At 42.6% G+C, this 126,448-nt stretch overlaps 1 protein-coding gene across 1 annotated transcript; it reads left to right on the forward strand.

The window, feature by feature from the left end:
* The first annotated feature begins 3,761 nt into the window (after positions 1-3,761).
* Positions 3,762-116,335, forward strand: LOC128610639 (carcinoembryonic antigen-related cell adhesion molecule 5-like). Its single transcript, XM_053630060.1, has 13 exons — positions 3,762-5,213; positions 48,755-49,027; positions 51,664-51,720; positions 67,382-67,417; positions 67,556-67,807; positions 67,940-68,212; positions 68,489-68,740; positions 69,576-69,842; positions 70,481-70,753; positions 112,419-112,747; positions 114,846-114,990; positions 115,708-115,905; positions 116,301-116,335. The coding sequence occupies exons 1-13, from the start codon at positions 5,207-5,209 to the stop codon at positions 116,333-116,335; spliced, it is 2,397 nt and encodes a 798-aa protein (XP_053486035.1). The 5' UTR covers positions 3,762-5,206.
* The last annotated feature ends 10,113 nt before the right edge of the window (positions 116,336-126,448 follow it).

Here is a 126,448-nt window from a genome sequence, read left to right on the forward strand (position 1 = left end):
GGAATTAAAACAAGCAATCATGTGCGTCTTATTAACCATGCTCAATATTATCGATAACGGTCCTCTAAAACAGATGAGCTGCAGCTTTCTTTCCTGAAGCAGCTGGTGGTTACCATAAAACACCCTAAGAATACACTCCAGTTTCTACTGTGAATGGCTTGACTGCACTGTTTAAACGCATCTACGCGGACCGGCGCAGGAGAGCTTACCATGTCCTTATTCACTTTCTAATGATCATTAACATTAAAATTATTTGTAATGTTTTAGATGTGACATCTTTGTGGATCTATTTAATCTTTTTTCCCCCCATTTCTTTCTCTTTCAACCAAAAAAAAAAAAAGAAAAAGAAAAAAATAGACAAGAGAAATGGAGAAGGGGGAGGGGCTTCCACATTCAGTTAATATCAGCGAGTTCAAAACACCCGCTCAACTGATAAGCATTCCCGATTCATATGTCAATCGTCTTGTCTGCCGTTTTTATTTGGGGGAAGAAGAACTGCCCTTTGCATATCTTTGAGGGATATCTAATTCTATCATACTCCAATTTAAAAAGTGCTTGCCATGCTGTGGTTGTAATTGTGGCTTTGTGTCATGATAGTGTAAATATCTATAATTAGTCATCCTATTGTGTTTTAATGTTAGAATTGAACAAAATATTTTGCTCTTTAAAGTAACTTCCACTAAATCCATAAAAGCTGTCCCTACTGTTTCAACTAGAATATTTAGTCTCCTCACTCCTACACAACAAGAAGTTTTTTTTACTAATATCAAAAAGACAGATCACATCTAATTTACAACATATGCAAACAACTTATTCATGATTAATATTGAAATCATACAATATACACACATGTAGTGTATTGACTAGTGAAAGGTTATATACTTTAGCATTGTTTATGTGATGTAAACCAAAAGGACATACTCGGATAAGTTTGTGTGTGCACCTGCATTGAATGGCCTCCTTTGCACATCTGGAAAAAAACAAAAAAAAATAAACAAACAAAAAAATCTAGATTACCTTTAAAGCACAAAGTGAGGGACAGTATGTCATCCCTCCTACCAAGGTAGGTAGGGTAAATGTTTTCTGTTGTGCCACTCGGGAGTCCCATCTGACAAGCTTTTTAACTCAAAGCCAAGGCTTCAGCTTCTAAATCTTTAAATGACATGCAGTCCCCTCTGAAAGTATTGGGACGGCAAGGCCAATTCTACTGTTTTCGCTGTATGTTAAAGGGATTTGAGTTTGAAATCAGAAGATTAATATGAGAAGACAGATCAGAATTTCAGCTTTCATTTCCTCATATATACATACAGACATGTTAAATAACTTAGAAAATGGCACTTTTGGTTTGAACCCACCCATTTTTTTCCATGTGATCAACAATATTGAACATGTGACTGATGAACATGTGGTGTTTCTTGCTGCCAGGTTTGCCCTGTTAAATTGATTGTTTAAAGTAGTAATAGCTACCTGAAGACCAGAGAGCTGTCTATGGGAGAAAAGCAAACCATTTTGAAGCAGAGAAAAGAGGGAAAAATCTAGCAGACCCAGTGCACAAGCATTGGTTATAGCCAATACAAAAATTTGGAATGTCCTGAAAAAGAAAGAAACCACTGATGTACTAACAACCAGACAGGTCAGCCAAAGAATCAACGGCAGTTGATGACATCAACATTGAGATAGCTGTGAAGAAAACCCTCAAAACAACAGTTAGTTGTTAATTTTAGTAAGTTGTTAATTTTGTTAACAAAATTAACTAAAATAACAGTTAGTTAATTTTGTTGGGGCCATGTTTCCTTTCAATTAGCCAAGTCAAACGGCTCATCAAGGTCTTTAAGGGTTAACTGCAGACTAATTTTCATTTTTAGACTTGTGTTGGAATTTGTTTTAGAAATGCAAATTACAAGGTGATTACAGAATTTTTTTTTTTTAACTCTGCTTGATTTGGAAAAAATATTCCATTAATTATATAATTTCATTCAATTTGTTTTAGGTATGTTTTATGAAGCCAGAATGTTCAGCTATTAAACAAAAATGGTTTTGTTTCATATCTGTGATTTGTTTATTTGCTGCGAAGTAAAAATAGCCAGGTGAACATCCTCTAAGTGTGGTAATTTCCATAAGTTTTGCCAGGGGTAGTATACTTTAGCATAACTTTAAAAACCATCACTGCAACTGTTATTTGAACAAAACAAAAAAAAAACAATTAGGTAGCATTTCTGGAAAAAAAAAAAAAAAAAAAAAAAAAAAGACAGCCCTTCTTGAAAACAGAAAATGAACAACAAAACAAATGGACAGAAACAGGAGTGAACATTTGTGACAGAACTGTAAGAAATCGGCTGAATTAAAAGGGATTTACGTTTAGAAAAGCCAAATAAAACAAGCACTAACACCTAAACAGAAGAAAATAAGGTTACAGTGGGCTAAAGAGAAGCAATCATGGAGTGTGGATGATTGGATGAAAGTGATATTCAGTGATGAATCATGAATCTGCATTGGCCAAGGAGATGATGCTGGAACTTTTGTCTGGTGCCGTTCTAATGAAACATATAAAGATGACTGCCTGAAGAAAATAAAATTTCCCCACTTGTTTATGATATGGGGTTGCATGTTCGTTAAAGGACCAGGAGGAACCTCAACACAGTCAATGCACAAGTGTGCATTCAAATTTTGGACACTTTTCTCATTCCATTGATAGAAAATGGGTTTGGTGATGAAGTAATTTTCGGGGTGATGATGCATCTTGCCACAGAGGAAAGAGTGTCAAAGCTTTTCTTCACGAACGTCAGATCAACTCACTGCCATGGCTATTCCGGTTTTTCTCAATCTGTTTAAAATATTACTGCGATGTAGCCATGTTTATCTCTGTGCAACATATGAAGATACAGAAGAACTGTTATGATGGTTTCTGTAGTTTTTTTCAGCAGGGTAAACATCACTGAAATTCTAATGGTTTTCACTACAAACCATTAAAACTATTACTAGTCCTTAATGGTATGCACTAGACATAACATGCCACCAATAGAAGGCAACACATTACCAGTAGAGACCCACAGGGACCATTACAGTTTCCATTAAAAGTAATATAATTCCCATTATAACCACTAGCTGTTGTTTTTTTTCAGCAGGGTAAAATGTATAAAGTAGCATTCAATTGCTTCCAACTTTTAACTTCCGACTCTTTAGTGTCATTAAAACTACCATGTCCATTTTATAAATAACTTAACATTACTCAACACAAAACCTAAATAGCTACTCAAACTTTCATTAGACGCAGACTCTATAGTACACATAGCAAAATAACATGCTTGTGTAAACCACAGAAACATTCTGTCCGAGTCCACATTACATTTTAAATTTTATACCTGGAGATATTAGCAAATGCATTGTTAAAGGAAAAGGAGCTAACTAACACCACAAAGGCACAAGTCCAAACTAAAGAATTGTAGTCATTTCTGCTTTCTGTCATCATACAGTATATGCAGAATAAATCTTCGTTTTTCATACATTTCTTTTTTATTTTGAATACATTTGATATGGGATTACTGAAGGAATGTAGCAAAACCAATGGGTAATATAGTTCTGTGTTATGTACTGTAAGGTTTTCAGCTTAGCTTGAATAGCTCTGGAAAGTGTGTAAACATAAACAAGATGTTTCGTTTTAGCGCTATAGACCGTACAGCGCATGCGCAATATCCCTCCTCCAAACGCGCGCGACGTCTCCGAAGGCTGCGCATGCGCAATATCCCTCCTTCTGAGAGCTACTTCCGTGGGCTGTCCGAAGCATCTGGATCATCCAAATCATTATTTTACCAAGTAAATACTAAGTGATAAATGTGGATCTAGTGGATTAATGACATAAAGTCGGCCCTTCAAACTGTGCAACAGTTGCACAGGTAGTAGTTTCCATACCTGTCCAAGAGGAACGTTGCCAATTCCGCGTCGAACTTTATCCTCTTCTTCAGTAATAATTCTCGCCATCTTGGGAAAGCGCTTCCAATGTTGATTCTTGTTTTACTGCGCTTCTGGTCGTGAAGTCGTTTGGAAGCACAGCGTGGTTTTTTGCCTTCAGTACAAGAATCTCCCAGCGTTGGACCCTTCGTGGACTCCGCCATGTTTTCATTTCCTTTTGAGATGTGAATCCCAGTCTCCATGGTCACTGGTTTCAAAATAAAAGTCTTTATAATGTTGCGTGGCCGCCGTCTAATGGACTGCAGTGTGGATACAGAGTCCAGTTCAGCTCAATAAAGTTAATCAATTCAACTCACTACAGAAACCCTAAGATGTCCCATTATTATTATGTTTCTTTCCTTCTGTTCTTGTGATTTCAAATTAATTTTCTTGTGATATCGATGTAACAAAATTGTTTTCTCGTGATCACCAGGATTTTTCTGTGTACTCAACATAACATTTTGTTTTTATTGTTCTGGAGGTAACAAAAGTTTAGCGCAATTCCGGAGGATCGTGGATGAATAAATTAATTTTTACTTTAATCATGGACTTGCTTGAGCTGAAATAGCGCCTTGTATGACAGTGTAACGGTCAAGACTGGCTGAAAACCTTTTTTACTTATATGTTTAGTCATTTGGGACACATTTTCCCTTGGATTACATCAAGTCCATGCCGCTGGACTCATGTTCATATCATGCAATTTGCACTGTTTTCATACTATCCCAGATAGCATCTGGACGTGGGCCACTTCAGGCAGTGATGCGGCACTGCTGGCCTTCTTTTTGCCCGGACAAAATGGATATGAGCCTGAAGTGACCCACATAGCCCAAATATCCCAAATCACAAGTGGGCCATTTTAGGCAAAGATGTGGTGCTCACGGCAATGTGTATGTGACCCTAAAGTGGCCCATGTGGTAAATAGTGAGTATGGCCCAAATATCACAAAACAAATGTGGGCCACCTTTGGTAAAAATGTGGCACATGCGGCATTGCTGCGGCTTTCTTATGGCCCAAATCTGGCAAAGAGGAGCGGACCGCCCAAGTGCCATCATTCCACGGGGTATGTGGGCCGGATCTGGGCCACAGCAATTTCACTATCTGGGATATCATTTGCACATGTAATTTTTGATTGGATTTTCATGGGTGTGCCACAGGGAACAGACATGCTGTCATCCAAGACTAAACATAAGGACTTTGTTCAGAAGCTGACTTACTAGAAAGGCCACAGGACTTTCTAGTGAAATAAATTTTATACACGATGCTGGGTAAGTTGCTTAATTACTATAAGGTTGTTTCCATTCTGAAAACAGATCCAGGAATGACCTGCACCAAAAAAAAGAGAAAATCTTAATGTCCTAACATTATATCACTGTTAGTACATATTTCTTATCATTTTGACACACTTCCATTTTGATATATGGCTATCTCTGTGCTCATACTCCCTGGCAGCCATTTTGAAGGATGTGTGAAAACAGTGGTCAGAAGTGAGGTCACATAAACTCACATATTTAAGGTATTTTAACCTTAATTTGTGATGCATGTCACTACGATTAAATGGTAAAGACCTGTAAAATGGAAAACCATAGAGACATAGCAAGAGTGCTACTGTGGTAATTAGCACACTAGTCATATTAAATAGATTTGTGTATTACCGATATATCAGGAGATGTTACTGGCTATTATTTAAATACATTTAATTAGTAATTACATTTAACTCATAACAAGTTGTAATTGTAAGGTGGGTACCCTCAATGGGTATAGTACTGTAAAAGGCAGAGAATAATGAGTGAGACTAAGAGAATGTATAATATATAATACAATATCTGTACTTTTTGTTCACATAAATGTAATTTATAAACTTGAGGTATAATCAATACAACTACTGCTGATCCAATTAAGCTTATTGAGTACCCTTAAAGCCATTCAGTTGGACAGGATGTGTGTTACTTTTACTTAAAGCTGCAGTATGGAACTTTTGCCTCTCTATCGCCATCTCGATTTGAAACATAACATTGCAAGTTACTTGCAGAGATATTTTACATGGGTTGTGCTTTGGCGTTGCTCCTCTGCATTGATGAATCTGATAGTTTTAGGTATCCACACCTGTGTCCCAATTGGCATACTTATACTGTGTACTAAAATTATGCATAATTTTGTGAAGAAAAGAGTGGGCAAGTACTGGGACACATTAACACATCGTGTAAAGGAAGAGAACGTTGTTGCCCAGAAGAGAACATGGTCACAGTGAACAAACTCCTCATTGCATTTCAGTATTTCTTCTTCCATAATTCCTTATACAATTTATACTATATAATTTACTTTATCATTCTCTTGATTTATTTTTCAACATTTTTCACTTAAAACGCTCTAAAATGCATCCTTGAAATCAACGTCACAAAGCTCCTCCTCCCTCACGCAGGGATTTGTAGTAAATATTAGCTGAAAAAGTGTCCACAAATCCACACTTTGAAAATTTTGCAGAAATAGTAGACCATCCAGATACCTTTGGGATACTCGTTTCAACATGGTACCATTCGGGACATCCAAGATGAGAATTAGTATTAGTATTTAGTACTGATAGTATGTCAGTTGGGAAGCAAGGCACCTTTTACCTGAACACAGAATTCTCACCTGGCTCACACCAGAAGCATTTCTGGTCTCCAGTGTTTACAGCCAAATTAGCATGTTTTTCTAGCTGATAATGTGCAGAGCTGCCCAGTCTGCTTATAATACACAACTTTGAGCTTTTTTTTTTTTAAGTCACTTGGGGGGGGCTTTTTTGGGGAAAAACTTACAAGTGACTTTTTTTTTTTATTTACATTTATTGTCACCATTTTCCCCAATGCATGGACACTGTCTACTCACAGCCTCACAGTAATATCAGTGCTGTAGTTTATTTCACCCTCTCCTCCCCCACATTGGAGAAAAATCACGTTGTAATTCCTAGCAATAATAGTTAGTATAGTAGACACAGAAGACATATGTACAGTTCCTCTTACTTGTATTAGACAAGGATCTGGCAGTTCACCTTTGTTGTTTATTATGGTAGTGGAAATGTTGTCTATTTTACTTAAATTGGGCAACATAACATAACATAACATAATTTAGAAGGGAATCATTTCATTGTCAGTCAACTTGCTGATGACACTACTCTTTTTTTTTTAAAAAAAAAGGAACAGCAAATACCTCTAGCACTTCAGTATATTGAGATTTCCTCAAAAGCTTCAGGTCTAAAATTAAATGTCAAAATGTATGCTAATAGTCAAACACGATCATCCTAATATAACAGTATATAATATCCCAATAAAAAAAACAAAGTTAATATTTACTTATCTGGATATCCAAGAAAAATTATGTTTACAAAAATTTAACATTTGGAGAAATGTAGATTAATTATGAATACTTGACTGCAGAGAGACAACGATATTTGGAAGAATTTTATTGGTGAAAGTAGAGAGTCCTTCTAGAATCATTTATCCATGTTTTGGCTAAAAAGATAAAGGCAATTAATAAATTACATTTTGATTTTATATGGAATAGAAAAAGTCATTATATATGTAAAAGTGATATGATTAAAGACTATGAAAAAGGTGGACTTAAGATGATTGACATTATGAATGGGATGCTCAAACTCAAATAGTTACAGTCATTCATTAACAATGAATCCTCATACTGGCTTTTTATTCTTGCAATCTTATTTTAAAAATGTGGTGGTACAAGTTTTCTCTTACAATGTGACATTAAACTTTCTAAACTTCCTGTAAAACTCTCCGCTTTTCACCAACAAGTACTATTATACTGGAAACTAATTTTCAAACACAGCCCACATAACATGTCAATCTGGAATAATAGATGTACATTAGTGAACTGAAAAATCGGCTTATTGGTGAGTGGTGGCAGAAAGGAATACAGTCAGTAACACGTTATGAATAATTTTGGTAATATTTGGGCGGCTGTGGATCAGGTGGTAGAGTGGGTTGTCCACTAATCGTAGGGTTGGCGGTTCGATTCCTGGCCCACATGACTCCACATGCCGAAGGGTCCTTGGGCAAGACACTGAACCCCAAGTTGCTCCTGATGGCAAGTTAGCACCTTGCATAGCAGCTCTGCTACCATTGTTTTGTGTGTGTGTGTGTGAGAAGGGTGAATGAGACACAGTGTAAAGCAATTTGGAACTGCTAAGGTTAAAAAAAAAAAACTATACAAGTGCAGACCATTTAATATAATGATTCACAGTAATTTTTGTGGTAAACACAATCTAATTTGCTCCCCTAAAGCTTATGACAAAATTACATTACATCACAAGTATCCCGATTCAAATGATTAAGTTAGTAAAAGAACAGTTAATATACTCAGTGGTAAGATACGTGATCTCATGATAGAAAATATACATTTAGCTAATTTTTAAGGAATTGGTTAATATAAAAGTGTACTGTAAGGAGAACTTATATTTTCCAACAATTGAGAGGAAAGCAATGAGTGAAATTAGAAGTAAATTCTTGTCATTTCCAGTTGCCCCAAAGTGTATAGAGTTGCACTTTTTAAGAGTAAGATTTAATGTTGGAGATTCAAATTTACACCAAATATGCAAGGAGGATGTAAAAACACTGGTTTCTTTTATGTAGTTTGGTGCTTTCTGGAATGATACAGTCAGCTGGATACAACAACGACAAAAAAAAAAAACTTATAATAATCTGATGGGAAATTGTTAAGTTTGGTTTATTGATCAAGGATTAAAAAAAAAAAAAAAGTAGCTTGTGCTGTGAATAACTTACTGCTTTTGTTGAAATTTTACATACACAAATGTAAACGTTTCCAAAGCTCCTTCCTGATTACTTGTTTTGGAAAAGGAATTCTCGATTTACTTGGAGACACTGAGAAGAATGAAAAGTCCCAAAGCAAAGTATTTGTATTCGATACTGGAGGATTTTGGTTTTGCACTGTAAAATCTCCTACACCCCTGTTTTGTAATTTATTTATTCATTCATTTATTTTATGGTAATTTGGTTACTTATTTTCTCAATACATTTTTTTGTTTATAAAACTTTGACACAGTTGTTCCTCTGGGCCATTAGATGGCAGCATTGCGCTGTAGTAGTGCTGATAAATCCCTCAGAGAAAAAGAAAAAAAAAAAGAAAGAAAAAAAAAGCACTTTCCAGGAATTTGTAAAGTTCATTGCTGTTGTTGTGGCAGCCAGTGACAGCACAGCTTGACCCTGAGCTCATTTTTATTCTTACTAACACTCAATAGTTTCTGTTTAATTCAGTCGCTCTCTTTAGCTGGTTTTAATAAGAGTTCCTATAGAGACGGGACAACGAAAATTGGGGGGTGGACACACGCTTCAGCAGAAAGCGGAAGTCACGTGACAGGCGTGGTGGTGGGAAAAAGTTGTGAATGACCTGCAGGATTTCTTGTATAAAGATTTAAATGCAAAAGAAAAAAAAGACATGGGAGGCTGTTTGTGTGGATGGCACGTTTTCATTTAAAATGTTGGTGATACTTTCTTTTCACGTTAGAGAAGTACCATGTTTATATGAGTTACTGTTCTGTTTACGGATATGACGTATGCACGCAATTTCCCGCGAAATCGACAGGTCTAAAATATAAATACTTATAATAATAGGCTTACCTTTGTGAATCAGAGTAAAACAAAAGACACGGGTTGGAAGATGGATTTATGATGTACTTAATTATTTTATTATTGTTTATTTTGAACAAAAAGTTATATTGGATTTCTAATTTTGCATCAACATTGTGTAACTAGGCGTAATTTGTGTGTATTAACCTTCGTCTTTAGATTTCAGTTTCTATGGCGGTTTTCTTTTGAGTAGAGGTGAGTTTATCTCTCTCATAGCTATCAGATATGCAATTTACCACACTGACTACAGCGAAACAAAACAAAGACACAACGCAAGAATCTAGACACCTACTGAGCCACTGAAATGTCTGACCTTTCCAGCAGAAAAAAGGCCATCTCTGCGTTAGTCTTCAGTCCCTTCAGATCTCGGAGTTGTCGCCACCTCTCAAAAGCCATGCCGATATTTATTCTGGTTTTGGCACTCACTCTGTCGCTTTCTCTTTTTGACTGCAAGCTCTCCGCAGTTCGTGGTTTCTTGGTTTTAACACCGGATTCCCCAAATATCAACGATGATTGCGGTTTAGCGCTACCACGATTAAACGCAGTCATTGACGCTGTCATAAGTACAAGCTACATACAACCCACACACACGCAACATAGTAGCCGGCTCTTATACTTTCTGTTTACGGACATGACGTAATCACGCAAAGACGAATGACGTCAATCTGACCTTTCCCGTGAAATCGAGATGGTATAAACGGAGGTCGGAGCCGGGTCCAAGTGGGAGGGACCTTTAGCTCCAAGTGGGAGGGACCTTTAGCTCCAAGTGGGAGGGGCTTTAGCTCCAAGTGGGAGGGGCTTTAGCTCCAGAGGACTTGTAGTGTCTTAAGCTGTTGAGTTTTTTTGTTTCCTCCCCAGAGACAATATGGCGGCTTGACAGAATTAAACGGTTTTTACATCTTAAATATTGACACGCTGAATTCCCAGATTATGTAGAATCAACAAAAGGAAGTGTATTTTATTTGTTAACTGGCTTTTTAAAATCTGTTTTATAATGTGTTTGCTGTGTATCCACCAGGTTAAGGAAACATAAGGCGAGCTCCAGGGCATTTACATCAAAGCATTTTACCCAGGATTGTGCAGTTTGTCATGCATGCAATCCAACTGTGCTAATGAGTAATGTCATTATATATGCAGAGAAAATGCATGGCACCTTGCATGGACTGTAAATATATGTCAAATGTAGTTTTTATTTCTGAGTAACTTGTACACATTTTGTAGTAGATTTTGTTGTGAAGCAATAGTTCACCTTAAAAACCAAATCATTGAGCAATAAAAAAAAATGTTGGTTGTAATGTTGTTACACATTCACCTCATTGAGTGCAGTTATATCTCACTTTAAGTTTTTTTTCCATATTGATACTGATAAATTAATATTTAATATTAGATAAAATATATAAACTTCAATCTTCAAATAGAATGGCATTGGACATGCATACAATAATGACAGAGCTGTAAGAAATAAAATTAAATTAAAACTACAAGAAAAACTGTTAATATTTAGTTTTAAATCTGTGTTTTTCACTAGTGTCAGTACTTCCTGTCATCATTCATCACCGTGCACCTCGGCATGATTGGGGATTTCCGCATACTTGCCATCAACGACAAAGCTGTAAGCAATTAAATTAAAACTAGAAGAAAAAGTGCTGATATTTAGCTTTAAATCAGTGTTTTCATCATCATTTATCACCGCACACCTTTGAGGATTTCCGCATACTTGCTATCACTTCTGGATTTTTGCCTAAATCCCACCCACTTCTGAAATCCCGCCTACTTGTGGCATACGTACCTCCCACTTGGAGGTCTCTGGGCTGCAGCAATACGTACTTGCAAATTAGGGTATGGGGTAAGGTAAGGAGACAGTTTTGAACACTGATTTTTTTTATGTACTTGCTCAATAATTTATTTTTGTTCATATTTAACCAAAAAAAGCTTTAAAGATAATTAAATCATAAACTGATTTTAAGGGTTTGCAACATTGTGTTAAGAGTTTGCTGACAGTTCATGAGAGCTGAAAACATTGAAATAAGTGCTTGTAAGTGTTTAAGGTTTCATATAGGTTTCATATAGTCACTGATTAATAATATGATCACACTAATGTATATATGATTGCAAGACATTCTGTGGTAAATGAAAGGCCAAACTGAATTAATGCTTTGTTGAGCATACTTGTTTAAGGCTGGAGCCAAGCTGTCTGAATCTGGAGAGAACTGCTCTCTGAGAATAAAAAGGAATCTTACGGAAATTAACATTTGAACTCTCTTCCACAAAATTAGCATCTTCATCTGAGATAGCACATCACACTGAGTGGAGATCACACCTCACTATTGGTCATCTATATTGCTTCCCCCCACATCATCCTAGGTCTATATGCATTAGACTATGTGAATAAGAAATTGACTATATGTGCTTGGTATCATTCAAAAGGTCTTAGTGTGTCTGTAAAATGGTCTCATTCCCTCAGCAGCACTTCAAACCACCATTAAGATCTAGAAAATGTATAAACATATTGCATGCCTTTGAAAGTGTACCCTCCCCGGGTTCCTCACACTAATCACTTCCTGTATGCAAATAAGGTACATCCTTCCTCAGACATCGAATACCCATTCAATCACAAATGCCAACTGACTTTCTGAATAGTGGGCCCAGATTCCAATTATAATCACAAACAACACCATTTGGTGGACTTACAGAGTGTATTTAATTAGAGCTGACAAATGATTTATGAAATCTGTAGACAGATCTCCCACACAATTATTTTTTGTAGTTCCATTGCTGCGTAAACTTTTATAACCCTCTTGTTTGTGTTTTATGTGATGTTTTTATATTATTGATCATTGCTTATTATCTTCTGAATTGGATTAAGAATTCTTATTGGAATTACCTGGTTAATAAATTGTTGTTTGACTTTATTGTGTTCTACCCTGAAATTATTGGCTCTAGGAGAATACGTTAAGTCCATTACCGCAAATCTGTGACCAGTTAAGTACAGGCTAAAATCCAGGTTTAGGTGGAGCATTGGGGCATGCCAACTGAGATTTTAGAGTCCAGGCTAACAACTTGGCTTTAGTTAAGTGTACTTAGACTGTAAATGCTAAAAGAAATTTCCGTTTAGAACAATATAGTGTTGACCAGTCTAAATAGTGTGAGCCTTAACCTCTGCTTATTGTAATAGTATTCTTCTTAAGTGGGATCCATGGCATGATTATTCAAAGCTGCTAGAAAAGTAAAAGTGCTCAACTTGTACCTCTGTCTAACGACCAAAACATTGGAATCCGAATGAATGAGCAACAATCTAAGTAAAGGGTTAAATATGATAATCAAATGTCGAGGTAAAAATAATGATAAAGACTGGAATTTTAATATCTCGTAGAATCATTCATAATTGGAGCCAGATAAAGTAAAAATAGGATCATATTTAAAGTTGACAAATTGTTGTTTCAAAATGTTTATATATAACAAAGGAAAGACAGCATCCAACAGAGTGGCAGAAGGCTTCTTATGAGTTACTGTTTTTCATTTATGCAATATATAAACATTTTCATACAAATCCTAAAATAAAATTTCTCATCTACATAATAGACTTGTAGACTGATGCCTAAGTAAATAATTATTTATCATGTTCTGCATATTTGTACTAGTAAAAAAAAAAAAAAAAAACAGCACAAATGACTGTTTTCTAAACCCTTTTATTTAACACAATTAGGGATGTTTTCCTTTTCAGAACATGAAAGTATAGTGTATTTATCAAAATATCATTAGCTGCTGTCACCCAGAAGAAAATGGTGTCATGGTCAATTTAGAAGTTTTTCCCCCCTTGTTTTGTCATTTTGGAGTTTTTCACTGAGGGAATGCAGACCAGAGTCAGATTGTGCATACTGGTGAATCATTCAGTGAAGACACACTCCTCATTTTGCCCAAGGCCCTTACTCAGAACAGGAACAGGAAGTACACTCCTGTTTGTGTGCTGGTGTTTCTGTCATGTGCGAAAGTGCTGTAGAAACTTGGAGGCCAATGCTGATCCTGTCATTATCCCTTGTGAATGGCATTTATTAGTAGGACATATACAGCTGCTCCAGCTACAGAAACTTCTTCATTTCAGACTGTTCTCTAGGTAAAAACACCTCACTGACTGAACTACTGTAAAAACCTTAAATGATTTTATGATGTTTGCAGTTCGAAACATGGTAATGTGAACCCATTGCATTAAATGATGCGTCTTTTGACTTGTGTAGTCTGTTTTAATGGTCTTACAACTAGTATTTAAAAAGTTAAATGTGTTTTTTTTTTATTTGCTTCAGACTTTAGATACTCTGTTAAAGTGGCAAATATCCAATCTAGGTTTGTTTATGAAAATGCAACATAAAAGTCTAAAAACAGTGTTTTATATTTGGTTAAATCTAAAATTATTTCTCAGTGATCTTTTACAGTTTTTGAAGACATTTGATTAATACTTTGCTTTGATTGTCCAACCTCCACTGAGTTCTGACCTCCTCATCTGTTTGATATCTGCTCTCATTGCTGCTGGCTCAAATTTAGCCTATTACCTGAAGACACTTAAAAATTCAACATAGAAGCAAATACTCACATCTGCAAACCCAGTTGGAGATAGAAAAATAAGACACCAGTCGTGAGTGAGAAGAAGCAAGGTTCCAGATTTATTGGTTTCGTTCCACCACACGAGATCCACACCGATGAGAATTCTCAGAAGTGATCTGACACCGGGAGCTCAAGCTCCAGTATTTATACTGTATTTACACAGTAAATAACCAAGATATCTTAGAAAGACTATGATATCAATACCAATAGGGTTAAAAGAAGAGCTCATCTACATTACCATGATGTTTTGAAAGAGGCTTATCAAATTTACCATGATGTTTTGAAAGAGGCTTATCAAATTTACCATGATGTTTTGAAAGAGGCTTATCAAATTTACCATGATGTTTTGAAAGAGGACTTTCTGACTACCATTAGGATTGAAAGTGGGAGAGAGACAAAACAATTTAGAGAGACCTTGGTCTCACTATTATCTCGTGGGGGGGCAGCTTGACTCAGCTACCCTTATAAATGGCTCCTCATGGTTTTCTCTTAAAATTAAGGCCCCCGTCTACACCACGCCTGACCCTTCCTCGCGAGACAAGAATCTTCACCATCTGAATTATGAGTAAGTTTCTTTGACATTTTTCTGTATTTCTGGTTTATAATTTACTTTCATATTTGCTCTATATCTCTATTTTATATATGGTTATACTGCTTGCAAATGGTTTACTGTACTCCCTACTTCATAATATCATTATCTTATCCTTCTAATATCCTACATATCCAACTACTCTTTATATTACCCTTATAATAATACTCCTTTTTATTATTCTTATAAAGTTATAATGTTATGTGTGTGTGTGTGTGTGTGAGAGAGAGAGAGAGAGAGAGACAGAGAGAGTGTGTGTGTGGGGGGGGTGTTATGTCTGCACGCCTGCCCTTGACTGTACGAGAGTGTGTGTGTTTCTCAGCCTGCACTCCTCAGCTCTTATATTTCTCTGTGACTAATAAACCATAGTGTGTTACTCTTAAAAGATCTTAAAGTGTGAATCCAATTCGTCAATATCCGCCTAATACCGCTTCTGTGTGTCTAGGTGCCCATCGTCATTTTTCCTTCTCTCCTTTACTGGAGGGGCTGGATTTGGATCTGAACACTCACTATCAGCTCGCGCATCTCACTGCTGACATCATGGTGCTACTTAACGTTCTTCGCAGCACCCCCTCTGGAAATGGAAATGCGGGCCCCCCCCCTCAGATACAGAATCCACACTGTGAATGTGTGTGTTGACGCCTCTACACAGACAGACCCTCCGCCTGACCCTACCTCCAGCTTTCAGTCTGAGGATGATGTCACCTTCTCTGATCTGGGCTCTGACCATTCTTCCCTCTTCTCACCTGTCAGTCCGCCGTACTCTCAGTGTTCTCCTTATTTCACCCTTGCTGACTATCCCATGTCCCCAGGACGCACCCCACTTTCTTCCCCCTACTGCTCTCCTCAAGATTACGCACCCACCAGTCCTGTGAATTTTCAATAAAATTACATATTACTCATACTAGGTCTCCCTCATGTTTATTTCATGTCATTTTTATCCACAACATTCCCCCATCTGAGGCTATAAAGCCTCATAAACTACCTTAATTAAGCGGGTATCTGTGGAGAAACTGGTTCTGCCGCACCCCATGGCCGTCCCTCGGAGCTGTCGGAGGATTACTCTAACGAAGCCATAATTCCTTCGCTCATCCTTGTAATCAAAGATTATCCCTTACAGTAACCACTTCTACGCTACACTGATCAGGAAAGGAGCTGAGGAGGGTTTGTAGACCTGGTGGGAGACGTGCTAGTGGGTGTGCGCCCCGGGGCTTCATAGTAGATTGGCAGCTGGAGAATGGGCCTTAGGGCCCCCTACGTCATGTCTACTTTGCGCCGGACCCATATAGATGTACCTAGCCATAACTCTTAACCCTTAACTTCTCCTTTCAAATATATATATATATATATATATATATATGTTATTTTGAATCTAACTACCTTGATTATACGTTTGTTTGCCTACATCGATTATAAGTGTGATTAACTGAGTTCCCCTAATCATTTATTACTACTACTACTGCCGTCGCTAGTCTAAGTATGAGTGGCCACTACAGTAACTACTTGATTGGACCTTGATTATACGTTTGTTTGCCTACATCGATTATAAGTGTGATTAACTGAGTTCCCCTAATCATTTATTACTACTACTACTGCCTTCGCTAGTCTAAGTATGAGTGGCCACTACAGTAACTACTTGATTGGATCTACACGTCCCTATCTTTTTCAACTAGGCCTGTCAGCCCACAGTTTTGTATTTGTCGGGACCTGCAGAGTCTTTCTTCCCCCCAAAAAACAAACCCCAATCCTTCACAGTCAGGGGTGGGCGAAAAAACCTCCTATGAGGAAAAATTCCCACCCTGCCAGCACTATGTGCTCGACAGCACCATTATACTTTTCTCGTGCCTGATTACGTCACACTTTGTTGCACATCACATGTCATACCCCATCACATATCATATCACATATCACATATCACAACATTTTATAACAATCGACATGACAGTCTCTATCAGCAGTATCTCCCTGTATTCCGGTTGTCTTCGGCTCAAGCACTTTACGTACTGTAGAGAACACTCCTTTGGGGAGAGTTTAGGCTAGCACTTACACCCAGGGTATGGTTCATCACATCTTCTTCTCACCCCTCAGGGTTCAGTAGATCTGCAACACAGATGAACACATACAAAACACCAATAGGTCCCGTTTTTCTCGGATAGGCCCAGTTGGCCACTAACTTGTACAAACGGGTCCTTGCGCTCCCTTGCGCTGTCCTCATCAGTCCTGGCTCATGTCCCGTCTCATGTCCTCATAGACCCCCCCGGTCTCGCTGGTGTTGCTACTGTCGCTGCTCATTGTATCCCGTCGCATGGTCACGATCACCACCCCCCGTTGAGGCGGTAACGCCTCACCCATAACAATGTACTGGCCAGAAAAGGAGGCGGAGGACATCACCATCCGTTGTGCACAGGGGATCACACAGCAGGCCACCAGACCCACAAGGAGAAGGAGGGCGAGCAGGGACACTCCCAAGCGGGTCAGGGCAGCAGTCCAATCTCCAGAAAGAAACCAGGAGAGCCACGGCGGGAGGCAGAGACTAGACCCAAAGCCGGAGTTAGCCACTTGCTCCGCTTGGAGGGCCTGTAGTTGACCCAGGACCTTGGAGAGAGCACCCTCAGAACCAGTGTGCAAAGGGATCGCAGCACAGTACTCGGGACCAATCTTTGCACAGACACCCTCCTCAGGGACACGCATCTGGTCCAGGACAAAACGGTTCTGAGCAGCCATAAGGGAGGTGGCATGGAGCTGATCACGGACCAGTCCGAAAGCACTCACCGAGTAGTTAATGAAGCGTTGCTCGTTGTACCACATGTAATTAATCCACGCCACGTTGCGGTTGATCTGCATGGCCGGGAGCAAAATAGATGCTACACCACTGCCAACGGCCTCCATGGCTCTGTAGCGAGCAGGAACGCCAATGGGGGTGCCCCCAAAGTCAAGATGGATGGTCTCATCAGTGGCCCAGTCAGAATAGCTCGCTGCACCAGCGTCACATACTGACCGACATACTGAGTCCACAGGGCCACATCGCGGCGTGAACGGAACCGGCTGGATGACGGTTGGTCAGCCACCAACAAAACACGGCTCTTACCGTCCAACCTAACCGGGGCGCAGCATCCCTGCCATTCTGCAGGCAAAGTCTGGCGTACATGTTGGCCCCCACAAAACCAGAAAACATCCGCATGGGGAACAGTACCAGCACTAAGATCAGGTAGGGGAATTGTCACACTGGGGGTGCATGGGGATGAATCACAGACAGAGAGGGTCTCAATTTGCAAATCATTAGCGAACAGGGAGACATTAAATCGGGCAGACACGTTTCCCACAGGATACACGCCAACAGAGGAGCAGAGGCAAATGGGAAAGAACAAGGGCAGAGACAGTTGGACGCGGACAAAAGTTGACACTTGAGTGGAAACAGGGTGAAACAGGCATGAGGAGCTTGCATTGTACATCCACGATGGGCCAAAGTCAGCAGAAAGGGCCCCAAGAAGGCACACAGTAGGACACAAAAAATCAACAGTATAGGGGTGGTGAGGCATTCCGTGAGGTTCCCCATAGGCAGCATAAAATGGGGGGTGAGGCTACGATCATGACATACGAGACACGAGCGATCCGTCACAGATCGAGCAGTATGGACCATCCATGCCAGATACATGTTACTCTGCTCCTCCGTAAGCGAGGTGTTATCGGTGGAGATTGAATAGTGTTGTAATTTCATTAATTTATGTGCGATAGGAGTTGACATCGGGGCAATGAGGAGGGGGTGGAGAGCCCAGGATGCGAAAGGTGAACCTGTACTATCATGGTAAGAACACGCCATAGCCGAGCAAAGGAACGGTAGCCACAGGGGGCCAATAGTGGGCAGCTCAAAGGAGCACCTACTCGTCCGTGCCCTACCAGTAATTCTAAGATGTCCCACGCGAATCTCCGCTGATCAAGCTCGGGAGAAAGTGAATGAGGCCAAATGGGGACTTCTGCCAATCAGGGACTCTTCATGGGCGAGTCTAAGGAGAGCTAACACGCTCATCGAACTACGTGAACCCACATTTAAGCCAGGGGCAGTCCAGGATTGAACATGCCTTTTACGGGGATAGGGGGCTGTGCGGGAAGTAGCAACCAATTGTGGGCAAAGTGTGTTATAGGAATCCAGGGCATTATTGAAGGTATGAATAGTCCTTCTGAATATCGGGTCGTAGAAAAAGAAAAAGAATGTTATTAGCCCTACAGCAAAAATTACCCTACCCCCATATGCACTACTATTCTGCGGAGCCCATGCCACTGGTCCCCTCCGGAACTGGTGGTAGGGGTGTGTGCAAGGATTCATGCGGAGACTGAAGCTCAGGAGTAAGCCCAGGTAAGCTCAACTGTGCTTCAAGGGACTGCAGCGTATCCAAGTCAATTAGGCTCAGAGGCAAAGCGGGGTCGTCAAGGTCCTGACAGAGAGTGGCAAGCGTAGACAGAAAATCCTCCTCCGATGGGGTGACAAATTCCTGCGGGCTGGTAGCTACGACACCCGTCACTTCTACTCGGGGCAAGAGAACAAGGTCCATATCATAGTAAGGAGTGGAGAGAAGCAGAGGGCCGGTTGGGCTACTGGCATCAGACTGAATCTAGTTTTTCCACAGCCCACCACTTAGTCTGGGCTCGAGTACCGTAGGCAGGGCTCAGGGATGCATCCAAATCACTGTCACTATCGGTGAACACCACTGCCTCAGTGGGCTGCCTTCTACTGACTAGGCCTGAGGTCAACGGTTGTTCGTCGGTAGTGTCTTGCAGTAGCGGTCCCTTACCTGGTTCGGCGGGGCTGCAGTGGTTCAACTGATACCAGTAATTCCTCCCCTCGACTTTCACAGCCATGGGGGTTGCAGCGACCACGGTGAAGGGTCCTTCCCGGCGTCCCACGAGGGGGCTTTTCCTCTTGAAGATACGATTGTATACCTGGTCCCCGGGTACCACTAGACGCAAGTCCTCCCGTACCTCGTTCTCTCCATGGACTGCCTCACGAAGCTGTGAATACAAATGTCTATGGATTTGGGTGAGGGTTCGCACATAATCCTGCATTTCGTCCTCCAATTGTGCCAAAGACGGCCCTGTGTATGGACCTTGGGTGAACGCCGTGGGCATTGGGCGTCCAGTGAGCATTTCATGAGGAGTCAAGTGCGACATACGATTGGTCTGTGAACGCATCTTCATCAATGCCAGTGGTAAGGCTTGGACCCAGTTTAGCCGAGAGCTCTCGCATATTTTTGACAGTTTACTTAGTAGGGTACCGTTCACCCGTTCCACCATGCCCTGGGATTGAGGATGATATACACAACCTAGCTGATGATCTACCCCCAAGGCAGATGCAACATTGTTGATGACGTTATTCACAAAGTGGGTGCCGTTGTCCGAACTCAGAAAATCTGGAATACCGAACCGGGGAATGACCTCGCGACATAACAATTTAGCCGCGGCCATCGCGTCCTCCTTGGAAGTCACAGTTGCCTCCACCCACCTGCTGAAGCGGTCTACTATTACTAGAATGTAGCGCTTCCCTTCTTTCCGGTTGTCTGCTCCCATGTCTACATAATCCATCATTATATGCCGGAAAGGTCCCGTCGGCGGGGGAATATGTCCTAAAGGGGCAGTAAAGTTCTTTCGCACATTACTGGCCAGAAATGGGGACCACCATTCCTGATGGATTTTTTGGATAGTTTCGGTCCTATGGGTGTGATCCAAGCCATGGGCTTCTTTGATCACGAGCGGGAGGTAACAGGCTGGGGCTATACACAACCCTTCTATGCTGCGCCACAATCCAGTACCCGCCTCTTTTTTTGCCCCCCGTTTTATCCATGCCGATATTTCAGCCACCCCTGTGGTGTTTTGCAGCTCCACTAAGTGGGCCACGTTGTCTTCCTGTGGATGCTGCAGCTGACTCTCCCCGGGCTGAGTTAGGGCCATCATCTGCGCAGGCCCTACGGCAGCTTTCTTTGCTGCCTCATCCGCCAGTGCGTTCCCTTTAGTGATAAAGGAATCATCAGTCTTATGTGCCCTGCATTTCACTACAGCTAATTTTGTGGGCAATGTCATAGCATATAGTAAATCTGAAATCACTTCCCCGTGGGTCACGGCGGACCCATCTGCCCGCTGGAATCCCCTTTGAGCCCAGATTGGTCCAAACACATGGCAAACTCCATGAGCATAGGCCGAGTCCGTATACACAGTGCAACTATCATTACGGCCCAACTTACATGCAGCTGTCAACGCCCGTAGTTCAGCTAGCTGGGCCGAGCAGGGTTGGGGAAGAGGAGCATTCATCACCACCTCAAACTTCGCTGGGTTTCGTCGTGCTTCTACTACTGCCAACCCAGCCTTATTGCCCGTATCGGTACGATAACAGGAACCGTCCACAAAATACGTATGCTTAGCATTATCAATAGGGCAGTTCTCCAAATCTGAACGCGCTTTCAAAAATTTCTCTGATTCCGCTACACACTCATGGGGTACACCATCTATCGGGGTTACCAGTTTATCGGCCGGATTCACCGTGGTGCACCGTTCTATAGTGAGCTCCGGGGCTGACAGATTGCAGTCATACCCCGTTCGACGGGAGTTCGTTATCACAAAGGTCTGACTCGTTAGGAGCGCATGCAGTGCATGGGTCGTATATAATGCAACTGGGTGCCCCATGGTGATTGAGGACGCTTTCTGATATGCAAATGAGGCCGCTGCCAAAGAACGATAACAGGGTGGCATCCCTTTTTCTACGTTATTGAGAGCCGTGCTGTAATAGGCGATGTTTCCCCATGCCTTGTCGCTGTTGAGTTAAGACGGCCGACGCGTACCCCTTTCTTTCGGATATATAGAGGTGAAACGGTTTGCTATAGTCTGGGTTAGCCAATGCAGGAGCGGTCATTAAGGCCATTTTAATATCTGCGAGTGCGGCTAGAGCTTCAGGAGTCCAGACAAGGGGGGAATCTGGCTGTGATTGGTCTGCTGCCTTAATCATTTCCCGTAATGGTTGAACCCTTAGCGCGAACCCACATATCCATGGGCGACTGAACCCCGCCATTCCTAGAAACGCCTACATCTGCTGTAAGGTGGTTGACTTTGGGGCCTTGCGTATGGCCTCTACATGCTTTGGCGCTATAGTACGGCTTTCTCCCTCTAACACACGACCTAGGTATTCCACTTTTTGTCTACAAAATTGCAGCTTTTCTTTACTCACTTTGTGGCCATTTTCGGCCAACATTCTTAGGACCTTTAGTTAGTCGTGCTGGCATTGTTCTTTGAACGCACTACAAATCAAAAGGTCGTCGACATACTGCAAGATGGTGCTACGGCACTCCAGGGCTGAGAGGTCTTGAGCCAGTACCTGATTAAATATGGATGGGCTTTCACAGTATCCCTGCGGAAGTCTAGTGTATGTGTACTGCTGCCCTTCATACATGAAAGCAAACAAATGCTGTGAGTCTGGGTGCAGTGGCATGCTAAAAAATGCTGAGCATAAGTCTATGACAGTATACCATTTGGTCCCTTCTGGAATGTTCTGGAATGTTCTGGAATGTGTGGGTCTGGCACTACTGGTGTTTCAGGTATCACGATTTGGTTAATAGCACGCAAATCATGTACTAGCATTCACTTCTCTGAGTCAGGTTTTCTAACTGGAAAAATGGGGGTATTGCACTGACTTCGCGTGGAGATTAGCACTCCGGCCTCTACCAATCCGTGTATTGTGGGCCGTATGCCTTCTCTGTTATACTGTTTCTGGTAGGGCAACCTTGCATTCTCTTTTACCTTAATCCGAGCTAGGTCGGCGGATTTAACAAGCCCTACGTCGGTCGGATGTTTCGTCCATAGCTGTTCTGGAACAGTTTTCAGTATTTCCTCATTGTCCTGATCTTTTGCTGCCTTAACTGCCATTTGTAAACCACTTCGGTCCATGCTCGTGCATATGCAGACACTAGTGGCCACGGCGGTGTCAACTGCCGTTATTGAGATTCGCACAAACCTTCCATCAGGCGACTTGTGCAAAGACGGATTGGTAGTTGGTTTCCACTCTTTTACTTCTTTCGCCTGCCTTATCATTGGCCCTACATTTTCCGGTTCAAGGCCTTTGTTGACCATGAGTGTGACATGGGGCGCCATCCCTTCCAGCTGATACCAGTTTGTGATTCTCTCTGGGAGCTTGATCATAGCCGCCACTCCCTGTGGGCCGCTTATTATATCCATGGTTTTAATGTCCATTACTTGTCCCTGTTCCATGTCTTCCCAAAGCTGAGCATACTCCTGGTCTCGTCCACCATCCTCATATTTAATAGTGCAATGTAAAGGGGCCTCCACCTCTGTGCAATCGGACCGCATGTACTGTAACCATGGTTTCCATTCTGCGTATCTGTGCCAGAGTTCCGAGTTAGATGGATCGGACATCTCCAACCAGTATACCATCCTCACATTACGGGCGGTGCTAGGTGGTTCATGCAACAGTAGGTATTGTGTGGATATTGATTTAGGGAATGTCGCCCAAATCCCAGTTGCCTCGCACTGTATCTGAGCTCCCAGCTTACACAGGGCATCATGTCCCAGTAGGTTAACAGGCGCTCCTGGCAAATATAACAGGGGTGCTTGTATTGTCACGCCATCCAGAGTTAGTTCTTGAGGCTCGGTGAATCGTAAGGTCTGTATTTTTCCTGAGAAGCCCATAGTTTGAATTGCCTTACAGGTGAGCGGGAGCTGTGAACCTTCTTTCCCTATGCTTGAATATGTAGCTCCAGTGTTGATCATAAAGGGCGCTCGCAAGGTGTTTCCAATCGTCACTGTAACAGTTGGCTCTTGTTCTGGGTGCAGTGTGGTGATGGACTGCATCAACTCCCCCCCGGGCTTCTCTAGGCCTCCTCAACTCTGGCTGGGTCCCGGCTCCCCATAGGGGCCATACATGGGGCCACCTGGGGGTACTGGGGGTAGCGGTTGCCACTGAGGTGGCATTCCATAGCTCTCCGGCACTCTCGGTCCAAGCACCTGACCCCTTCTTTCGGCCCTATCCACGCGGTCTCCCCAAGTTGGTCACGGGACACGTGGACAATTTCTCCTGAAGTGGCTAGGGTCACCGCATCCCCAACACCCTTCAGCTGCCATATTTGGTCTTTGCAGAACTTGACCCCGTCCCTATCCTCGTCCCCTCCCCCAGGCGGGTGGCGTCCCCGGGTACATGGGGGCCCTCATTTGATATATGTAATCCATCTGGGCGGGGTGCAACATAGTAGTTATGTGTGGGACGTGCTGTTGCGGGTGGGCCTGGTATCCACTGGCTAGCAGCAAAGGGTCAGCCGGTGCTGAGGCTGCCGCTTGTGGATGAGGCACCATTAATGCCGCTTGTTTAATGTGTTCCTTCCTCCGTTCCTTCTCTTCCTGTTTAGTCCTGGTCAGTTCGCCGAGCTGTGCTTTACAGAGTTGGCTCATTAGGGTTTCAGTGGCATCTTTAGCTTCTTTTTTCAGCTTCCTGTGTTGCTCCACGTGATGGGTCACATGTGCCAGAAATGAAGCCCATTCCATTGCGTTGAGCCCCACCACTTCCTCTAACTTCTGCTGCACCTCCCCAGGGAGAGCCTTCTTCAACAGCAGGTTGAACAATCCCACACTTGCCACCGAATCATCCCATTGGGCACCCGTTTCATCCCTCCATTTGTCTTGAAACTCTTGTATGAAGGTTATCACGTTTTCTTCGTCTTTCAGTTTTATATTTTCGAGCTTCCCAGGGTCCATCTTAGCCGGAAACATGCTCCTCACTTCGTCCCATATTTCTTGTCGGTACTGGCCAAACGGGATGGCGCCAGCCTTGGGGTCGTCTATCAAATCCCTGTGTTCTGCCATATCGAAAATCTCTTCAGCCCGTCCCTTGCCCACTGTTTGGCAGAAAATGGCTTTGATATCGCCAATCGCCAGGTGCTGACCTGATGTTTTTTCCTCAAACTTTGTAATCCACTTCTGCCCCCCTTCACACATGTTGGGTAGTCGTTGGATCAGGCCAGTTAGGTCCATGAAACTCCAGGGTGCATAATGTTGGGCTTTTCCTTTAACCATGAGGGGCATCTGAGCTGGGGGTGGCCCAACCTGATTAAGGCTGGACTCCGACTGGGAGCGGGAATGCGCTAAGTATGGAGCCGCTGTGATACCAGGTTGGAATCTCACTGGGGGCCTCAGGCTTGTCCTGCTCCGTAGTGCTCTAGCTTCACTCGGCTCCGTCTTCATCGGGTGGGTGGCCCTTGAGTCCTCCTCCTCACTGATGTCCTGTTCAACTTGTCCTTCATCGTCTGTTTCAGTCCCCTCGCTTTCAGTCCCCCCTTGTTCGTCCAGATCCATGTCTGAACTCACTTGCTTCTTCTTCTGCTGGTGGTATATTAGGCCCTTTGAGGCCTTACTCATGCTCTTCACGTTTTCCTACTGACTGGTTCAGTGCTCTTCTCGACCTCTGTGATTTTGATTCTCCCAATATCCCGTCCTCCAGCCGTCAAGTCCTGCCCTCCAATTCCTTATCCTCCTCGATAGCATATGGGGAGAGCACCACATCCCCCTCTATATGGACCACCCGCCCCACATTGTCTCTCGGCTCCCCTTTTTCTCCTCCTCTGGTGTGTGGAGCCCCTCGTGCTCTGTTTTCACTCTCGTGCCCTCTCTCACTCCTACGACCTTCTTGATTTTCACTGGTCCTACGCTCCTCTTGGTCCTGTATTTCCTCCAGTTTCTTGTCTCTTTGCTTGTGCACCATTGGCTGTGACCCTGGCCTCGGGGTGCTAGTGCTGGTGGGAAACTCCCCATGCTCCGGCCACCCCAGAGTGTGGGTCCAGTTTTTCATGTACTCCTGTAGTTCCCTGTCCCTCTCTTTGTTGCCTACATGTGGGAGGTCCAGCCGTGGGCTTTTGCTCTCGACCAGGGTTCTATCCTTGTATCCGGCAGCTCCTTCTTCCATTTTGGTAGGTTCTCCATCCCCCCCGCATGCGATGCCTCATTCTTTGGTATCCGGTGAATGTTCCCTGAATGTCCATCTCGGTTTCCTTCCATTCATCTTCTCTGTCCTCCAGGTCTTGCATCATGTAGAGCCCGGCAGGTGGGGCACTTCTGAGAGGTCTCACTGGAGGGCGGTACTGAGGGTTATATGGGGCGGGGCCTCGGCCCGTTCTTTCTGAATGGCCTCTTTTATCTTTTTTCCTAGGCTTGCTTCCCTTTCTTCTTTCTTCCGTACCACCGCCTCTGCTCGTTCTCTCTGCCGTCTATCCTTCTCCTTCTCCTCCTTCCCTGCATTCACAAACCAGTCCACTATCGTCCCTGTCTTCACACATTTCTCCCTCACTCTCAAGCCTTTTTTCTGTTCATTCCATACAGCTAATCTCTATTTCATTATCTGGCATAGCTGTTCGTCAAAAGTACCTTCCTCGGGCAATTTCCACTCACCACTAGTCTTCTCACTCCATTTTTTACAATAATGCCTAATGTCCTTCTCATCTGTACAGTGTTTGCTTATCACCCTCTCTATCGGGCTCATCCCTTTCTTACATTCGGCCATAACTCTACTGCAGGTTGTGTCTCACACCTCTCAGCCCTTAGAGTCTTTTGTACATGCCCCCCCTAAATCCCCTAAGTTATCCCTCACAGCCAAATGTTTTCCTCCTACCTTGTCCTGCTGTTCCGGCCTGCTTAGCCTATCTTGTATCGATTTATGCCTGCTTTTCCCCTTCCGTCCGTACTCGGTCCAGCCAGCTGCCCTAGGGACTCACATACACTCAGAGTACATACATATCAATGCATTTCATATGACGATTCAATTAATCTTATGATTCTTAAGTTTAAATTTAGGTAATTCACACAGCCTCACACAACAGGCAATCCGGCAATTCTTACATGTTTACACTGTTCTTAGACATAATATTTACAATACCTATTCAATTTTACCCAATTTTGGGGCCTGTACTTTTTCATTTATCATAAGTTTTTTTGGGAAGGAATACAACAATGGAAAATTATATCATTATTATTTGTCATTTAACTAAACACATTCATAATTTATGGAATATAAATGAAAGGTCCCAATGGACTGACTCACTCATTTCTCAACAATGGCCTGAAAATGCACACTTTTTCCCCCCACCTTCAATCTTCCTTTTTCCCTGGATCACACAATCTGGGAATATGTTGTTATATATTACAGGTCTAGAAGTTCTTATTTACACAATGGGCAGTCTGACAGATGTCTAAAATATTTACAATGTTCTTGAATGCTCCCCAATTTTTAAAACACTCACAGAGCAGTTATTGATACCAAAGTAATTATAATACACACAGTCACACCCGACTCACAGAAAGTCTGTACCAGATTCAAAACATTCAAAAAAAAAAAAAAAAATCTCACAATGTTCTGTGTTACCCAGCTCAATCTGAAGAGCACACACACACAGTATTGTTTTTTTTCCTTTTTTTTTCTTTCTTCCACACAGACGGCAGGCCTGCTTGCGCAGATAAGAACAGATAGGAACGCACACATACACTCCTTTTTTATGAACAACGCCTGCAAGCTCACATACACATATTATATTCACACACTGTTACACATATTTACTTTATTACATACACACAAATTTGGTTTCAGAATATAAAGCACCTTCACACCAGCTCCATATGTATGAAGCTTATAGTCATATAAATTAAATGCAACTTTCTCCGAAACTAATTTTCAAAGCTTATCCAACACACATATCTCCTTATGTGTGGAGCTCATGTTCAGAGCACTAATGAATACATTTTTCCCTGTCTCCTAAACTAAGTTTCAGAGCTTATCGCACATGCATCCACGCTCTCACACCACACTCATATTATAAGCACACACATTTGTTATTACACATTCATACACCGGGCACGCTGGGTCCCTTCCCTAAGTTGCGTGACCCAGACCTGGGCCCAGGATTTATACCCCTCTCTATCCAGACCTGGACTCAATCCAGCGGTATTAGGGGTCCCCCACCAATGCAGCCGCCACCTCTAGTGGCCAGTATCTGGGGTTTGAGGCCTTATATCCACCTGCTTCCTATCCAGCCCTGGAATCTTTCACCAGCGTTATTGCAGGACTTTCACTCACACAACACATACAATTTCATTAAACAGTCTTATGAACCTTATACATAGCCCTTATACAATTACAATCAGTTCACACTTCTCTTACCTCTTCTCACTCACTCAAGGTTCTTTTGGAGACCAACTTTAGTCTTTCTTCCCACCCCGGGGCTCCCCAATCGTAACAACAGACCACTAAGACAGAGCTTTGAAATAACAGGCGTCTGCAATGCCTTCTTCCTACATGGCCTATCTGTTGCTTAGAGAGTGAAGTCCCACGGGAGAGATTACAGACATATAGATCTTAGCCCAGTCCCATCTGGGTCGCCAAATGCTGGCTCAAATTTAGCCTATTACCTGAAGACACTTAAAAATTCAACATAGAAGCAAATACTCACATCTTCAAACCCAGTTGGAGATAGAAAAATAAGACACCAGCCATGAGTGAGAAGAAGCAAGGGTCCAGATTTTATTTCCACCTCACGAGATCCACACCAATGAGAATTCTCAGAAGTGATCTGACACCTGGAGCTCAAGCTCCATTATTTATACTGTATTTACACAGTAGATAACCAATATATTTTAGAAAGACTATGATATCAATACCAATAGGGTTAAAAAGAGCTCATCTACATTACTATGATGTTTAAAAAAAAGGCTTATCAAATTTACTATGATGTTTTGAAAGAGGCTTATCAAATTTACCATGATGTTTTGAAAGAGGACTTTCTGACTACCATTAGGATTGAAAGTGGGAGAGAGAGAAAACAATTATAGAGAGACCTTAGTCTCATGTTGTTATCTCATAATGTTATGTGTGTGCGTTGGGGCCTTTGTGTGTGTTATGTCTGTATGCCTGCCCTTGACTGTACGAGAGTGTGTGTGTTTCTCAGCCTGCCCTCCTTAGCTCTTATATTTCTCTGTGACTAATAAACCATAGTGTGTTACTCTTAAAGATCTTAAAGTGTGAATCCAACCAGTTGTGTGAATTTTCAATAAAATTACATATTACTCATACTAGGCTCATACCTCATGTTTATTTCATGTAATTTTTATCCACAACACGCTTCAGGTTCCAGCCAACGTGGAGGAGGTGGTACCAACATGCATGTTTGAGGGCTGCAGGAGGGAGACCAAGCTACAATGCCCTACCTGCAAAAAACTGGGTCTCCAGGAAGCATTCTACTGCTCTCAGGAGTGCTTCAAGAGCAGCTGGTGGGAGCATAAGAAACTCCACCGGAGAGCCCATGCAGTGATCCAGCCCAGGATCAACAGGGTGACCTCGGAGCGCCCGTCAGAGGTCTCAGCACCTGAGCCCCAGCTGGAGGTGAACCTGGCGACCTCAGAGCTCGAACCTGAGACCCACGAGGAGGTCTCACCTGCCGAGCTCCAGCCAGAGGTCCACATGGCAGCCTCAGAGCTCCAGCACGAGACCTACAGGGAGGTCTCAGCTCCGGAGCTCCAGCCTGAGGTCAACCTGGCGACCTCAGAGCTCGAACCTGAGACCCATGAGGTGGGCTCACCTGCCGAGCTCCAGCTAGAGGTCAACAGGGAGGCTCCAACACCAGAGCTCAACCCTGAGGTCCAAGTCCAAGTCAAGTCTCTAGTCTCTGAAGTCCAAGTCAAGTCTCCAGTCTCTGAAGTCCAAGTCAAGTCTCAAGTCTCTGAAATCCAAGTCAAGCCTCAAGTCCCTGAGGTCCAAGTCCAAGTCAAGTCTCCAGTCACTGAAGTCCAAGTCAAGTCTCAAGTCTCTGAAATCCAAGTCAAGTCTCAAGTCTCTGAAATCCAAGTCAAGTCTCAAGTCCCTGAGGTCCAAGTCAAGTCTCCAGTCACTGAAGTCCAAGTCAAGTCCCAAGTCCCTGAGGTCCAAGTCCAAGTCAAGTCTCTAGTCTCTGAAGTCCAAGTCAAGTCTCTAGTCTCTGAAGTCCAAGTCAAGTCTCAAGTCCTTGAGGTCCAAGTCCAAGTCAAGTCTCTAGTCCCTGAGGTCCAAGTCAAGTCTCCAGTCTCTGAAGTTCAAGTCAAGTCTCAAGTTCCTGATGTCACGTCCAAGCCCTGCTGATCCAGTTGACCAAGTTCCACTAATATCTAAGCCTAACAACCAAGTTCGGCTCATGCCTGAATCTGCTGACACGCACAGCCAAGTTCTGCTCACGCCCGGGTCTACCGACACGGCTGCCCAAGTTCTGCCCATGCCCAGGGTTCACCTGGTGACCTCAGAGCCCCAGCCTGAGATCTATGAGGAGATCTCAACTCCAGAGCTGCAGCCTCCCTGCTCAGCTGTGGACGTCGCTCAGGCTTCCTGTTCAGCTGTGGACGTCGCTCAGCCTCCCTGCTCAGCTGTGGACGTCGCTCAGCCTCCCTGCTCAGCTGTGGACGTCGCTCAGCCTCCCTGCTCAGCTGTGGACGTCGCTCAGCCTCCCTGTTCAGCTGTGGACGTTGCTCAGCCTCCTTGTTCAGCTGAGGTCGTCACTCAGCCTTCCTGTTCAGTTGTGGTCATCATTCAGCCTCCCTGTTCAGCTGAGGTCGTCGCTCAGCCTTCTTGCTCGATGGCGAACATCGTTCCCCCCTCCTGCTTGGAGTAGTGCTACGCTCCTCTCCCTGGCCTCACGGAGACCCACACTCCTCTCCCTGGCCTCACAGAGACCCACGCTCCTCTCCTGGGCCTCACGGATACCCACGCTTCTCTCCCGGGCCTCACGGAGACCCACGCTCCTCTCCCTGGCCTTACAGGGGACTTCGCTTCGCTTTTCTGCACTCCTGAGTACAGCGCTCTGTTTCCCTGTTCCGCCGAGGACATTGCTCTGCTTTCCTGCTCCGCCGAGGACGTCGCTCTGCCTTCATGCTCCGCCGAGGACTTCGCTCAGCCTGCCTGCCCTGCTGTGAATGTCGCTCCGCTTTCCGGCTCCGCCGAGGACGTCGCTCCGCTTTTCTGCTCTGCCGAGGACGTTGCGCCGCTTTCCTGCTCCGCCGAGGACGTCGCTCAGCCTGCCTGCCCAGCTGTGGTCATCGCTCTGCCTTCATGCTCTGCCGAGGACGTCGCTCTGCCTTCATGCTCCACCGAGGACTTCGCTCAACCTGCCTGCCCGGCTGTGGTCGTCGCTCCACTTTCATGCTCCGCCGAGGACTTCGCTCAGCCTGTCTGCCCGGCTGTGGTCGTTACTCTGCCTCCCTGTTCAGCCAGGGACGTCGCTCCGCTTCCCTGTGCCGCCAAGAACACCCTGCGGTTTCCTGGCTCTGCTTGGGACATTCAGCCCAGGGGGCCGGGGCCGCCAGTGAAATGGGATGACTCATGGCACTCCGGGAGGAGTGCCTTTGGGGGGGGGGGGGGGGTTCTGTCATGATTCCCCCCTTGAAGCAGTGTGCTCTAAGTGTGAATGCGCGAGCACCTGCTTTTCCATTGTTGACAGTAGTGACATCTGGACACGTGTCTTTTGTTTATGTTTCTGTCATGTCTCCTCCCTGTTCTGTCATTGGCTGGGATTTAACGTGTGTCTGTATTGCCCTCAGCTGCTAGCAGTTTAGACGCTGATCATGTCCACATATATACTGCGCGCCTCCCAGCACACAGTGCAGAAGATTATCGTAGAGTTAGATTAGTTCGTTTAGTAGTCATAGTCACGTTCCATGTTTAGAGTTAGTTCACGCTGGATTATCCGCTCCCAGTTTCTCGTCATAGTTCATGTTTCTCGTTTTGTTTATCAACCCTGTTTTCCGTGACCACGACCTTGATTCATGTTTAACCCTGTGTATGCCTGTTTGCTGATCGTCTGACCTGTGCCTGTTTTGGATTACGTTTATGGATCACATTTTGGATTTGTCTGCCTGTCTCTCTTTTAAAATAAACACTGTTCATACTGCACTTGCATCCGTCCTATCTCAAGAGTTTAGAGTTTTTATGTCTTGTTATTTACATCTAAATGTGTTAAATATCATAAAACATAGAACCTTTGGTATCAGACCAAACAATTTTTAGGTGAGCAAAAGTGTAGGAACAGATAAGTCGAAGTAAATTGAAGTAAATAACACTTGTATTTGGTTACATATGTCTTGCTTGCAATAACTTCATCAAGCCTTCAGCTCATTGACCTTCTCAAATTGTTAGTTCCTTCTTTTGTGATGCTTTTCCAGACTTTTAACACAGCTTATATCAGACCATTTTCAGTTGTTCCATTTAATTTGTTTTAATTTCAAACTTTTTTGGATTTCAGTAGTATTTTATTTCGCAAGCCTATTTGTTCAGTACCTGTCATCAGCATTACTCAGTACCTGTTCATCTCCAGAAAAACACCTCCTACTTTCACATGAAGCTTTACAGATTGTAAACTTATCATTTGCTCGAGCCATATCCCCCTGTAGATCTCGTCTGGTTTCCCACTGCAGCTAAGCGGGGTGAGTTTGGCCAGTACCTGGATGGAAGACCCTCTGGGGAAAACTAAGCTTTCTGCTGGAAGCAGCAAAGAAAGCATGGGAGGCTCACTTTGTGGGGTGCTCTGTGTGGGTCCTAATGCACAGTCTTTGGGATGAGACACTAAACCAAGGTCCTATGGTCATTAAAAATCCCAGAACACTTCTTCTTCTGTATAACCCTGGTGTCCTGGTGAAATTCCCCCACTGGCCCCCATCATGGCCCCCTAATAATCTCCATCCCTGAATTGGCTACATCACTCTCCTCGCCACCAATAGCTGGTGTGTAGTGGGTGTTCTGGCGCATCCAGGTGGATGCTACACACTGGTGGGGGTTCAGGAGAGGGCCCCCATATACAATGCAAAGTGCTTTGAGTACAGAGAAAAGCCTTACATTGATCTAAGGAATTATTATTATTATTATTATTATTATTATTATCCAAATATAATGGATGAAAATACACACAGATTTATTGGAAAAATCTAAATCTTCAAATCCCTTTCACTAATCACATCTAGGTTGTAGATTTAAGAACCCCATTTTGTGACTAGCAGAAGTCCTGCCTCCCAGCTTTATAGGAGGTTCTGACAGCATGTCCAGTGAACTTTTCTGATCTTTATGGACTGCATCAAACCCAAAACCTGAAGTAAATCTGACAGAATAGAAAAGTTTCTTGATTTAGGAAAGACCTCATTCTTTTAAAAGAGTTAGCTTGCTTACTCAATCAAACGAGATAAAAATCTTTCCAGAAAGGTCCACTGGATGTCTTGTTGAGATCAATTATGAACCTGAGTGAAGTAGCAGAGGAACTTTACAAGTTCAGGAGTTGAATAAAGTTATGTTCTGCAAATTGTTGTTATAATTTCTGGGTTCACCTGAAAAGAGCACCTCAACTTTGACCAGAACGGAAGTCTTTCTCTCTTTCTCTCTGTGTGTAAGAACACAGGAAGTGTAGTGGCTTCAACACAGACCACTGATCAGTCAGTCCTTCATCAGTGTAAAAAAAAATAGAAGGTAGAAGGAACATACACGGAGTCACCTGTGTAGAAGAGCGGAGTATGGACTTTAGCATACTAAACGTTGAGGACCAAGAAAGGCAGAAAATGGTGGAAGATTATGTCAGGAGCCAACAAGGGATGCAAGAGGAACAAGCACAGGGGGACAGGTGCGAGCAGTATCTACGGGAAGCGAAGCAACACGAACAAGCACAAAAGAAAAGAGTGGAGTGGTACCTAAAGGAAGTGAAAAACAAAGGTGCCCCTGTACCAGGTATGAGTTAAGGGGGGGGGCCCTACCAGCACCCTGAAACCTAGTGTTCAAACTAAAAGAAGGCAAAAGGGGCAGCAGGAAAAGGAAAAGAAGGAAGTGGACCAAGGGGGAAAGGAAGTCGGGAGAAGTGAGGGATGACAGGATTTTGTGGATGGAGCATGGGACAGAGTAGTAGAGAAAAGATGGATGAAGGGAAAAGGAAGGAAGGTGTGACTGGAAGGGGATGTTATAATAAATTCCTTCCTGGGATCAGATGACGAGGAGATGGAAGATCGGATGAAGAGAATGGAAGACGTGATCATATATGATGAAGGAGCAATGAATAGAATGGAGGAGCTGGCCGATCAGTCTAAGCAAATAGCAGACGTAGTCACAAGGTTAAGAACCCAACAGATGGAAGAATTAAAAAGGTTACGAGAAATGGAACAGGTGCTGAGACGATCCATGGCCCAACAGAGGCAAGGCCAGAAGGTATCGGCGGAAGGAGAAGAAAATATGGACCGGTACCAGCCAGTGGCAGAATTGGATGAGGAAAATAGAAGGAATACAAGACGAGAGAGTAGGGCAGAATGCGACAGGAGTGGCGAAGATGAGTATGGAGCGACCCAGGGAGAACCGTCAGAGGAAGAGGAAGACAAGACAGGGAGGAAGTTGAGAGACCGAAAAAGCCTGAAATCCCCACTCAAATATCGAACATATCCTGCCAGAGGGAAACTCATGAGCAACAAGCAAAGGGAATCATCAAAAACGCAATATCCCCTGATGGTCAAGGGAAAAACATTACAATACACTCCATGGAATTTCATGGACCTGACTGGATTAATACAAAGGTTACCTAGCATGTGTGTGGGAGGTCAGAAGTGGATCACACAGTTTGAATAAAAAACAGCAGGGCAACACCTGGCTGTAGGGGACATTAAAGCCATTTTATGCCAAACAGTGGGGAAAGGACGCACTGAAGAGATCCTGAAAACAGCCGGTATAGACGACTCACTGGACGACCCAACAATAGATGCCGTACCAATCGGTGGAATGCGGACGGCGATATGGGATGCTATTCGAGCAATATATCCGGCTAAAATGGACCTGGGGAAACTAGAACTAATCAAGCTGAAGGAGGACGAAAATGTGTTAGCCTTTGTACAAAGTTTCCAAGACAAATGGAGAGACGAGACGGGAGTGAAATGGGATTCCTCGGTAGCGAGTGTAGGACTGTTCAAAATACTGTTGAAAAAAGCCCTACCGGATGAGGTACAGAAGAAGCTGGAAGAAGTGGTAGGGCTGAGTTCAATGGAATGGAACACATTTATGGCACACGTAACGCACCACGTAGAACAGCACAGAAAGATGAAAAAGGAGGCTAAAGATGCCACCGAGACCCTATTAACCCAATTATACAAGGCACAGCTTGGGGAAATAGCCAGGACTAAACAGGAAGAGAAAGAGAAAAGAAAAGAGAGTGCCAAGCAAGCGGCAATGATGGTGCCTGCACAGACAACAATCCTCGCTGGAACAACAGTAGAGGCAAAGGGAGCAGGCACCCAGGGATATCCCCAAATGCAGGTGACGCAAGGACCTGTGATGATGCACCCGACCCCCTATGAACAGACGTATCCAATGGGTTCCCCCATGTACTCCGGACAGCCATATTGGAATAGAGGAAGAGGATATGGCAGGAACAGGTTTATTCCCCAAGGAAGTAACCAGATTGAGGGATGTTGGGAGTGTGGGGACCCTAGCCATTTGAGAAGGAACTGCCCGCACCTCTCCCGACCAACATGGGGTGAAAAGGTAGACAGGGCCGAAAGGCGAGGGCAGGTGTTGGGGCCTAGAGTTCCCCAACCAATGCCAGAAGGCAGCAGAACACAACTGCCCTGGCAGTCCCAGGCCCCAGTACCTCCGGGACGCCACATGTATAGCCCCAGTGGAGGACAGGGACCGAACTAAAGTTGAAGATGCCCAGAGAAGCCACAGGGGGAGCTGATGCAGTATGCCACCACACTGCACCCCGAACAAGAACCCACAATAACAGTGAAAATAGGAGACATGTTTAGCACACCGTTCATGATTGATACAGGGGCCACCTATTCAAGCATCGGGAAAGAAGGCTCCCAGCTCCCTCTTTCACGTAAGGCAATACAAACAATGGGCTTCTCAGGGAAAACACAAACCTTACGATTTACTGAGCCTCAGGAATTAACACTGGATGGGGTGATAATTCAGGCCCCGCTCCTGTATGCCCCAGATGCACCCGTCAACTTACTAGGAAGAGACATTTTGTGTAAACTAGGGGCACAAATACGGTGCGAAGCAACCGGCATATGGGTCACGTTCCCAAAGGCTAGGGCCATGCAGTGCCTAATCGTACACGAAGGAAAAACAGAACTACAGGAAGTGGACAAGGTGTACTGGCTGGAAATACCAGACCTACATCAGTCGGACCTATGGAAAAAGTATCAAGAATTGCAATCGTGGGTCCAATACATGCGACCAGAGTACAGGAAAGTGAGCGTTCCGCTGCAGTGTACCATCAAATATGATAGAGGCGGGCAGGACCAAGTCTACGCACAATTATGGGAAGAAATGGAGCAAGGACAGAGAATGGACATCAAGACGCTGGATGTGAATTGTGGACCTCAAAGAGTGGCGGCAATAATTAAACTCCCAGACAGAATAATGAATTGGTACCAAGAAGAAGAAGCCACTCACCATGTCACCCTCATGGTGGCACACGGTTTTGAGCCAAAAGACTTGGGACCCATGGTGAAGCAAGTGAAGGAGGTAAGGGAATGGAAACCCACTCAAAATCAATACCTACATACATCACCAGATGGGAAATACACCCGCATCTCGATAGCAGCCATCGACATGACAGTTGCAGGAAGTATGGAGATACACCGGAGGATGGACGAACAGAGTAAGCAAATGGCTATAGTGGAGCCGGGAAGTGACGCTACACAGGATCTGCTGCACGATATACCCGAGCAACTATGGACCAAGCACGCAACGGATGTAGGATTAGTGAAATCAGCAGGACTAGCAAAGATAAAGGTCAAGAAGAATGCAAGGTTGCCCTATCAATGACAATATCCGCTCTCGGTGCAAGCCAGGGAAGGTATAAAGCCAACCATACAGGGACTGCTGGAAGCAGGGGTCCTCGTTCCCACCAGCAGTACCTGCAACACACCCATCTTTCCGGTAAAAAAGCCAGGTACAGACAAATGGAGATTGGTCCACGATCTGCGTGCCATCACTCAGATAGTGGTGCCAGAAACACCCATAGTACCAGATCCCCACACATTGCTGACGATCATCCCAGAGGGAACAAGGTGGTATACAGTCATTGACTTGCGCTCAGCCTTTTTCAGCGTGCCTTTACATCCAGAATCGCGGCACCTGTTCGCTTTCACGTATGAAGGGAAACAGTACACCTACACGAGGCTACCGCAATGGTATTGTGAAAGCCCATCAATATTCAACCAAGTGTTGGCCCAAGATTTGGCCACTCTGGATTGCCAGAGCACGGTCCTGCAATATGTCGACGACCTCTTGATATGCAGCTCCTCGAAGGAAGAATGTCAACGAGATTCACTAAAAATATTGAGGCTACTTGCAGAAAACGGCCACAAAGTCAGCCGGGAAAAGCTACAGTTTTGCAAAACCAAAGTAAAATACCTAGGTCGAGTATTAGAGGGAGAGAGCCGCACAATAGCTCCCAGACATGTGGAGTGCATTAGTAAGGCCCCTAGGCCGCAGACAGTATGGCAGATGATGGCCTTTTTAGGTATGGCAGGATTTAGTCGTCCGTGGGTATGTGAGTTTGCTCTGAGAGTCCAACCCTTGCGAGACATGATTAAAGCAGCAGACCATACGCAGCCGAATGCTAAATTGGAGTGGACACCTGAAGGAGACGCAGCCTTTATAGATATAAAGGCAGCGCTGGCCATGGCACCAGCCCTCGCTAATCCAGATTATAGAAAAGCGTTTCATTTGTACGTTTCGGAAAGGAAGGGATATGCGACTGCCGTACTAACCCAGCAACAGCAAGGCAAAGGAAGACAAGCTATAGCCTACTACAGCACAGCCCTTGACAACATGAAGAAAGGCATGCCACCATGCTATCGTTCTTTGGCGGCAGCGGCGTTTGCATACCAAAAAGCTTCCTCAATTACGATGGGGCATCCGGTCACCCTGTATACAACTCATGATCTACATGCACTCCTGACCAGTCAGAATTTCGTAATAACCAATTCGCGACGTACAGGGTATGACTCCATACTTTCAGCCCCTGAATTAACTATAGAAAGATGCACTAAGGTTAATCCAGCAGAAAAGATGATGACGCCCCTAGATGGGGAACCACATGAATGTGTCAGTGAGTCTGAAAAATTCTTAAAGGCGCGACCTGATTTAGAAACCGATGCTTTACACGATGCGCAGCGCATATTCTTTGTAGATGGGTCCTGTTTCCGTACCAATGAAGGGAATCAGGCAGGGTTTGCCGTGATAGAAGCAGACAAAACTCCCCCGGCGTTTAGGGTAGTTTTGAATGTTCCCCTTCCGCAACCGTGCTCGGCCCAGCTGGCAGAGATAAAAGCTTTGGCAGCTGCTTGTAAACTGGGCAGTGGACAACGATGCAATGTGTACACAGACTCTGCCTATGCACATGGGGTATGCCACATTTTTGGTCCTATATGGGCACAGAGGGGATTCCAGCATGCCGACGGGTCTAATGTGACCCATGGAGAGGCGATCTCAGACTTATTGTATGCCATGAACTTACCATCAGCGGTAGCTATTATCAAATGTAAAGCACACAAAGCAGATGGCTCTTTCATTACTAAAGGAAACGCGTTGGCAGACGAAGCCGCCAAGAAAGCTGCAGTAGGACCGGCCCAGATGATGGCGCTCACGCAACCAGAAGAGATCTCAGTCCGTCACCCGATGGAGGACAATGTAGCACAAATAGTGGAAGTGCAAAATACAGCCGGAGAAACAGAACTCTCCACATGGATAAAATGGGGGGCGAAAAAAGATAAGGGAACTGGCCTTTGGCGTAGCATCGATGGCATGTGTGTGGCCCCGGCCAGTCTCTTACCATTGCTGATAAAAGAAGCCCACGGTCTTGATCATACCAACAGAGCAGAAACGATTTGAAAGATAAGACAAGAATGGTGGTCACCGTATCTGGCCAGTGCTGTGGACCAAGCACTCAATAACTGCGAAACGTGCATAAGAAATAATGTGCGGAAGAACTTCACCACACCTCTAGGGCACATTCCTCCACCAATGGGTCCGTTCAGACATTTGATGATGGACTATGTGGATATGGGGGCTGAAAACAGGAAAGAATCAAAACGCTACATATTCGTAGTAGAGGATCGGTTTAGTAGATGGGTAGAGGCTACGGCCACTTCTAGAGAAGATGCTAAATCTGCAGCCAAGTTTCTCTGTCGTGAAGTCCTTCAACGTTTTGGTATTCCAGACTATCTGAGCTCTGACAATGGAGCTCACTTCGTCAATCAGACCATTGAATTGATTACCAAGGCACTGGGGATTGAGCACAAGTTGGGCTGTGTGTATCATCCCCAGTCCCAAGGTATGGTAGAACGGGCCAGTGGCATATTGAAGAGTAAATTGGCAAAAATATGTGATAGCTCACGACTAACCTGGGTACAGGCCTTACCCCTAGCCCTGCTTAAAATGCACTCCCAAACTAGCCGAGTGACGCACCTTATGCCCCACGAAATGTTGACAGGGCGTCCGATGCCCATGGCGTTTACACGCGCCCCGTACACGGGCCCCTCGTTAGAGCAGTTGGAGGGTGAAATGAAGGACTATATACGCACCCTCACACAAATCCACAGACACTTGTATTCGCAGGTCCAGGAGGCGGTCCACGGCGAGGAAGTGCCCCAGGTGAGGCAAATCGATACGTGAGACCACGTCTGGATCCGAGTCTTCAAGAGAAAGAACTCTCTGGAGCCACGGAGGGAAGGGCCGTTTGAAGTGGTGGCTGCCACACCAACGGCGGTAAAAGTAGCGGGACAACCCCACTGGTATCACCTGAACCACTGTAGCCGAGGAGGATTTGGCAAAGGACCGCTACTCCGTGAGTCAACTGACAAACAACCGTTGCCCCCTGGCGAGCAACCCTCGACATCAGGAAAGACTCACCCGGCCCAGCCCCCTGAATACTCGGCTACCAACTCCAGCACTGACAGTGATAGCGGTACTGAAGAAGACCGCAGTCCGGCGCAAGGTACAAGGGCACAGACCAAACGACGGGCACATCGGCAGACCCCTAGCCCCATCTCCAGTCCCGGCGAGGGTTGGTCCAGTGACGAACATACCACGGTTGGAGAGGCAGCTGGCCCATCAGGGATTGGGGAAGCACCAGTAAGCCAGGAAGTGCTGCCGATTCCCCCCACATAGGTTGAAGACTTGAGCTCTATCTCAGCTGACTTGGCCTCTATAGTGCAAAGTCTAGCCGACCCGCCTGTCCAGTCATCTGTACCATACGAGACTATAGACTTTATGGATTTGGGCGGATTGAGTCCCCCGACCTTAATCTCGGAAAACGCGGCAGGTCCTTCCCCTGTACATGACCATGCCGGGCTCCCGGATAGTGGCCCCTCCATATAGCCTCATGAGCAGCGACAAGGCAATTATTATAGTATGGGCTGTGGTTCTGGTGGCCGGACTAACCATGGCTCTCTTACACGTTTATGCACCTTTTTGCAAGCATGAGGATACCCATGATTCTACCCCTGGATGTAGCTACACCCCGACAAGTACCATGTCACCCAGAGCCGAGGTACCTGTTGCTACATTATCGCCTCACCGTTGGTTTTCTGATCCTAACGCACCCACGCCAAGATCACCCCGAAGACACAAGAGAAATGCACGAGTAGGTCGTATCTTACCAGATGACCTCGACGAGAATCCAGCAGAGCGGCAAAAGGCGGACCTTCTCTCCTTGTCCGTGTTTAGCCAAAATCTCGAAAACCAGGTCATAGAGCGCCTCGAGGCACGTCGTATTGCGTCACGTCATCGAGGCCGACCTGTCAGCGCCCTTCGGCCAGAAGGTTCCCCTCGACCCTTCGTGGAAGTCTCACTCCTGTACATGGCCACCTTGTCGGCTGTTCCCTCCCGTGAAATATTTTGTGCTCTGACCTTGATTAGTCTTGCCTATCGGGAATCATTGCTTCACGGCAGCCCACATGTGGCCTTCTATGGGGCTGGCCACAACTCCCTGAACCTCACCATAGGCCACCTCAAAATTACGGGAATCCCGACGAGTTGGTGGTGCCGCTTCAACCAGTCAAACCCCGTCCCCTCAAACAGCTTTGGTGCCTTGCCCCGACTCTCCTTTCACTGTACAGCCGGTGCTTGTGTCACCCGGGGAGCTGAGACTTCCTTGTTCTCCCGCCACGCTTCCGACCCCATAGCTGTACAACTCATCCATGCTGACGCCTTCATGAAATTGCAACATTACTCCATGTCTATGGCTGACACGCCCTTGACTGAGGATCAGACTAACCTGTATCTCACCTGGATGTTCCATACTGCCCGTGCTGTCACGGATCGTTCCTGCCTGGTCTGCCATGACCGGGGATCTGTGCCACATCTCATGTTTCCCCTAGGCGACATTGCTGAGTGCCTCTCCGCCCCATACACAGAGAAGTTCCTGTGTCCCACGGTCTGTTTACTGGGATCTCTATCTATGGACTATGGCCCTGACTGGATGCGAAATGCCAGTTCGTCGTGTATGTTTCAGCCGGTGCAAACGCATGATGCTGCTTTTGTGTCTGTCCACCAGGAATTACCCCCAATCTTTCCCCTGTGCTTGTGCTCCCCATTCGGCACCTATGACGTCGGTAACCTATCAGCTCGCTGCAACCTCACCCTCCCCTCAGAGGATTTGCGTATCCCCATGCTTCTGTCATATAACTCCACGACAGACAATTCTAGTTCGCTGCCAGCATACGTTGCTATCCCTATACCAGACCTGGTGTTCGGCACCCGGGCGGTAGCGGATGTGGTCTGGTATTGCGGGGGGAACCGGGTCCGCCAAACATTACCGAATGAATGGCAAGGATGTTGCGCCCCCGTCCGACTTGATGGTAAAACACGTGTCATTGTACTACCTGACCCCCCCGGACCTCCTCCTCCGCGTTCTCGCACACGCCGTGATACTGCGCTTTGGAGCCAACACCTTAAGGATGCGGACACTATGAATTACACGGACTGGGCAGCTGACACGGTGGTCACCCTGAACTGGGCAGGTGCTCCAGTGAATGTCCCGGAGAAATACAAGGCCATGGGGTCGGTTGGAAGCGGGTTCGCCGCCACCCTGCTCCCAGGAGTGCAGGTTGTTCGCAATACCGCCTGGATCAACTATCTGTGGTACAATCAACAGAGATTCATTAACTACACTTTGGGCGCCTTGGGCCTCATCCGGGACCAACTTCATGCTACATCTCTGATGGCGGCCCAGAATCGCTTCGCCCTTGACCAAATGAGAGCCCCAGAGGAGGGGGTCTGTACGATGATTGGCCCTGAATGCTGTGCGGCTATTCCTCTCCATACGGGTGAACGAGGTGCCCTGTCCAAGGTACTCACCCGCCTTCAGGCCTTACAAAGGGAGCATGTGGCCAACTCGGGTAATGGCGACGCGCTACACCTGCCGTCCTGGCTCTCCTGGATGATGTCGGGCAGCTGGATGGCAACGCTTGCTCGTCTTGGCACTGCAGTGCTGGCCTTATTTCTGCTGCTCACCTTCATCACCTGTTGCATTATACCTTGCACTCGCAGGTTGGCCGTGTCGGCTGTCACCACGAATAACATTTCTGGCCAATACGTCATTTTAGGTGAGGCGGTTCCGCCTCAACGGGGGGTGGTTGTGTGTAGACGACAGAGCCAAGGCAATGAAACAGAGGCTGTGTACGTTGATATGCGCCCGTACGAACATGCAGCTGCGAGTATTGCGACTGATCCGGCTGCGACTGGTACGGCTCCTGATGTGACTTCAACTGGTATGGCTCCTGATGTGACTTCAAATGCAGATGAAGCAGCATCCACCATTGAAAACGACAACGAGACACGGGAGGCGGAAGACGTTGTGTAGGACAACTACAAGTGACACAGTAGGACGATTACAAGTACATTATGAATAAGAAGACAGTGATTGCATACAGTTCCTGCTATACAAGGTAGAGGTCGGAAGAGACCTATCCGAGAAAAAGCAGGTATTTCACATCATGACTGTATTTTGGTATACCAGCCCGGGACAACCTGACTCCAGCGCACTCCATTCAATTTTGCGGTTATCCTGCACGTTTTACTTGCATAGCTCCAGCAGTACTGTGCGAGAACACAAAACCGTCCTGGAATCATTGAAAACTACCCCGGAACAAGCTATCGTACAGATTGAACCCACAGAGGAGGGATTGGGCGTAGACGAGGGGGACCAACACCTGTGGGGATACATAACAGTGACAGTACAACAATGGACTGTGCAGAACCAAAAAGTACGAAAGGCCGTGTTTGTACATAAATATCCAAAGAATTGATCAACTATAAGAAACCTGATTGAGAAAAGGACCACTGGTAAATCCATCGGACCCTTCCATAAAATATCAAGCACTACAGAAAGAATCAGAAGAAGATGGGATGAGCCATGCCCTAGGTGTAAGTGCTAGCCTAACCTCTCCCTAAGGGCGGCCCTCAACGGTGCATAAAGCACCTGGGTTGAAGACCATCAGACCATCAGTATATAAGAAGAGCTAAACAATAGACCCTGAGGACAGTAAGGACAGTAACCAGTGTATTCAGGCACTCGTTTGGTCATAAACACTGTCGAGCACTAACAAAGGCTGGCAGGGTGGGAATTTTTCCTTGTGTAATGTTTTTTGGCCCACCCCTGAATACACGCAGCACGAGAAGAATATGAGATACTAAAACGAGACCCGAAGGATACAAGGCTGTAGGTCACAAGAACCTGGCTGAGAAATCTAAATACGTTTCTCACTTTGTATATGAATGTAACCCTTGTAACGGTAGTGGTAGTTCTCAGCAACCTTATATAATCAGTAAGCATGTTGGCAAGTGTAGTAGAAGCAAGTGTAGTAGAATAATCCGTATTTAGTAGTGATTACCAAGCATACTAAAAACGAGGAAAAGCATGACGAGCTACGTATACCTGATGACAGGGCAACGGAGAAGGGACGTATTATCACCGATTCTCCAGTTGCCTATTTACTATGAAGCCTCACACCACATCACACTAGAAAGTCTCAGGCACATCAAGACCTATTAAAAACCTATCTCGATAAGTGTAGTGTGGAAGTAATAAATGCAAGAGATTCAGATACTGAGAATAGTGATTCAGGGGAGGAGGAGGTGTATGGACAGGGGCAGTACGGCTTTGTAAAACTGACCCTTCGGCAACTAACCCAAGATGGACGAAAGGTGCCCCAAAGCCAATTCATACATAGGTATCCTTTGAACTATGAGGTGAGGCTTCCCCAAAAGCCTCAGAGGAGGGAATGTTGTAAATAATTTAGTATATTGAATAAGGAAAGTAAGAAAATAACCACAGGACACGGAGGGTAATAGTATATCACCGCATTTATTGGGAAAAAGGGGGGCTAGTAGGAGAGTAAGAGGGACTGGCAGGAGAATAGGAGGGAGAAAAAGACGGATGGTAAGGGGTATGCCCTGAATTGGGCTCAATGGGTCATCAGAATAGTCTGTACTGGGGGAATCCATTGCCTCGTAATCATCAGCAGAATACAGAGAAGGTGTGTTGGTGACAGGATCCGTCTGAGTGGAGGCATCAACAAGGGTAGTAGCTGGGCTCAGCCGATATCGCAAAGGGGGAGGAAAGGTAGACGTTGTAGACGGAGTGCGTAGGACGTCAACCAAAAGAGCGAGGTCTGCAAATAGGTGAGACAGCTGGTATCTAGTGTTGAGATCAAAGCCCTCCAGTCCCTCCAGGCCAGTGAATAGGAAACCAAGTCCCGCGTTGTGAGCTGCATACCAACAGGCATGAAAAGGGGGGCATTCACCATGTGCACCTGGTCACTGGTAGCCAAAATAACATGCAGCACTAAGTTGCAAATGGGCCACCAAGAAAGGAAAGGAATGAGGCAAAAGCAGAGAGCTATCTATAGATCTATACATACACACACACACACACACACAGAAGGAGAGGGAAAAAGACGTATAAAAGAGCAGTAAAACATGAACAGTCACAGACAAGAGTAAATAATCTAAAACACTCACCCATGTTCAAATTAGTGGGAAAAATATCCAAAAATAAAGCAACAGAGACCCTCTTTGTCCAACGACCAGAAGCCAAGTGATGAACAAAACAGGAAGTACGGTTTTAAAAAAGCCAAACCGGGCTAGGTCGAACCTAAGGGGCTTGAGAAAAGGCTAAAACAGGAACCTAAGGGGTTAGGGAAATAGATAAAATACGATTATAAGGGTTGTTGAGACGGGGCACTGATGAAACATAAGGGTCGTTAGAACCTGTACAAATACGGACATAAGGGGAACGGGAGGTAAAAATAGCCAGACATATTGGTATTGGGAAATAGAAACAAGGGGGTGGAGACTCATAGAAAATTGTATAAAAGGGGGAGCCCCGCTCCATGCTAGTTAGATCACTCTTTGGGATGTCTCAAATGGTTTGGATCTCATGTATTGGGCTGAATAAAATTGGACCTTTGCTTTTCACTCACTGATTCTGTGTGATATTTTGAACCTGAATGAGGACTCGGCTGAACTAGCATGAGTATATTTTTGCCAAAAATTCTTAACTCGTGTTATATCTGTACTGTATAGTGGACAAAGAATTGTTCCACACTATGTCATTTAACACATCTACATATAAATACCAGGAAACAGAAGCTGAAATTCTAACCTCTCTTCTCCTTTTCATCTTTTGATCTCAAACCCAAATGTCTTCAGTCTGCAGCAATAACAATAACTTGGCCTGCTGTTTTCAGCATAGTTTATATGGATTGCTGTTAATTGGATGTGTCCTCACTGCAGCCTGTGGTGTAATGACATTAGATTAGATATATTATGTACTGGATGTTCTAACCTTAACACTAACCCCAACCCTAACCATAGATGGATCACAGTGACTTACTGTGTCTGCCATTGGCGCATACGTGTTACAACATGCAGTACGTAGTGGATCTAATCCAATGCGTCATCGTGCTACACACTGCAGTGAGGACCTTTTGGTCCATTTTAGTGCATATGTGTAGAATCTAAAATCTACCATCTTCAGTATATGTGTGTTATTTTGGGTTGAGTGTCTGTGGTGACGTGGAGTTTTTTCTGAGCATGAATCAGATTTTGGTTCGTGAAATTTTCGTGGGCTTTTATCATGGATGAACATTTTCTGTTTCTTATAAGGTATGAAAGGAAGAATACATGATCAGAGTGTTATGTTGTTACTTTTAAATAAATAAATAAAAGATAGTGTTGACAAGTTGTGCGTGAGCTTTTGTGTGGTAAAAACTGCGGCTACATCCGAAAAGGCATACTGTGACAGGTCTACTGCATTAGATTCAGTACCTGCTACATTAGATTCAGTACCTGTTGCATTAGATTCAGTACCTATTGCATTAGATTCAGTACCTACTGCTCGGTCGTTGATACAGTACAGTGCTGATCAGTATAAGTGGTAAGCATGAATACAAACCAGACATACTACTCGGCACCGATTCTGACAGCTCTTCCATGCCAATCTCGTTGCATTATGGCAGAGAGGTTCTCAACCTTTTGTATCTAAAGCCCCCCAAGTCTCCCCTATCATGTGGCACGCCCCCCATATTAGAGCGGACCAGTTATAATGATGATCTATTTTATATATATATAGGTTGAGAACCTCTGCCATAATGGCTCTAACCTCTGGCTCTCACCCAGATAGCAAAATTTGTCTGGCCACTTGTGGGCCACATACTTGCTTTAGTTCTGGCCCAGTATACGCCTGGGTCCCCGGGCCAAAACTGGCCCACACACTGCAAACCAACACACACAATTTCCTCAGGCCCAGATCCGGCCCACACACTGCAAACCGACACATACAATTTCCTCCAGCCCAGATCCGGCCCAGACACTGTAAAGTGAATTATATTGTTTTATTTGGCCCGGGTCTGGCCCAGACTCTGTAAGACAGATCTGGCTGAGAGTCGGCTTGGTCCCTAGGCCAGAAACTGTTAAATGTACTTCATTTTAGTAGGGAAACTAAAATTCAACCATTTAATAAGATTAAGGGTTTTTATTAAACATTAACAAATACACTACAATATGAACATTTATTAACAACACACTTTTAAAAACAACAAAATAACAAATAAATATATTTACAGTACATTTAAAGGCAAAAACAAATTCTCTCTCTCTTTCTCACACACACACACACACACACAGCTACCAACACACGCACACAAAAATTCAACCACTTAAAAACATCAAGGACTTTTATAAACAATTAAAAATACAATATGAACAATATGAATTCATATAATATGAATGTAATATGAATATTTATTAACAAATAACAAAATAAGTTAAACAAATATATTTACATTTTGTAAAGAAAAGACAGAGAACATACAGTTGCGATCGGAAGTTTACATACCCCTTGCTGAATCTGCAAAATCTTAATACTTTTAACAAAATAAGATTGATCATAAAAATCCCATGTTGTTGTTTATTTAGTCCTGTCCTGAATAAGCTATTTCACAGAACAGATGTTTACATATAGTCCACAAGATAATAGCTAAGTTTATAAAAATCGCCCTGTTCAAAAGTTTACACACCCTTGATTCTTAATACTGTGTCGTTACCTGGATGATCCACGAGTGTGTTTATGTTTTGTGAGAGTTGTTCACGAGTCCCTTGTTTCTACTGAGCAGTTAAACTGCCCCCTGTTCTTCAGAAAAATCCTCCAGGTCCTGCACATTCTTTGCTTTTCCAGCATATTCTGTATATTTTAGCCCTTTCCAACACAGGCTATATGATGTTCAGATCTGACTTTTCACACTGAGGACGACTGAGGGACTCGTACACAACTATTACATAAGGTGCAAAACATTCACTGATGCTCAAGAAGGTGACACGATACATTAAGATTCAGGGGGGTGTAAACTTTTGAACAGGATGATCAGTTTAAGTTGTTATTTTATTTAAAGATCTTATTTTTTTCCATTTAGTACTGCCCTTCAGACGCTAAATAAGATACTTGCATGTTTCCCAGAAGACAAAATAACAATTTACACTGATCATCCTAAACTGTGTGTTCATTAGCCTGTGTGTGTTCATTAGCCTGTGTGTGTTCATTAGCCTGTGTGTGTTCATTAGCCTGTATGTGCTACTGAGCTCGTTTTTTTCCTCATATATGACACATCGGTCTGCAGGCACTCATGTTAATCAGACTCATAATGGTGTTTATAACTATAACTGAAACACAGACATTAGTGCTGAAACACTCACTACAAAATATTAAATTATGATCAATATAGAAAGAATGTACAGTGTGTGTCTGATACCAGAGGCCTTAAAGCTTGCCTGCTTTCTATACGTTTTCACACACACACACACACACACACACACACACAAGAGAGAAAAACCTATATGTGTTAAGTTACTGTGTGTCTGATAACTGAGCTAATTACACTAGATTTGAATAGAAATTAGCACATGATCAGACCGTGCATTAAAAAGTGCTGTGTGCTGCTCTCTATCTCAAATACAAGCGCGTGTACCCAGGTCGTTGCCATGGAGATAAAAACAAACCGAAACCATCATTTAATGTCGTGGAGTGAGTTTGTGAGTGAGCTAATGAGTTAGTGAGATAAAATGGACGGTAAAAAGATGTCAGAATGAGCTGAAAAAGAAATCCTAATGTCTATAGACAATGCGACAGATCTAAATAAAGTTGCAGAAACCAGTGCACTGCTTAGGCGGTTGTTGACGATGGAGGGCTTTGCCATTTTCAGTTCTGAATGAAAACCAAAACTTGACCTGTAGAAAGCCTTTCTTTCTTTCTTTCTTTCTTTTCAGATGCACACTGATTTTCCTGGCTAAATATGGGTCCCACTCCTGCCCTGGTAGTAGTGACTAGTGTGTTAATCACTCTGAGACAGAACATGAACAATTAACATCCTGAACTGTGTGTTTCATCTCCAACTGCAGAAAAACCTAAACCTGAACTCACACCAAGTCGTGAAGGAGCTGTACTGAAAGGAAACTCAGTGACTCTGTCCTGTACACTGAAGCTGCAGTCTGCTGGATGGAAGTTTTACTGGATCAAACCTACACAGAGCACTGAGACTGAGACTGAAACAGACTCCTACATCTTCAGATCAGTTAGAGACTCTGATGGAGGTCAGTACAGGTGCAGAGCTGGAAGAGGAAATCCAGTGTACTACACACACTACAGTGATGCACTCTGGGTAAATGTTACTGGTGAGTAAAAACAGGTTGCAAAACACTGCCACTTCTTAACAGACTTTATATATTATTACATACATATACACTGCATCATCACTAATCACTTAAATATACAGCAGTTGTAGAATTAGCACTGTATATTATTGAAGTGTGTTTGTATTTGGGTTAATAATAAAACAAAAATAAAATAATAAAATTAATAATAAAATTATGTTTCTGCAGAGAGTCCTAAAGCTGTGGTGACCATAAAGCCTGATAAACATGTGTTCAGAGGAGAGACTGTGACTCTCAGATGTGAAATACAGGGAGGAGGAGACATTGTCTGTGACTGTCAGACTGAGTGAACATTTCCCACTCTGTTCATCACTGGGCTTTAAAGCGGTTGTTGTGTTTTGCTTTTCTCAGCTGTGTGAGTTAAACAGTGAGAAAGAGAGAGGAGGTGCTAAACTGATTTTGCACTGCTGATCCATCATTTCACATTCTCAGGCTAAATGAAGAACAAAATATTTACATGATGGTGAAAAAAATTAATATTGACAAAATATATATCTTGATTATAATTATATAATAATTTTATAATTGGACTGGATTGCTTTTTTCAAAAAAGTTCACAATATTAATACTTTTAACAACACTACTCTCACATCTAACTCCACATGGACCAGCAAACTAACCCCTGCATGTAGTGATGGCCAGTTCTTGAATGAATTGTTCTTTTGAGCTGATTCTCCAGAAGTAATCAGTTAAGCTGGTTCACAAAATCAAACTGAATCTAACTTTAATTCCGGGTTGATGACGCAAGATGCACAGCTGTAGTAGCACGCTCCACAGCATGTCTGACTCAAAAAGAACCGTATGAGTCGGTTCAACTGTCGAGGTTTGCCGAGGATTAGCGAGGATTCAGACGAGTGAGTTGCTGACACTATGCACATGACTTGAACAAGCCTGATGTGAAATGTAAATTTCTTTAATAACAAACAAAACGTATTGGAAATATACTTATGGCTAGTTTTATTAAATACATTCTTATTAAAATATGGAAAATCCTTTCTATCAAGAAATATAAATGAATTTTATTATAGCTTATTGTGTATGCAGATTATATTTTAAGTTGTTAAGCTAAATCATGGAGTTTATAAGACTAGTTTATTCTTTCCTTATACTTTAGACACATAGAACATATCTGTGTTTGTACATCAGTGTATGTTATGTATGCTGTAGGTGTAAAACTTTAATGGAGGAGACTTGTCCAAGATGTAGGCTACTCAATACTGGTCAGTCGAATCCAACATAAAGGATCAGCGAATGAAACTGTGACCACAAACACCATTAACTTAAGTGAATAAAAGGCAATAATCAGCAATATGCGTTCACACAAATGACTTTATTTGAAGGTTTCATTGATACAACATGACTGTGACACATGCACTACGCCATTGCTTGATGTTAAAGCAGGGGTCGGGAACCTTTTTGGCTGAGAGAGCCATGAACGCCACATATTTTAAAATGTAATTCCGTGAGCCATACAATATGTTTAAAACTAAATACAAGTAAATGTGTGCATTTTATGTAAGACCAACACTTTTAAAGTACAATAATTCTCTGAATTCTTTTTAATAACGTTGTTATGCTGCTGCTAACCAATGATGAAAAAAGTACTTCTTAGCATTAATGCGACTTCTGGTGCTGCATGGTTTTGCTGATGGCTTTGTAGTCTGGTTGATACGTGGTGAGTTTAAGCTTCATGCAGGCGTTGAGACTTCCATCCGTTAAACGTGATCGTAGGTTGATCTTAATGTTCTTTAGATGTGTGAAAGACTGCTCACATGCATACGTAGAGCCAAACATGGTCAGTACAGCAATACTCACACGCTGCAGTGTGTGGTATGTGACGGGAAGCGCGTTCCAAGTTTTGACAATCAGCTGGTCCGCGGGTTGAAGTTTTTTCATTTCTCCCCACTTGTGTTTGCTCGCCAACTCTGCTTGCTGTCGTGCAAGTCTTCCCAAATCTTCATTCAGTGACTTGAACTTATTCACCCACATGTCTGAGGCCTTCAGGTCAGCAGCTTGTAGCTCAAAATCTCTGACGGAGACACCGGGGATGTAACTCAGGTCGGCGCTGTCCACTGCACACTCGTGTGGATGGGTGATGAACTTAAAAAGACGAGTGCGCTCACGAAATTCTCCAAAGCGCGCTTTGAATGACTGCAGGAGATTAGATGTGAAGCCCGCTATGTAGTATGGCGTGTGTCGAAGTGCTGCTTTATATTTGACCGTGTCATCAATGCAATTTTATCATTGCATATTAGACACACTGCAGAACCTGCTCTCTCCACAAAGGTGAATTCCTGTCCATTCCTGCTGAAAAGTACGATACTCATCTTTTTTTCTTTTAGCCATCTTCTTCGATAAAAGGGTTTCTGCAATTAGCTAGCTGACTACTTGATTAAAAGGACGGAAGTTTACTTCCTGACCTCACAACGACCCGTGTACGTTACGCATTATCCAATAAAAATTTGGTGTTGTCCCGGAGGACAGCTGTGATTGGCTCCAGCCACCCGCAACCATGAACATGAGCGGTAGGAAATGAATGGATTGAAATACATGAGAACGTTTTATATTTTTAACGTTATTATTTTTTTTTATTAAAGATTTGTCTGCGAGCCAGATGCAGCCATTAAAAGAGCCACATCTGGCTCGCGAGCCATAGGATCCCGACCACTGAGTTAAAGGAACTGATGAACCGGTTCATTGAAACAAACTGTCCGAAAGAACCGGTTCACGGAAATGAATCGGACTTTCCATCAGCCCCCGCATGTAGGGTAGCGGCACACTTATAAAGCTGAAGCCCCGCCCATTCGGCATGAACCATTATAAAGAATAAATATCAGGTAAGTATGAACACAACAACCTCACACATAAAGATAAGTATACAACATCATAAACATATACATATAAACATATAATATGATCATAAAGTGAACGTACACACATATTAACCACCTTCCTCATGTTCATTTCAATAAAAGTCCCCCTTTTGCCCCAGACACATAAACACTGGTGCAGAAATAGGACAGGAGTTTATCTCCTCCCTCTTGCTGTAGTCTCGGCGGACTGGACCCGGAAGACGGACGCGGACAATCTACAGCACAAACAAAGACAGACTATACAAATATACAGACACGTAAATAAAGATGTTCTGTTTTAAACTTATCTGGTGTGTGTAGTGTGATTATTGGAGATGTGGATCAGCAGGGAGAAGTAATATGTGATAAAAACCAGTGTGTGTGTGTGTGTGTGAAATGGAGCTGTAGCGCAGACCCACGTGTGCAGTCTAGACAATGACTAAACTACTGCGTGTGTGGGGAGATGATGTGAAGTTAACTAGATGGGCGGAGTGTGAGTGCTGTCTTGTCTTCTGTCACACAAACTTCTATGGGAGGTCCAGATGACTTGTAATAAATAATGAAATAAGTAAAAGAGAATATAATATTATTGTGAATGAAGCAGCTTCACACAGATATAAACCAGTCAAGTTCATTTCACCAAATACTGTAATAAATAAAAGGGTTAGATCAGGGGTGCCCAATACGTCCGGTCGATCGCAAAGGAAGTGCTGGTAGATCGCCATTAAAAAAAAAAGTAGATGTTAGCGATGATGTAGAGGGCAGCCAGTCTGAGATCTCGTCTTTTCTCTCACCATGCGTGTGCGATCAAACGCGCCAGCGCTAAAGGCTATCGAGCGAAATCACTGAGTTAACTTTCCAATTTATTCCTACTGAAGAAAGGGTGCAAAATGAGTGAGGTAGCGGGATCAAGCAAGAAACCGGACTTATCACTTCCATGCGGAATGGGAGGATGATTCTTTTTTCACGATGTCATATTCGAAGTGCGTTTGTCTGATCTGCCAAGCTACCATTGCTATTCCGAAAAAGGGAAATGTGGAGCAGCACTTTAGGACTGTTCATAAAAACTACGATACTGACTACGTTCACATGGACAGCAGTAATCTAATTATTGACCTTACTCTGAGTAAGATAATAATGTGATTAAGATGTTTACGTGAATCGCTTTTAGAATACTCCTGTCATGTTCCCATTTTACATGTTATAAAACATAATTAGATTAACAGCCCGCGTCATTACGTCACCGCGCCACGCCGTCCGACGTCCCTCCAGAATTTCACGTATCGACATACAGTTGGTCTTCGTTATGGTACCGTATACAGTTTTGGGTGTTTTTATTTTATTTTTTTTACGAACGCTTTAAGTGCAGTTAATTATTTGTAATGCTATACGTGCTAATAGACAACTGCTTGAAGCCGTGGGCTGCGTCTCAAACCGCGTACTTACCGTCTATATAGTAGCCGAGATACATGTATTTTTCCCCACTACAGGCCTATAGTAGGAAAGTATGCGGTTTGGGACGCGGCCGAACTCTCTTGTTCGCCGTAAAACGTAAAACTGCCGTGTGTGATCGTGTCCTGTCGCAAAATGCGGTGAAAACTCTCACACGACGTTCATAATGTGATGAAGGTGTTTACATGTCTGTAATACTCGTCTGTAATGCGACTAAAACAGCAGTACTCCACCTGTCTTAATTCCATTAGAGCTTAATTCGAGTGTGACCTTAATTAGATTAAGGTAAGTAAAAATAGCTGTTTACATGGTAGTTTCTTAATCAAAGTATGGTCTTAATCGGGCTAAGAGTGGATTATTTAGCAAAAATGCTGAACATGAAAGAGATCGTGGATGTGGCAACAAAGATCGCCTGTTCTATACGTGCTAGATCACTTCAAATAGGCTGTTCGTGCGCATCTGGAGAAGGCAGACTGCGACCACTCTGAGCTCCTGCTACACACTGACGTGAGATGGCTTAGTAGGGGTAAATTCCTGCAGAGATTTCGAGAGCTCTGTCCGGAGATAAGCGAGTTTCTTTTTGCTGTTAAACATGCAGAATGCACCCAACTCAATGATGATCAGTGGCTGCTGGACCCAAGTCCAGCATTTTTAACCGATCTGACCAACATGTTAAATGAGCTTAATTCAGAGCTGCAAGGAAAAGACAAAACCGTGGTCAATATGATCAGCTCAGTTAATGCCTTTAAACGGAAAATGCAACTTCTGTCCTCAAAGCTGCAGCGCCATGATTCTGGGAACTTCCAAAACCTCGCGTCAGATCTGGAGACGCAGCGGAATTGCGGCTTGTGCGCAATTGAACATTGCACGCTACACGGAGCAGATTGACAGCTGTCGGTCAGAGTTTGACAGACGCTTTCAAGACTTTGCTTTACTGGAGCCAGTCGCTACATTCATGTGCTACCCATTCAGGGACAATGTTGAAGTTGATTCACTCGCATCGAAAATTGCAACGCTGTTTCACCTGAACTCGTCTGAAGTGGAGGATGAGATTTTGAAACTACAGACTGACATTCAGCTGAAGTCCAGGGCTCATGGACAGTTTTGGAACTTCCTCACAGGGGAAAAGTACCCAAACATGAGGAAATGTGCAACCTCATTGACTGCATTGTTTGGCTCTACTTATTTATGTGAGTCAGCCTTTTCCCACATGAAGATTATTAAGTCCAAATACCGTTCCACAATGACTGATCATCATTTGGAGGCCTGCTTGAGGCTGGCTACCAGCAGCTACTGTCCGGACTATGCAACCCTGGCTGATTCTATTCAGTGCAAGTCATCAGAGTAAGGTAATGACCAAAAATGTACTGAATTGTAGTGTGCCATAAGGGCTCATGCAGTTATGCAAGGTACATGAACATATATTGTGTGTGTATACATATTTGAAGTCTACTCAGTATATATATGAGTAAATATATGTTTAGCATTTTTAGCGTTGGTCATGTTAAAAGTAGCTCGCAAGTCAAAAAAGTGTGGGCACCCCTGGGTTAGATTATTAGACATCATACACATTTACCATGACTTCATGAGTATATAGTATATTTAATAAAAAACATAATGATAACTCTCGGTTCATATTTGAAGCTCAGTACCTCAGTAAAGCCACATTCATTGCAGTTACAGTGCCCTCCATTAATATTGGCACCCTTGTTAAATATGAACAAAGAAGGCTGTGAACAATTGTCTTTATTTTTCAACCTTTTGATCTTTTGTTAAAAAAAATAAAATCACGAAAATACTCTGCTCTCATGGATATCAAACAATTGCAAACACAGCACAGGTTTATCCAAAATATATCAGTGTTAAATATAGGTGTGCAACAATTATTGCCACCCTTATGAATTCATGTAAGAAAATGATATGTGAAGTGTATTCCCATTGATATTTTACATTTTTAGTACACCTGGGTGACTACTAACAGGAAATTGTTCAACCAAGATAAATATGAGGTAACACATAGGCCAAATTCAATTAGTCATTCATAACAATTGGTAAGACCAAGCAACATAGCTGGGATGTGTGGCAAAAGGTTGTGGAGCTTCACAAAATGGGAAGTGTCTATAAGAAAATAGCACAAGCATTGAAAATGCCCATTTCCACCATCTGAGCAATAATTAATAAGTTCCAGTAAACTGGAAATGTTATGAATCAACCTGGAAGAGGACGTGTGTCTATATCGTCTCAATGCACTGTGAAGAGGACGGTTCGAGTGGCCAAAAAATCTCCAAGGATCACAGCTGGAGAGCTGCAGAAGTTAGTTGCATCTTTGGAGTCAGAAAGTCTCCAAAACTACAATCCGAAGTCACCTACATCACCACGAGTTGTTTGGAAGGGTTTCAAGAAAAAAGCCTCTACTCTCATCAAAAAACAAACTCAAGTGTCTTCAGTCTGCCAGACACTACTGGAACTTCAAATGGGATCGGGTTCTATGGTCAGATGAAACCAGAATAGAGCTTTGTGCTAATAAACACCAGAGGTGGTTTTGGCACACACAGGGAGGTAGACTTATGGAAAAGTACCTCATGCCCACGGTTAAATATGGTGGTGGCTCTTTAATGTTTTGGGGCTGTTTTTCTGTCAGAGGACCTGGACATTTTGTTAGGATACATGGCATCATGGACTCTATCAAGTATCAACAGATATTAAATGAAAACCTGACTGCCCTGCCATGACCATCCCAGTCCCCTGACTTGAAACCCATAGAAAACCTGTGCGGTGAACTGAAGAGGAGAGTCCACTAACGTGGGCCACAAAATTTGAAGGATCTGGAGAGATTCTGTATGGAGGAACGTCCTCAGATCCCTTGCCATGTATTCTCCAACCTCATCAGACACTATAGGAGAAAACTCAGAGCTGTTATCTTGGCTAAGGGAAGTATAGACTAAAAGCGTGCCAATAATTGTTACACACCTATATTTAAAAAATAAATATTTTGGATAAACCTGTGTTTTGTTTACAATTGTTTGATATCCATGAGAATTTTTGTGATTTTTTTTTAAACAAAATATCAAAAGGTTAAACAATAAATGCAATTTTTCACAGCCTTCTTTGCTCATATTTACCAAAGGTGCCAATATTAGTGGAGGGCACTGTATATCATGTTTTTACTTGCAGTACCTTGTAGAGCCAGTAGGTTCACACAGCATAGCCGAGCTCAGATGTACAGATGCTAATCTATGAATGTTTTCATTTAAATGGCAGCAGTGATACAGTTTAAGACTTCCTGATTCATTATGTAGTCTTATCTGAAAACTGTACACAACTGCACATTATCTCACGTCAGTCATTTCAGATCTGATTTACATTTTAAAAAAAAAACATTCATATCTAGTAATGAATGTGATTAATTGACGTTATTATACAAAGAGTTTATTTGTTCTTCAGCAGGTATGCGACTTTCATTTTAAATGATTAGCAGTTAAGACATGAAACATTATTGTGGTTTGGTTTCTATTCTAGTTGAGCTGTGTGAGAAATGAGGAAATGCTGCCATTCACATTCTCAGTAAAGCCAAAATTAAAACAGCCACACGTGCATGTTCTCACTCTAGTTTCTGTGGTAAACACCAACAGCACTCAGTGAGCTGAGCTAAAAGTAAAAGATAAACACTTTGTGTAAAGGACATTAGACGTTGGATGTTGACTAACTTCCTTTTACTTAATTCTGATAAAACAGAAATACTTTTATTAGGCCCACGTGTAGCTAGAAGTAATCTTTCTGATCACATGGTTACTCTGGATGGTCTTTCTGTTTCATCATGTGATATCATCTGATCATCTGATGCTCATGTAGATAATATTATCGTCTGATGCTCATGTAGATAATATTACTAGGATAGCTTTCTTTCATCTCAGAAATATTTCTAAGATAAGAAACATATTGTCACTACATGATGCGGAAATACTAGTTCATGCATTCGTCACCTCTAGATTAGATTACTGTAATGCCTTACTGTCTGGATGTTCCAGTAGGAATATAAATAAGCTCCAGTTAGTCCAGAATGCAGCTGCTAGAGTCCTAATTAGAACTAGAGGATACGACCATATCACACCAATATTATCAGTACTGCATTGGCTCCCAGTAAAATCTCGCATTAACTATAAAATACTTTTATTAACCTATAAAGCACTAAACGGTCTCGCGCCACAATATCTAAGCGACCTTTTGGTTTTCTATGATCCGCCACGCCTACTTAGATCAAAAGATGCAGGCTATTTGACGGTACCTCGAATAGTGAAGGCTACAGCAGGGGGAAGAGCCTTCGCTTATAGAGCCCCACTGTTATGGAACAGTCTTCCAATTAGTGTTCGGGACTCAGACACAGTCTCAGTGTTTAAGTATAGGCTTAAAACGTATTTGTTTACTCAAGCCTACCCTGACAAGATTCTATTTTACTACTTCGCAGTCATAATAATCTTTTTTCTCGCTCTCTTTTTGCCGAGCCCCACACGAATTTATGGAGATACTAGAGATCCAGATCCTTTCTGCCTCTGGATGGAGCTCAAATCTTCTCTAATTCCAGATTGCTGGGACTACGGCTGCTCCTAACGCCATACAGACTTCATATGAATCCATAATGAACTTTTTCACACTATGTGTTGTTACCCAGATGATGATGGGTTCCCTTCTGAGTCGGGTTCCTCTCAAGGTTTCTTCCTCTTAAAACATCTTAGGGAGTTTTTCCTCGCCACCGTTGCCACTCAGTGGCTTGCTCAGTTGGGATAAATTCACACCTTTAATATCTGTATACCGTGTTGATATTTCTGTAAAGCTGCTTTGAGACAATGTCTATTGTAAAAAGCACTATACAAATAAAATTGAATTGAAATTGAATTGAAAACATAATGTTAGATGTCACTGCAGCATACATTAAAGACCTAAACATGAATTAGTGATGGGGATTAATAAATATAAAAGATCTAAACACACATTAACTATGGGGATTAATAAATATAAAAGATCTAAACACTTGTTTATGGGATTAGTACATACAGTCATAGTCATTAGTACATAGTACAGAGGAACTGTACAAGTTCAGGAGTTGAATAAAGTTATGTTCTGCAAATTGTTGTTATAATTTCTGGGTTCACATGAAAAGAGCACATCAACTTTGACCAGAACAGAAGTCTTTCTCTCTTTCTCTCTGTGTGTAAGAACACAGGAAGTGTAGTGGCTTTAACACAGACCACTGATCAGTCAGTCCTTCATCAGTGTGACAGGATGGAGCTCCGTCCACTCCGTGTGATGATCTGTGAGTAAATGTTTTCTTTGTGTCTTCATTAGAGTGAGTGGCGGCTTAAAACAATATGTTCAGATGAAGTCTAATGTCCTGTGTGATGAGGTTAATATGTGATTAGAACATTTTTGTAAGAGTCTCTGATATGATTGTTGGGTCAGTGTACATCCATATCAGTTGTGTGAGTTAGTTCATTTGAGTTGAGCCCTTGTGAGAATTTTTATTATTATTTGGTTACTGAGGTTAAGGTAAGGGTTACATTTATATGTAGAATAGTATTAATTAGTTACATTAATAATGATATCAGTGGGAGCGTACAGTACAGTCCCCTCTGAAACTATTGGAACGGCAAGGCCTATTCATTTGTTTCTGCTGTACACCAAAGACATTTGAGTTTGTGATCAAAAGATGGATATGAGACAAGAGTTTAGGATTTCAGCTTTTATTTCCTAGTATCTACCAATTGGGTGGTCTGAAAGAAATGTGCTTTGTTCTATGTCATTTAACACGTCTACATATAAATACCAGGAAACAGAAGCTGAAATTCTAACCTCTCTTGTTCTTTTCATCTTTTGATCTCAAACCCAAATGTCTTCAGTCTACAGCAATAACAATAACTTGGCCTGCTGTTCCAATGGTGTCAGAGGGGACAAAATATTTTTTATTTTCAGCATAGTTTATGTGGATTGCTGTTAATTGCGTGTGTCCTCACTGCAGCCTGTAGTGTAATGACATTAGATTAGATATACTACGTACTGGATGTTATAACCTTAACACTAACCCCAACCCTAACCATAGATGGATAACAGTGACATACTGTTTCTGCCATTGGCGCATACGTGTTACAACATACATTACGTAGGAGATCTATTCCAATGCAATCTAATCTAATCTAATCACACTACAGACTGCAGTGTCCTTTGGTTCATTTTAGTGCATATGTGTAGAATCTAAAATCTTCAGGATTTGGGTGTTATTTTGGGTTGTAGAGTGTCTGTGGTGACGTGAAGTTTTTTTCTGAGCATGAATCAGATTTTGGTTCATGATATTTTTGGGGGCTTTTATCATGGATGAACATTTTCTGTTTCTTAGAAGGTATGAAAGGAAGAGAACATGATCAGAGTGTTATGTGGTTAGTTTTAAATAAATAAATAAAAGATGGTGTTGATAAGTTGTGTGTGAGCGTGTTTGTGTGGTAAGAACTGCGGCTGCATCCGAAATGGCATCCTGTGACAGGTCTACTGCATTAGATTCAGTAGCCTATCTGCTGCATTAGATTCAGTACCTACTGCAATAGATTCAGTACCTGCTAAATTAGATTCAGTACCTGCTACATTAGATTCAGTACCTACTGCATTAGCTTCAGTACCTGCTACATTAGATTCAGTACCTACTGCATTAGCTTCAGTACCTGCTACATTCGATTCAGTACCTATTGCATTAGATTCACTACTTGCTACATTCGATTCAGTACCTACTGCTCGGTCGTTGATACAGTACAGTACTGATCAGTAGTAAGTGGTAAGCATGAATACAAATGGGACATACTACTTGGTGTCGATTCTGACAACTCGTCCGTGCCAGACTTATTGCATTATGGCAGAGGTTCTCAACCTTTTGTAATTAAAGCCCCCCCAAGCCTTCCCTATCTTGTGGCACCTCCCCCCCCCATATTAGAGGAGACCAGGTATAATTATGATCTATTCTACACTATATATATATATATATATATATATATATATATATATATATATATATATACATACACAGTATCTCACAAAAGTGAGTACACCCCTCACATTTTTGTAAATATTTGATTATATCTTTTCATGTGACAACACTGAAGAAATGACACTTTGCTACAATGTAAAGTAGTGAGTGTACAGCTTGTGTAACAGTGTAAATTTGCCGTCCCCTCAAAATAACTCAACACACAGCCATTAATGTCTAAACCGCTGGCAACAAAAGTGAGTACAGCCCTAAGTGAAAATGTCCAAATTGGACCAAAAGTGTCAATATTTTTTGTGGCCACCATTATTTTTCAGCACTGCCTTAACCCTCTTGGGCATGGAGTTCACCAGAGCTTCACAGGTTGCCACTGGAGTCCTCTTCCACTCCTCCATGACCACATCACGGAGCTAGTGGATGTTAGAGACCTTGTGCTCCTCCACCGTCCGTTTGAGGATGTCCCACAGATGCTCAAGAGGGTTTAGGTCTGGAGACATGCTTGACCAGTCCATCACCTTCACCCTCAACTTGTTTAGCAAGGCATTGGTCGTCTTGGAGGTGTGTTTGCGGTCGTTATCATGCTGGAATACTGCATACTGGTCATGCTCTGCTTCAGTATTTCACAGTACATGTTGGCATTCATGGTTCCCTCAATGAACTGTAGCTCCCCAGTGCCGGCAGCACTCATGCAGCCCCAGACCATGACACTCCCACCACCATGCTTGACTGTAGACAAGACACGCTTGTCTTTGTACTCCTCACCTGGTTGCTGCCACACACGCTTGACACCATCTGAACTAAATAAATTTATCTTGGTCTCATCAGACCACAGGACATGGTTCCAGTAATCCATGTCCTTAGTCTGCTTGTCTTCAGCACACTGTTTCGGGCTTTCTTGTGCATCATCTTTAGAAGAGGCTTCCTTCTGGGACGACAGCCATGCAAACCAACTGGATGCAGTGTGCGGCGTATGGTCTGAGCACTGACAGGCTGACCCCCCACCCCTTCAACCTCTGCAGCAATGCTGGCAGCACTCATACGTCTATTTCCCAAAAACAACCTCTGGATATGACGCTGAGCACATGCACTCAAATTCTTTGGTCGACCATGGCGAGGTCTGAGTGGAACCTGTCCTGTTAAACCGCTGTATGGTCTTGGCCACCATGTTGCAGCTCAGTGTCAGGGCCTTGGCAATCTTCTTATAGCCTAAGCCATCTTTATGTACAGCAACAATTCTTTTTTTCAGATCCTCAGAGAGTTCTTTGCCATGAGGTGCCATGTTGAACTTTCAGTGACCAGTTTGAGGGAGTGTGAGAGCGATGACACCAAATTTAACACACCTGCTCCCCATTCACACCTGAGACCTTGTAACACTAACAAGTCACATGACACCAGGGAGGGAAAATGGCTAATTGGGAACATTTTGGACATTTTCACTTAGGGGTGTACTCACATTTGCAGCCAGCGGTTTAGACATTAATGGCTGTGTGATGAGTTATTTTGAGGGGACGGCAAATTTACACTGTTACACAAGCTGTACACTCACTACTTTACATTGTAGCACAGTGTCATTTCTTCAGTGTTGTCACATGAAAAGATATAATCAAACATTTACAAAAATGTGAGGGGTGTACTCACTTTTGTGATATATATATATATATATATATATATATATATATATATATATATATATAATATGTTTTTGATAGATAGATAGATAGATAGATAGATAGATAGATAGATTATTTTATTTTTGCTTTCGTGTTTTTGTACTTTTTTATTACTTTTCATAACTTTTATTACATTTATAAAGCTATATAACGGACGGGTATTGAACATGAATGATATAAAGTGTTCCTGAACACTATGAATACTTTGAACAAGAGAACTATGTAAAACATGTTGCATTCCATTCATCTTACATTCTAAAAACATTCACATTGGGAAGAAGGGCGTGTCTCATTATCCATGACATTGTTAAATCTCCGGCTCTCGGCCCCTCACTGAACAGAGCAGATTCAGAGAGAGGTGTGAGTGCAGCATGAAAGCAAGACCTCGTGCTTGCAGGACAGTACTGGCCACAATTGGAAAGTTGCTAAGGTTTGTCCAAAAAGTCGCTAAATTTGTCACTAGGTGCTTTTTTTGCAAAAAGAATGTCGCTAAAGGGGTCTGAAAAGTCGCTAAGTTGGCAACACTGGTCTGCACTGACAGCTAGATAAAAGGCAGCTAAACTCCACCTGTACCCTGTACCCTGCACCTGTTTCTCTGTACCCGGAAAAGAGAAAATACAGAGGGAGAGAAAACACTGAGTTTTTCATTTATACTCATTCTATTTGAAAATCAATAAAATACACAGAGTACACAACTGCCCTGTCTGTGTTTTTTTTCGCGCCTCCCCAGTGGGGCCCCTGGTTGAGAACCACTGCATTATGGGATAGCACAGTGTCCAGTGCTATTATTTTTGGCGTACTACCATAGGCTGAATATCCCTACTACCCTACTACACAGTAGGTGAAAAGCAGTACACCAAAGTAGTAGCATGTCAGAATTCTCAGTATTCATAAAACAGTAGGCGAGAAATACCCGGATGACCTTCTGATTCTGCAGTATGGATCCAGTGGACACTGTGGATACTGCACTATCCCACAATGTAACGGAACTGGCACGGAAGAGCTGTCTGCACCAACATGTCGGATGTAGTATGTCCAGGTTGTATTCAGACTACACACACATACTGATCAGTACACACTACTGCACTATCCCATAATGTAATGGAATTGGCTACGTACTGCATCAACGAGCTGTAGGTACTGAATCTAATGCAGTACGTACTGTCATGGTATGCGACAGGGCCGTTTCTAGACATAGGTGAACCAGGCAGTCCTTAGGGCGACACCAGCTTGGAGGCACCGATGAGCGCCCCAACGCCCTCACCACCACCCCACTGACCCACCCACAAGTAAGAGAGTACCTGGCCTGGGCATTCGGGGCTATAGTACCACAGATTTTTTCTTTAGCCTCAAATCACTCAGTAGTGAATAATTCACCTAGTGAGCAGTTTGTCAATATGTAACTGAACATCAGTAAAATACTGAAGTGTTGTAATTTTATCTTCAGTAAATGGAGGTGAGACCAATCAGACAAGGTTTACAGGAAAATACGTGGAAATACTTGTGTCTTATTTGCTGACAGCTCTCAATTCTGCCCAAAGCCATCTCACACAGTCAGTGTGAGGGGAAAATGGATATACACTGATTTTTATTCATTTTTAACCAGTAAAGTCGCTGAAACTGAAACACTAACATCCTCTGACGTGTAAATGTCTATATGAGTTACAGTTTACGTGAACATGATACGAGCATAACACAAGGAGAGATAATGTACTCTGCATGGCTCTGTAGCAGCTAAACCCATACGATGATAGCTTAGTTAGCTTAGCTTGACACCAAACTAGCCCAGTCTTGTGTTAGAGAGCCAAATGGTTTTATATTTTATGGTCTGGTAGTCCTGCAAACAATGATAACACCTGAGGCAAGTTTTATGATAAATCCAACTTTTTATCTGATCAAGTCATACATTGACAGGTAAATTACCACAGCCTTCAATAAAAAATAGGCTACTAGCTGAGTTGAGAACGTTGAGCTGGAGAACTGGAGAACTTTATCTCAAGTTTTACTACCTGTACCACTGAGTTGGGAATTGTGATTTATATCAAGTAGGTCCATCAGCAAGGTTTTTACAAACAGATTATGAAAGTTTACTCAGATTACTCAGTCATTTTGAGTAGTTTTCAATTCTCATTCATGAAATTATGGGGACATTAAGAAAACATCATGGGAGCATTGAGAGAACATTAGGGGAACGTACTGCAAACCTATAAACATCTTTCTATTTCCATAAAGAAAACTTTAATGGCTAACAAAAAACAAACCTTAAAAATGTATGTTCTGGGAACCAAAAATTGTTAGCTGGGTATACCTGATATAATATAATCACCTGATTATACCCCTTTCTATGTATATACTGCCCCCCCAGTGGTGACAGCCTCAAAATACATGCATTACACATACATTTACAAGTGCATCTAAAAAAAAATTTACATTGTGGAAAAATTTATTTTTGCCATAATTTAATATGTATATTTTATATTCATTACACATAAAGTGAAATATTTCAAGCCTTTTTTTGTTGTTTTAATCTCGATGATTTTGAATTACAGCTCACAGAAATCAAAAATCTCAAAATATTAGAATATAGAACTTATAATACAATAATCAAAGAAACCATGGCTTCCAGAACACCTCAGCAGTGCCACAGGCTGATCGCCTCCATGCCACGGTGCATTGATACAGTAATTTGTGCAAAAGGATTAAAGCCCCGACCGCGTATTGAGTGCATAAATGAACATACCTTTCAGATGGTCGAATTTCTGTATTATAATTTTTTTTTTCTAATATTCTGAGATACTGGATTTTTGATTTCCATGAGGTGTAAGCCATATTCATTGAGATTAAAAGAAAAAAAGGCTTGAAATATTTCACTTTGTAATGAATCTAGAAAATATGAAAGTATCACTTTTTGAATTAAATTAATGAAAAAAAAGAACTTTTCTACAATATTACATTTTTTTAAGATACACCTGTATCTACAATGGCTCCTACACACCGACCCCATAATTGTTGGTGTGCAACTACAATCCTTTAAATTACCAAAGGAGCCGGAATATGTATGTGTGTATGTCTACTTTAGAGATCAGTCCTCAGTGTCTTCTAAAAACAGGCAGATTTTATTCACAGGTCTGTCCAGTAATCCTGTTTTAGTTTTGAGTTGTGCAGTTCGTATTAGTCCTCTACTGTCAGGATATGTTTGAGATATTTTGTCAAGTAGCCAAGAACTTTGTGGAGCTGCTGGATCCATGATGATCACAATATCACCAACAGCGAAGCTTCTGTGTGGTTTCGTCCACTTCTGATATTCCTGGAGCAGTGGAAGGAATTCTCTGACCCACCTTTTTCAAAAAGATCAGACAAGTATTGGACTTGTCGCTCTTTACGTGTTTATGTACAGATCACTGTCTTTAAAAAGCCTTGGTGGAAGAGGTGGTTTTGATCTCAGCTGTAAAATGTGATTGGGCGTAAGAGCTTCCAAGTTGTTTAAATCATCAGTAGCTTTGTGATGGAGAGGTCATTAAGAATAGCTTCAATTTCACAAAGGATGGTGTGAAAATTCTCATCATCCAACGATTGTTGTTGGAGAGTGGAGTACAGGACCTTCTTTACCAGATGAATGAGCCGCTCCCACACGCCACCGTGATGCGATGCAGCAGGGGGATTAAAGTCCATTTGAGTCCCTCAGATAGAAACATGTACGCAGGATTTAGTCATGATCCAGTGTGTTCAAAGCTGTCTGGAGCTCTCTTTCTGCTCCAATGAAATGTGTGCCATTATCAAACTTTAATGCATGAGTCTCGGCCATTTTTTATTCTCCCATCTTGCCCTGTAGACGTTGACAAAGAAACATTCTGAAATTATTTTTCTACAGGCAGAGTTTCAATTTATAACTCATTACCTTTTTTGAAGTGTTGACATGTGGTTTCCTCCAGCATGACCTAGTTTTTATGAACATGTGGCCAGATGAGTTTGGATACATGGTGTTCCTTTGACAAGATAACAGGACGTTTCATCTCTTCTGGCATCGCTGCTCTACTAAGTCCTCCACCAACTTTGAGCATACCATCCATCAACACTGGATGAAGGTTATGAATATCACAGCTGCTCTTTACTCCAGATCTTCCATTTTGCAAGGCAGCAATCTCTCCCTTGTGCGTTTCTTGTTGAGAAAATCTGATGATTGCCGAATCTGCAACAGCAAGATCTTCTACTTCTACTTTGACCATGTAATCCAGCCTTGCAGATCTTCATTTCCCTTTTGACTCTGTCCTGCTCTGTGATAGGATCACCTGTTTCAGAAGAAAGTGAAGACTGAATGAACCTTCTATATTGTCTTAGCTTTAAGAGAACATCTTTGAACTTTAAAAGCCATGCCAGTTTTCAGTTTTACACTCGACAGTCATCCTCATAGACATTTTTTTCAGAGAAATTTTTTCAGTATGTTGCACAGTCCAAGCCTGAATGTGTTCATTTACCTGTACGTGCTACTGAGATCGGGTTTTTTTCCTCATAGGAAGCGCAGCGCAGCGCGCGTTAGAACATGTGAGCGCGCGTGGACGAGCAAGGTGCGCGAGCACCTGCTTTTCCTTTGGTGACATTCGTGACATTTGGACACGTGCATTTGTTATGTTTTGTTATGTCTCCTCCCTGTTCTGTCATTGGCTATTGTTTCACGCGTGTCTGAATTGCCCTCAACCGTCAGCCATTACGAGGCTGATTATGTTTGTGTATATATACCGCGCGCCTCCCAGCACACAGCGCGGAATGTTCTGTTCAGTTCACGCTGGTTTCTCCGCTCCCAGTTCATAGTCCATGTCAGGTTTCATGTTTAGATTCGTTTGTTTAGTTCACGCTGGTTTCTCCGCTCCCAGTTCATAGTCATAGTTTATGTTTCATGTTTTGTATCTCGACCTGTTTTCGGTGACCACGACATCGTTTCCTGCCTTGCCCCCTGTAGGCCTGTTTGCCGATCGCCTGACCTCTCGCATGTTTTGGATCACGTTTTGGATTTACCTGCCTGTGTTTCTCATTAAATAAAACTGTTCCTACTGCACTTGCATCCGTCCCTATCTCCCTTACGTCACGAGACGTGACATTAAACATGAGACAGTAATGAGCAGCATAGTGACCTGAGTGAAAATAGCTTTTTCTAAACACCATTCATTATTGAAACAGGTCGATATATTGCATTTCTTATAGCTGAAGTGAAACTAAATATAGATTTTTTGCAGTATATGACATTGTTCTCATTTGTCTTCTTAAAGAAAAGAAACAAGTCAGCGTTACATCATATTCTCTGTTCCTCTTCCCTTTTTAGTGCTTATTTCACTTATCCGAGTCGGACAAGCTCAAGGTGATTTATACATATTTTATTGCCCATGTTGTGTACATGTTGGATTTGTATTAAGGTGGAGAAGATTGTTTGTACATTGTCATGCAGAATTTAAGTTGTTTACATTGACAGTGTGTGTTTGCTTTTTGACTTTTCCAGCAGTGATTAAACCAGTTCTGTCTGTGGAGCCGAATTCACCTCAAATATTCAGAGGAGAGACGGTTACACTCACATGTAGTATTTCGGGATGGAGTGGACCGTACTGCTGGAACAAAGATCGTGTTTATAGTCACAGATCTGCTGAAAATTACTACACTATAAAAGTAGATCAGAGTCACAAATACAGCTGTTACGGGTCTATTGATGGACGGTCAACGCTACTGAGTAATGAAGTGACTCTCTCAGTGATAGGTACATGTCTGATCTTACACTCCTGTAACATGCACTGATACACATAATCATTACAAAACACACTGATTAAATATCAGATGGTCAGAGAAGGGTGTGTTTGATTGATTTGATGTATTTGTTGTAACTGTACAGAGAGACCAAAAGCCGTTCTGACTCTGCAGCCTGATGGACAGATATTCAGTGGACAGGAAGTCACTTTCACATGTGAAATACGAGGACATGCAGACACTGAGTGGATGTACAACTGGAATAAAGATGGTGTCCAAATATCCTCCTACACTGAGAACAGTAAATATTCATTCACTCCTGTAGAGTCTCTCAGCGCTAAATACACCTGCAGCGGACGGAGAAGAAGCGACTCTCAGACCTCAGAGACCAGCAACACTGTTACACTCACTGTGTCAGGTGTGTGTGTGTGTGTGAGAATCTCTTCCTCACACCAATATTTATTAACTTCAGCATCACATCACTACATGCAGTGTGGATTAAGTTCACAAGATTTATTTAAAATGTCACAGATCCGGAAAAAAACAACGTTTAGTTACTTATCCTGTGTCTAGTAATGATTAATGGTGTAGTTGTACATTCACTGTGTCACAAATCATCTGATTAAGATGATAAAACTCTTCTTGATGTTGTAAAGAGGAAAACTTTAATATCATCATCATTTCATATCAACAGAAAAACCCAAACCGACTGTGAGAGTGAATCCTCAGAGCTCCGTCTACACTGGAGACAGAGTTACTCTGAACTGTAATCTGCTGTCTAATGGATGGACTTTTCTCTGGTATAAAGATCGAGTCCAAGTAGCTGAAGACACCAACATACTTCATGATACAGTCTCTAATGCAGGAGAAACAGTGTATCAGTGTAAAGCACGCAGAGGAAACTACGACTCAGAGCTCAGTGATCCAGTTACAGTTACAGTTAGAGGTACGTCATGATTTCTGCTCTCTCACTGCATGATTTAAGTTATTTCTTATTATATTTTAGATATTTATAAAGCCTGTCATTCATGAACAGTAGAGCAAAAGTTAAAGTAAAGTACCGCTGAGTGTGTGTTCATCAGGAAGAGAATCTCTGTTATAAGAGATACAGACTATCAGATATCAGTGTTATGTAGGGATAATAAATCTCATGGTAGTAGAAAGATGGAAATTATAATTACACAGCACTCATGTTAATCAGACTCATGATGGTGTTTATAACTGTAACTGAAACACAGACATTAGTGCTGAAACACTCACTACAGAATATTAAATTATGATCAGTATAGAAAGAATGTACAGTGTGTGTCTGATACCAGAGGCCTTAAAGCTACACTGTAAATAAATCACCTGCTTCGTCTCTATAAGTGCTGACTAATCACTTTGGAAATCATACATAAGAGACCTGGAGCCAGATCACATCAGGATCTCGAGTAATTGCAGGATTTTTTTTCTTTTGCTTCACTCTGCTTCCTTACCAATGACCAAAACATGGAATTATACAGAATAAAATGTGATGTCATGAATCACCTTTCATTTTATTAAACAAATCTGAATAATACTTTACTATAAATACATCTAACACGATACCAAATGATTAGAATCAGGATCTGTTGAAGATGCTGGACTTTTTGGTGCAAGTGGTTATAACTTGTCCAAAACATTTACATGTGTAATGTTACATTCTTTTCCAAAATCTTCTAAACTCTCTACACTCATGAAAACCAATCAATCAAAAGCATACTAATTATTTCAGGAAATATTTTACTATCTTTGTACAGCGCTCCCAAAACCTGTGGTGTCCATAAATCCTGATGAACAGGTGTACAGAGGAGAGACTGTCACTCTCAGATGTGACCTACAGGATGAAGAGGACTCTGACTGGATCTACAGCTGGAATAAAGATGGTTCTGGTGTCAGTAGTGAACAGGAGTACAGAATCAGTAGTGCTGAAACATCTCATGCAGGTAAATACACCTGTAGAGGAAGAGAGAGAGGAGGCTCACACTCCTCACACACCAGTGATGCTGTTACACTGACTGTATCAGGTGAGTGTGATCGTCTCTTCAGTACTCATTAACCTCAGGTTCACCTCAGCACTCAGTACTGGTGTAGATTAGAGCTGCACAATATGCATACAAAGTGTGATATGCAGTAAAGATGTTGGACTTTGAGATGATGATGTGAAATGCAGTCGATGAAGACTAAAGATGTGATTTTTATTTATTTGCTGACACAATGTGCTGCAAAATGCTGAACATGAAAATGTCCCAGGTTTATCCAATAATAAATAATATTAATGGCAAGTTATCTCTTCTTTTATTATTACTGCATTAAGTGTTAAATGAAATAATAAAATGCATTCTGCTGGTTCAAACATTTTATATTGAAGGATGTTTTAAATAACAGTCAAACATAATGCAGTACATTTTGTCTTTACACTTTTTCTTGAATAAGAGGACAATGTACTTCACATTAAATCTACTCTCACAAAAACTAAATTACTTTCATAAATACCACAAAATAGTTTGATAGATATTCATGAATAATTTCACTATGACAGGAGTCTTTACAGTGTATCAGTAATAGTGTGTTTGTCTGTAGTAGTGATTAGTGTGTTAAACACTCTGACAGCAGAACATGAACAGTTAACATCCTGAACTGTGTGTTTCATCTCCAACTGCAGAAAAACCTAAACCTGAACCCACACCAAGTCGTGAAGGAGCTGTACTGAAAGGAAACTCCGTGACTCTGTCCTGTACACTGAAGCTGCAGTCTGCTGGATGGAAGTTTTACTGGATCAAACCCACACAGAGCACTGAGACTGAGACTGAAACAGACTACTACGTCATCAGCTCCGTTAGAGTCTCTGATGGAGGTCAGTACAGGTGCAAAGCTGGAAGAGGAAACCCAGTCTACTACACACACTACAGTGATGCACTCTGGGTAAATGTTACTGGTGAGTGAAAAAGGTTGGCACTTCTTAACAGATGTTATATATTATTACATACGTGTACACTGCATCATCACTAATTACTTAAATAAATAGCAGTTATAGTATTATAGAACTGTACATTATTGAAGTATATTTGTATTTGCAGTGTTAATAATGTTATTAACTAGCTTATCAGTTCATGCTAAACAATACAGCACTGTCCAAAAGTCGGTCTGATTTTTATTTTGTGTTTATTTAGATGTTTATTTTTATGTCTTCTACATTATCAGTAGTAAAGCACAAATATAACTGTCCTAATGTTCAATTAAATGTTCCAGAGAAACGCTTGTATATGGTTAAAGAAACATTAAGTTTCAGACACCTTTTCAGACTCATATCTTGAAATTTGAATACTCATGAAACTTGTATATATTAGATCTATGGCCTGTTCATTTATGCTTTATATATGATTAATTATAATTTATTATTAGTATGATTATAATTATTTTATTATCCATGGTATTTTTCCCTCCAGTTCTATCAGATGGAAAAGCTCCACTGTCGGTACTGAAGCTCCTCAGCAGTGCAGTAGCGGCCTCTCCGTATGTGCTGGTGACCATCATTCTGGCAGTGAAATGTTACAGAGCTCGAAGTAAGACCTCACAGTGTTCTTCATTAGCCATAAAATTAAACCCTAACATTTAATAAGAGGCTAATTTGAAGTGTTCATGAGTGTGTATTTTACAGCTGACCCTGATGAGGACAACAGACCGTACAGAGTGATAGAAGCTGAAGCGTCTGTCTGAGTCTCAGGTGTTTACATTATTTTTTATCATCTAGCTTTTATATAACAGCAGCTGCCCGTGCAACAGAGAACACTGCATTTAGCCCATGGAGCTGTAACGTGATGAACGAACGACTCTGACCCGAAGACTCGAGAGCTGAATTAATCATTTCTGTTTCTGGGGAACAGACGTGAGAAATGCGACGTGACAAAAGAAAGAACGACTCGGATCGGGAGGTGAGGTGAACTAACAGACTGTATAGGCTGAAGACCTAATGCTAAGCTATTAATTAATCATTTCTGTTTCTCATAATTTGGCCTTGGCTGCAATAGCCTATATTTTATTTTTTATTCCAAATGTGATCAACGTTTGCATAAGTACTAGGTGTGTTGGTGAATAACATGTAACATTTTAATTATATTCTGCTGAAATGAAAGAAATGACTTGAAAAAGATTTGTTCATTTTGCTGAACGCGATTCAAAGATCCGAGTCAGTAAAATGGTCCGAACTTCCCATCACTACTGCTCACTGCAGAGCCAAATAGATGGAGCTGGATGTCTAGCTCCACCTCTCTTGATCTAGTCTAGTAATCTATGGATCTAGTCTAGTTCCACCTCTATGGCTCATTTCGCTACCTACTGGCTGTTAACGTCAATGCAAGCCCTTCATTAGATCAAACTTACCTAAAGGGGAAAAAATGTTGATTGTTAATGCACGAAGGTTAGGTCAAAGTAACCATAAGACTTGCATGGAACTGGAGATGCTGGCATAGCTAATATTGCCTTACCTTTCTTTAACATTTTTCATGATTTCATGATTTTTCTGCACTGTTTCTGTGACAAACTGCATGACTAGACTACCTTCTTTTTCCCCCCACTGTATTAAGGCTATGTAAGCAATTTGTGAATTTTCTCAGTCATATGTGATTCATTAATGTAATAAAGTATGCTCCTAATATGCTCTTCGCTTTTAAATATGGGAACTGAGTTACCATTGCAGGTGTGATAAAAATAAATAAATAAATAAATAAATAAATAAAATGATCACCTATCTGCTTGTCTTATCTCTTTTGTTGCTTTTAAATGTACACTTAGGGTCTCCACCTCATGAAAGAAAAATGAATGCATGTACAACGAGAGTATCATTGTGAATATAATTTAGATGGAAATATGTGAACATAATTTTGGATGGACTCAGTCCACATGTGATTGTCTTCATCAAATGGTAATAAGCAACTTGTCTTGTAGTCTGAACCCAGCCACGTGTCACACTAAAGAACAAAACAAGAGGACACGTGTGGTCTGAGACTGGTAGCAAGGCAACCAACTCCATGAACATTTGGTAGTAGACTGGGAGTGTTACTTAATTTACAATTTATTAGTCACATACGCCACTGCCCTCAAGTGTTGCTGAATTTATTTTATTTCTATTCCCCTTCATTAACAAAATGTACATCTAACATAAAAATCAGTCTTCACTCTAGGAAAAATATATATAATAAGATAAAAGATACAAAATAAAATTTTAGTATATTAGGTTTCAAGAACACATTTTTTCCCCCACAAAACTTTAATGGGTTAAAAAAAAATTTTTTTTTTATTTTTCATTTTACAAAACCTAAAATTACACATAAAAACAATATTTTCACAGATCTACCCCACTAATTAGCTTGTTAGCGGTGAGGGTTGTGCAGGGAAGACACATGAATATTTCTTTTATCGTATATTTTCTGCATGAAAAACTCCATATCCTCTAATTTCTCGAAGGTGAAAAGGAAGGGAGCCCGGATTTTCTCTTCGTCCATTTCACTTTCATAAAAAATAGTGTTGATAAACAGGTCCTGCATGAAATAATTGACCTGTTGGACTTGACTTTGAAGAAAAAGTGACAAAACAGTAAAAAATTTTCCAGTGTGCATTAGTTTTTATTTATTACAAATGACCTGCATACTGGGAATGCACATAATGGACATCTTCATCCAAACTATAGTTATGAGTATCATACCTTGCCAGAGGAAATGCCTGTAGTGACTGATGGCACCACCACCTCCTGTTTATAGGCATGTCAGACTGATAAACGATGACAATTGAAAATCTTAATCATAAAATTTTAGTTGTGTTTACGGTCCTTTTTGCTGAAAAAAATAACCATAAATTGATAAAAACTCACAACTGAAAAATCAAAGGGCTTTGCAATGGTCACATACAGGGCGTACTGAAATACAAAATCAAAACTCTGATGTTATATTAACAAATGCAGTGTTTAGCACACACAGAGGCAATGGTACAGCAATTATATGACCACTTACCATCAACATGAATATCCCACAGTCCGTCCCTCCAAGCTGAAGTGGTGTCCCTGTTAATGAAGAGTGGAATAAGACCAGATACTGTACATACAGTCTATAGTGTACTGTGAATGTAGTATATGATGACACTCCACTGCTGATAATAATGGTTTACATGCAAAGAAGTTAAAAGCTGTACCTCACAATCTCTCAGTAAGGGCATAGTCCAATGGCCAGGTAAAATTTGATTTACCAAGTTTCTATAATAAAACATTAATACTTTAATTATTATACAACAGTATATCTTCTGGAGCAGTCCCATGTAAGCAGAATACAAAGTTGATCATGTTGTATTATAAAATTCTCAGTCTCAGTACTGGATTCTGATTGGTTGGAAGGTGGTGCGATTAAAACTACTGCACAGGTAGTTCCAGAGAGCTTCATAGACAGACAGTGACAGTGTCTTCCCAAAATCAATGACATCTTTATATACGTGTGTGTGTGTGTGTGTGTGTGTGTGTGTGTGTGTGGTAGGATATGTGAATTAATCTATTGGCTTTGCTCGGGGTATGGCTTCGGCAGACCAATAAAGGCACGGATTACGAATCTGAGAGCACGGTTTACACATGGCTGTTTTTTCTTTCTTTCTTACCTGACACTAGGGGGCTCTGTAGGTTCGTTTTCCCACACAATCACTTTACTATTGATGGGGTGTATGTTGTGGCTTTGTCCTATTGTCTCCATACTATGTGGCTATACTTTTCATTTTATTTACTGTTAACAATAATTCTGGTTCTGTTTAGGAGCTGTTTAACTGCCTCTATTCTGACTGAGTGAACATTTCCCACTCTGATCAACACTGGGCTTTAAAGCGGTTGTGGTGTTTTGCTTTTCTCAGCAGTGTGATTTAAACAGTGAGAAAGAGACAGGAGGTGCTAAACTGATTTTGTACTGCTGATCCATCAATTTACATTCTCAGGCTAAACAAAGAAAAAAAATAATATTTACACAATGGTGAAAAGAAAAATGAATATCTACTATATATATATATATATATATATATATATATATATATATATATATATATATATATATATATATATATATATATATCCATCCATCCATCCATCTTCTACTGCTTACTCCTTTTCAGGGTCGCGGGGAACCTGGAGTGCCAGTCCATCGCAGGGCATATATATATATATATATATATATATATATATATATATATATATATATATATATATATATTATACACACACACATATAATATATACATACATATCTATATCTATATCTATCAATCTATCTATCTATATATATATATATATATATATTAAATACTAATTATATAATAATAATTTTATAATTAGACTGGATTGTTTTTTTCAAAAAAAGTTCTCAATATTACTACTTTTGACAACACCACTCTACTCTCACATCTATCTCCACATGAACCAGCAAACTAACCCCCGCATGTAGTGATGGCCAGTTCTTGAAAGAATCGTTCTTTTGAGCTGGTTCTCAAGAAGTAATCAGTTAAGCCGGTTCACTGAATCGAGCTTTAATTCTGGCTTGATGATGAAGACATAGCTGGAGTAGCATGCTCCGCACCATGTCCAACTCAAAAAGAACCGAATGAACAGGTTCATCTAACTGTCGAAGTTTGCGGAGGATTACTGAGGACCCGCTATGTGCTGTGACGTTAATGGCAGTAGTGGAATGAAACATTTATAAACTGACAGATCTTTGTTTCTGTTATTTTTGAATTATTTAAAAATATGTGCAAACTAAGGTCTTGAGAATTTGAAGTAGGCATTTTACTCTACAACGTTCCTATTAAACCTAAACATATTTGTTTTCCAGTTGTGAACTTCTGATTACATTTGTCATTAGACTTAATGGATGCTGTTCAATGATGCTTCACTTTATGCATCGACAACCAACATAGTAGCCTATAATGATGATCCAGTGTGTCTGCCACGAGCCTGAGACCCAGTTCGAAATGAACAAGTTGGAGAGTACACTAGGTCAAATCAAACCTACAGGCAGAGTTGATTTTTCATTATATTCGACTCAAAAAGTATCGTATGAGCCGGTTCAACTAACTGTTGAAGTTTGCAGAGGATTCAGATGAGTGAGTTGCTGACACTATGCACATGACTTGAATAAGCCTGATGGGAAATGTAAGTTGTTTTTTTTTTAAATAACAAACAAAACGTACTGGAAATATGCTTTTGACTAGTTACATTAAATACATTCTTATTAAAATATGGAAAAACCTTTCTATCTAAGTTGAAGCTAAATCGTGGAGTTTATAAGACTAGTTTATTATTTCCTTATACTTTAGACACGTAGAACATATCCATGTTTGTTTATCAATGTCTGTAATGTGTGCTGTAGGTGTAAAACTTTAATGTAGGAAACTTGTCCAAGATGTACACTACTCAATATTGGTCTGTCGAATCTGATATGAAGGATCAGCGAATGAAACTGTGACCACAAACACCATTAACTTAAGTGAATAAAAGGCAATAATCAGCAATATGCGTTCACACAAATGACTTTATTTGAAGGTTTTGTTGTGGATAAAAATGACGAAATAAACATGAGGGAGACCTAGTATGAGTAATATGTAATTTTATTGAAAATTCACAGGACTGGTGGGTGCGTAATCTTGAGGAGAGCGGTAGGGGGAAGAAAATGGGGTGCATCCTGGGGACATGGGATAGTCAGCAAGGGTGAAATAAGGAGAACACTGAGAGTACGGCGGACTGACAGGTGAGAAGAGGGAAGAGTGGTCAGAGCCCAGATCAGAGAAGGTGACATCATCCTCAGACTGAAAGCTGGAGGGAGGGTCAGGCGGAGGGTCTGTCTGTGTAGAGGCGTCAATACACACATTCACGGGGTGGATTCTGTATCTGAGGGGGGGGGACCCCGCATTTCCATTTCCAGAGGGGGTGCTGCGAAGAATGTTAAGTAGCACCATGATGTCAGCAGTGAGATGTGCGAGCTGATAGTGAGTGTTCAGATCCTAAGCCAGCCCCTCCAGTAAAGAAGAGAAGGAAAAATGACGACAGGCACCTAGACACACAGAAGCGGTATTAGGCGGATATTGACGAATTGGATTCACACTTTAAGATCTTTAAGAGTATCACACTATGGTTTATTAGTCACAGAGCAATATAAGAGCTGAGGAGTGCAGGCTGAGAAACACACACACTCTCGTACAGTCAAGGGCAGGCGTGCAGACATAACACCCACACACACACACACACACACTCTCTCTCTGTCTCTCTCTCTCTCACACACACACACACATAACATTATAACTTTATAAGAATAATAAAAAGGAGTATTAAGATATTATAAGGGTAATATAAAGAGTAGTAGGATATGTAGGATATTAGAAGGATAATATAATGATATTATGAAGTAGGGAGAACAGTAAACCATTTGCAAGCAGTATAACCATATATAAAATAGAGATATAGAGCAAATATGAAAGTAAATTATAAACCAGATATACAGAAAATTGTAAAAGAAACTTACTCATAATTCAGATGGTGAAGATTCTTGTCTCGTGAGGAAGGGTCAGGCGTGGTGTAGACGGGGGCCTTAATTTTAAGAGAAATCATGAGGAGCCATTTATAAGGGTAGCTGAGTCAAGCTGCCCCCGTGAGATAATAGTGAGACCAAGGTCTCTCTAAATTGTTTTGTCTCTCTCCCACTTTCAATCCTAATGGTAGTCAGAAAGTCCTCTTTCAAAACATAATGGTAGTCAGAAAGTCCTCGTTCAAAACCTAATGGTAAATTTGATAAGCCTCTTTTTAAACATCATGGTAATGTAGATAAGCTCTTTTTTAACCCTATTGGTATTGATATCATAGTCTTTCTAAGATATATTGGTTATTTACTGTGTAAACACAGTATAAATACTGGAGCTTGAGCTCCGGGTGTCAGATCACTTCTGAGAATTCTCATCGGTGTGGATCTCGTGTGGTGGAACAGAACCAATAAATCTGGACCCTTGCTTCTTCTCACTCACGGCTGGTGTCTTTTTTTCTATCTCCAACTGGGTCAGTAAAGTGAGTATTTGCTTCTATGTTGAATTTTAAGTGTCTTTGGGTAATAGGCTAAATTTGGGCCAGCATTTGGCACCCCAGATGGGACTGGGTTAAGATCTATATGTCTGTAATCTCTCCCGTGGGACTTCACTCTCTAAGCAACAGATAGGCCATGTAGGAAGAAGGCATTGCAGACGCCTGTTATTTCAAAGCTCTGTCTTAGTGGTCTGTTGTTACGATTGGGAAGCCCCCGGGGTGGGAAGAAAGACTAAAGTTGGTCTCCAAAAGAACCTTGAGTGAGTGAGAAGAGGTAAGAGAAGTGTGAACCGATTGTAATTGTGTAAGGGCTATGAATAAGGTTCATAAGACTGTTTAATGAAATTGTATGTGTTGTGTGAGTGAAAGTCCTGCAATACCACTGGCTAAAAATTCCAGGGCTGGATAGGAAGCAGGTGGATATGAGGCCTCAAACCCCAGATACCAGCTACTAGAGGTGGCGGCTGCATTAGTGGGGGACCCCTAATACCACTGGATTGAGTCCAGGTCTGGATAGAGAGGGGTATAAATCCTGGGCCCAGGTCCGGGTCACGCAACTTAGGGAACGGACCCAGCATGCCCGGTGTATGAATGTGTAATAACAAATGTGTGTGCTTATAATAGGAGTGTGGTGTGAGAGCGTGCATGCATGTGCGATAAGCTCTGAAACTTAGTTTTGGAGACAGGGAAAAATGTATTCATTAGTGCTCTGAACATGAGCTCCATACATAAGGAGATAAGTGTGTTGGATAAGCTTTGAAAATTAGTTTCGGAGAAAGTTGCATTTAATTTATATGACTGTAAGCTTCATACATATGGAGCTGGTGTGAAGGTGCTTTATACTCTGAAACCACAACTGTGTGTATGTAATAAAATAAATATGTGTAATAGTGTGTGAATATAATATGTGTATGTGAGCTTGCAGGCGTTGTTGATAAAAAGGAGTGTGTGTGTGTTCCTATCTGTTCTTATCTGCGCAGGCAGGCCTGCCGTCTGTGTGGAAGAAAGAAAAAAAAAGGAAAAAAACAATACTGTGTGTGTGTGCTCTTCAGATTGAGCTGGGTAACACAGAACATTGTGAGATATTTTTGGTTTTTTTGAATGTTTTGAATCTGGTACAGACTTTCTGTGAGTCGGGTGTGACCGTGTGCATTGTAAATACTTTGGTATCAATAACTGCTGTGTGAGTGTTTTAAAAATTGGGGAGCATGCAAGAACACTGTAAATATTTAAGACATCTGTCAGACTGCCCATTGTGTAAATAAGAACTTCTAGACCTGTAATATATAACAACATATTCCCAGATTGTGTGATCCAGGGAAAAAAAGGAAAATTGAAGGTGAGGGGGGAAAAGTGTGCATTTTCAGGCCATTGTTGAGAAATGAGTGAGTCAGTCCATTGGGACCTTTCATTTATATTCCATAAATTATGAATGTGTTGTTTAGTTAAATGACAAATAATAATAATATAATTTTCCCCTGTTGTATTCCTTCCTGAAAAAAACTTATGATAAATGAAAAAGTACAGGCCCCAAAATGGGCCAAAAGGCCCCTATTATGTCTAGGAACAGTGTAAACATGTAAGAACTACCGGATTGCCCGTTGTGTAAGGCTGTGTGAATTACCTAAATTTAAACTTAAGAATCATAAGATTAATTGAATCGTCATATGAAATGCATTGATATGTATGTACTCTGAGTGTATGTGAGTCCCTAGGGCAGCTGGACCGAGTACGGACGGAAGGGGATAAACAGGCATAAATCGGTACGAGATAGGTTAAGCAGGCCAGAACAGCAGGACAAGGTAGGAGGAAAACATTTGGCTGTGAGGGATAACATTAGGGATTTAGGGGGGGAATGTACAAAAGACTCTAAGGGCTGAGAGGTGTGAGACACGACCTGCAGTAGAGTTATGGCCGAATGTAAGAAAGGGATGAGCCCAATAGAGAGGGTGATAAGCAAACACTGTACAGATGAGAAAGACATTAGGCATTATTGTAAAAAAATGGAGTGAGAAGACTAGTGGTGAGTGGAAATGGCCCGAGGAAGGTACTCTTGATGAACAGCTATGCCAGATAATGAAAGAGAGATTAGCTGTATGGAATGAACAGAAAAAAGGCTTGAGAGTGAGGGAGAAAGGTGTGAAGATAGTGGACTGGTTTGTGAACGCAGGGAAGGAGGAGAAGGAGAAGGATAGACGGCAGAGAGAACGAGCAGAGGCAGTGGTACAGAAGAGAGAAGAAAGGGAAGCAAGCCTAGAGAAAAAGATAAAAGAGGCCATTCAGAAAGAACGGGCCGAGGCCCCGCCCCCATATAACCCTCAGTACCGCCCTCCAGTGAGACGTGTCAGAAGTGCCCCACCTGCCGGGCTCTACATGATGCAAGACCTGGAGGACAGAGAAGATGAATGGAAGGAAACTGAGGTGGACATTCAGGGAACATTCAGCGGATACCAAAGAATGAGGCATCGCATGCGGGAGGACGGAGAACCTACCAAAATGGAAGAAGGAGCTGCCGGATACGAGGATAGAACCCTGGTCGAGAGTGAAAGCCCACGGCTGGACCTCCCACATGTAGGCAACAAAGAGAGGGACAGGGAACTACAGGAGTACATGAAAAACTGGACCCACACTCCGGGGTGGCCGGAGCACGGGGACATTCCCACCAGCACTAGCACCCCGAGGCCTTGGTCACAGCCGATGGTGCACAAGCAAAGAGACAAGAAACTGGAGGAAATACAGGACCAGGAGGAGCATAGGACCAGTGAAAATCAAGAAGGTCATAGGAGTGAGAGAGGGCACGAGGGTGAAAACAGAGCACGAGGGGCTCCACACACCAGAGGAGGAGAAAAAGGGGAGCCGAGAGACAATGTGGGGCGGGTTGTCCGTATAGAGGGGGATGTGGTGCTCTCCCCATATGCTATCGAGGAGGATAAGGAATTGGAGGGCAGGATTCGACGGCTGGAGGATGGGATATTGGGAGAATCAAAATCACAGAGGTCGAGAAGAGCACTGAACCAGTCAGTAGGAAAACATGTGAAGAGCCTGAGTAAGGACTCAAAGGGCCTAATATACCACCAGCAGAAGAAGAAGCGAGTTCAGACATGGATCTGGACGAACAAGGGGGGACTGAGAGCGAGGGGACTGAAACAGACGACGAAGGAAAAGTTGAACAGGACGTCAGTGAGGAGGAGGACTCAAGGGCCACCCCCCGTTGGAGGCACCGCTGAAATATGGGACGCAGTGAGGAGCATGTTTCTGGCTAAGATGGACCCTGGGAAGCTCGAAAATATAAAACTGAAAGACGAAGAAAACGTGATAACCTTCATACAAGAGTTTCAAGACAAATGGAGGGATGAAATGGGTGCCAAATGGGATGATTCGGTGGCAAGTGTGGGACTGTTCAAACTGCTGTTGAAGAAGACTCTCCCTGGGGAGGTGCAGCAGAAGTTAGAGGAAGTGGTGGGGCTCAACGCAATGGAATGGGCTTCATTTCTGGCACATGTGACCCATCACGTGGAGCAACACAGAAAGCTGAAAAAAGAAGCTAAAGATGCCACTGAAACCCTAATGAGCCAACTCTGTAAAGCACAGCTCGACGAACTAACCAGGACTAAACAGGAAGAGAAGGAACGGAGGAAGGAACACATTAAACAAGTGGCATTAATGGTGCCCCATTCCAAAGCGGCAGCTGACCATTTGCTGCTGGCCAGTGGATACCAGGCCCACCCGCAACTGCAAGTCCCACACATAACTACTATGTTGCACCCCGCCCAGATGGATTACATATATCAAATGAGGGCCCCCATGTACCTGGGGACGCCACCCGCCTGGGGGAGGGGACAAGGATACGGACGGGGTCGAGTTCTGCAAAGACCAAATATGGCAGCTGAAGGGTGTTGGGGATGCGGCGACCCTAGCCACTTCAGGAGAAATTGTCCACGCATCCCACGACCAACTTGGGGAGACCGCGTGGATAGGGCCGAAAGAAGAGGTCAGGTGCTTGGACCGAGAGCGCCGGAGAGCTATGGGATGCCACCTCAGTGGCAACCGCTACCCCCAGTACCCCCAGGTGGCCCAATGTATGGCCCCTATGGGGAGCCGGGACCCAGCCAGAGTTGAGGAGGCATGGAACAGGGACAAGTAATGGACATTAAAACCATGGATATAATAAGCGGCCCACAGGGAGTGGCGGCTATGATCAAGCTCCCAGAGAGAATCACAAACTGGTATCAGCTGGAAGGGATGGCGCCCCATGTCACACTCATGGTCACCAAAGGCCTTGAACCGGAAGATGTAGGGCCAATAATAAGGCAGGCGAAAGAAGTAAAAGAGTGGAAACCAACTACCAATCCGTCTTTGCACAAATTGCCTGATGGAAAGTTTGTGCAAATCTCAATAACGGCAGTTGACACCGCCGTGGCCACTAGTGTCTGCGTATGCACGAGCACGGACCGAAGTTGTTTGCAAATGGCAGTTAAGGCAGCAAAAGATCAGGACAATGAGGAAATACTGAAAACTGTTCCAGAACAGCTATGGACAAAACATCCGACTGACGTAGGGCTTGTTAAATCCGCCGACCTAGCTCGGAATAAGGTAAAAGAAAATGCACGGTTGCCCTAGCAGAAACAGTATCCGTTGTCAGCGCAAGCTAGAGAAGGCATACGGCCAACAATACACGGATTGGTAGAGGCTGGAGTGCTAATCTCCACGCGAAGTCAGTGCAATACCCCCATTTTTCCAGTTAGAAAACCTGACTCAGAGAAGTGGAGGCTAGTACGTGATTTGCGTGCTATTAACCAAATCGTGATAGCTGAAACACCAGTAGTGCCAGACCCACACACCCTATTGTCGAACATTCCAGAAGGGACCAAATGGTATACTGTCATAGACTTATGCTCAGCATTTTTTAGCGTGCCACTGCACCCAGACTCACAGCATTTGTTTGCTTTCACGTATGAAGGGCAGCAGTACACATACACTAGACTTCCGCAGGGTTACTGTGAAAGCCCATCCATATTTAATCAGGTACTGGCTCAAGACCTCTCAGCCCTGGAGTGCCATAGCACCATTTTGCAGTATGTCGACGACCTTTTGATTTGTAGTGCGTCCAAAGAACAATGCCGGCACGACTCACTAAAGGTCCTAGGAATGTTGGCCGAAAATGGCCACAAAGTGAGTAAAGAAAAGTTGCAATTTTGCAGACAAAAAGTGGAATGCCTAGGTCGTGTGTTAGAGGGAGAAAGCCGTACTATAGCGCCAAAGCATGCAGAGGCCATACGCAAGACCCCACAGCCAACCACCGTACGGCAGATGTTGGCGTGTCTAGGAATGGCGGGGTTCAGTCTCCCATGGATATGTGAGTTCGCGCTAAGGGTTCAACCATTACGGGACATGATTAAGGCAGCAGACCAATCACAGCCAAATTCCCCCCTTGTCTGGACTCCTGAAGCTCTAGCCGCACTCGCAGATATTAAAACGGCCTTAATGACCGCTCACGCATTGGCTAAACCAGACTATAGCAAACCGTTTCACCTCTATATATCCGAAAGAAAGGGGTACGCGTCGGCCGTCTTAACTCAACAGCAACAAGGCATGGGGAAACGGGCCATCGCCTATTACAGCACGGCTCTCGATAACGTAGAAAAGGGGATGCCACCCTGTTATCGTTCTTTGGCAGTGGCCGCATTTGCATATCAGAAAGCGTCCTCAATCACCATGGGGCACCCAGTTACATTATATACGACCCATGCACTGCATGTGCTCCTAACGAGTCAGACCTTTGTGATAACGAACTCCTGTCGAACGGGGTATGACTCCATTCTGTCAGCCCCGGAGCTCACTATAGAACGGTGCACCACGGTGAATCCGGCCGATAAACTGGTAACCCCAATAGATGGTGTATCCCATGAGAGCGTAGCGGAATCAGAGAAATTTTTGAAAGCGCGTTCGGATTTGGAGAACTGCCCTATTGATAATGCTAAGCATACGTATTTTGTGGACAGTTCCTGTTATCGTACCGATACGGGGAATAAGGCTGGGTTGGCAGTAGTAGAAGCACGACGAAACCCGGCGACGTTTGAGGTGGTGATGAGTGTTCCCCTTCCCCAACCCTGCTCGGCCCAGCTAGCTGAACTACGGGTGTTGACAGCTGCATGTAAGTTGGGCCGTAATGATAGTTGCACTGTGTATACGGACTCGGCCTATGCTCATGGAGTCTGCCATGTGTTTGGACCAATCTGGGCTCAAAGGGGATTCCAGCGGGCAGATGGGTCTGCCGTGACCCACGGGGAAGCGATTTCAGATTTACTATATGCTATGACATTGCCCACAAAATTAGCTGTAGTGAAATGCAGGGCACATAAGACTGATGATTCCTTTATCACTAAAGGGAACGCACTGGCGGATGAGGCAGCAAAGAAAGCTGGCGTAGGGCCTGCGCAGATGATGGCCCTAACTCAGCCCGGGGAGAGTCAGCTGCGGTATCCACAGGAAGACAATGTGGCCCACTTAGTGGAGCTGCAAAACACCGCAGGGGTGGCTGAAATATCGGCGTGGATAAAACGGGGGGCAAAAAAAGAGGCGGGTACTGGATTGTGGCGCAGCATAGAAGGGTTGTGTATAGCCCCAGCCTGTTACCTCCCGCTCTTGATCAAAGAAGCCCATGGCTTGGATCACGCCCATAGGACCGAAACTATCCGAAAAATCCGTCAGGAATGGTGGTCCCCATTTCTGGCCAGTATAGTGGACTATGCGTTGAAAAGATGTGATGTGTGCATCAAAAACAATGTGCGAAAGAACTTTACTGCCCCTTTAGGACATATTCTCCCGCCGACGGGACCTTTCCGGCATATAATGATGGATTATGTAGACATGGGAGCAGACAACCGGAAAGAAGGGAAGCGCTACGTTCTAGTAATAGTAGACCGCTTCAGCAGGTGGGTGGAGGCAACTGTGACTTCCAAGGAGGACGCGATGGCCGCGGCTAAATTTTTATGTCGCGAGGTCATTCCCCGGTTCGGTATTCCAGATTTTCTGAGTTCGGACAACGGCACCCACTTTGTGAATAACGTCATCAACAATGTTGCATCTGCCTTGGGGGTAGATCATAAGCTAGGTTGTGTATATCTGTTACGCAGCGTAGACGGAGACAAGCACGGGCGAGTGGAGAGATGGCGTGTGACTGAACACAGAACGAGAATCGAATCGGGAGAGAGCAGGTAAGCTGTATATCAGGGACGTAGGCAAATTCGTAGTGAGAGACGAGCGTGAAGTCGAGCACCAGGGAAAACACTTATAATGAAATCGGCTTGGTAAACGAACAGAGACGAGGCTGCTAAGCGGGTACTTCGCAAGCGACTAATGCTAGGGAGGCCCTTATATAACCTCAGGTGTTTGCAGGTGTTTGTGATTAGAACTCTGGCAAACTCGAGCACGGGTATGACTGGGAAGTGTAGTCCTCCTCCGCCACGTCCCTGGGTGGCACTACACTTTGTGAGCTGCCGTGCCAATTTCGCCGTGTCGTAACAGAGCCCCCCCCAAAGGGCTCACTCCGGGAGCCGAAGTTCCCCGAGGCCCCCCCCCCCCCTCCGGGGGGCCGGTTTGTCTGGATGAGCCGCATGGAAGTCCTTACGCAGGCCTGCGTCCAGAATGTCTCGGGCTGGGACCCAGCACTGTTCCTCTGGTCCATACCCCTCCCAGTCCACCAGATACTGAAGTCCCCCTCTCCTCCATCTGGAGTCTAAAAAGTCGCAGACGCGGAAGGCTGGGCGGCCTCTATCACCAACGGTTCTGGTGGGGAATCCTCCGGCACTGCTGTGGCCAAGGGGCCTGAGATCACAGGTTTGAGAAGTGAGACGTGGAAAGACGGGGCGATGCGACTGTGTCTCGGAAGGTCCAGACGATACGTGACTTCATTAATTTGCCTCAGCATTCGGAAGGGCCCGATATACTTTGGTTGAAGCTTTGTGCCCGTGAGGGGTCTCAGATCTCTTGTGGAGAGCCACACCCGGTCCCCGACTCGATAATTAGGGTGAGCCCTCCGGTGTCGGTCGGCCTTTCGTTTGGCTACGTGGGACGCCTGCACCAGCTGTTGATGGGCATGCTCCCAGACCTGTTCACTTCAGTGGAACCACTCATCCACTGCTGGCGAGTCCGTGTGAGACGCGTTCCAGGGGAATAATGGCGGTTGGTAACCCAAGACACACTGGAACGGGGTGAGCTGGGTGGCGGAATGCCGTAGCGAGTTCTGGGCGTATTCCGCCCATGGAAGGTACTGACTCCAGTCCCCTGGGTTGGCAGAGCAGTAAGTCCGAAGGAACTGTATGACTTCCTGGTTGGCCCGTTCTGCCTGTCCGTTGGCCCGGGGGTGGTAGCCGGACGTGAGATTAATGGCGACCCCCATCTTCCTCATAAAGCTGGCCCAAACCCGCGATGTGAACTGTGGCCCCCTATCAGTCACAATCTCCTCGGGGATGCCAAAGTAGCGAAAGACGTGTTGAAACAGGAGTTCTGCTGTGGTGAAGGCAGATGGGATGGCTGGTAATGGAATTAAGCGCAGGGACTTCGAGAACCGATCTACGACCACCAGTATTGCGGAGTTCCCCTGCGACTTTGGCAAGTCAGTTATGAAATCTAGGGCCAGATGGGACCACGGACGTTCAGGTATGGGCAAGGGCACCAACTTCCCTGCCGGGAGCGCACGTGGGCCTTTGGACTGAGCGCAAGAGGAACACGAGGATACGATGCGCTGAACCTCTCTGGGCATGTTGGGCCACCAGTACTTCTCGGCCAGCAGTTGGTAAGTGCGGCGGGCCCCCGTGTGGCCCGTGGCCAAAGTCGTGTGGGCCCAGGTGATGAGTTCGAGATGGTACCGCTTAGGCACGAACTGTTTGTCGGGAGGACAGGCTGCTGGGATTCTTGCGCTGGGAATACGGGCTAAGTTCTGTGCTAGGGGCCACTCCAGAGCGCCCACTATGCAGGAGGGAGGCATAATGTAACACTCTTGCTCCGTCGGCCGCTCTGGGGCATAAATGCGAGACAGGGCGTCGGCCTTTGTATTCTTTGAACCAGGTCGGTAAGACAGGGTGAACTGGAACCTGGAGAAGAATAAGGACCAGCGGGCTTGGCGAGGAGTGAGCCGTTTGGCGGTTCGTAGATATTCCAAATTCTAATGGTCCGTGAAGATAACAAATGGGTGTACTGCCCCCTCCAACCAGTGTCTCCACTCTTCTAGGGCCAGCTTGATGGCCAGAAGTTCACGGTTCCCCACATCATAGTTGCGCTCTGCTGGCGACAACTTCCGGGAAAAAAAAGCCACGGGGTGTAACTTGGGACTCTCGCCAAACCTTTGCGATAGAATTGCTCCCACTCCCACCTCCGACGCGTCGACCTCCACGACAAATGGCCTGGAGGGATCCGGGTGCCTGAGAATGGGAGCCGTGGTGAAAGCCCGCTTTAGTCTCTCCAGAGCCTCCTGGGCAACTGGGGTCCACAGCAGTCGCCTGGGCTTACCTCTCAGGAGCGACGTCAGGGGTTGCGCTACTTTACTGAAGTCTTTAATGAATCTTCGGTAAAAATTTGCAAAGCCAAGGAAACGCTGCAACTCCCTGACAGTTTGTGGAGTGGGCCACTCCACGACCGCCTGAATCTTACGCTGGTCCATGGCGACCCCCCTTGGGCTAATGACATACCCCAGGAAAGAGATTGTGTGCTGGTGGAATTTGCACTTCTCAGCCTTTACGTACAGCTGGTACTGCAGGAGGCGTTGCAGTACGTGCCGGACATGCTGGACATGTTCCTCCAGGGAGGTTGAATAAATCAGGATGTCGTCTATGTAGGCGATGACATACCTTCCTAGCATGTCCCTCAGAGCATCGTTGATCAGGTTCTGGAACACAGAGGGGGCGTTAGTGAGCCCATACGGCATGACCAGTACTCATAATGTCCAGAGGTGGTGCTGAAGGCAGTTTTCCACTCGTCCCCCTCCCTAATACGAATTAAGTTATAAGCGCTGTGGGGGTCTAGCTTAGTGAAGAGGGTGGCGGACCGTAACTGTTCCAAGGCTGAGGCGACGAGAGGCAGCAGATATCGGTACTTAACGGTCACTTGGTTAAGGGCCCGATAATCAATGCATGGTTGGAGGCCCCCTCCTTTCTTCTCCACAAAGAAGAACCCAGCAGACGCAGGGGATGTGGACGGTCAGATGTACCCCTGCCGGAGAGCCTCCTGAATGTACTCCTCCATGGCCTGCTGCTCCGCTTGGGAGAGTGGGTAAACATGGCCCCGAGGTAGGCTGGCCCCGGGGAGGAGGTCAATGGCACAGTCGTAGGGCCTGTGAGGTGGGAGACAACTGGCCCTCTCCTTGCTGAACACCTCATGGAGGTCATGGTACTCGGGGGGAATTTTAACTGAGGCAGGCGACAGGGGACTCTCCACAGTCGTAGTGGCCAAAGGGACCGTGGGGCCCCTCAAACAATTCTGCAAGCAATATGGGGACCATTGGGTGAGTTGCTTGTCAGTCCAGGAGATTTGGGGGTTGTGCAGTTCCAGCCAGGGGAGTCCGAGTATAACAGGGTGTCTGGTGGAGACCGTGAGGTAAAGGACCAGAGTTTCGTGGTGGAGGGCGCTAACTTGAAGGCAGACAGGGTGTGTGCTGTGAGATATTACGCCTCCCCCTATAGGCGACCCATCAATGGATTGGAGCTCACAAGGACAGCGGAGGGGACGTATGGAAAGGCCGAGCTCCGGCACCGTCTTCTCATCTATGAAGTTCTCCGCTGCTCCGGAGTCGATGAGTGCTGAAAGAACAAAAGAACGGCCTGAATGTTCTATCACGACAGGTACAGAAAATAGACATGAAATGAGAAAATGAAAATGAGAAAATGAGACATACAAGACTGGTTAGGACTCACCCGGGCATGACAAGGTGGGTTGTCAGTGCGCCTCCCGTTCCCTCGGCGCCTCCTGTGCAGGCATTGGCGGACGACGTGGGTGTCCTCACCGCAGTAGAAGCACCGGAACTCATCGCGTCTTCTCTCCCTCTCCTCCTCGCGGAACCGTGCCCCTCCGAGCTGCATGGGTTCGCTTGCTGCGCCCGGCTCAGCTGGCAGTCAACCGTGCGATATGGGATGGTTGGTACGGCGCAGACGATCCAGCCTTATGGTCAGATCCATGAGGTCATCAAAAGTTAGCTGTTCACCCCGACAGGCCAACTCATGCAGTAACTCCGGATCGAGGCCACGGCGGAACGCGGTCTTAAGGGCTGGTTCGTTCCAGCCACTTCGGGCAGCGATAGTGCGAAACTCTAGCGCATACTCTCTTGCAGTACAAGAGCCCTGTTTGAGTTGCATGAGCTCATCACCAGTCTCCCAGCCATCAGGAGAATGATCAAAGGGGCGTTGGAACCGGGCAAGGAAGTCATCTAATGAGGGTCTGACACCACCTCCTCGCTCCCACTCAGCCGTGGCCCACGCCAAGGCTGTTCCGGAGAGTAATTCCATAAAATGGGTCAACTTACGGACCTCAGGCATCTCTGGGTGACTCTTGAAGAACAGCGCACATTGTAACATGAAGCCCTTGCATCGTGTGTGAACAGCCGGCGCTGGAATGTGCGCAGCTGGTGTCGGCTGAACATGCGCTGGGGAGGTCGGCGGTGGTGACGCGAGGGTCGGGGGCGTGGCGTTGGTGGATGCGGAAATGCTCAGTCGCGAGACTTCGGCACGCAACGCGGATATCTCATCCCGGTACACCGCTAGCGCGCGGTTTTGTTCCAGGATGACATGTTCCCAGTCCGAGGTGCCCGCTGCCTCCATAGTACGGCGAAGTATTCTGTTACGCAGCGTAGACGGAGACAAGCGCGGGCGAGTGGAGAGATAGCATGTGACTGAACACAGAACGAGAATCGAATCGGGAGAGAGCAGGTAAGCTGTATATCAGGGACGTAGGCAAATTCGTAGTGAGAGACGAGCGTGAAGTCGAGCACCAGGGAAAACACTTATAATGAAATCGGCTTGGTAAACGAACAGAGACGAGGCTGCTGAGCGGGTACTTCGCAAGCGACTAATGCTAGGGAGGCCCTTATATAACCTCAGGTGTTTGCAGGTGTTTGTGATTAGAACTCTGGCGAACTCGAGCGCGGGTATGACTGGGAAGTGTAGTCCTCCTCCGCCACATCCCTGGGCGGCACTACACTTTGTTAACTGCCGCGCCGATTTCGCCGTGTCGTAACAATATCATCCTCAATCCCAGGGCATGGTGGAACGGGTGAACGGTACCCTACTAAGTAAACTGGCAAAAATATGTGAGAGCTCTAGCCTAAACTGGGTCCAAGCCTTACCACTGGCATTGATGAAGATGCGTTCACAGACCAGTCATATGACGCACTTGACTCCTCATGAAATGCTTACTGGGCGCCAATGCCCATGGCGTTCACCCGAGGTCCATACACAGGGCCGTCTTTGGCACAATTGGAGGACGAAATGCAGGATTATGTGCGAACCCTCACCCAAATCCACAGACATTTGTATTCACAGGTTCGTGAGGCAGTCCATGGAGAGAACGAGGTACGGGAGGACGTGCGTCTAGTGGCACCCAGGGACCAGGTATACATTCGTATCTTCAAGAGGAAGAGCCCCCTCGCGGGACGCCGGGAAGGACCCTTCACCATGGTCGCTGCAACCCCCACGGCTGTGAAAGTTGAGGGGAGGAATTACTGGTATCACTTGAACCACTGCAGCTGCGCCGAACCAGGTAAGGGACCGCTACTGCAAGACACTACCGACGAACAACCGTCGACCTCAGGCCTAGTCAAGGCAGCCCACTGAGGCAGTGGTGTTCACCGATAGTGACAGTGATTCGGATGCATCCCTGAGCCCTGCCTACGGCACTCGAGCCCAGACTAAGCGGCGGGCTGTGGAAAAACTAGATATACTGTCTCAGTCTGATGCCAGTAGCCCAAACGGCCCTCTGCTTCTCTCCACTCCTTACTATGATATGGACCTTGTTCTCTCGCCCTGAGTAGAAGTGACGGGTGTCGTAGCTACCAGCCCGCAGGAATTTGTAAACCCATCGGAGGAGGATTTTCTGTCTACGCTTGCCACTCTCTGTCAGGACCTTGACGACCCCGCTTTGCCTCTGAGCCTCATTGACTTGGATACGCTGCAGTCCCTTGAAGCACAGTTGAGCTTACCTGGGCTTACTCCTGAGCTTCAGTCTCCGCATGAATCCTTGCACACTTCCCTACCACCGGTTCCGGAGGGGACCGATGGCACGAGCTCCGCAGAATAGTAGCACATATGGGGGTAGGGTGATTTTTGCAGCAGGGCTAATAACATTCTTTTTCTTTTTCTATGACCCGATGTTCAGAAGGACTATTCATACCTTCAATAATGCCCTGGATTCCTATAACACCTTTCGCCCACGATTGGTTGCCACTTCCCGAACAGCCCCCTATCCCCGTATTAGGCATGTTCGATCCTGGACTGCCCTTGGCTTAAATGTGGGTTCATGTAGCTCGATGTGCGCGTTAGCTCTCCTTAGACTCGCCCATGAAGAGTCCCTGATTGGCAGAAGTCCCCATTTGGCCTCATTCACTTTCTCCAGAGCTTGATCAGCGGAGATTCGCGTGGGACATCTTAGAATTACTGGTATGGCACGGACGAGTAGGTGCTCCTTTGAGCTGCCCACTATTGGCCCCCTGTGGATACCGTTCCTTTGCTCGACTACGGCGTGTTCTTACCATGATAGTACAGGTTCACCTTTCGCATCCCGGGCTCTCCACCCCCTCCTCATTGCCCCGATGTCAACTCCTATCGCACATAAATTAATGAAATTACAACGCTATTCAATCTCCACCGATAACACCTCGCTTACGGAGGAGCAGAGTAACATGTATCTGGCATGGATGGTCCATACTGCTCGATCTGTGACGGATCGCTCGTGTCTCGTATGTCATGATCGTAGCCTCACCCCCCATTTTATGCTGCCTATGGGGAACCTCACGGAATGCCTCACCACCCCCTATTCTGTTGATTTTTTGTGTCCTACTGTGTGCCTTCTTGGGGCCCTTTCTGCTGACTTTGGCCCATCGTGGATGTACAATGCAAGCTCCTCATGCCTGTTTCACCCTGTTTCCACTCATGTGCCGACTTTTGTCCACGTCCAACCATCTCTGCCCTTGTTCTTTCCCATTTGCCTCTGCTCCTCTGTTGGCGTGTATCCTGTGGGAAACGTGTCTGCCCGATGTAATGTCTCCCTGTTCGCTAATGATTTGCAAATTGAGACCCTCTCTGTCTGTGATTCATCCCCATGCACCCCCAGTGTGACAATTCCCCTACCTGATCTTAGTGTTGGTACTGTTCCCCTTGCGGATGTTTTCTGGTTTTGTGGGGGCCAACGTGTACGCCAGACTTTGCCTGCGGAATGGCAGGGGTGCTGCGCCCCGGTTAGGTTGGACGGTAAGACCCGTGTTTTGTTGGTGGCTGACCAACCGTCATCCAGCCGGTCCCGTTCACGCCGCGACATGGCCCTGTGGACTCAGTATGTCCGTGACGCTGGTGCAGTGAGCTATTCTGACTGGGCCACTGATGAGACCATCCATCTTGACTTTGGGGGCACCCCCGTTGGCGTTCCTGCTCGCTACAGAGCCATGGAGGCCGTTGGCAGTGGTGTAGCGTCTATTTTGCTCCCGGCTGTGCAGATCAACTTCAACGTGGCGTGGATTAATTACATGTGATACAACGAGCAACGCTTCATTAACTACTCGGTGAGTGCTTTCGGACTGGTCCGTGATCAGCTCCATGCCACCTCCCTTATGGCTGCTCAGAACCGTTTTGTCCTGGACCAGATGCGTGCCCCTGAGGAGGGTGTCTGTGCAATGATTGGTCCCGAGTGCTGTGCACACTGGTTCTGAGGGTGCTCTCTCCAAGGTCCTGGGTCAACTACAGGCCCTCCAAGCGGAGCAAGCGACTAACTCCGGCTTTGGGTCTAGTCTCCGCCTCCCGCCGTGGCTTTCCTGGTTTCTTTCTGGAGATTGGACTGCTGCCCTGACCCGCTTGGGAGTGTCCCTGCTCGCCCTCCTTCTCCTTGTTGGTCTGGTGGCCTGCTGTGTGATCCCCTGCGCACGACGGATGGTGATGTCCTCTGCCTCCTTTTCTGGCCAGTACATTGTTAAGGGTGAGGCGTTACCGCCTCAACGGGGGGTGGTGATCGAGACCATGCGACGCGAGACAATGAGCAGCGACAGCAGCAACACCAGCGAGACCGGGGGGGTCTACGAGGACATGAGACGGGACATGAGCCAGGACTGATGAGGACAGTGCAAGGGAGCGCAAGGACCCGTTTGTACAAGGTAGTGGCCAACTGGGCCTATCCGAGAAAAACGGGACCTATTGGTGTTTTGTATGTGTTCATCTGTGTTGCAGATCTACTGAACCCTGAGGGGTGAGAAGAAGATGTGATGATCCATACCCTGGGTGTAAGTGCTAACCTAACCTCTCCCCAAAGGGTGGTTCTCTACAGTACGTAAAGTGCTTGAGCCGAATACAACCGGAATACATAGAGATACTGCCGACAGAGACCGTCATGTCGATTGTTATAAAATGTTGTGATATGTGATATGATATGTGATGGGGTATGATCTGTGATGTGCAACAAAGTGTGACGTAATCAGGCACGAGAAAAGTATAATGGTGCTGTCAAGCACATAGTGCTGGCAGAGTGGGAATTTTTCCTCATAGGAGGTTTTTTCGCCCACCCCTGACTGCGAAGGATTGGGGTTTGTTTTTTGGGGGGAAGCAAGACTCTCCAGGTCCCGACAAATACAAAACTGTGGGCTGACAGGCCTAGTTGAGAAAGATAGGGACGTGTAGATCCAATCAAGTAGTTACTGTAGTGGCCACTCATACTTAGACTAGCGACGGCAGTAGTAGTGGTAATAAATGATTAGGGGAACTCAGTTAATCACAGTTATAATCCATGTAGGCAAACAAACGTATAATCAAGGTAGTTAGATTCGAAATAACATATATATAGTTGAAAGGAGAAGTTAAGGGTTAAGAGTTATGGCTAGGTACATCTACATGGGTCCAGCGCAAAATAGACGTGACGTAGGGGGCCCTAAGGCCCAATCTCCAGCTGCCAATCTACTATGAAGCCCCGGGGCGCACACCGCTAGCACCTCTCCCACCAGGTCTACAAACCCTCCTCAGCTCCTATCCTGATCAGTGTAGCATAGAGGTGGTTACTGTAAGGGACCCATTTGATTACAAGGATGAGCGAAGGAATTATAGCTTCGTTAGAGTAATCCACAGACAGCTAGCGAGGGACAGCCATGGGGTGCGGCAGAACCAGTTTCTCCACAGATACCCGCTTAATTAAGGTAGTTTATGAGGCTTTATAGCCTCAGATGGGGAATGTTGTGGATAAAAATGACATGAAATAAACTTGAGGGAGACCTAGTATGAGTAATATGTAATTTTATTGAAAATTCACAGGACTGGTGGGTGCGTAATCTTGAGGAGAGCGGTAGGGGGAAGAAAATGGGGTGCGTCCTGGGGACATGGGATAGTCAGCACGGGTGAAATAAGGAGAACGCTGAGAGTACGGCAGACTGACAGGTGAGAAGAGGGAAGAATAGTCAGAGCCCAGATCAGAGAAGGTGACATCATCCTCAGACTGAAAGCTGGAGGGAGGGTCAGGCGGAGGGTCTGTCTGTGTAGAGGCGTCAATACACACATTCACGGGGTGGATTCTGTATCGGGGGGGGGGGGGGGACCCCGGGGGGGGGGGGGGGGACGACCCCGCATTTCCATTTCCAGAGGGGGTGCTGCGAAGAACGTTAAGTAGCACCATGATGCCAGCAGTGAGATGCGCGAGCTGATAGTGAGTGTTCAGATCCAAATCCAGCCCCTCCAGTAAAGGGAGAAGGAAAAATGACGACGGGCACCTAGACACACAGAAGCGGTATTAGGCGGATATTGATGAATTGTATTCACACTTTAAGATCTTTAAGAGTAACAGACTATGGTTTATTAGTCACAGAGAAATATAAGAGCTGAGGAGTGCAGGCTGAGAAACACACACACTCTCGTACAGTCAAGGGAAGGCGTGCAGACATAACACCCCCACACACACACACACACACACTCTCTCTCTCTCTGTCTCTCTCTCTCTCTCTCACACACACACACATAAAATTACAACTTTATAAGAATAATAAAAAGGAGTATTAAGATATTATAAGGGTAATATAAAGAGTAGTAGGATATGTAGGATATTAGAAGGATAAGATAATGATATTATGAAGTAGGGTGTACAGTAAACCATTTGCAAGCAGTATAACCATATATAAAATAGTGATATAGAGCAAATATGAAAGTAAATTATAAACCTGAAATACAGAAAAATGCAAAAGAAACTTACTCATAATTCAGATGGTGAAGATTCTTGGCTCGCGAGGAAGGGTCAGGCGTGGTGTAGACGGGGGCCTTAATTTTAAGAGAAAACCATGAGGAGCCATTTATAAGGGTAGCTGAGTCAAGTTGCCCCCCCCCCCCCCGCAAGATAAAAGTGCGACCAAGGTCTCTCTAAATTGTTTTCTCTCTCTCCCACTTTCAATCCTAATGGTAGTCAGAAAGTCCTCTTTCAAAATATAATGGTAGTCAGAAAGTCCTCTTTCAAAACATAATGGTAGTCAGAAAGTCCTCTTTCAAAACATAATGGTAAATTTGATAAGCCTCTTTTTAAACATCATGGTAATGTAGATGAGCTCTTTTTGAACCCTATTGGTATTGATATCATAGTCTTTCTAAGATATATTGGTTATTTACTGTGTAAATACAGTATAAATACTGGAGCTTGAGCTCCAGGTGTAAGATCACTTCTGAGAATTCTCATCGATGTGGATCTCGTGTGGTGGAATGGAACCAATAAATCTGGACCCTTGCTTCTTCTCACTCATGGCTGGTGTCTTTTTTTCTATCTCCAACTGGGTTCACAGATGTGAGTATTTGCTTCTATGTTGAATTTTAAGTGTCTTTGGGTAATAGGCTAAATTTGGGCCAGCAGTTTCATTGATACAACATGACACTGAGTTGTTAGAAAAGGAATATGTAGTGACGCCATTGCTTGACGACGTAAAGGAACCGATGAACCGGTTCATTGAAACAAACCGTCAGAAAGAACCGGTTCGCGGAAATGAATCGGACTTTCCATCAGCGCCCACATGTAGGGTAGTGGCCCGCTTATAAAGCTGAAGCTCCGCCCATTTGGCATGAGCCATGATAAAGAATAAATATCAGGTAAGTATGAATTATTTCTATGGGTGGTTACAGGTCTGACACTAGCTCTGTGCTCACTCGTGTTCCTCAGGTTTCAGTATTAGGCCCTTTACTTTTTCATATTTATTTGTCTCCACTTGGGCATTTGCTGCAATCGCTCGGCCTACGTTATCACTTTTATGCTGACGAAAGCCAAATCTACATTCACTCAGAATCTGGTGAAAACCTTGATGTCTGTTTTCTTTCTGATTGTATTTCTGAGATAAAAACGTGGATGAATAATAATTTTCTGTGCCTGAATGTCAGTAAAACCGAAGTTATGCTTATAGGTTCCCGTCAGCAAATTCTCAAAGCTGGTCCACTGTCTTTATTTGTTGATGGCTCTGTTCTAGAGACTCAAAGTAAAATGAGGAACCTTGGAGTAATTTTTGATACCGGTCTTACATTTTTGATTCTTTTGTACAGAGCACTGTTGAGCATCCTTTTTTTCACCTCAGAAACATAGCACCCTATGCTAAACTTCTCTGTAGCTGAAAAACTGATAAACTCATTTGTTGTCACTCGGCTGGATTACCGTCAGAGTTTCTAAATCCACAATCAATAAACTCCAATATGTTCAAAACTCTGCTGTGAGGATCCCGACTGGGACCAGGAAATACAATCATATTACTCCTGTTCTGGAGTCCTTGCACTGGCTCCCGGTCAGGTTCCGTGTTGATTTTAAAATTATGATGCTGACATACAAAGCATTACATGGTTTGGCTCTTCATTACTTGTCTGCTTTATTAATTCCTTACACCCCAAATCACAGACTGCGCTCCTCACAGTGTAATCTGTTAACTGTTCCACAAACCTGCTTAAAATCTATGGGTGACGGGGCTTTTTCTGTCTATGTTCCTTCCCTTTGGAACTCTCTTCCTCTCGAACTTAGGGAAGCTCAGACCTTTGGCATTTTTAAAGCTCAACTTAAGACTTACTTTTTAAACTTTTATTTATTATTTTTATTATTATTATTATTATTATTATTATTATTAACTTTTATTTATTTCATTTTTTTCTGTGTACTGCTTATTGTGTGTACAGCGCTTTGAGAAGCTGCTTTTAAAGGCACTCTATCAAAGTTTATTATTATTATTATGAATACAACAACCTCACATATAAAAATAAGTATACATCATCATTAACATATAATATGATCATAATACGAACATACACACATATTAACCACCTTCCTCATGTTCATTTCAATAAAAGTCCCCCTTTTCCCCCAGACACATAAACACTGGTGCAGAAATAGGACAGGAGTTGATCTCCTCCCTCTTGCTGTAGTCTCGGCGGACTGGACCCGGAAGACGGACGCGGACAATCTACAGCACAAACAAAGACAGACTATACAAATATACAGACACGTAAATAAAGATGTTCTGTTTTAAACTTATCTGGTGTGTGTAGTGTGATTATTGGGGATGTGGATCAGCAGGGAGAAGTAATATGTGATAAAAACCTTTGTGTGTGTGTGTGTGTGTGTGTGTGTGTGAAATGGAGCTGTAGCGCAGACCCACGTGTGCAGTCTGTTTCAGTGTTTCCCAACTGGTGTACCATCTGATGAGAGCAGGGTGCCGTGTAGAAATCCTTCAAACATTTCTAAAATGCTAAATTGTGTAGCTATAAAACATTTAATAGCCGATATATGATCAATATCTGATGTCTGAAATAATAACACAGACACAGAAATAATAAGACAGACACACGTGCATAACAATAATAATAAAAAATATATATAAATAATAATAATTCCCTCCCCCTCTCTGACCTGTCAGCAGCACGTCAACATCAGTCTGTGTTTTATCCTAATAATTAGCGTGTGACGATGCGTGTGTAGTGCAAAAGAATATGGACAGATTTCTTAAAAGAAAAGCTCCAGGTGCTTCTGGTCCATCAACTTCATCCTCATGGAGATAAAGCCCTGTTCATACTTCCGCCTGACTCCGCAGCGCGAGCCTCCCCAAACGCACGAGGCGTTTATACTTGACGCGCTCGCGGTTGTAATGTTATTTTAAACGAAAGGGGGCGACTCTGAGTAATCGTCCTATAAACCAACAGGAAGTAGGTGAGAGAAGAAGTAGTTTGTCTGAACAACCATAGCAACGTTTACAAACATGGCGTCTCGCGTGGAGTTGCTGAATGCTGAGGAGGAATTGTTGTGTTTGTTGTTGATGTTTGTTTTCAGTAAACTTCACTAAAACCCACAGTGTGGAAAAAAGAACAAAGAATCATATAAGAATCATATAAAACCCAGTAAACCTCGAGATTATCACATCACATTACAACAAAATATATAGCTATAAATATGAGAACATGTATAAAACTAAATTGAACAACCTCAATTTTTTTTATTTTATTCATTTCATTAAGATTTTTATTTAACATCAACCTTTACTTTCATTATATAGACTTATTTATTATTTATTGTAGGCTCATTTTGTAAATGTTAGCAATTACAGTAGATATCAGCAAAAAGTGGGAGCATCCTGCAAATGTAATTTCTCATATTTACAAAATCAGGTGATTATTATGTTCACCCATCAGTGTAAATGTCTCTTTATTTATAGAGACAAAAGAAAGTTATTACAGAATGATCACTCTGTATGTTCACCCATCAGTCTAAACATCTCTGTGTATAAAGACAAGAGAATGAGGTTTAATCACTGTGTCTGAAGGTGTAGTGTAGTGACTGAGTTTATTTGTGAAGATACTGATGAATGAAAACATGGTGCACTCCCAAAAAAAAAAAACTTTCAGCATTGGCTTTATTCTATCAACAGTATGTACAAAGCAAATCGAAATCACTATTTTTAAAAACCTTTCCATGGATTTTTTGCCATCTGGCTCTCTCTATGGTCCTGCATGGATGGATCATAGAGAAGCCTGTACAATTGTACCTTTTGGTAAGAGTCGCCTCAAAGTCATTAATTTTCTGATCCAGCAAGTTACAAAAAATGCCGTGCAAACCGGCATGAGAAACGAGGCCTCGTGCACTCAACGCACTCGACCGCCCACTCCATGATGACATAATTTTTGCCTCACCTTCCCTCGCGCTATTGTGGATGTGTCGAGTATAAACCAGGCTTAACGCTGTGTAGCATTAGTGCTTGTGTAGGGAGCCACAATCTTTTTATAATTTTCAAAGGGTACCTTGACTGAAAAATGGTTGGGAAACGCTGATCTAGACAATGACTAAACTACTGCGTGTGTGGGCAGATGATGTGAAGTTAACTAGATGGGGCGGAGTGTGAGTGCTGTCTTGTCTTCTGTCACACAAACTTCTATGGGAGGTCCAGATGACTTGTAATGAATAATGAAATAAGAAAAAGAGAATATAATATTATTGTGAATGAAGCAGCTTCACACAGATATAAACCAGTCAAGTTCATTTCACCAAATACTGTAATAAATAAAAGGGTTAGATTATTAGACATTATACACATTTACCCTGACTTCATGAGTATATAGTATATTTAATAAAAAACATAATGATAACTTTCTTTTCATATGTGAAGCTCAGTACCTCAGTAAAGCCACATTCATTGCTGTTACAGTGCCCTCCACTAATATTGGCACCACTGGTAAATATGAGCATTGAAAATGCCCATTTCCACCATCAGGGCAATATTTAAGAAGTTCCAGTCAACTGGAAATGCTGGAATTGCACGTGTGTCTATATTGTCTCACCGCAATGTGAAGAGGATGGTTCGAGTGGCCAAAAATCTCCAGGGGTCACAGCTGGAGAATTGCAGAAGTTAGTTGCGTCTTGGGGTCAGAAAGTCTACAAAACTACAATCCAAAGTCACCTACATCACCACAAATTGTTTGGAAGTGTTTCAAGAAAAAAGCCTCTTCTCTCACCAAAAAACAAACTCAAGCGTCTTCAGTTTGCCAGACATGACGGGAACTCCAAATGGGATCGGGTTCTATGGTCAGATGAAACCAAAATTGAGCTTTTTGGCAATAAACACCAGAGGTGGTTTTAGCGCACACAGAGAAGTAGCCATATTGAACAGTACCTCATGCCCACGGTTAAATATGGTGGTGGCTCTTTAATGTTTTGGGGATGATTTTCTGCCAGAGGACCTGGACATTTTGTTAGGATACATGGCATCATGGACTCTATCAACTATCAACAGATATTAAATGAAAACCTGACTGCCCTGCCATGGCCATCCCAGTCCCCTGACTTGAAACCCATAGAAAACCTGTGCGGTGAACTGAAGAGGAGAGTCCACTAATGTGGACTGCAAAATTTGAAGGATTTGGAGAGATTCTGTATAGAGGAACGTCCTCAGATCCCTTGCCATGTATTCTCCAACCTCATCAGACATTATAGGAGAAAACTCAGAGCTGTTATCTTGGCTAAGGGAAGTATAGACTAATAGCATGCCAATAATTGTTACACACCTATATTTAAAAAATAAAAATTTTGGATAAACCTGTGTTTTGTTTAGAATTGTTTGATATCCATGAGAATTTTTGTGAATTTTTTTTTAACAAAATATCAAAAGGTTAAACAATAAATGCAATTTTTCACAGCCTTCTTTGCTCATATTTACCAAGGGTGCCAATATTAGTGGAGGGCACTGTATATCATGTTTTTACTTGCAGTACCTTGTAGAGGCAGTAGGTTCACACAGCACAGCCGAGCTCAGATGTACAGATGCTAATCTATGAATGTTTTCATTTAAATGGCAGCAGTGATACAGTTTAAGACTTCCTGATTCATTATGTAGTCTTATCTGAAAACTGTACACAACTGCACATTATCTCACGTCAGTCATTTCAGATCTGATTTACATTTTAAAAAAAAAACATTCATATCTAGTAATGAATGTGATTAATTGACGTTATTATACAAAGAGTTTATTTGTTCAGCAAATATGCGACTTTCATTTTAAATGATTAACAGTTAAGACATGAAACATTATTGTGGTTTGGTTTATATTCTAGTTGAGCTGTGTGAGAAATGAGGAAATGCTGTCATTCACATTCTCACTAAAGCCAAAATTAAAACAGCCACACATGCATGTTCTCACTCTAGTTTCTGTGGTAAACACCAACAGCACTCAGTGAGCTGAGCTAAAAATAAAAGATAAACACTTTGTGTAAAGGACATTAGACGTTGGATGTTAACTAACTTCCTTTTACTTAATTCTGATAAAACAGAAATACTTTTATTAGGCCCATGTGTAGCTAGAAGTAATCTTTCTGATCACATGGTTACTCTGGATGGTCTTTCTGTTTCATCATGTGCAGCAGTTAAAGACCTTGGAGTGATTATTGACTCCAGTGTATCATCTCATGCTCATGTAGATAATATTACTAGGATAGCCTTCTTTCATCTCAGAAATATTTCTAAGATAAGAAACATATCGTCACTACACGATGCGGAAATACTAGTTCATGCATTCGTCACCTCTAGATTAGATTACTGTAATGCCTTACTGTCTGGATGTTCCAGTAGGAATATAAATAAGCTCCAGTTAGTCCAGAATGCAGCTGCTAGAGTCCTAACTAGAACTAGAAGGTACGACCATATCACACCGATATTATCAATACTGCATTGGCTCCCAGTAAAATCTCGCATTAACTATAAAATACTTTTATTAACCTATAAAGCACTAAACGGTCTCGCGCCACAATATCTACTACTTAGATCAAAAGATGCAGGTTATTTGACGGTACCTCGAATAGTGAAGGCTACAGCAGGGGGAAGAGCCTTCGCTTATAGAGCCCCACAGTTATGGAACAGTCTTCCAATTAGTGTTCGGGACTCAGACACAGTCTCAGTGTTTAAGTCTAGGCTTAAAACGTATTTGTTTACTCAAGCCTACCCTGACTAGATTCTATTTTACTACTTCGCAGTCATAATAATCTTTTTTCTCCCTCTCTCCTTTCGCCGAGCCCCACATGAATTTATGGAGATACTAGAGATCCAGATCCTTTCTGCCTCTGGATGGAACTCAAATCTTCTCTAATTCCAGACTGCTGGGACTACGGCTGCTCCTAACGCCATACAGACTTCATATAAATCCATAATGAACTTTTTCACACTAACTGTTGTTACCCAGATGAGGATGGGTTCCCTTCTGAGTCAGGTTCCTCTCAAGGTTTCTTCCTCTTAAAACATCTTAGGGAGTTTTTCCTTGCCACGGTCACCACTCAGTGGCTTGCTCAGTTGGGATAAATTCACACCTTTAATATCTGTATACCGTGTTGATATTTCTGTAAAGCTGCTTTGAGACAATGTCTATTGTAAAAAGTGCTATACAAATAAAATTGAATTGAAATTGAATTGAAAACATAATGCTAGATGTCACTGCAGCATACATTAAAGACCTAAACATGAATTAGTGATGGGGATTAATAAATATAAAAGATCTAAACACATATTAACTATGGGGATTAATAAATATAAAAGATCTAAACACTTGTTTATGGGATTAGTACATACAGTCCCCTCTGAAACTATTGGAACAGCAAGGCCAATTCATTTGTTTCTGCTGTACGCCTGTAGACCATTGGATTTCATATCAAAAGATGGATATGAGACAAGACTTTAGAGTTTTTATTTCTTGGTATTTACATCTTGGTGTTAAACATCATAAAGCATAGAACCTTTTGTATCAGACCAAACAATTTTTAGGTGAGCAAAAGTGTAGGAACAGATAAGTTGAAGTAAACTGAAGTAAATAACACTTAATATTTGGTTGCATATCTCTTGCTTGCAATAACTTCATCAAGCCTGCAGCTCACTGACATCACCAAATTATTAATTCCTTCTTTTGTGATGCTTTTCCAGACTTTTACCAGAGTACATATCAGACTCTTTTCACTTTTTCCATTTAATTTGTTTTCATTTAAAACTTTTTTAGATTTCAATAGCATTTTATTTCTCAAGCCTATTTATTCAGTACCTGTCATCAGCATTACTCAGTACTTGTTCATCTCCAGAAAAACACCTCCTACTTTCACATGAAGCTTTATAGATTGCTATCTTATCATTTGCTCGAGCCATATCCCCCTGTAGATCTCGTCTGGTTTCCCACTGCAGCTAAGCAGGGGTGAGTTTGGCCATTACCTTCATGGAAGACTCTCTGGGGAAAACTAAGCTTGCTGCTGGAAGCAGCAAAGAGAGCATGGGGTGCTCACTCTGTGGGGTGCTCAGTGTGGGTCCTAATGCACAGTCTTTGGGATAAGACATTAAACCAAGGTCCTATGGTCATTAAAAATCCCAGAACACTTATTTTTCTGTATAACCCTGGTGTCCTGGTGAAATTCCCCCATTGGCCCCCATCATGGCCCCCTAATAATCTCCATCCCTGAATTGGCTACATCACTCTCCTCTCCACCGATATCTGGCTGTTCTGGGTGTTCTGGGTTTACTGGGTGTTCTGGCATATCCAGGTGGATGCTACCCCCCCCCCCCCCCCCCCCCACTTTGAGTGCCTAGAAAAGACTTACATTGATCTAAGGAATTGTTATTATTATTATTATTATTATTATTATTATTATTATTATTATTATTATTATTATTATTATCCAAATATAATGGATGAAAATACACACAGATTTATTGGAAAAATCTAAATTTTAGAATCCCTTTCACTGATCACATCTAGGTTGTAGATTTAAGAACCCCATTTTGTGACTAGCAGAAGCCCTGCCTCCCAGCTTCATAGGAGGTTCTGACATCATGTCCAGTGAACTTTTCTGATCTTTATGGACTGCATCAAACCTAAAACCTGAAGTAAATCTGACAGAATAGAAAAGTTTTTTGATTTAGGAAAGACCTCGTTCTTTTAAAAGAGTTAGCTTGCTTACTCAATTAAACGAGATAAAAAGCTTTACAGAAAGGTCCACTGGATGTCTTGTTGAGATCAATCATGAACCTGAGTGAAGTAGCAGAGGAACTGTATAAGTTCAGGAGTTGAATAAAGTTATGTTCTGCAAATTGTTGTTATAATTTCTGGGTTCACATGAAAAGAGCACATCAACTTTGACCAGAATGGAAGTCTTTCTGTCTTTCTCTCTGTGTGTAAGAACACAGGAAGTGTAGTGGCTTTAACACAGACCACTGATCAGTCAGTCCTTCATCAGAGTGACAGGATGGAGCTCCGTCCACTCCGTGTGATGATCTGTGAGTAAATGTTTTCTTTGTGTCTTCATTAGAGTGAGTGGCGGCTTAAAACAATATGTTCAGATGAAGTCTAATGTCCTGTGTGATGAGGTTAATATGTGATTAGAACATTTTCGTAAGAGTCTCTGATATGATTGTTGGATCAGTGTACATCCATATCAGTTGTGTGAGTTAGTTCATTTGAGTTGAGCCCTTGTGAGAACTTTTTTTATTATTTGGTTACTGAGGTTAAGGTAAGGGTTACATTCATATATAGAATAGTATTAATTAGTTACATTAATAATGATATCAGTGGGAGCGTACAGTACAGTCCCCTCTGAAACTATTGGAACGGCAAGGCCTATTCATTTGTTTCTGCTGTACACCAAAGACATTTGGGTTTGTGATCAAAAGATGGATATGAGACAAGAGTTTAGGATTTCAGCTTTTATTTCCTAGTATCTACCAATTGGGTGGTCTGAAAGAAATGTGCTATGTTCTACGTCGTTTAACACATCTACATATAAATACCAGGAAACAGAAGCTGAAATTCTAACCTCTCTTCTCCTTTTCATCTTTTGATCTCAAACCCAAATGTCTTCAGTCTACAGCAATAACAATAACTTGGCCTGCTGTTCCAATGGTGTCAGAGGGGCCTAAATATTTTTTATTTTCAGCATAGTTTATGTGGATTGCTGTTTATTGGGTGTGTCCTCACTGCATCCTGTAGTATAATGACATTAGATTAGATATACTACGTACTGGATGTTCTAACCTTAACACTAACCCCAACCCTAACCATAGATGGATAACAGTGATGTACTGTGTCTGCCATTGGCGCATACGTGTTACAACATACATTACGTAGTGGATCTATTCCAATGCAATCTAATCTAATCTAATCACACTACAGACTGCAGTGTCCTTTGGTTCATTTTAGTGCATATGTGTAGAACCTAAAATCTTCAGGATTTGTGTGTTATTTTGGGTTGTAGAGTGTCTGAGGTGGCATAGAGTTTTTTTTCTGAGCATGAATCAGATTTTGGTTCATGATATTTTTGGGGGCTTTTATCATGGATGAACATTTTCTGTTTCTTAGAAGGTATGAAAGGAAGAGTACATGATCAGTTATGTGGTTAGTTTTAAATAAATAAATAAATAAATAAAAGATAGTGTTGATAAGTTGTGTGTGAGCGTGTTTGTGTGGTAAGAACTGCGGCTGCATCCGAAATGGCATACTGTGACAGGTCTACTGCATTAGATTCAGTAGCCTACCTGCTCCATTAGATTCAGTACCTGCTGCATTAGCTTCAGTACCTGCTACATTAGATTCAGTACCTACTGCATTAGATTCAGTACCTGCTGCATTAGATTCAGTACTTGCTACATTAGATTCAGTACCTTCTGTATTCGATTCAGTACCTACTGCTCGGGCGTTAATACACTACAGTACTGATCAGTAGTAAGTGGTAAGCATGAATACAAATGGGACATACTACTTGGTGCCGATTCTGACAGCTCGTCCGTGCCAGTCTTGTTGCATTATGGCAGAGGTTCTCAATCTCTCAAGCCCCCCCATATTAGAGGAGACCAGGTATAATTATGATCTATTCTACACTATATATATATATATATATATATATATATATATATATATATATATATATATATATATATATTTATGTACAGTATCTCACAAAAGTGAGTGCACCCCTCACGTTTTTGTAAATATTTGATTGTATCTTTTCATGTGACAACACTGAAGAAATGACACTTTGCTACAATGTAAAGCATTGAGTGTACAGCTTGTGTAACAGTGTAAATTTTCTGTCCCCTCAAAATAACTCAACACACAGCCATTAATGTCTAAACCGCTGGCAACAAAAGTGACTACACCCCTAAGTGAAAATGTCAAATTGGACCAAAAGTGTCAATATTTTTTGTGGCCACCATTATTTTCCAGCACTGTCTTAACCCTCTTGGGCATGGAGTTCACCAGAGCTTCACAGGTTGACACTGGAGTCCTCTTCAACTCCTCCATGACGACATCACGTAGTTGGTGGATGTTAGAGACCTTGTGCTCCTCCACCTTCCGTTTGAGGATGCCCCACAGATGCTCAATAGGGTTTAGGTCTGGAGACATGCTTGACCAGTTCATCACCTTCACCCTCAACTTGTTTAGCAAGGCAGTGGTCGTCTTGGAGGTGTGTTTGCGGTCGTTATCATGCTGGAATACTGCATACTGGTCATGCTCTGCTTCAGTATGTCACAGTACATGTTGGCATTCATGGTTCCCTCAATGAACTGTAGCTCCCCAGTGCCGGCAGCACTCATGCAGCCCCAGACCATGACACTCCCACCACCATGCTTGACTGTAGGCAAGACACACTTGTCTTTGTACTCCTCACCTGGTTGCTGCTACACACGCTTGACACCATCTTAACTAAATAAGTTTATCTTGGTCTCATCAGACCACAGGACATGGTTCCAGTAATCCATGTCCTTAGTCTGCTTGTCTTCAGCAAACTGTTTGTGGGCTTTCTTGTGCATCATCTTTAGAAGAGGCTTCCTTCTGGGACGACAGCCATGCAGACCAATTTGATGCAGTGTGTGGCGTATGGTCTGAGCACTGACAGGCTGACCCCCCACCCCTTCAACCTCTGCAGCAATGCTGGCAGCACTCATACGTCTATTTCCCAAAAACAACCTCTGGATATGACGCTGAGCACGTGCACTCAACTTCTTTGGTCGACCATGGCGAGGTCTGAGTGGAACCTGTCCTGTTAAACCGCTGTATGGTCTTGGCCACCGTGCTGCAGCTCAGTGTCAGGGTCTTGGCAATCTTCTTATAGCCTAGGCCATCTTTATGTACCGCAACAATTCTTTTTTTCAGATCCTCAGAGAGTTCTTTGCCATGAGGTGCCATGTTGAACTTCCAGTGACCAGTTTGAGGGAGTGTGAGAGCGATGACACCAAATTTAACACACCTGCTCCCCATTCACACCTGAGACCTTGTAACACTAACAAGTCACATGACACCGGGGAGGGAAAATGGCTGATTGGGAACATTTTGGACATTTTCACTTAGGGCTGTACTCACTTTTGTTGCCAGCGGTTTAGACATTAATGGCTGTGTGATGAGTTATTTTGAGGGGACAGCAAATTTACACTGTTACACAAGCTGTACACTCACTACTTTACATTGTAGCAAAGTGTCATTTCTTCAGTGTTGTCACATGAAAAGATATAATCAAATATTTACAAAAATGTGAGGGGTGTACTCACTTTTGTGAGATATATATATATATATATATATATATATATATATATATATATATATATATATATGTTTTAGATAGATAGATAGATAGATTATTTTATTTTTGCTTTCGTGTTTTTGTACTTTTTTATTACTTTTCATAACTTTTATGACATTTATAAAGCTATATAATGGACAGGTATTGAACATGAATGATATAAAGTTTTCCTGAACACTATAAATACTTTGAACAAGAGAACTATGTAAAACATGTTGCATTCCAGTCGTCTCGCATTCTAAAAACATTCACATTGGGAAGAAGGGCGTGTCTCATTATCCATGACATTGTTAAATCTCCGGCTCTCAGCCCCTCACTGAACAGAGCAGACTCAGAGGGAGGTGTGAGTGCAGCATGAAAGCAAGACCTCACGCTTGCAGGACAGTACTGGACACATTTGGAAAGTTGCTAAGGTTTGTCCAAAAAGTTGCTAAATTTGTCACTAGGTGCTTTTCTTGCAAAAAGAATGTCGCTAAAGGGGTCTGAAAAGTCGCTAAGTTGGCAACACTGGTCTGCAGTGACAGCTAGATAAAAGGCAGCTAAACTCCACCTGTACCCAGAAAAGAGAAAATACAGAGGGAGAGAAAAGACTGAGTTTTTCATTTATACTCATTTTATTTGAAAAGCAATACAATACACAGAGTACACAACAGATGCCCTGTCTGTGTTTTTTTTGCACCTCCCTTCCGATCTCTTCCCACCTCCCCAATGGGGCCCCTGGTTGAGAACCACTGCATTATGGGATAGCACAGTGTCCAGTGCTATTATTTTTGGTGTACTACCATAGGCTGAATATCCCTACTACCCTACTACACAGTAGGTGAAAAGCAGTACACCAAAGTAGTAGCATGTCAGAATTCTCAGTATTCATCAAACAGTAGGTGAGAAATACCCGGATGACCTTCTGATTCTGCAGTATGGATCCAGTGGACACTGTGGATACTGCACTATCCCATAATGTAATGGAATTGGCTACGTACTGTATCAACAAGCTGTAGGTACTGAATCTAATGCAGTACGTACTGTCATGGTATGCGACAGGGCCGGTTCTAGACATAGGTAAACCAGGCAGTCCTTAGGGCGACACCAGCTTGGAGGCACCGATGAGCGCCCCAACGCCCTCGCCACCACCCCACTGACCCACCCACAAGAAAGAGAGTACCTGGCCTGGGCATTCAGGGCTATAGTCCCAAAGATTTTTTATTTAGCCCCAAATCACTCAGTAGTGAATAATTCACGTAGTGAGCAGTTTGTCAATATGTAACTGAACATCAGTAAAATACTGAAGTGTTGTAATTTTATCTTCAGTAAATGGAGGTGAGACCAATCAGACAAGGTTTACAGTAAAATACGTGGAAATACTTGTGTCTTATTTGCTGACAGCTCTGAATTCTGCCCAAAGCCATCTCACACAGTCAGTGTGAGGGGAAAAATGGATATACACTGATTTTTATTCATTTTTAACCAGTATAGTCGCTGAAACTGAATCACTAACATCCTCTGATGTGTAAATGTCTGTATGAGTTACAGTTTACGTGAACATGATATGAGCAGAACACAAGGACAGATAATGTACTCTGCATGGCTCTGTAGCAGCTAAACCCATACGATGATAGCTTAGTTAGCTTAGCTTGACACCAAACTAGCCTAGTATCATGTTAGAGAGCCAAATGGTTTTATATTTTATGGTCTGGTAGTCCTGCAAACAATGAAAACACCTGAGGCAAGTTTTATGATAAATCCAACTTTTTATCTGATCAAGTCCTACATTGACAGGTAAATTACCACAGCCTCCGATAAAAAATAGGCTACTAGCTGAGTTGAGAACGTTGAGCTGGAGATCTGGAGAACTTTATCTCAAGTTTTACTACCTGTACCACTGAGTTGGGAATTGTGATTCATATCAAGTAGGTCCATCAGCAAGGTTTTTACAAACAGATTATGAAAGTTTACTCAGATTACTCAGTCACTTTGAGTAGTTTTCAATTCTCATTCATGAAATTATGAGGACATAAAGAAAACATCATGGGAGCATTAAGAGAACATTAGTGGAACGTTCTGCAAACCTATAAACATCTTTCTGTTTCCATAAAGAAAACTTTAATGGCTAACAAAAAACAAACCTTAAAAATGTATGTTCTGGGAACCAAAAATTGTTAGCTGGATATACCTGATATAATATAATCACCTGATTATACCCCTTTCCATGCATATACTGCCCCCCAGTGGTGTCAGCCTCCAAATACATGTATTACATATACCTTTACAAGTGCTTCTAAAAAAAAAAATGTAATACTGTGGAAAAATCCATTTTTGCCATAATTTAATATGTATATTCTAGATTCATTACACATGAAGTGACATATTTCAATATTTTTTTGTTGTTTTAATCTCAATGATTTTGGTTTACAGCTCATGGAAATCAAAAATCACAAAATATTAGAATAAAGAATTTAAAATGCAGAAATGAGACCTGAGAATAGCTATAATCAGATAATTAACTCAAAACACCTGCAAAAGTTTCCTGAGCCTTTAATCTCTCAGTCTGGTTCAGTACACACATCCACAATCATGGGAAGATGACAGTAAATTGTATATTTCATTTGGAAATCAAGGTCCCAGAGTCTGGAGGAAGAGTGGAGAGGCCACTGTGTCCAGTGTAAAGTCCAGTGTGAAGTTTCCACAGTCAGTGATGATTTGGGGTGCCATGTCATCTGCTGGTGTTGGTCCACTGTGTTTTCTCAAGTCGAGAGTCAATACGATGCCTACCAGGAGATTTTAGAGCACTTCATGCTTCCATTTGCTGACAAGCTTTATGGAGATGCTGATTTCCTCTTCCAGAAGGACTTGGCACCTGCCCAGAGTGCCAAAACTACTAGTAACTGGTTTACTGACCGTGGTGTTACTGTGCTTGATTGGACAGCCAACTCGCCTGACCTGAACCCCATAGACAATCTATGAGAGACACCAGACCCAACAATACAGACGAGCTATAGGCCACTATCAAAGCAACCTGGGCTTCCAGAACACCTCAGCAGTGCCACAGGCTGATTGCCTCCATGCCACGGCGCATTGATGCAGTAATTTGTGCAAAACGATTAAAGCCTTGACCGAGTATTGAGTGCATAAATTAACATACTTTTCAGACGGTCGAGTTTCTGTATTATAAATTCTTTATTCTAATATTCTGAGATATTGGATTTTTGATTTCCATGAGGTGTAAGCCATAATCATTGAGATTAAAAGAAAAAAGGCTTGAAATATTTCACTTTATGTGTAATGAATCTAGAAAATATGAAAGCATCACTTTTTGAATTAAATTAATGAAAAAAAGAACTTTTCCACAATATTCAAATTTTTTAGATACACCTGTATCGACAATGGCCCCTACACACCGACCCCATAATTGTTGGTGTGCAACTACGATCCTTTAAATTACCAAAGGAGCTGGAATATGTATGTGTGTATATCTACTTTAGAGATCAGTCCTCAGTGTCTTCTAAAAACAGGCAGATTTTAATCACGGGTCTGTCCAGTAATCCTGTTTTAGTTTTGAGTTGTGCAGTTCGTATTAGTCCTCTTTTGTCAGGATATGTTTGAGATATTTTGTCAAGTAGTCAAGAACTTTGTGGAGCTAGTGGATCCATGATGATCACAATATCACCAACAGCAAAGCTTCTGTGTGGTTTCGTCCACTTCTGATATTCCTGGAGCAGTGGAAGGTATTCTCTGATCCACCTTTTCCAAAAAGATCAGACAAGTATTGGACTTGTCTCCATTTATGTCTGATGTACAGATCACTGTCTTTAAAAAGTCATGCTGGAAGAAGTGGTTTTGATCTCAGCTGTAAAATGTGATTGGTCATAAGAGCTTCTAAGGAAAATATATAGAAAATATATATAGAAAATATCTATGACGTGTAATCAATATGTATAACTCACTTCTGGATATGTTAATGAAGTGTATTCAATATGTAACCTACATTTAAAAGTACTACTTAAAGCATAATCGAATAATTAGTATGGGTTAAAAAGCATAATCTAAACACCATTCATTATTGAAACAGGTCGATATATTGCATTTCTTATAGCTGAAGTGAAACTAAATATAGATTTGTTGCAGTATATGACATTGTTCTCATTTGTCTTCTTAAAGAAAAGAAACAAGTCAGCGTTACATCATATTCTCTGTTCCTCTTCCATTTTTAGTGCTTATTTCACTTAACCGAGTCGGACAAGCTCAAGGTGATTTATACATATTTTATTGCCCATGTTGTGTACATGTTGGATTTGTATTAAGGTGGAGAATATTGTTTGTACGTTATGCAGAATTTAAGTTGTTTACATTGACAGTGTGTGTTTGCTTTTTGACTTTTTCACCAGATCTGTCTGTGGAGCCGAATTCACCTCAAATATTCAGAGGAGAGACGGTTACACTCACATGTAGGATTTCAGGAGGAAATGGACCGTACCACTGGTACAAAGATCGTGTTTATAGTCACAGTTCTGCTGAAAATTACTACACTATAAATGTAGATCAGAGTCACAAATACAGATGTTTCGTGTCTATTGATGGATGGTCAGCGGCATGGAGTAATGAAGTGTCTCTCTCAGTGATCGGTACATGTCTGATCTTACACTCCTGTAACATGCACTGATACACATAATCATTACAAAACACACTGATTAAATATCAGATGGTCAGGGAAGGGTGTGTTTGACTGATTTGATGTATTTGTTGTAACTGTACAGAGAGACCAAAAGCCGTTCTGACTCTGCAGGCTGATGGACAGATATTCAGTGGACAGGAAGTCACTTTCACATGTGAAATACGAGGACATGCAGACACTGAGTGGATGTACAACTGGTATAAAGATGGTGTCCAAATATCCTCCTACACTGAGAACAGGAAATATTCATTCACTCCTGTAGAGTCTCTCAGCACTAAATACACCTGCAGCGGACGGAGAAGAAGCGACTCTCAGACCTCAGAGACCAGCAACACTGTTACACTCACTGTGTCAGGTGTGTGTGTGTGTGCGTGCGTGCGTGCGCGCGCATGTGTGTGTGTGTGTGTGTGTGTGTGTGTGTGTGTTAATCTCTTCCTCACACCAATATTTAATAACTTCAGCATCACATCACTACATGCAGTGTGGATTAAATTCACAAGATTTATTTAAAATGTCACAGATCCGAAAAAAAAAACAACGTTTAGTTACTTATCCTGTGTCTAGTAATGATGAATGGTGTAGTTGTACATTCACTGTGTTCAACATTCATAATAGTGAACACACTGATGAAGATGAATTCATTAAGAGTGTGTATTTATGCACCACTCATAAAGTGCATTTTGAAATAAAAAAAGAAAAACCTTTTAAACTCCAGTGTGTTTGTTCGATTATGAAAAAATGTATTCAATTAATTCCATGTACAGTATATATAAAGTATAATGATATTGTCACAGCTCAGTCAGATCAGAACTTAATTTCCCAAGATGCAACACTCACTTCTCATGCACGCATGCGCTCACCATCCCCGGAGTTCTGATCAGACACACCTGGCACCAATCACACACACACACACACACACACTCTCACCGCTAGTACTTAGGGATGTCATTCACCTAGAGTCAATGTGAAGTATACGTTCAGTCAACTCGTTTCTCTGCGTTACCAAGCCGATCTAGTTAGTTAGTCTTCTCGTTATCCTCGACCCCTGTTTCCGGTTTCGACTACGCTCTCTGCCTGACCCCGTTTGTGTTGTTCGTCCGATCGCTTGACCTTTGCCTGTCTTACGACTACGTTTCTTGAACTTCCCGATCCCACGCTCTACACCTGCCGCCCGCTCCTGCTTCCGTGCCGACTCGAGGTTCCTGACAGATATTATAAGACCATGTTGTCCATGTAATAAAGTCACACAACTGTAACCGTTTAACAAATGCTGAATATAAATGCATTATTAGACACAAATCATCTGATTAAGATGATAAAACTATTGTTTATGTTGTAAAGAGGAAAACTTTAATATCATCATCATCATCATTTCATATCAACAGAAAAACCCAAACCGACTGTGAGAGTGAATCCTCAGAGCTCCGTCTACACTGGAGACAGAGTTACTCTGAACTGTAATCTGCTGTCTAATGGATGGACTTTTCTCTGGTACAAAGATGGAGTCCAAGTAGCTGAAGACACCAACACACTCCATGATACAGTCTCTAATGCAGGAGAAACAGTGTATCAGTGTAAAGCACGCAGAGGAAACTACGACTCAGAGCTCAGTGATCCAGTTACAGTTACAGTTAGAGGTACGTCATGATTTCTGCTCTCTCACTGCATGATTTAAGTTATTTCTTATTATATTTTAGATATTTATAAAGCCTGTCATTCATGAACAGTAGAATAAAAGTTAAAGTACCGCTGAGTGTGTGTTCATCAGGAAGAGAATCTCCGTTATAAGAGATCCAGACTATCAGATATCAGTGTTATGTAGGGATAATAAATCTTATGGTAGTAGAAAGATGGAAATCATAATTACACAGCACTCATGTTAATCAGACTCATGATGGTGTTTATAACTGTAACTGAAACACAGACATTAGTGCTGAAACACACACTACAGAATATTAAATTATGATCAATATAGAAAGAATGTACAGTGTGTGTCTGATACCAGAGGCCTTAAAGCTACACTGTAAATAAATCACCTGCTTCGTCTCTATAAGTGCTGACTAATCACTTTGGAAATCATACATAAGCGACCTGGAGCCAGATCACATCAGGATCTCGAGTAATTGTAGGATTTTTTTTTCTTTTGCTCCACTCTGCTTCCTTACCAATGACCAAAACATGGAATTATACAGAATAAAATGTGATGTCATGAATCACCTTTCATTTTATTAAACAAATCTGAATAATACTTTACTATAAATACATCTAACACGATACCAAATGATTAGAATCAGGATCTGTTGAAGATGCTGGACTTTTTGGTGCAAGTGGTTATAACTTGTCCAAAACATTTACATGTGTAATGTTACATTCTTTTCCAAAATCTTCTAAACTCTCTACACTCATGAAAACCAATCAATCAAAAGCATACTAATTATTTCAGGAAATATCTTACTATCTTTGTACAGCGCTCCCAAAACCTGTGGTGTCCATAAATCCTGATGAACAGGTGTACAGAGGAGAGACTGTCACTCTCAGATGTGACCTACAGGATGAAGAGGACTCTGACTGGATCTACAGCTGGAATAAAGATGGTTCTGGTGTCAGTAGTGAACAGGAGTACAGAATCAGTAGTGCTGAAACATCTCATGCAGGTAAATACACCTGTAGAGGAAGAGAGAGAGGAGGCTCACACTCCTCACACACCAGTGATGCTGTTACACTGACTGTATCAGGTGAGTGTGATCATCTCTTCAGTACTCATTAACCTCAGGTTCACCTCAGCACTCAGTACTGGTGTAGATTAGAGCTGCACAATATGCATACAAAGTGTGATATGCAGTAAAGATGTTGGACTTTGAGATGATGATGTGAAATGCAGTCGATGAAGGCTAAAGATGTGATTTTTATTTATTTGCTGACTCAATGTGCTGCAAAATGCTGAACATGAAAATGTCCCAGGTTTATCCAATAATAAATTATATTAATGGCAAAATATCTCTTCTTTTATTATTACTGCATTAAGTGTAAAATGAAATAATAAAATGCATTCTGCTGTTCAAACATTTTATATTGAAGGATGTTTTAAATAACAGTCAAACATAATGCAGTACATTTTGTCTTTACACTTTTTCTTGAATAAGAGAACAATGTACTTCACATTAAATCTACTCTCACAAAAACTAAATTACTTTCATAAATACCACAAAATATTTTGATAGATATTCATGAATAATTTCTCTATGACAGGAGTCTTTACAGTGTATCAGTAATAGTGTGTTTGTCTGTAGTAGTGATTAGTGTGTTAAACAGTCTGAGACAGAACATGAACAGTTAACTCCCTGAACTGTGTGTTTCATCTCCAACTGCAGAAAAACCTAAACCTGAACTCACACCAAGTCGTGAAGGAGCTGTACTGAAAGGAAACTCCGTGACTCTGTCCTGTACACTGAAGCTGCAGTCTGCTGGATGGAAGTTTTACTGGATCAAACCCACACAGAGCACTGAGACTGAGACTGAGACTGAAACAGACTACTACAACATCAGCTCCGTTAGAGTCTCTGATGGAGGTCAGTACAGGTGCAGAGCTGGAAGAGGAAACCCAGTCTACTACACACACTACAGTGATGCACTCTGGGTAAATGTTACTGGTGGGTGAAAAAGGTTGGCACTTCTTAACAGATTTTATATATTATTACATACGTCTACACTGCATCATCACTAATTACTTAAATATATAGTAGTTATAGTATTATAGAACTCTACATTATTGAAGTATATTTGTATTTGCAGTGTTAATAATGTTATCAACTAGCTTATCAGTTCATGCTAAACAATACAGCACTGTCCAAAAGTCGGTCTGATTTTTATTTTGTCTTTATTTAGATGTTTATTTTTATGTCTTCTACATTATCAGTAGTAAAGCACAAATATAACTGTCCTAATGTTCAATTAAATGTTCCAGAGAAACGCTTGTATATGGCTAAAGAAACATATTAAGTTTCAGATACCTTTTCAGACTCATATCTTGAAATTTGAATACTCATGAAACTTGTATATATTAGATCTATGGCCTGTTCATTCATGCTTTATATATGATTAATTATAATTTATTGTAATTAGTAGTATGATTATAATTATTTTATTATCCATGGTATTTTCCCCTCCTGTTCTATCAGATGTAAAAGCTCCACTGTCGGTACTGAAGCTCCTCAGCAGTGCAGTAGCGGCCTCTCCGTATGTGCTGGTGACCATCATTCTGGCAGTGAAATGTTACAGAGCTCGAAGTAAGACCTCAGTGTTCTTCATTAGCCATAAAATTAAACCCTGACATTTAATAAGAGGCTAATTTGAAGTGTTCATGAGTGTGTATTTTACAGCTGACCCTGATGAGGACAACAGACCGTACAGAGTGATAGAAGCTGAAGCGTCTGTCTGAGTCTCAGGTGTTTACATTATTTTTTATCATCTAGCTTTTATATAACAGCAGCTCCCCGTGCAACAGAGTACGTTGCATTTAGCCCATGGAGCTGTAACGTGATGAACGAACGACTCTGACCCGAAGACTCGAGAACTGAAATAATCATTTCTGTTTCCGGGGAACAGACGTGAGAAATGCGACGTGACCAAAGAAAGAACGACTCGGACCGGGAGGTGAGGTGAACTAACAGACTGTATAGCCTGAAGACCTAATGCTAAGCTATTAATTAATCATTTCTGTTTCTCATAATTTGGCCTTGGCTGCAATAGCCTATATTTGATCTTTTATTCCAAATGTGATCAACGTTTGCGTAAGTACTAGATGTGTTAGTGAATTTAACATGTAACATTTTAATTATATTCTGCTGAAATGAAAGAAATGACTTGAAAAAAGATTTGTTCATTTTACTGAACGAGATTCAAAGATCCGAGTCAGTAAAATGGTCCGAACTTCCCATCACTACTGCTCACTGCAGAGCCAAATAGATGGAGCTGGATGTCTAGCTCCACCTCTCTTGATCTAGTCTAGTAAACTATGGATCTAGTCTAGTTTCACCTCTATGGATGTAGTCTAGTTCCACCTCTATGGCTCATTTCGCCACCTACTGGCTGTTAATGTCAATGCAAGCCCTTCTTTAGATCAAACTTACCTAAAGGGGAAAACATGTTGATTGTTAATGCACCAAGGTTAGGTCAAAGTAACCATGAGACTTGCATGGAACTGGAGATGCTGGCATAGCTAATATTGCCTTATCTTTCTTTAACATTTTTCATGATTTCATGATTTTTCTGCACTGTTTCTGTGACAAACTGCATGACTAGACTACCTTCTTTTTCCCCCACTGTATTAAGGCTATGTAAGCTATTTGTAAATTTTCTCAGTCATATGTGATTCATTAATGTAATAAAGTGTGCTCCTAATTGCTCTTTGCTTTTAAACATGGGAACTGAGTTACCCTTGCAGGTGTGATAAAAAATAAATAAATAAATAAATAAATAAATAAAATGATCACCTATCTGCTTGTCTTATCTCTTTTGTTGCTTTTAAATGTACACTTAGGGTCTCCACCTCATGAAAGAAAAATGAATGCATGTACAAAGAGAGTATCATTGTGAATATAATTTAGATGGAAATATGTGAATATAATTTTGGATGGACTCAGTCCACATGTGATTGTCTTCATCAAATGGTAATAAGCAACTTGTCTTGTAGTCTGAACCCAGCCACGTGTCACACTAAAGAACAAAACAAGAGGACACGTGTGGTCTGAGACTGGTAGCAAGGCAACCAACTCCATGAACATTTGGTAGTAGACTGGGAGTGTTACTTAATTTACAATTTATTAGTCACATACTCCACTGCCCTCAAGTGTTGCTGAATTTATTTTATTTCTATTCACCTTCATTAACAAAATGTACATCTAACATAAAAATCAGTCTTCACTCTAGGAAAAAAAAATATAAGATAAAAGATACAAAATAAAATTTTAGTATATTAGGTTTCAAGAACACATTTTGTTTTCCCACAAAACTTTAATGGGTTAAAAAAAAAACAACAACATTTTACAAAACCTAAAACTACACGTAAAAACAATATTTTCACAGATCTACCCCACTAATTAGCTTGTTAGCGGTGAGGGTTGTGCAGGCAAGACACTTTTATCTTTTATCGCATATTTCCTGCATGAAAAACTCCATATCCTCCAATCTCTCGAAGGTGAAAAGGAAGGGAGCCCGGATTTTCTCTTCGTCCATTTCACTTTCATAAAAAATAGTGTTGATAAACAGGTCCTGCATTGTGATGGCCAACAAGGCATCATCCTCGTTCATCATCATGGTCCGTGGTAAGTGAACTTTCCCAGCAAAGTGGGGTCTGTTCTCCTCCACCCACTCACAGGCAAGCAGAGTCTGTTTCATCACCGCCGAGTCCTTTGTACAAAAAGATAAGACATTTCAATAAACATGTAATTAGTCAAGTGCTGCACAAACACTTTTATGAAACAAGAAAGGTAATTACATAAACAAACAATAGTCAAACAATACATAAACATTCCCTGTATATACATGGATTCTCTGTGTTGGGGTGACCTCCATGAGGTCTGGCACAGATGGGGTGATCTCCATGACATCTGGCACAGATGGGGTGACCTCCATAAGGTCTGGCACAGATGAGGTGACCTCCATGAGGTCTGACACAGATGGGGTGACCTCCATGATGTTTAGCTCCAGTAAGATTGTTTGTTTGGTGACTGACTGTTGGACTTGACTTTGAAGAAAAAGTGACAAAACAGAAAAAAAAATTTCCAGTGTGCATTATTTTTTATTTATTACAAATGACCTGCATACTGGGAATGCACATAATGGACATCTTCATCCAAACTATAGTTATGAGTATCATACCTTGCCAGAGGAAATGCCTGTAGTGACTGATGGCACCACCACCTCCTGATTACAGGCATGTCAGACTGATAAACGATGACAACTGAAAATCTTAATCATAAAATTTTAGTTGTGTTTACGGTCCTTTTTGCTGAAAAAAATAACCATAAATTGATAAAAACTCACAGCTGAAAAAAGGGCTTTGCAAGGGTCACATACAGGGCATACTGAAATACAAAATCAAAACTCTGATGTTATCAGAGTTAACAAATGCAGTGTTTAGCACACACAGAGGCAATGGTATAGCAATTATATGACCACTTACCATCAACATGAATATCCCACAGTCCGTCCCTCCAAGCTGAAGTGGTGTCCCTGTTAATTAAGAGTGGAATAAGACCAGATACTGTACATACAGTCTATAGTGTACTGTGAATGTAGTATATGATGACACTCCACTGCTGATAATAATGGTTTACATGCAAAGAAGTTAAAAGCTGTACCTCACAGTCTCTCAGTAAGGACATAGTCCAATGGCCAGGTGAAATTTGATTTGCCAAGTTTCTATAATAAAACATTAATACTTTAATTATTATACAACAGTATATCTCCGGGAGCAGTCCCATGTAAGCAGAATACAAAGTTGATCATGTTGTATTATAAAATTCTCAGTCTCAATACTGGATTCTGATTGGTTGGACGGTGGTGCGATTAAAACTACTGCACAGGTAGTTCCAGAGAGCTTCATAGACAGACAGTGACAGTGTCTTCCCAAAATCAATGACATCTTTATATACGTGTGTGTGTGTGGGGGGGGGGGGGGGGGGGGGGGGGGGGGGGTAGGATATGTGAATCAATCTATTGGCTTTGCTCGGGGTATAATAAGGGCACGGATTACGAATCTGAGAGCACGGTTTACACATGGCTGTTTTTTTCTTTCTTACTTGACACTAGGGGGCTCTGTAGGTTCGTTTTCCCACACAATCACTTTACTATTGATGGGGTGTATGTTGTGGCTTTGTCCTATTGTCTCCATACTATAGTGGCTAGACTTTTCATTTTATTTACTGTTAACAATAATTCTGGTTCTGTTTAGGAGCTGTTTAACTGCCTCTATTCTGACTGAGTGAACATTTCCCACTCTGATCATCACTGAGCTTTAAAGCAGTTGTGGTGTTTTGCTTTTCTCAGCAGTGTGAGTTAAACAGTGAGAAAGAGACAGGAGGTGCTAAACTGATTTTGTACTGCTGATCCATCATTTCACATTCTCAGGCTAAACAAAGAAAAAAAAAATATTTACACAATGGTGAAAAGAAAAATGAATATCTACTATATATATATATATATATATATATATATATATATATATATATATATATATATATATATATATATCCATCAATCCATCTTCTACCGCTTACTCGTTTTCAGGGTCGCGGGGAACCTGGAGCCTATCCCAGGGAGCATCGGGCACAAGGATGGGTACACCCTGGTGCCAGTCCATCGCAGGGCATATATATATATATATATATATATATATATATATATATATATATATATACATATATATATATATATATATACACACACACATATAATATATACATATATATATATATATATATATATATATATATATATATATATATATATATATATATAAAATACTAATTATATAATAATAATTTTATAATTAGACTGGATTGCTTTTTCAAAAAAGTTCTCAATATTACTACTTTTGACAACACTACTCTACTCTCACATCTAACTCCACATGAACCAGCAAACTAACCCCCGCATGTAGTGATGGCCAGTTCTTGAAAGAATCGTTCTTTTGAGCTGGTTCTCAAGAAGTAATCAGTCAAGCCGGTTCACTGAATCGAACTTTAATTCTGGCTTGATGATGAAGACACAGCTGGAGTAGCATGCTCTGCACCATGTCCAACTCAAAAAGAACCGAATGAACAGGTTCATCTAACTGTCGAAGTTTGCGGAGGATTACTGAGGACCCGCTATGTGCTGTGACGTTAATGGCAGTAGTGGAATGAAACATTTATAAACTGACAGATGTTTGTTTCTGTTATTTTTTATTTATTTAAAAATATGTGCAAACTAAGGTCTTGAGAATTTGAAGTAGGCATTTTACTCTACAACGTTCCTATTAAACCTAAATATATTTGTTTCCCAGTTGTGAACTTGTGATTACATTTGTCATTAGACTTAATGGATGCTGTTCAATGATGCTTCACTTTATGCATCGACACCAACATAGTAGCCTATAATGACGATCCAGGGTGTCTGCCACGAGCCTGAGACCCAGTTCGAAATGAACAAGTTGGAGACTACACTAGGTCAAATCAAACCTACAGGCAGAGTTGATTTTTCATTATATTCGACTCGAAAAGTACCGTATGAGCCGGTTCAACTAACTGTTGAAGTTTGCAGAGGATTCAGACGAGTGAGTTGCTGACACTATGCACATGACTTGAACGAGCCTGATGGGAAATGAAAGTTGTTGTTTTTTTAAATAACAAACAAAACGTACTGGAAATATGCTTATGACTAGTTACATTAAGTACATTCTTATTAAAATATGGAAAAACCTTTCTATCTAAGCTGAAGCTAAATCGTGGAGTTTATAAGACTAGTTTATTCTTTCCTTATACTTTAGACACATAGAACATATCCATGTTTGTTTATCAATGTCTGTAATGTGTGCTGTAGGTGTAAAACTTTAATGTAGGAAACTTATCCAAGATGTACGCTACTCAATATTGGTCTGTCGAATCTGATATGAAGGATCAGCGAATGAAACTGTGACCACAAACACCATCAACTTAAGTGAATAAAAGGCAATAATCAGCAATATGCGTTCACACAAATGACTTTATTTGAAGGTTTTGTTGTGGATAAAAATGACATGAAATAAATATGAGGGAGGCCTAGTATGAGTAATATGTCATTTTATTGAAAATTCACAGGACTGGTGGGTGCGTAATCTTGAGGAGAGTGGTAGGGGGAAGAAAATGGGGTGCATCCTGGGGACATGGGATAGTCAGCAAGGGTGAAATAAGGAGAACACTGAGAGTACGGCGGACTGACAGGTGAGAAGAGGGAAGAATGGTCAGAGCCCAGATCAGAGAAGGTGACATCATCCTCTGACTGAAAGCTGGAGGGAGGGTCAGGCGGAGGGTCTGTCTGTGTAGAGGCGTCAATACACACATTCACGGGGTGGATTCTGTATCTGAGAGGGGGGGGGACCCCGCATTTCCATTTCCAGAGGGGGTGCTGCGAAGAACGTTAAGTAGCACCATGATGTCAGCGGTGAGATGCGCGAGCTGATAGTGAGCGTTCAGATCCAAATCCAGCCCCTCCAGTAAAGGAGAGAAGGAAAAATGACGACGGGCACCTAGACACACAGAAGCGGTATTAGGCGGATATTGACGAATTGGATTCACACTTTAAGATCTTTAAGAGTAACACACTATGGTTTATTAGTCACAGAGAAATATAAGAGCTGAGGAGTGCAGGCTGAGAAACACACACACTCTCGTACAGTCAAGGGCAGGCGTGCAGACATAACACCCACACACACACACACACACACACACTCTCTCTGTCTCTCTCTCTCTCTCACACACACACACACACATAACATTATAACTTTATAAGAATAATAAAAAGGAGTATTAAGATATTATAAGGGTAATATAAAGAGTAGTAGGATATGTAGGATATTAGAAGGATAAGATAATGATATTATGAAGTAGGGAGTACAGTAAACCATTTGCAAGCAGTATAACCATATATAAAATAGAGATATAGAGCAAATATGAAAGTAAATTATAAACCAGAAATACAGAAAAATGCAAAAGAAACTTACTCATAATTCAGATGGTGAAGATTCTTGTCTCGCGAGGAAGGGTCAGGCGTGGTGTAGATGGGGGCCTTAATTTTAAGAGAAAACCATGAGGAGCCATTTATAAGGGTAGCTGAGTCAAGTTGACCCCCCGCGAGATAAAAGTGAGACCAAGGTCTCTCTAAATTGTTTTCTCTCTCTCCCACTTTCAATCCTAATGGTAGTCAGAAAGTTCTCGTTCAAAACATAATGGTAAATTTGATAAGCCTCTTTTTAAACATCATGGTAATGTAGATGAGCTCTTTGTTAACCCTATTGGTATTGATATCATAGTCTTTCTAAGATATATTGGTTATTTACTGTGTAAATACAGTATAAATACTGGAGCTTGAGCTCCAGGTGTAAGATCACTTCTGAGAATTCTCATCGGTGTGGATCTCGTGTGGTGGAACGGAACCAATAAATCTGGACCCTTGCTTCTTCTCACTCATGGTTGGTGTCTTTTTTTCTATCTCCAACTGGGTTCACAGGTGTGAGTATTTGCTTCTATGTTGAATTTTAAGTGTCTTTGAGTAATAGGCTAAATTTGGGCCAGCAGTTTCATTGATACAACATGACACTGAGTTGTTAGAAAAGGAATATGTAGTGACGCCATTGCTTGACGACGTAAAGGAACCGATGAACCGGTTCATTGAAACAAACTGTCAGAAAGAACCGGTTTGCGGAAATGAATCGGACTTTCCATCAGCGCCCGCATGTATGGTAGTGGCCCGCTTATAAAGCTGAAGCTCCGCCCATTTGGCATGAGCCATGATAAAGAATAAATATCAGGTAAGTATGAATTATTTCTATGGGTGGTTACAGGTCTGACACTAGCTCTGTGCTCGCTCGTGTTCCTTAGGTTTCAGTAATAGGCCCTTTACTTTTTCATATTTATTTGTCTCCACTTGGGCATTTGCTGCGATCGCTCGGCCTCCATTATCACTTTTATGCTGACGAAAGCCAAATCTACATTCACTCAGAATCTGGTGAAAACCTTGATGACTGTTTTCTTTCTGATTGTATTTCTGTGATAAAAACGTGGATGAATAATAATTTTCTGTGCCTGAATGTCAGTAAAACCAAAGTTATGCTTATAGGGTCCCGTCAGCAAATTCTCAAACCTGGTCCACTGTCTTTATTTGTTGATGGCTCTGTTCTAGAGACTCAAAGTAAAATGAGGAACCTTGGAGTAATTTTTGATACCGGTCTTACATTTGATTCTTTTGTACAGAGCACTGTTGAGCATCCTTTTTTCACCTCAGAAATATAGCAAGACTGCACCCTATGCTAAACTTCTCTGTAGCTGAAAAACTGATAAACTCATTTGTTGTCACTCGGCTGGATTACCGTCAGAGTTTCTAAATCCACAATCAATAAACTCCAATATGTTCAAAACTCTGCTGTGAGGATCCCGACTGGGACCAGGAAATACAATCATATTACTCCTGTTCTGGAGTCCTTGCACTGGCTCCCGGTCAGGTTCCGTGTTGATTTTAAAATTATGATGCTGACATACAAAGCATTACATGGTTTGGCTCTTCATTACTTGTCTGCTTATTAATTCCTTACACCCCAAATCACAGACTGTGCTCCTCACAGTGTAATCTGTTAACTGTTCCACAAACCTGCTTAAAATCTATGGGTGACGGGGCTTTTTCTGTCTATGTTCCTTCCCTTTGGAACTCTCTTCCTCTCGAACTTAGGGAAGCTCAGACCTTTGGCATTTTTAAAGCTCAACTTAAGACTTACTTTTTAAACTTGCATTTGACTGCTGATGTCTACTTTTTCATTATTATTATTATTATTATTATTATTATTATTAAATTTTATTTATTTCATTTTTTTCTGTGTACTTCTTATTGTGCGTACAGCGCTTTGAGAAGCTGCTTTTAAAGGCACTCTATCAAAGTTTATTATTATTATTATGAATACAACAACCTCACATAAAAATAAGTATACATCATCATTAACATATAATATGATCATAATGTGAACATACACACATATTAACCACCTTCCTCATGTTCATTTCAATAAAAGTCCCCCTTTTCCCCAAGACACATAAACACTGGTGCAGAAATAGGACAGGGGTTTATCTCCTCCCTCTTGCTGTAGTCTCGGCGGACTGGACCCGGAAGACGGACGCGGACAATCTACAGCACAAACAAAGACAGACTATACAAATATACAGACACGTAAATAAAGATGTCTGTTTTAAACTTATCTGGTGTGTGTAGTGTGATTATTGGGGATGTGGATCAGCAGGGAGAAGTAATATGTGATAAAAACCTGTGTGTGTGTGTGTGAAATGGAGCTGTAGCGCAGACCCACGTGTGCAGTCTAGACAATGACTAAACTACTGCGTGTGTGGGGAGATGATGTGAAGTTAACTAGATGGGCGGAGTGTGAGTGCTGTCTTGTCTTCTGTCACACAAACTTCTATGGGAGGTCCAGATGACTTGTAATGAATAATGAAATAAGAAAAAGAGAATATAATATTATTGTGAATGAAGCAGCTTCACACAGATATAAACCAGTCAAGTTCATTTCACCAAATACTGTAATAAATAAAACGGTTAGATCAGGGGTGCCCAATACGTCCGGTCGATCGCAAAGGAAGTGCTGGTAGATCCCCATTCAAAAAAAAAGTAGATGTTAGCGATGATGTAGAGGGCAGCCAGTCTGAGATCTCGTCTTTTCTCTCACCATGCGTGTGCGATCAAACGCGCCAGCGCTAAAGGCTATCGAGCGAAATCACTGAGTTAACTTTCCAATTTATTCCTACTGAAGAAAGGGTACAAAATGAGTGAGGTAGCGGGATCAAGCAAGAAACCGAAGACTTATCACTTCCATGCGGAATGGGAGGATGATTTTTTTCACGATGTCATATTCGAAGTGCGTTTGTCTGATCTGCCAAGCTACCATTGCTATTCCGAAAAAGGGAAATGTGGAGCGGCACTTTAGGACTGTTCATAAAAACTACGATTCTCACGACTGACTTCAAATGCTAAGGCAGCCACCGAAGCGTCGTTCCGGGTGAGTCACTCCATCATTAAACACAAGAAGTCATTCCAAGACGGAGAGATGATAAAAGAGGCATTCGTAGACGCAGCTGACTCGTTGTTTCGGGACTTTAAAAACAAAACCGAAATATTATCTTCAATCAGAGCTCTCCAGCTATCAAGAAGTACAGTTCCACGGCGCTGTGAAGTCATGGCCGAGGATTTGACACAACAGCTTTGGAAGGACATCACAGATGGCGCGTGTTTCTCACTGCAATCGGACGAGTCTACGGACGGAAGTGATACAGCCCAGTTGTGCGTTTTTATTCGGATGTTGTTTACAGACATGAC

This window comes from Ictalurus furcatus, chromosome 7 (genome assembly GCF_023375685.1).
Source record: "Ictalurus furcatus strain D&B chromosome 7, Billie_1.0, whole genome shotgun sequence".
Taxonomy (NCBI): domain Eukaryota; kingdom Metazoa; phylum Chordata; class Actinopteri; order Siluriformes; family Ictaluridae; genus Ictalurus; species Ictalurus furcatus.

What these genes read in the sequence shown, in the direction of transcription:
- LOC128610639 (XM_053630060.1), top strand. An exon ending in CCGAGTCGGACAAGCTCAAG is followed by an intron (nt 67,418 to 67,555) that starts GTGATTTATACA and finishes TGACTTTTCCAG; the next exon opens with CAGTGATTAAACCAGTTCTG. An exon ending in CGTTAGAGTCTCTGATGGAG is followed by an intron (nt 115,906 to 116,300) that starts GTCAGTACAGGT and finishes TAAATGTTCCAG; the next exon opens with AGAAACGCTTGTATATGGCT.